This window comes from Alligator mississippiensis, chromosome 15, assembly GCF_030867095.1.
Source record: "Alligator mississippiensis isolate rAllMis1 chromosome 15, rAllMis1, whole genome shotgun sequence".
NCBI lineage: Eukaryota > Metazoa > Chordata > Crocodylia > Alligatoridae > Alligator > Alligator mississippiensis.
The window spans coordinates 23682333-23810262 of NC_081838.1; the positions used below are offsets into that span (position 1 = coordinate 23682333).

The 127930-nt window shown below is 61.9% G+C and overlaps 17 protein-coding genes, 1 long non-coding RNA gene and 1 other non-coding gene across 46 annotated transcripts in view; 11 read left to right on the forward strand and 8 right to left on the reverse strand.

Annotated features, from left to right (window-relative positions):
• Positions 1-1717: 1717 nt before the first annotated feature.
• LOC106738103 (mucin-17) lies at positions 1718-7055 on the reverse strand. Its single transcript, XM_014601263.3, has 12 exons — positions 6775-7055; positions 5464-6432; positions 5256-5375; positions 4920-5038; positions 4284-4342; positions 4076-4209; positions 3892-3951; positions 3380-3551; positions 2971-3144; positions 2519-2781; positions 2228-2319; positions 1718-2092 (listed from the first exon to the last, which is right to left on the reverse strand). The coding sequence occupies exons 1-12, from the start codon at positions 6827-6829 to the stop codon at positions 2057-2059; spliced, it is 2253 nt and encodes a 750-aa protein (XP_014456749.3). The 5' UTR covers positions 6830-7055; the 3' UTR covers positions 1718-2056.
• An 867-nt stretch (positions 7056-7922) lies between these two features.
• ACHE (acetylcholinesterase (Cartwright blood group)) lies at positions 7923-16327 on the forward strand. Its single transcript, XM_019490292.2, has 7 exons — positions 7923-8111; positions 10003-10880; positions 11627-12282; positions 12742-12908; positions 13808-15480; positions 15606-15709; positions 15881-16327. Exons 2-5 carry the CDS (start codon positions 10020-10022, stop codon positions 13927-13929), a joined length of 1806 nt encoding a protein of 601 aa, XP_019345837.1. The 5' UTR covers positions 7923-8111; positions 10003-10019; the 3' UTR covers positions 13930-15480; positions 15606-15709; positions 15881-16327.
• LOC106737720 (vitelline membrane outer layer protein 1 homolog) lies at positions 15190-16181 on the forward strand. Its single transcript, XM_014606948.3, has 4 exons — positions 15190-15211; positions 15350-15480; positions 15606-15709; positions 15881-16181. The coding sequence occupies exons 1-4, from the start codon at positions 15190-15192 to the stop codon at positions 16179-16181; spliced, it is 558 nt and encodes a 185-aa protein (XP_014462434.2).
• Positions 16328-16418: 91 nt separating the features above from the next.
• ZMYND15 (zinc finger MYND-type containing 15) lies at positions 16419-29565 on the reverse strand. 20 transcript variants are annotated; one of them, XM_059717838.1, is made up of 22 exons: positions 26226-26350; positions 25828-26137; positions 24703-24925; positions 24285-24443; positions 24045-24184; positions 23717-23872; positions 23546-23632; positions 23273-23389; positions 23095-23183; positions 22832-22927; positions 22432-22543; positions 22180-22238; positions 21906-22066; positions 20378-20485; positions 20200-20288; positions 19936-20031; positions 19537-19645; positions 18009-18116; positions 17831-17919; positions 17567-17662; positions 17168-17276; positions 16419-17027 (listed from the first exon to the last, which is right to left on the reverse strand). In XM_059717838.1, the coding sequence occupies exons 2-22, from the start codon at positions 26135-26137 to the stop codon at positions 16850-16852; spliced, it is 2691 nt and encodes an 896-aa protein (XP_059573821.1). In that variant the 5' UTR covers positions 26226-26350; the 3' UTR covers positions 16419-16849. The 20 variants fall into 20 exon arrangements, 13 of the variants coding, with proteins under 13 accessions (XP_059573821.1, XP_059573817.1, XP_059573816.1 ...); XR_009457208.1 differs by having other exon boundaries at positions 16942-17027; positions 17850-17919; positions 26226-26306; XM_059717834.1 differs by lacking the exon at positions 23273-23389 and having other exon boundaries at positions 26226-26306.
• A 99-nt stretch (positions 29566-29664) lies between these two features.
• Positions 29665-31015, reverse strand: MED11 (mediator complex subunit 11). Its single transcript, XM_006262906.4, has 3 exons — positions 30847-31015; positions 30575-30705; positions 29665-30486 (listed from the first exon to the last, which is right to left on the reverse strand). Exons 1-3 carry the CDS (start codon positions 31013-31015, stop codon positions 30349-30351), a joined length of 438 nt encoding a protein of 145 aa, XP_006262968.2. The 3' UTR covers positions 29665-30348.
• A 28-nt stretch (positions 31016-31043) lies between these two features.
• On the forward strand, positions 31044-34079 carry LOC102577281 (autophagy-related protein 16). 4 transcript variants are annotated; one of them, XM_059717891.1, is made up of 10 exons: positions 31044-31187; positions 31962-32043; positions 32121-32196; positions 32273-32346; positions 32462-32638; positions 32762-32818; positions 32896-32953; positions 33079-33157; positions 33245-33316; positions 33942-34079. In XM_059717891.1, the coding sequence occupies exons 1-9, from the start codon at positions 31085-31087 to the stop codon at positions 33289-33291; spliced, it is 753 nt and encodes a 250-aa protein (XP_059573874.1). In that variant the 5' UTR covers positions 31044-31084; the 3' UTR covers positions 33292-33316; positions 33942-34079. The 4 variants fall into 4 exon arrangements, 3 of the variants coding, with proteins under 3 accessions (XP_059573874.1, XP_059573873.1, XP_019351135.1); XR_009457219.1 differs by having other exon boundaries at positions 31064-31187; positions 32896-32942; XM_059717890.1 differs by having other exon boundaries at positions 33245-34079.
• Positions 34080-34223: 144 nt separating this feature from the next.
• Positions 34224-41196, reverse strand: ARRB2 (arrestin beta 2). The gene is made up of 15 exons (XM_014607308.3): positions 41080-41196; positions 39761-39791; positions 39304-39364; positions 39162-39206; positions 38737-38933; positions 38604-38663; positions 38430-38497; positions 38022-38157; positions 37820-37904; positions 37642-37714; positions 36944-37081; positions 35745-35828; positions 35587-35666; positions 34979-35033; positions 34224-34753 (listed from the first exon to the last, which is right to left on the reverse strand). The coding sequence occupies exons 1-15, from the start codon at positions 41100-41102 to the stop codon at positions 34666-34668; spliced, it is 1224 nt and encodes a 407-aa protein (XP_014462794.1). The 5' UTR covers positions 41103-41196; the 3' UTR covers positions 34224-34665.
• A 7922-nt stretch (positions 41197-49118) lies between these two features.
• On the forward strand, positions 49119-51256 carry LOC109285126 (uncharacterized). Its single transcript, XR_002092798.2, has 3 exons — positions 49119-50314; positions 50611-50675; positions 51090-51256. It is a non-coding gene; the product is annotated as an uncharacterized LOC109285126 (long non-coding RNA).
• An 873-nt stretch (positions 51257-52129) lies between these two features.
• Positions 52130-55588, forward strand: RNASEK (ribonuclease K). Its single transcript, XM_006262904.4, has 3 exons — positions 52130-52282; positions 54734-54813; positions 55080-55588. The coding sequence occupies exons 1-3, from the start codon at positions 52205-52207 to the stop codon at positions 55222-55224; spliced, it is 303 nt and encodes a 100-aa protein (XP_006262966.1). The 5' UTR covers positions 52130-52204; the 3' UTR covers positions 55225-55588.
• Positions 55589-58983: 3395 nt separating this feature from the next.
• LOC102576445 (uncharacterized) lies at positions 58984-72583 on the forward strand. Its single transcript, XR_002092800.2, has 2 exons — positions 58984-59311; positions 72324-72583. It is a non-coding gene; the product is annotated as an uncharacterized LOC102576445 (transcript).
• Positions 72584-75143: 2560 nt separating this feature from the next.
• Positions 75144-77869, forward strand: C15H17orf49 (chromosome 15 C17orf49 homolog). 3 transcript variants are annotated; one of them, XM_059717897.1, is made up of 6 exons: positions 75148-75438; positions 75854-75948; positions 76157-76258; positions 76348-76502; positions 76915-77016; positions 77660-77869. In XM_059717897.1, the coding sequence occupies exons 1-6, from the start codon at positions 75418-75420 to the stop codon at positions 77662-77664; spliced, it is 480 nt and encodes a 159-aa protein (XP_059573880.1). In that variant the 5' UTR covers positions 75148-75417; the 3' UTR covers positions 77665-77869. The 3 variants fall into 3 exon arrangements, with proteins under 3 accessions (XP_059573881.1, XP_059573880.1, XP_059573878.1); XM_059717895.1 differs by having other exon boundaries at positions 75155-75438; positions 77656-77869; XM_059717898.1 differs by lacking the exon at positions 76157-76258 and having other exon boundaries at positions 75144-75438; positions 77656-77869.
• Positions 77870-81622: 3753 nt separating this feature from the next.
• Positions 81623-84591, forward strand: GLTPD2 (glycolipid transfer protein domain containing 2). Its single transcript, XM_019495593.2, has 4 exons — positions 81623-82394; positions 82646-82737; positions 82853-83004; positions 83777-84591. Exons 1-4 carry the CDS (start codon positions 82313-82315, stop codon positions 84309-84311), a joined length of 861 nt encoding a protein of 286 aa, XP_019351138.1. The 5' UTR covers positions 81623-82312; the 3' UTR covers positions 84312-84591.
• Positions 84592-85362: 771 nt separating this feature from the next.
• SPAG7 (sperm associated antigen 7) lies at positions 85363-87813 on the forward strand. The gene is made up of 7 exons (XM_006262901.4): positions 85363-85490; positions 85674-85741; positions 85815-85903; positions 86054-86138; positions 86363-86452; positions 87013-87169; positions 87276-87813. The coding sequence occupies exons 1-7, from the start codon at positions 85400-85402 to the stop codon at positions 87392-87394; spliced, it is 699 nt and encodes a 232-aa protein (XP_006262963.1). The 5' UTR covers positions 85363-85399; the 3' UTR covers positions 87395-87813.
• A 158-nt stretch (positions 87814-87971) lies between these two features.
• On the reverse strand, positions 87972-96934 carry ENO3 (enolase 3). Of its 2 annotated transcripts, none has more exons than XM_059717880.1 (12): positions 96916-96934; positions 94394-94481; positions 94150-94245; positions 92368-92426; positions 92205-92274; positions 91552-91685; positions 91128-91350; positions 89638-89835; positions 89123-89324; positions 88563-88671; positions 88335-88393; positions 87972-88145 (listed from the first exon to the last, which is right to left on the reverse strand). In XM_059717880.1, exons 2-12 carry the CDS (start codon positions 94476-94478, stop codon positions 88076-88078), a joined length of 1305 nt encoding a protein of 434 aa, XP_059573863.1. In that variant the 5' UTR covers positions 94479-94481; positions 96916-96934; the 3' UTR covers positions 87972-88075. The 2 variants fall into 2 exon arrangements, with proteins under 2 accessions (XP_059573863.1, XP_059573862.1); XM_059717879.1 differs by lacking the exon at positions 96916-96934 and adding an exon at positions 95205-95284.
• Positions 96935-98545: 1611 nt separating this feature from the next.
• Positions 98546-102079, forward strand: PFN1 (profilin 1). The gene is made up of 3 exons (XM_019478851.2): positions 98546-98777; positions 101103-101292; positions 101681-102079. The coding sequence occupies exons 1-3, from the start codon at positions 98646-98648 to the stop codon at positions 101776-101778; spliced, it is 420 nt and encodes a 139-aa protein (XP_019334396.1). The 5' UTR covers positions 98546-98645; the 3' UTR covers positions 101779-102079.
• A 610-nt stretch (positions 102080-102689) lies between these two features.
• Positions 102690-111213, reverse strand: RNF167 (ring finger protein 167). The gene is made up of 10 exons (XM_059717889.1): positions 110990-111213; positions 110025-110106; positions 109193-109273; positions 108792-108911; positions 108618-108705; positions 108434-108524; positions 108143-108248; positions 107881-107974; positions 105954-106034; positions 102690-103981 (listed from the first exon to the last, which is right to left on the reverse strand). The coding sequence occupies exons 1-10, from the start codon at positions 110995-110997 to the stop codon at positions 103737-103739; spliced, it is 996 nt and encodes a 331-aa protein (XP_059573872.1). The 5' UTR covers positions 110998-111213; the 3' UTR covers positions 102690-103736.
• A 1413-nt stretch (positions 111214-112626) lies between these two features.
• Positions 112627-115896, forward strand: SLC25A11 (solute carrier family 25 member 11). The gene is made up of 8 exons (XM_006262898.4): positions 112627-112758; positions 113372-113524; positions 113983-114189; positions 114676-114766; positions 114840-114930; positions 115053-115152; positions 115251-115302; positions 115657-115896. The coding sequence occupies exons 1-8, from the start codon at positions 112673-112675 to the stop codon at positions 115810-115812; spliced, it is 936 nt and encodes a 311-aa protein (XP_006262960.2). The 5' UTR covers positions 112627-112672; the 3' UTR covers positions 115813-115896.
• Positions 115897-116224: 328 nt separating this feature from the next.
• On the reverse strand, positions 116225-120076 carry CHRNE (cholinergic receptor nicotinic epsilon subunit). Of its 2 annotated transcripts, XM_014595817.3 has the most exons (13): positions 119576-120076; positions 119329-119459; positions 119172-119216; positions 118794-118903; positions 118558-118713; positions 118338-118441; positions 117861-118040; positions 117474-117588; positions 117244-117355; positions 117004-117163; positions 116741-116865; positions 116522-116667; positions 116225-116392 (listed from the first exon to the last, which is right to left on the reverse strand). In XM_014595817.3, the coding sequence occupies exons 1-12, from the start codon at positions 119631-119633 to the stop codon at positions 116527-116529; spliced, it is 1437 nt and encodes a 478-aa protein (XP_014451303.1). In that variant the 5' UTR covers positions 119634-120076; the 3' UTR covers positions 116225-116392; positions 116522-116526. The 2 variants fall into 2 exon arrangements, with proteins under 2 accessions (XP_014451303.1, XP_059573855.1); XM_059717872.1 differs by having other exon boundaries at positions 116225-116667.
• Positions 119995-127930, reverse strand: part of MINK1 (misshapen like kinase 1) — a 12792-nt gene continuing 4856 nt past the window's right edge. The window contains exons 14-33 of one of the 2 annotated variants that reach the window (XM_059717812.1): positions 127545-127631; positions 127038-127178; positions 126701-126856; positions 126341-126532; positions 126136-126224; positions 125895-125989; positions 125371-125465; positions 125209-125232; positions 124880-125019; positions 124142-124241; positions 123916-124041; positions 123693-123795; positions 123151-123300; positions 122843-122986; positions 122596-122730; positions 122054-122154; positions 121821-121970; positions 121570-121729; positions 120991-121130; positions 119995-120759 (exon numbers count right to left, since the gene is read on the reverse strand). In XM_059717812.1, coding sequence (XP_059573795.1) covers positions 120676-120759; positions 120991-121130; positions 121570-121729; positions 121821-121970; positions 122054-122154; positions 122596-122730; positions 122843-122986; positions 123151-123300; positions 123693-123795; positions 123916-124041; positions 124142-124241; positions 124880-125019; positions 125209-125232; positions 125371-125465; positions 125895-125989; positions 126136-126224; positions 126341-126532; positions 126701-126856; positions 127038-127178; positions 127545-127631 — 2412 coding nt within the window. In that variant the 3' untranslated portion in view covers positions 119995-120675. The remainder of the gene's footprint in view (positions 120760-120990; positions 121131-121569; positions 121730-121820; positions 121971-122053; positions 122155-122595; positions 122731-122842; positions 122987-123150; positions 123301-123692; positions 123796-123915; positions 124042-124141; positions 124242-124879; positions 125020-125208; positions 125233-125370; positions 125466-125894; positions 125990-126135; positions 126225-126340; positions 126533-126700; positions 126857-127037; positions 127179-127544; positions 127632-127930) is intronic. The other variant, XM_059717813.1, reaches the window with a different exon arrangement.

Genomic DNA, 127930 nt, shown 5'->3' on the forward strand with positions numbered 1-127930 from the left:
GAGGTGTTATATATGAGGTAATTATGGCACATCCTTTAGGATCAGAGAAGTACCTGGGTGCTGGGCAGCAGTCACCAGGACAATTTCCATTGCCAACTCCATTGCTCTGTGGGTTTTGGGGGACAAGCCAGGGCCTCGGGGACCTTCCCATGGCCAGACATGGGGTCTCTCCCCCATGGGATCCCCCATGAGCCCTCACTGCTGCCCTGTGCCCTGTATCACCCCAGGGCCACACATAGTTGCTCCATAGCCCAGCAAAGGGGGATAGCAAAAGCCGGGTGCCTGGAGCCTAATGAGGGGGTCCAGTGCCTAACCTAGAGAAGCCTGAAGTCTAATGAGGAGGTCTGGAGCCTAATAAAGGGGAACAGATCCTAACAATGGGATCTAGGCTCTAACGAGGGGGAGTAGAATCTAAAAAGAGGATCTGGGCACTAACGAGGGGGAACGGAGTCTAATGAGTGGGTCTGAGCACTAACAAGGGGGTATGGGCTCTAGCAAGGGGGAAGGGAGCCGCACTCACCGGCCAACACAGCCAAAAGGATGAGGATGAGGGGGGCCCTGCGCTGGGCTGGCCTCCAGGCCGCGGGCCCCATCTGCCCACACATGCTGGTCTGTCTGTCCGTCCCAGCTGGGCGGGAACGCAGCGGTACATGGGAAATGAGCCCGGAGCCCTGGCACAGGCCCAGGTCCAGCCTTTGCCCTTGGGGCTGGGGGGAGAGCAGGGTGCGGCCCCTTCCTCAATGGGTACATGAGGTCATGGAAGACAGCAGCAGGTGTCACCACCCAGCCTGGCCCCAGGACAGACTCAGGGCACATACACCCACCTCGCCCAGCTGGGATGGAGAGGGAGAGAAATAGGTGTGTGTAGGGTTGCACAGATAGATAGATAGATAGATAGATAGATAGATAGATAGATAGATAGATAGATAGATAGATAGATAGATAGATAGATATGCAGGCTGGGAGGGGCCAGCTGGCACGGGCCGCAGGAGCTGATGTCACTCATGGCCACGGGGCTGTTGCATGTGGTCGTTCCCGGCCCAGGCACTCCCCAGAGCCAGCCGCAACCAGTGCCCTCAGGGTGGGGCTGGGCAGGGCAGAGCCCAGGTTATTCCCAGCACCTGGGAAAGCCTGGGGACCTCAGCATGGGGCAGGGGAGGACTCTCATATCCCACAATCCCCCCCACCTGCCCCCTGCCCCCAGAGCCAGGACAGGAAGGGGTCATTTGCAAAGGACTCTGGGACGGAACATGGAGGCCGCCAGGGCAGGCATGTAGCACTGACACACACATGTGAACATGGTGCTGCCCACCCCCAGCAAGGACGAGCCCCAGGCCCAGCACTGATAGCACAGATGTTCTTTATTGTTCAATGAGCCCCAAAAGCCTCCAAATTCACCCCAAAACAGCCCCCCGCAGGGGGAAAACGGGAGGGGTGCAGGCTGCTGGGGGCAGGGCAGATTCCACCCCACCCCCATCCCAAGGGCAGCAAGAACCAAGGCTGGCCCCACACCATCCAGCCTCGCCCAGACGCCTGGGTTCATTGAAAGCCTCCACACCCCTGTTTACCAAGGGACAGGGCGAAACTCAAACAGGCCCTAGCAGGAACTGGGGCAAAAGCCAGCCCCCCCACACCCTCCCCGCAGCTGGGCAAACAGGCCCCACCCTGCCAGTGCCCCTCACTCCCAACCTGCAGCCCCCTGCCCCACCAGCCCTGCTGGTGCCCCTCACTCCTGACCTGCAGCCCCCTACTAGTGCCCCTCACTCCCAACCAGTGGGAAACATGCTGTTATGTACACACACACACACATGCACACACACGCACACACAAAGTCCCAAGAAGCCAGTGACTATGGGGAAGGGGATGGAGAGAGCAGCAGGATCCAGCCCCCCCAGTCCTGGTGAAAAGGGGGTGTCTCCAGAGCCTGCATGGTGCCCCCCCCCACAGTCCTGACATCATCTCTGCTTCCCCATGCCATGGTGGGGAGGGTCCTGCTGCCGTTGTGGGCGTCTAGGGCCCCCTCCACTCAAGAGACTCTGGAGCGGGGTGGGAGGGGTCACATCTTGGTCATGTGGGGCTGGGCAATGCTGGTCTGAAAGAGCAGGGAGAAAGGGGTTGAGTGCTGCCCCCCCAACTCCACCAGTGCCCCTCACTCCCAACCCACAGCACCCCCCCCAGCCCTGCCAGTGCCCCTCACTCCTGACCCACAACCTGCACCCCCACCTACCTGCGCAGAGGGATCCACCTTGTTCAGCGCAGGGCGGAAGCCATCAACGTAGGAATCAGTGCTGTGGCTACTCCCGGATCCCACCAGAGACCCTGTGGGGGAGGTGATACTGAGCCTCCAACTCAAACCAGGGGCATGTGCCCCAGCATCCCACCCCTGGCTCCCGCCCCACCCCTTCCTTCTCTCCTGCCTCAGTGTTCCCTGATGCAGTCCACGCCCATTGTGGGCACAGACCAGCTTGGAACTGGCCCCCACAGCTGCCCCTGGGGTTGCTGGGGTGGGGGCAGTTACCGGGGGGGCTGGAGGCCTCAGGGTTAGGAGAATAGAAGCCGCGGCGCCCGGCGTTCCACTCCCACTCGTGCTGTGGCCACCACGTGCCCTTCCTCCCATGGCTGCTGTCATCCTCCTCCTCCTCATTGTGCTGTGGCCACCAGGAGCCCTTTTTCCCGTGGCCTTCTTCCTCCTCATCCTCAGTGTGCTGCGGTGACCACGCACCCTTCTTCCCAAGGCCTTCCTCTTTGTCCTCTTCCTCCTTCATCCGGGCCTTGCTGAGGCTACAGGGAGCAACAGGGGCAAGTCAGGGCCCAGGACACCTGGGTTCTCTCCCCACCAGCCCAACAGCACCCCTCACTCCCGACCCACAGCCCCTCTGTAAACCGGTGTTGCCCCTCACACCCAACCTGCAGCCCCTGCCCCCCGAGCTTTGCCGGTGCCCCTCACTCCCAACCCTCAGGCCCTGGTACCTGTGCTTCTCCTGGCGGCCCCGGGGTGGGCAGCAGCAGAGGCAAAACAGCAGGAGCAGCAGGAGGAGCAAGAGGATGAGGAGGCCCAGGGCCACCCCCACGGCCACCCCTACCTTGCTGACCCCCTGGTCACAGTGGCTGCCCGTAAACCAGAACCAGTCTGAGTGCTCGCAGCTGTGGGGAGAAGGGGGCACAGTTGGGGGGGGCAGATGCCTGTGTCCCCTGGGAGGGGACTAGTGGTTAGGGCAGTGGGGGCTGGGGATCCGGACACCTGGGTTCCCTAGGCACTGTGGAGCTGGAGGGGTGAGAGCAGGGGGGACTCAGGCCTGGATGCCTGGGTCCCCTGGGAGGGGAATGGGGGAGAAGTGGTTGGGGTAAAGGGGCCAGACGCCTGGGTCCCGCAGCTCACTAGCAGGTGGGCCCCTCAGGGTGGATGTAGCAGTAGCCGTGGGGGCTGCAGACGAAGTGCTGCGGGTGCCACCGGCTGCAGTTGGAAACGCACATCAGGTCCCCGGAGACCCACATAGCCTCAAAGAATGGCTGGAACTGCCTTGGGGCCACCGCTGGGTTCATGCAGACCCCTGGGGGGGCAGGAGGGGGGGCATCAGACCCGGGGGGGGTCCCCCCAACCCTGCCAGTGCCCCTCACTCCTGACCCTCAGTGCCTGCCCCCCCCCAGCCCTGCTCCCAAGCCGCAGCCCCTCCCCAGCCCTGCCGGTGCCCCTCACTCCCAAAGCTCAGTGCCTGCCCCCCCAGCCCTGCTCCCAACCCGCGGCCCCTCCCCAGACCTGCCAGTGCCCCTCACTCCCAACCCTCAGCACCTGCCCCCCCAGCCCTGCTCCCAACCTGCAGCCCCTCCCCAGACCTGCCGGTGCCCCCCACTCCCAACCCACAGCCCCAGCTCCCACGCCAGGGGTCTCACCAGCCAGTCTGAATGGCAGGGCGGTGACACGGGTGGCATTGCGTTGGAAGCAGAGCCGTTCTGTCAGGGAACATGAGGCCATGAGTCCTGCGTGCCCCCTCCACCCCCCCACCCCTCCCCAAGAGATGGGGCCTGGGGGAACAGACTCCAGCCAGACGGGGGCTGGGGGGAGCGGGCATCTCACCAAGCTCATCGGAAGTGCAGGTGTGGTTCCACAGCACGGCGCTGACTTTAGCCTGGGCCAGGGCATAGGTGCCATTGTAGGTGCCAGCATCCAGCTTCACCAGCACCTCATGGGTGGCCACGATGCTGCCATTCCTTGTGGGGGGGAGCAGAGTCAGCCTGGGGCCACAGGGACCCCCCCAGCCACCACCCCCCTCACCCCCCCTCACCTGAGCTCCAGGAGCCGGAGGCCTTGGTAGCCGGGCACCGCTTTGTACAGCAGCCCCATCTGCAAGATAGCAGCCATGAGCCCCCAGCCAGACACGTGGATGCAGGGGACATGGATACGTGGATGCACCGAGACATGGCTGCACAAGTGCATACACACACATGGACATGGATACATGGTGCATGGATGCACGTGGTCACACATACCCAGGTGCATGGGTGCACCAAGACACGGGTGCACATGCACATAGATACATGCAGACATGAATACATGGTGCATGGATGCGCATACCCAGGTGCATGGATACACCAAGACACAAGTGCACACACATACAAGTGTGCATGGATACACTGGTGTATGGGGGCATGTATCCACAGGTGCACAAGTACATGGGTACATAGACACACCAATGCACGTGTGCATGGATACAGTGATACAGGGGTGCATGGATGAACCAATGCACATGTGTGAAGATACAGGGGTGCACAGAGGCCTGGATACCCGGGTGCATGGATGCACCGATGCAGGGATACAGGGGTGCACAAATACATGTGCGCACAGACACATGCATGCACAGACACACATGTGCTGGGAGCCCCAGACCCACACGTCTCTGGACTCTGCTGCCCCCCATCACCTGCTGTTTGAAGTTGGTCTGGAAGTGCTGGTATGCGGCAGAGCTGGGTTCATCCATGGAGGGCTGGAAGATCATGTTCACCACAGTCACCGTGACCCTGATGGCAACCACCACTGTGCCTGTGGTGGGGAGGGGCAGAGGTTGAGGCTCCATCCACCCAGAGACATCCCCCATCCCTTGGTGGCAGCCCAGGCTGGGGGCAAGGACACCTGGGCTCCCTCTCTCCAGGCTGCAGGGGCCTGAGCTCCTGCCCCCAACACTCATAGCCAAAGGGGCAGGGGGCTGTGGGTCAGGAGTGTGGGGCACCAATAGGATGGGGAACCCTGTGATACTCACTGACATTAATGTTGTTGATGACAATCTCACAGACCTGCCCCGTCAGGCCAGGGGGGCACCGGCACATGCTGGCCACAAGTGTCCCCCCATTCTGGCAGGCCAGGGCGGGTGCCGAGGGGGCTGTGTGGACAAGCATAAGGGGGTTAGGGCAGGGCCAGGGGCCAGGGGTCCTGGCTGCAGCCGGCCCAGGATGGGGAGGGAAACTCACCCATGGGCATGGCCGTGGGGACTGCAGGCAATGGCGTCGAGTGTGGGGCTGAGGGGCTGAGTGAGCCCGTGGCTGAGCTGTGGGCCACTATGGGAAATGCCGTAGATGACACACGTGTCTCTGGTGTGATCATCTCTGTGGACACGGACCCCGACAGGGCCGTGGGAGGCACGCGGGTCCCTGTCGTGGTCAGGGATTCCCAAGGGGCTGCAGATGACACACGGGTCTCCGGTGTGGTTGCCTCCATGGAAATGGGCTCCCATGGGCTGATGGATGAGCCATGTGTCTCTGGCATGGATGTCTCCATGGACAACACGTGTGTCACTAGCGTGGACATCTCCTTGGACCATGTGTGCGTCTCTGGCATCTCCGTAGATGACATATGTGTCTCTGACTTGGACATCTCCGTGGTCGACACAGATGTCTCCAGTGTGGTCAGTTCCATGGATGCCATGTATGTCTCCAGAGTGGACACCTCCGTGGATTCCGTGTGCATCTCTGGTGTGGACACCTCCATGGATGCCGTGTGCGTCTCCGGAGTGGACACCTCCATGGATGCCGTGTGCATCTCTGGCGTGGACACCTCCATGGATGCCGTGTGCGTCTCCGGCATGGACACCTCCATGGATGCCGTGTGCGTCTCCGGCGTGGACACCTCCATGGATGCCGTGTGCGTCTCCGGCGTGGACACCTCCATGGATGCCGTGTGCGTCTCCGGCGTGGACACCTCTGTGTGCCAGGTGCTGATGCGCCGGGTGCAGGGAGTGGTCGTGGTGATGGTGCGTAGGCAGGTTGTGGATTGGATCAGGCTTGTCCGCTTTGTCACGACCCCAAACCCCCTGAGCTCCATGGGCAGGGCTGTCACCTGCCGCCGGGTGACCTGGGGAACCTGTGAGGGGCTGGTGGCTCCCGTGACCTTGGCCATGGCTATGGTTGTGGCTGCAGGGGCCATAGCTCTGGCTTCGGGTCCTGGGGGGAGAGAAGAGGTCAGTGGGCTCAGGGTGGGGCAAAGCGGGTATCAAGGGGCAGGGGGATGAGGGGGGAAAGGGTGTCCTGGACACCTGGGGGGGAGGGTGAGACACCCGGGTCCTGTGCCCATGCGTGTGTCCCAGATGTCTGGGTCCCCTTCAGCCATCTCCCTGGGCAGTGAGGGACTCACCGCACAGGAGAGGCCAGGACACTTGGAGCTGGAAGGACACACAACACCCCCTGAGACCATCCCAACCCCCTCAGACACTCCCAGCCTGGCTGAAGGGGGTATCTCACAGGTCCCCAACCCACAAACCCCCTTCTCTGAGGTCCCCCACTCACCAGAGGTCAAGGCCAAGGCCAAAGCCAAGGCCAGGAGAGTGCCGGGGAAGCCCATAGACGTGGGGGGCTGCGGTGGTGGCTGTGGGTGGCAGGAGGGAGGGTGGCAGCTTTCATAGCCTGCGGGAGGGGCCGGGGCTGGACGTCAGGCTGATAAGGACCCTGGGGGCGGGGCTGGGGGCCCCTCTTGCCCCCCCTCCTGCCCCAGGGCAACGCCCAGCCCCCCCCCCCCGCTGCACACGTATGGCTGCCCCTGCTCTCACCCCCCACCATCTCTATAGGGAACCCAGGCATCAGGGTGCCCAGCTCTGACCCACCTCCCCCCCCAAACCCAAGCATCCAGGCCCCTGCTCTCACCCTGGCCCCCTCCCCTATAAAGAATCCGGGCACCCCCCCACCCCAGCAAGGGGGGAAGGGGTCCTCAGGCCATTCAAATCCATGCAACAGGCTCACACGAGAAGGCGTGCACCCATGAACCTGGGCATGGCATGCACATGCATGTGCAAGGCCTCACGCCTGCCTCCCCCCAGGCCCTGCAGGCAATAGGGAGGCTCTCCCCCCCACAAACGTGTCACACATGCGTGAGGCCGCGTGACCCCTCCCTGGGTGTTTGGGTTTGGGGTGGGGGCCAGATAACCCCCCTGACGTCACCTCACCCCGAAGCAAACACCCTCCCTACACACACGCACACGGCACACCCAGCTGCCCGGACCCCTGGGTTCTTTGGTGGGGGAGCTGAGGTGGGGGAGGGGCCAAGGGGGGATGCTGGGACTCTCTACAGGGTCACCATGGCAACAGGAAGGCATTCCCCGTCCCCCCACCCCCGTGCTGCCATGACGACGCATGGCAATCCCTGGACCCCACCCCCCGCAAGGATCCAGGGTGGGGTAATGACCGCTGGGCGGCGCCTGGCTACGGACACATCAGCCCACGTCAGCACAGACCAAGGACACGTCACGGCCACGCGTGGGGAGCTAAAAATAGCAACGGGGGGGAGGGGCCCGGACGCCTGGGTTCTCTAGTGGGGGGCGGCTAGACCTGAGGTCAAAGGTCAGGCTGGGGTCAAGGGGAGCAGAGGGGTGGGGTGGGGGGATCTGTCACGGGGGCTGCTGGGAAATCCCGGGGGGACACGCCCCCCCCACGGACGCGGGTGGGGCGTGGCTTGGCCCGTGGCCCCGCCCTGCGGCAGGGCCGGGACCGCAGCCGGGGGGGGAGTCACGTGACTCGCCCCCCCCGCCCCGCTCCCCCCCACCGGGTCCTGGGGGGATTTCACCCTTGAGCGCCCGGCGCTGCGCAGACGCCCCCGGACGCAGCGCGACCAGACGGAGGCAGCGGCAGAGGCACGGGCCGGTACCGCCCCCCCGGGACTATAGAGACCCCGTCCCCTATAGGGACCACCCTAGCCCCTGTCGAGACCCCGGCCCCTATAGAAACCATCTTAGCCTCTAAAGAGACCCTCCTATAGAGACCAACCTAGCCCCTATAGACAGCCCCGGCCCCTATAGAGACCCCCTCCCGGCCCTATAAAAAGCATCCGAGCCCCTATAGACAGCCCGGACCGTTATAGAGCCCACCCACCCCGCAACCCCTATGGAAGCCAGCCCAACCCCTGGAGAGACCCTCAGCCGCTACAGAGATCCCCGCCCCATAGAGACCCCCGCATCCCCTGCCCCCCCGCCCCCCCGCATCTGTCCGTCCCTGCGTCCCCCCGGGGGTTGTCTGTCTGCGTCTGTCCGCCCCGCGAGCCTGCGTCCATCTCCCCAGCCCTCCGCCCCTCTGTCCGTCCATCTGCCTCCCTATTCATCCGTCCGTCCATCCTTCCTCGGTGCCATCCATCTCTCTGTCTGTCCATCCGTCCCAGGTACCCCTCACCTGTCTACTTATCCATCCGTCTCCCTATTCATCTGACCGTCCATCCCCATACACCTCCTCTGTCTATGCGTGTGTCCATTTTATCAATCCCCATACACCTTCCACAGATAGATAGATGGATGCATGCTCTACCTAATTAGACAGCCTGAGGGACGGACAGACAGATGGATGGATGGACCGAGGGGATCTGGGGTGGAGGAATGGTTGCAGTGGACAGACCATCCAGCTAGGGACAGATACATCATGAGTCTGTCTGTCCCTCCGCACATCCCTCTGTCTAATTAGGTAGAGTAATTACCCATCTATCCACCCCCCCATCCACCCTCCCCGTCCGTCTCCGCTGATGCTGTCTCATTCCCCCCCGCCCCCATCATCTCCAGCCCGGGGGGTCCCAGCCTGGGGGGGCCTGGCCTGGGGGGAGGAGCGGGGAGGCTTGTAAACAAGCCGCTGGGTGGGGCGGAGGGGGGGGACTAGGGGGGAAGAGCAGGGCGGGGCTGGGGGCCCGGACACCTGGGGTCTCCGGGTGCCTGGCGACGCGGGGCTGTTTGCAAACAGACGGGTATTAAAAGGCATGACGTCATCGCGGGGGTATTCCCGGTGGGAAGGGAGCGCCCCCCCCAGCCTGCCCTGCTCTCACCCCCCCTCGACCCCAGGCGTCCGGGCCCCCAGCCCCACTGCTCTCGCCCCAGCCCCCCCCTCTCCGGGGTCTCCGGTTGCTGGGGGGGCGGGGGCCGGAAGCCTGGCGCGGACCCAGGCGATCGGGTGTCGGGGCAGGTGGTCTCTGTTCCGGCCGGGGGGGAGGCGAGCTCTGCTGTAGCCCCCGTTCTTAAAGGGGAACGCACCCCCCAGCAGGCACAGACAGGCGATGGCGCGGGACACACACACATGCAAGGAACTCAGGCGTCCCGCCCCCACCCCCCTCCCCGGCTATTTCGGGGTCGCTATTCCGGGCGCCAACAGCTGCGGCTCAGCTGTTCCCGGCCCGGGGGGCTCCGTCCCTGCCCAGAGACCCCCGGCCTCAGCGCCCCCGAGCGGCTGCCCCGAGCCGCTGCAGCTCGGATCCGCCCCCTCCCCCCCGCTCCGCCCCGCCCCGCCCCCCCGCACAAACACACGGACCGAGGCGGCAGGTCGGGAGTGAGGGGCACCGGCAGGGCAGGGGGCCAGTTTCTCCCCCCCGCCCCCCCAGATCCGGTCCAGCCGGTTCCTTACCGACACACCCAGAAGCTGCCGCCCTCCCGCGTCTCACCTCAGGGCCTCTCCCAGGCAAGAAGTAGCCAGGGGCGGAGTGGTCAGGGGGACATTTGTCTGCTCCTCGCTGCCTGGCTGCACGGCCACGATAACCTGGGCATCTTCCCGTAGGACCTGCCGTCACCACCATGATCCCCAACGCCGGTGCCTTCCTCCCCTTCCTCCTCCTCATCCTGCCAACCACCCCCCAGGAGCCGGAGGGGGCCACGGACGAGCTGGTGGCTCAGACACAGGCAGGGCCGGTGCGGGGGCTGCGCCTGCCCGCGCTGTCCGGCCATGTCACTGCCTTCCTGGGCATCCCCTACGCCGAGCCCCCACTTGGCCCCTTGCGCTTCCGGCCCCCGCGGCCCCTCCGGCGGCCATGGCGCGGCACGCGAGACGCCAGCGCCTACCCCCGGGCCTGCTGGCAGTACGTGGACAAGCTGTACCCCGGCTTCCCTGGCCTGGAGATGTGGAACCCCAACCGGGAGCTGAGCGAGGACTGCCTGTACCTGAATGTCTGGGTGCCGTCACCACGGCCCCGCAACGCCTCAGTGCTGGTCTGGATCTACGGCGGTGGCTTCTACAGTGGCTCATCCTCACTGGACGTCTATGATGGACGGTATCTGGCACAGGCTGAAGGGCTGGTGCTGGTGTCCATGAACTACCGCGTGGGTGCCTTGGGCTTCCTGGCATTGCTGGGCAGCCCTGAGGCCCCGGGCAATGTAGGGCTGCTGGACCAGCGCTTAGCCCTACAGTGGGTGCAATCCAACATCCGCGCCTTCGGCGGGGACCCTAGTGCCATCACACTCTTCGGGGAAAGTGCTGGAGCTGCCTCGGTGGGCATGCACCTGCTGTCACCAGCTAGCCGGGCCCTGTTCCACCGTGCTGTGCTGCAGAGTGGGGCCCCCAATGGGCCCTGGGCCACCATCAGCCCTGGGGAGAGCCGGCGGCGGGCACTGGAACTGGCGCACCGCGTGGGGTGTCCAGCCGGGGGCAATGACTCTGAGGTAACAGGGAATGGGGCAGCAACATGCACACTGTCTTGCATGGAAGTCATCAAAATGGTCGTCCAGCTACAAAAAGAGCCCAGAATGGTCCATGAGGTGTTCGGGAGGGGGGTCGGGGCTGGATGGGTAGGGCCACAGTGCCCCTTTGCGCCCCCATGGGCCACACTGCATCCCCGTAAGGGCACAACCGGGAGGTCATCAGGGTAACGCTAATGAGAAGCTCCTTTCCAGCCTGAGTGGAATTGAAGGGAGGGGGCTCATGAATTGTGTGACAATCATTCACACATGTGGCCAGTCTCCATTTATTGCACGATTCACCAGTCCATGATGTGATAATTACTTTGTAGCCGGTCTACATTTAGGGTGCAATTGACCAGGTAATTGCATGATAATTACTTTGCCTGCATGGGCAGTCTCCATTGTGCGATTTGCCAGTTCATGGTGTGACAATTTGCCTAGGTGATTTGTCTCCATTTATTGCGCAATTCACCAGTTAATTGTATGGTAATTACTTTGCGCAGGTGGCCAGTTTACACTTATTGCATGCTTCACTATGCTCATTGCTTGTCCCATGCAGCCAGTCTCCACTTACTGCATGAGCTGCCATTTTGCAGCATGATAACGCTATTGCACTTTTCATGCACAACAAGCTCACGCACCTCCCAGTTCCCGGCATGCTACTTCCCTCAGCAGGGCTGGTCCCCACTTCTGGCACCATGTCAGTAACGCCTGCCATCCTCTTGCAGGTGGTGGCCTGTCTCCGGTCCCGGTCACCCCAGGACCTCATTGACCAGGAGTGGGGGGTCCTGCCGCAGCCCAGCGTCTTTCGCTTCCCCTTCGTGCCAGTGGTGGATGGGGATTTCCTAGCCGACAGCCCCGAGGTGCTGCTCAACGCAGGCAGCTTCGCCGAGATGCCAGTGCTGGCTGGGGTGGTGCGCGATGAAGGCAGCTACTTCCTGATCTATGGGGCACCAGGGTTCAGCAAGGACAATGAGAGCCTTATCACCCGTGAAGAGTTCCTGGGGGGGGTGCGGCTGGGGGTCCCGCAGGCTGGGGAGCTGGCGGCCGAGGCGGTGGTGCTCCAGTACACGGACTGGCGGGACCCTGAGGACCCAGTGAAGAACCGGGAGGCACTGGACGATGTGGTGGGTGACCACAACGTGGTGTGTCCTGTCACTCTGTTCGCGCAGCGGGCGGCTGAGCGGGGAGCCCCGGTCTTCGCCTACCTCTTCGACCACCGTGCGTCCACGCTGGCCTGGCCAGCCTGGATGGGCGTCCCTCACGGCTACGAGATTGAGTTCGTCTTCGGGCTGCCCCTGCAGCCAGCACTCAACTACACAGCAAGCGAGGCTGCCCTCAGCCACCGCATGATGCGCTACTGGGGGAACTTTGCCCGCACTGGGTAACAACGGCTGGTGGGAGGGGGGGGGATGGATGGGTGGGCAGAGGAAAAGATGGAGAGATGGAGGGTGGGTGGATGGACAGAGAATAGACAACTGGGATGGATGAAGATGGAGAGGAATGAATAGACAATGGATGGATCAATAGATCCATGGATAGTTGGATAGATGTGTACATAGAAGTAGAGATGGATGGGTGGATGGATGGTATCTGGGATAGATGGTATCTAGGATAGGTGGGTGGGTGGGTGGGTGGATGGTTGAGTTGATGGGTGGTGTCTGAGATTGGTGGGTGGATGGATGGGTTGGTGGATGGATAGTATCTGGGACAGATGGGTGGGTGCATGGGTTGGTGGATGGATGGTACTTAGGATTAGCAGATGGGTAGGTGGAGGGACAGACCCAGAGAGAAGCAGAGGGGGGGAAAGCCGGGGGCTGCTGACACCTCCCCCACCCCACAGGGACCCCAACGATGCATCGGGACAGGCCGGGCACTGGCCCCCATACACGGCCACCGGGCAGCGCTATGTGAGGCTCGACACGGGGCCCCTGGCCGTGGGGCAAGGCCTGCGTGCACAGCTCTGCGCCTTCTGGACCCGCTTCTTGCCCAAACTGCTCAATGTCACTGGTGCGTGGGGGCTGCGGGGCGGGAGTGGGGAGCACTGGCAGGGCCGGGGGTCAGGGGGGCTGCGGGTCGGGACTGAGGGGCACCAGGGAAGGAGGGAGCTGTGGGTCAGGAGTGAGGGGCACTGGGAGACCTGGCCGGAGGCAGGGCAGCTTCCCCCCAACTTCCCCCTGCTCTGTTCTCCCCTCCAGCCTCCATCCCAGCATCCACCGCGGGCCCCCCCCTCCTCTTTCTTGCCCAGCGGCCGCTCAGACCCGGACTCTAACACCCCCCCCCCCCCCCCCGCGCAATCCGGGCAATGAGGGGTTAACTTGAGGGCGGGGGGCTGGGAGAGACCCGTCCCCGGACCCCCTTGCACACGCACGGCACTCTCACAGCCAAGTATTGCACACGCGCTTCACGCTTGCCCGGAGGGCCCACGTGCGTGTACTACGTGCATGCCCTGCAGACTTTGAACACGCGCTGCACATGCGCATAATGCCTGCCCGCGCGATCTGTCCTCCCGCCTCAGTCTCTCACCGCCCCCCCCGCCTCCTCCCTTCCCCTTCCCCCCTATTATTCCTTAGCACCGGGCTAAGGGCCGGGGTCTCCCCGGAGAGGCGGGGCGAGCTGTGGGGCTGGGGTCACTATCATGCGTGACCCCGCAGGCAGCCCCCCCCAACCCTCCTGGGGGGAGCTGGGATCATCTACGGGGCTAGAGATACTAAGGGTGATGGTCACGCCCGTCCTCCAAGGAGAGTGGGGGGGGTGGCAAGAGGGGTGGGGGGGCCCATGAGGGTCACGGTCACACGTGTCATGCCATGAGCGGGGGTGGGGAGACAGGGGCGGGCCCACGCGTGGGTGGGGCTTAGAGGGGTGGGGGTGCGGGGCGCTGCCACGAGTGACCCCGCCCCCCCACGCAGACACGCTGGAGGAGGCGGAGCGCCAGTGGCGCGTGGAGTTTCACCGCTGGAGCAACTACATGCTGCGCTGGAAGAGCCAGTTCGAGCACTACAGCCGGCAGGAGCGCTGCGCCGAGCTGTGATGCCCCCACGCCCGCCCATGACCCCCCCCCCGGGCCCACGTGGGGTGATCCCCCAAACGCTGTCCCCCCCATATCAGCTAGGGGGAGGCTCCTACACCACTGCCCGGATGCCCTAGACCCATCTAGGGGGCCCCATACCCGCTCGTGACCCTCCCACAGCCAAGCGAGACCCCCAACTCCATCTGACGACACCCCCAGCCCAGCCCTCCTCCAGTTGGTGGGGGGCCTTGGATCCTCCAGACTCATTCAGGAGCCCCCAATATCCACGCGTGATGCCCCACAACCACACAAGAACCCTTGCTCTAAAGTGCAGAACCCACCAACCAGTGGCAGACGCCTGGCCCCGCCCCCCCCGGACCGCCCTGGGACCCCTGTGTTCACGCGTGACCCTCCCCAGTGCAGCGAGACCCTGGGTCACGTGGGGACCCCCAGCCCTGCCCTAGCCACCGAGAGGCTCCAACACCTGCACCAGACCCCCTCCCCGATCCAGGGACCCTCCCCCCCATATCCACGCGTGACCCGGCCAGTGCTCCTCCCTCTGTATATAGTATTTAAAGGACTTGTGATATATTAGGAGCTATAAATAGCCACAACCCCCCACGCGTGACCCCCGTTATAGTCCCCCCCTCGCACCTCCAGGGCTGCTGGTGCCCCTCACTCCCGACCTGCAGCCCCGGGGTCTCTTGTAAGGGCAGGGATTCTGCCCCTCTCCACCCACAAACCCGGGTGGGCGCTCATCGCAGCCCCCTCCCCTCCTCTCCCCACCCCCGCATGGCCCAGACATGCCCGCCCCCTCCCCCCCACGTGTGCGTGTGACCCACGGAGCTGCAAATAAAGGAATTAACCCCGAGACACGTGTGTCTGCGGGCCGGGAGCGAGGGCACCGCCAGGGCTGGGGGCAAAGGGGTTAATGGTGGGGCACCCTGGCAACCCCCATGCCCTGGTGACTGCAACCGGCCTTGGACCCTGCCCCCGCCCCCCCAGCGCCTTCCTGGAAACCAGGACATTGACCTGGTAACCACCCCCAAAATCTCTATGGCAACCTGACCCCCCCACAACAACCACCTCTCGGTCTTCCCAGCAACCAACTCCCTCGCAACCAACCCGCGGGGAGGGTCCATAGCAACCAGACCCCTCCATCGCCCAGCTCTAAGTCCCCATGGCAACCTCCCCTAGCAACCAGCTCTCCTTCCCATAGTAACCAGGAGAGGATTACAGTGCCCCTGGTCTGGGAGGTCAGTACCCCCGGTTGCCATAGGGATGGGGGTCACTGGCCCCAGGGGTGAGTGGGCCAAGGGGCATGAACCCACCACAGGCCCCCTGGGCCCGCCCTGTCCCGCCCCTCGGCTATAACTGCCCCCTCCCAGCACAGGGGGGCATCTCCCAGCCATGCTGCCTCTGCTGCTGCTCCTGCTTGCAGGCCCCGGGGGAGCCTGGGGGGGCCGGGACCCCAACAGCGTCCTGGAGGTGGAGAACGGGGGACCCTGGGGGGACTGGGGGCACAAGGAGTTCTGCCCCCGGGGCACCTATGCCAGCGCCTTCGCCCTCAAGGTAGGGGCGTGCTGTGGGTTGGGAGTGAGGGCCACCAGGGAGTTGGGGGGAGCAGGGGCTGCAGGTTGGGAGTGAGGGGCACCAGCGAGCCCGGGGGATCTCACGCCATGGGGGGGTCCCGGCAGGTGCAGCCCCACCAGGGCTGGAGTCACTTCGGCGACGACACGGGGCTCAACGGCGTCCGATTGATCTGCACTGACGGCAGCAGCATCCAGTCCAGCGAGGGCAAGTGAGTACTTCCCAGCCCCGCACAGGGCTCCAGTTCGGGAGTGAGGGGCACCAGCAGGGCTGGGGGGCAGGGGATCAGGAGTGAGGGGCACCAGGAGAGGTAGGGGCTGCGGGTCGGGATTCCGGGGCACCGAGCCCCGAGCCCACGCGTGTCTCCCCCCCATCCCCGCAGGTGGGGCTTGTGGCAGTCGCCCCGTGGCTGCGGTGGGGGGACTTTGGTGCAGTTTCGGCTCCGGGCCGAGCCCCCCCGCGGCCCCTTCCGTGACGACGAGGCGGCCACAGACGTGTCCATGCTCTGCTCCAACGGGCGGGAGGTCGCAGGCGAGGGCAGCACAAGCGGGGACTGGGGCAACTGGAGCCGGCCCTGCGCCTTTGGGGCTGTGTGTGGGCTGCAGACACGCGTGGAGCTGCCAGGGGGGCCTGGCCAGGATGACACCGGCCTCAACGACCTGCGCCTCTTCTGCTGCAACTGACCCACGCGAGACCGCTCGCCATATGGCGCACCTGCACCAGCCCCACACGATATTGTCACCCATGAGAAATCTGCCCCACATCCCCACCGGTGCCCCTCACTCCCGACCCGCAGCCCAATGCCCCCAAATGCATGCAAAGTTTCACATGTCTGAGCCCCCGAGAGTTATTTGGGAGTGGGGGTAGCGGAGCTGCTGGGGGCCCTGATCCGGGTTGGAGGGGAGGCTGAGCCAGGACACTGCAGGAGGCAAGGGGTTAATTTCTAACCCCACCCCCGACCTCGACCCACAACGTGGCAGCGGCCCGAACACGGTGGGGGCCCCTCGGTCCTGCCCCCCTGCACCTCTGCGGTCTCTGACCTCAAGGGATGAAGGGTCCTCAATGCTGGCACCATCTGGGAGAGGCGGGACCAAAGGGGGGAGGGGGGGCATTCTCCCATGAGCCTTTGCAGGGGTCCAGCTGGTTAAGGACCCCACTGCTCTGGCCAGGGAAGACCTCTCACTCCGGACCCGCAGCCCCAGCCCCAGCCCTGCCGATGCCCCTCACTCCTGACCCGCAGCCCCCCGGGGCCAGGCTCCGACTACAGTTGGTTTCTGCTCCACAGTGTCTTTATTGCCCCTGACCCATCCGTGCCCCCCGCAATACCCTGACACCCTCCCCCACCCCGTGGTTATCTCCGGCGCTTGCCCCCCCGCGGCTGCCTCTTGTCCTTACGCCAGCTCCGGCCTGCGGCGGGTTCAGAGCCACAGGAGGCTGCAGGGGGGGGGCTGGGGGCAGGGGGAGCACCCGGACGCCCTCCACCTGCCCCCCCCTTGTACAGCAGGTGCAAAATGAAGGCATTGGGGTACCTGTGACGGACCGGGGTTGCAAGGGTCAGAGGTCACCGGGGCAAGTGGGGAATACAAGTCATGGAAAGGTGGGGTGGAATGGGGATCAAAGGTCGGGAGCAGGGTGGAGGGCAATGGTGGTCAGGGGTTGTGGCACTCACCAGGGCAGGACGTTGTCCAGGCCAGGCCGGCGCAGCGGGGAGCGGAAGGGGTTAAGCTTGGGGGGGGCTGTCACTGCCCCCCGTGGCCGCTGCCACCATGGCCTGCCTCCTGCGGGGGGGGGGAGTGGGTCAATCCGGGGGTGGACTAAGACACCCCAGGTCTCCCAGATGCCCTTGGAACCCCCACCAGACTCCCCCCTCGGGCCGGGACCCCCAGACCCCACCCCCCAGGCCAGGACCACCCCGACTCCACCTCCTGGACCAGAACCCTTCCAGGCCCTCCCTCCCTCCCAGGCCAAGCCCCCCTCCCAGATCCCCCAGGGCCCAGACCTCCCGTCCCCTCTGGGTCAGGACCCCCCAAACCCCCGCTCCCAGGCCAGTACCACACCCCCGGGGTACCGGGGGCAGCAGCAGGCGGCCATGCGCGGCGGGAGGAAGCGCCTGCCCCGACAGCAGCAGCTCCAGGGACACGTCCGGCAGCAGCAGCGACAGCTCCTGGGGGGCGGGGGGGGAGTCAGAGACCCTCTCCGAGACCCCCTCTTGGGACACAGTGCCGCTTGCGCGCCCCCCCCCAGACACCTTGGGTCTCAGACTCCCCAGACATCCCCCCCTGCCCTCACATCCCCCCATGGGTCTAGGACCCCCCGGGTGTGACCCCCGCACCCCGAAGAGTGGCGCCAACCCCAGCTCCTTCCCGGCCTCCAGCACGTGGATCTTCAGCGACCGCTTGTTCAGGATGTTCAGCTCCGGGACTGGCGGGGAGAAGTGGGGTGAGGGACTCAGGCGTCCGGGGAGCAGGGACCCCGCCCCCCACCCAGGGCTCCCAGGGGTCCGGGCTCACAGTGGCGCGGGACGAGCTGCGTGAGCACGTAGTAGGCACTGAGCGGGTAGGAGAGCAGCGCGGCCGCGGGGCAGCCCGGGCCCAACCCGCGCCAGCCGTAGTACGAGCCTGGGGACAGGGGGCACGTGGTCAGGGGACCCTTTTATTCCCCCCTCACACTCCCAGGGCTGCTGGTGCCCCTCACTCCCGACCTGCAGCCCCGGGGCCTCGTGTAAGGGCGGGGATTCTGCCGCTCTCCACCCACAAACCCGGGTGGGCGGTCATCGCAGCCCCCTCCCCTCCTCTCCCCACCCCCGCAAGGCCCAGACATGCCCGCCCCCCCCGCCCCCCGCGTGTGCGTGTGACCCACGGAGCTACCAATAAAGGAATTAACCCCGAGACACGCGTGTCTGCGGGCCAGGAGTGAGGGGCACCGCCAAGGGGGCAAAGGAGTTAATGGTGGGGCACCCTGGCAACCCCCATCCCGTCGTGACTGCAACCGGCCTTGGACTCTGCCCCCGCCCATGCGAGACCACCCACTATACAACCCTCACCTGCCCCAGCCCCATGCGATCTTGTCACCCACGAGAAATCTGCCCCCGCATCCCCACTGGTGCCCCTCACTTCCGACCTAACCCCGTCCCCCCCGGTGCCCCTCAATCCCAACCCGCAGCCCGATACCCCAAATGCATGCAAAGTTTCACATGTCTGAGCCCCCGAGAGTTATTTGGGGCGGGGTGGAGCTGCTGGGGGCCCTGATCCGGGTTGTGGGGGGAAGCTGAACTGGGACACTGCAGGAGGCAAGGGGATAATTTCTATTCCCAGACCCCCGCCCCGGACCTGGATCCACCATGTGGCTTCAGCAGGAACACGGTGGGGGCTCCCCAGTCCTGCCCCCCTGCACCTCTGCAGTCTCCAACCTCAAGGGATGAAGGGGCCTCAATGCTGGCACCATCCGGGAGAGGCGGGACCAAAGGGGGGAGGGGGGGCATTCTCCCATGAGCCTTTGCAGGGGTCCAGCTGGTTAAGGACCCCACTGCTCTGGCCAGGGAAGACCTCTCACTCCGGACCCGCAGCCCCAGCCCCAGCCCTGCCGATGCCCCTCACTCCTGACCCGCAGCCCCCCGGGGCCAGGCTCCGACTACAGTTGGTTTCTGCTCCACAGTGTCTTTATTGCCCCTGACCCATCCGTGCCCCCCGCAATACCCTGACACCCTCCCCCACCCCGTGGTTATCTCCGGCGCTTGCCCCCCCGCGGCTGCCTCTTGTCCTTACGCCAGCTCCGGCCTGCGGCGGGTTCAGAGCCACAGGAGGCTGCAGGGGGGGGGCTGGGGGCAGGGGGAGCACCCGGACGCCCTCCACCTGCCCCCCCCTTGTACAGCAGGTGCAAAATGAAGGCATTGGGGTACCTGTGACGGACCGGGGTTGCAAGGGTCAGAGGTCACCGGGGCAAGTGGGGAATACAAGTCATGGAAAGGTGGGGTGGAATGGGGATCAAAGGTCGGGAGCAGGGTGGAGGGCAATGGTGGTCAGGGGTTGTGGCACTCACCAGGGCAGGACGTTGTCCAGGCCAGGCCGGCGCAGCGGGGAGCGGAAGGGGTTAAGCTTGGGGGGGGCTGTCACTGCCCCCCGTGGCCGCTGCCACCATGGCCTGCCTCCTGCGGGGGGGGGGAGTGGGTCAATCCGGGGGTGGACTAAGACACCCCAGGTCTCCCAGATGCCCTTGGAACCCCCACCAGACTCCCCCCTCGGGCCGGGACCCCCAGACCCCACCCCCCAGGCCAGGACCACCCCGACTCCACCTCCTGGACCAGAACCCTTCCAGGCCCTCCCTCCCTCCCAGGCCAAGCCCCCCTCCCAGATCCCCCAGGGCCCAGACCTCCCGTCCCCTCTGGGTCAGGACCCCCCAAACCCCCGCTCCCAGGCCAGTACCACACCCCCGGGGTACCGGGGGCAGCAGCAGGCGGCCATGCGCGGCGGGAGGAAGCGCCTGCCCCGACAGCAGCAGCTCCAGGGACACGTCCGGCAGCAGCAGCGACAGCTCCTGGGGGGCGGGGGGGGAGTCAGAGACCCTCTCCGAGACCCCCTCTTGGGACACAGTGCCGCTTGCGCGCCCCCCCCCAGACACCTTGGGTCTCAGACTCCCCAGACATCCCCCCCTGCCCTCACATCCCCCCATGGGTCTAGGACCCCCCGGGTGTGACCCCCGCACCCCGAAGAGTGGCGCCAACCCCAGCTCCTTCCCGGCCTCCAGCACGTGGATCTTCAGCGACCGCTTGTTCAGGATGTTCAGCTCCGGGACTGGCGGGGAGAAGTGGGGTGAGGGACTCAGGCGTCCGGGGAGCAGGGACCCCGCCCCCCACCCAGGGCTCCCAGGGGTCCGGGCTCACAGTGGCGCGGGACGAGCTGCGTGAGCACGTAGTAGGCACTGAGCGGGTAGGAGAGCAGCGCGGCCGCGGGGCAGCCCGGGCCCAACCCGCGCCAGCCGTAGTACGAGCCTGGGGACAGGGGGCACGTGGTCAGGGGACCCTTTTATTCCCCCCTCACACTCCCAGGGCTGCTGGTGCCCCTCACTCCCGACCTGCAGCCCCGGGGCCTCGTGTAAGGGCGGGGATTCTGCCGCTCTCCACCCACAAACCCGGGTGGGCGGTCATCGCAGCCCCCTCCCCTCCTCTCCCCACCCCCGCAAGGCCCAGACATGCCCGCCCCCCCCGCCCCCCGCGTGTGCGTGTGACCCACGGAGCTACCAATAAAGGAATTAACCCCGAGACACGCGTGTCTGCGGGCCAGGAGTGAGGGGCACCGCCAAGGGGGCAAAGGAGTTAATGGTGGGGCACCCTGGCAACCCCCATCCCGTCGTGACTGCAACCGGCCTTGGACTCTGCCCCCGCCCATGCGAGACCACCCACTATACAACCCTCACCTGCCCCAGCCCCATGCGATCTTGTCACCCACGAGAAATCTGCCCCCGCATCCCCACTGGTGCCCCTCACTTCCGACCTAACCCCGTCCCCCCCGGTGCCCCTCAATCCCAACCCGCAGCCCGATACCCCAAATGCATGCAAAGTTTCACATGTCTGAGCCCCCGAGAGTTATTTGGGGCGGGGTGGAGCTGCTGGGGGCCCTGATCCGGGTTGTGGGGGGAAGCTGAACTGGGACACTGCAGGAGGCAAGGGGATAATTTCTATTCCCAGACCCCCGCCCCGGACCTGGATCCACCATGTGGCTTCAGCAGGAACACGGTGGGGGCTCCCCAGTCCTGCCCCCCTGCACCTCTGCAGTCTCCAACCTCAAGGGATGAAGGGGCCTCAATGCTGGCACCATCCGGGAGAGGCGGGACCAAAGGGGGGAGGGGGGGCATTCTCCCATGAGCCTTTGCAGGGGTCCAGCTGGTTAAGGACCCCACTGCTCTGGCCAGGGAAGACCTCTCACTCCGGACCCGCAGCCCCAGCCCCAGCCCTGCCGATGCCCCTCACTCCTGACCCGCAGCCCCCCGGGGCCAGGCTCCGACTACAGTTGGTTTCTGCTCCACAGTGTCTTTATTGCCCCTGACCCATCCGTGCCCCCCGCAATACCCTGACACCCTCCCCCACCCCGTGGTTATCTCCGGCGCTTGCCCCCTCGCGGCTGCCTCTTGTCCTTGCGCCAGCTCCGGCCTGCGGCAGGTTCAGAGCCACAGGAGGCTGCAGGGGGGGGGCTGGGGGCAGGGGGAGCACCCGGACGCCCTCCACCTGCCCCCCCCTTGTACAGCAGGTGGAAAATGAAGGCATTGGGGTACCTGTGACGGATCGGGGTTGCAAGGGTCAGAGGTCACCGGGGCAAGTGGGGAATACAAGTCATGGAAAGGTGGGGTGGAATGGGGGTCAAAGGTCGGGAGCAGGGTGGAGGGCAATGGTGGTCAGGGGTCGTGGCACTCACCAGGGCAGGGTGTTGTCCAGGCCAGGCCGGCGCAGCGGGGAGCGGAAGGGGTTAAGCTGGGGGGGGCTGGCACTGCCCCCCGTGGCCGCTGCCACCGTGGCCTGGTCCACGGCGCAGCTGTACTCGCTGCACTCAGTGAAGTAAGCCGGGACCCGCAGCGCCTGGAGGCACAGAGGCGCATGAGAGCCACGCATCTCGGGGCAGGGGCTGCGGGTCGGGAGCGAGGGGCACCAGGGGTGGGGGGCACTGGGGGACCCGCCGTCCGGGCACCCACCTGCAGGCGGGGCAGGAGGCTGAGCCAGGTGTCCTTGAGGGCGAAGCCGGGGTTAAACCCTGGACGGGAACCAAGGAGGGCAGCATCACCTACACCCCTCAGACTTTGCCCATAAGCCCTCCAAGCGGCCCTGCCCGTGTCTTACGTAGCCATGGCCCTAGCGACAATCACGTCCCCTTCCTCCGTAGCCACACCCCCATTTCGCCACGCCCCCTCCCTCTCCCCGGTAGCCCCGCCCCCGCCGGGACTCACCGAGCACGAGATCGGGCTTGGGCCCCTGCAGCAGGGGGGAGGGGCGGGCGCAGATGCGCAGCTGCAGCCCCCCCCGGCCCCCCACGCCCCGCGGCCGCCCCCCCTCTGCCTCCTGGCGGGGGGGAGCGGGTCAGTGCGGGGGGGATCAAGACACCCCAGGTCTCCCAGATGCCCTTGGAACCCCCACCAGACTCCCCCCTCGGGCCGGGACCCCCAGACCCCACCCCCCAGGCCAGGACCACCCCGACTCCACCTCCTGGACCAGAACCCTTCCAGGCCCTCCCTCCCTCCCAGGCCAAGCCCCCCTCCCAGATCCCCCCGGGCCCAGACCTCCCGTCCCCTCTGGGTCAGGACCCCCCCAAACCCCCGCTCCCAGGCCAGTACCACACCCCCGGGGTACCGGGGGCAGCAGCAGGCGGCCATGCGCGGCGGGGGGCAGCGCCTGCCCCGACAGCAGCAGCTCCAGGGACACGTCCGGCAGCAGCAGCGACAGCTCCTGGGGGGCGGGGGGGAGTCAGAGACCCTCTCCGAGACCCCCTCTTGGGACACAGTGCCGCTTGCGCGCCCCCCCCCAGACACCTTGGGTCTCAGACTCCCCAGACATCCCCCCCTGCCCTCACATCCCCCCATGGGTCTAGGACCCCCCGGGTGTGACCCCCGCACCCCGAAGAGTGGCGCCAACCCCAGCTCCTTCCCGGCCTCCAGCACGTGGATCTTCAGCGACCGCTTGTTCAGGATGTTCAGCTCCGGGACTGGCGGGGAGAAGTGGGGTGAGGGACTCAGGCGTCCGGGGAGCAGGGACCCCGCCCCCCACCCAGGGCTCCCAGGGGTCCGGGCTCACAGTGGCGCGGGACGAGCTGCGTGAGCACGTAGTAGGCACTGAGCGGGTAGGAGAGCAGCGCGGCCGCGGGGCAGCCCGGGCCCAACCCGCGCCAGCCGTAGTACCCCGCCCACGAGCCTGGGGACAAGGGGCACGGGGTCAGGGGACACTGGCACCCTCCCCCGGGCCAGCGCTACCCTTCACCCCAGACCCGCACCCCCCGCAATGGTGCCCCTCACTCCCAACCCGTAGCCCCCTAACACTCCAGCCCCCCCCATGCTCCCCCAAACTCACTGAAGTAGGTCCGGGGTGGGGGGGGCTGCGTGGGGGCGATGGGGAGTGGGGGGCCTCCCTCGGGCGCCAGCCCCTCCAAGGGGTTTCCTAGGAAGGAGAGACGGGGGTCAGAGCTCCGCAGCCCCCTCCAATGGTGCCCCTCATTCCCGACCCGCTGCCCCCTTTCCTCACCGCTGTGGGGGGGGCTCGGCTCGCGCTCGTGGTCCCCCCCCAGCCCCACGCCGTAGTCGGGAGCCCGGACAAGGAGGCTCTCGAGAGTCCAGAGCCCCACTGTGAGCCCCCGCCCTGCCAGGAAGGCCTCGCGGTCGAAGGTGTCGCTGGTGGTCTCTTGGGGAAGGGGAAGAGGAGAGGAGTCAGACCCCGCCACCTGCCAGTACCCCTCACTCCCGACCCGCAGCCCCTGCGCCCCCCAGCCCTGCCAGTGCCTCTCGCTCCCGACCGCACCCCCTGCCCCACCCAGCCCTGCCGGTGCCCCTCACTCCCGACCCGCAGCCCTCACCGGCGGCGAAGGTGAAGGGCAGGTCCGCGAGCTCCCGGGCGCGGGCCACGAACCGCCCGAGGCGCTGGCACCAGGCCCGGTGCCCCGCGTCCCGCTGGCGGCAGCGCTCGGAGCAGTAGAGCACGGCGCGGCACTGCGGGCTGCGTGCGGGGGCGGTGTCAGGCGGGGGAGGCTCTGGTGCCACGCATTCCCGAGCCACAGCCCCCCGGTGGTGCCCTCGCTCCCGACCCGCGCACACACCAGGCCGCCAGGCGTGGGGCGAAGCCGTGGCGGCGACACGCGTGGCAGGCGCGGACGCGGGTGGGAGGCAGGGCCAGGCCCGGGGCTGGCCCCCAGCCCCGCAGCGGCCCAGGCGCCAGCTTCACCCCCAGGCGGGGCTGCAGCAGTGGCTCCAGCGCCCTGAGGACGAGGTGGGGGGTGCGGTTAGAAAGGGGTATGGCCTCCTCCCTGCCCCCCCCCAGCCTTTCGGTGTCCCTTACTCCGGCCTGCAGCCCCTCACCCCCGTGCTGCCCCTCCCGGCCTGCAGCCCCCTATTGGAAGCCTCCTTCCAATGGGGCTGCAGGTCGGGAGTGGGGGGCACCAGCAGGGCTGAGCGGGTAGGGTACCCCTTACTCCCGCCCCGCAGTCCCTGCCCGTCCGGGATCGGGGCCGCCCGCACCGGTACAGCTCCGCGTCGGTGACCGCCAGGGCCCGGGGCCGCCGCGGCTCCCCTCCGCCCAGGGGCCCGGCCATGGTGTGGGCCACGAGCCGCAGCGCCCGCTCGCCCAGAGCGGGGGCCTCGATCCCGGCCCCGGTCGCCGCCAGCTGGAAGTCGAGGCCAAGGAGGGCGCCGCGCTCGTCCGTCACCAGCAAGAGGCGCTCAACGTGCAGCAGCACCTGGCCTGGGGGGCGGGGGGTACTGGGAGCACCGGAAGGGACTGGGGGAGACTGGGAGGGCTGGGGGCACTGGAAGATACTGGCAGAACTGGGTGGGAAAGCTTGGGAGCACTGGGCAGCAGTGGGCGGGTACTGCAGAGACTGGATGGGGGATACTGGAAGACAGAGAGATACTGGCAGCACTGGGCTGAGGATATAGGGAGCACTGAGAGGGATTGGGGGAGGCTGGGGGCTGTGGGGGATACTGGGAGGAATGGATAGGGGAGACTGGGGCCATTGGAGGAGACTGGAGGCAGTGGGTAGGGGAAACAGAGAGCACTGGGGGTGACTGGAGGAGGCTGGGGGTAGTGGATAGGGAAGACTGGGCGGACTAGGGGCACTAGGGGATACTGGGGGATGCGGGTAGAGGAGACTGGAAGCACTGGGGAAATTGGGACGACTGGATTGGGGAGACTGCGGGCACTGGGGGAGTCTGGGAAGACTGGATGGGGGAGACTGGGAGCTCTGGGGGTATGGGGAGGGACTGGGGGGGGGCTCTTTGGGGAGTCCTAGGAAGGTCTCAGGGGTCTCGAGTTTTGGGGGGTCTCTGTGGGGTCTGCGGGGTTTTGAAGGGACCCTAGCAGGGTCTCAGTTGAATTTTTGGATTTCAGGGAGGACCCCAGGGATTTGGGGGACCCTGGGGGTCTGTCTGGGGATCCTTGGGAGGGTCTCAGGGGGAGTCTCCGGGGTTTCGGGGGGGGGTTTCAGGGGGTCTGAGTTTTTGAGGGGTCTCCGGGGTTTTGGAGGACCCTGGGGTTGTATAGGGATGTCTCTCGAGGTTTTGGGGGGACCCTGGGAGGGTCTCTGGGGAGTCTCCGGGGTGTTGGGGGGGCTCTGGGGGGCCACAGGGGGTCCCCTGGGCGGTTACCTGGCCCGGGCCGGGCGTCGGGCCCGTCGAGGCGAAGGAACCCGAGCCCCGGGAGCAGGTCCCGCAGCTGCAGCGGCTCCTCTCCGCATAGGCGACCCCGGGGGGCGCCCCCCCCCGGCCCCCCCGGAGCCAAGGCCAGGGCCAAGGCCAGGCGGGGATTGGGCAGCAGCTGCAGCACCCAGCGCGCCGGGTCGGGGGGCAGGCGGCGGGGGGGGCGCGGGGGACCCCCTCCCAGCAGCCGCCGGTGCCAGCCCAGGAGCAGCTCGGCCAGATCCAGCACCTCGGCCCGGTACCCGGTCACGAACTCCATCTAGGGGGGTGGGGGGTGTCAGCTGGCCCCGCCCCCAGCCCCATCCCTTTCTGGGACCCCCGCCCCTAGGAGCTCCCCCCTCCAGTACCTCCTGCCACTGCAGTTTGAAGGTAAACAGCGGAGTTCCCTCTGTGACGCCCGGGGAGGCCCCGCCCCCATCATCAAGCCCCGCCCCCAAAGCTGTGTCCCCACAGGTCTGGAATCTCTCCCACTGCCGTCCTGGAGGCCCCTCCTAAATCTTAGGCTGGGGGGGAGGTAGGGGAGAGTCTCAGTCCCCCTCCCCACCTCTCCCCTGGGACCAGGTGGCCCCGAGCTCGACCTTCTGCAAGATTTACACCCTAACACCACTGCTCAGCGCCAACCGCAAGAAGCCCGGGCTGGCTCTGCAGGGGAAGCTTGAGCATGAGGGCACCAACCTCGCCTCCAGCACCATGTGAGCCCCTTATGCCCCCTGCTCACCCCATTGCCAACTGCAGCAGGGACCCCTTAGACCAGGGGCATGAAATTATTTGGGGCAGACCCATCAAGGGCTGCATACCAGGCAGCCGGGGGCAGATAAATATTAATTTTCTCAATTTTTTAGGAGCCTCGCAGGCTGGATAGAATGGCCTGGCAGGTCACATCTGGCCTGTGGGCTGTATTTTGCCCACCCCTTCCTTAGACCTACTCCACAACCAGTGGCATCCTTGTTGTACCAGGCCACTGGCTCCACCCCAGAGCCAGCTGCATCAGGAAACTGTTATACCCATTCCCAGAGCCAGCTGCAATCAGGGGCCTGTGACACCTACCCAAGCCAGCTGCATTCATTTTATACTTGGCTGCCAGCTCCACCCCAGAACCAGCTGCACTGGGGAGCTGTGTCCTACCCATCCCATGCCCAGCTGCATTCATTTTATATTAGACACCTGTGTCCCTTCCTGTATGTGAGCAGGTGTCCAGGCACCCCCAGAGCCACACAAGGGGATCCAGGTGTCCACCCCCTCACCCCACTCGGGGCCACAAGGGAATCCAGATGTCCAGGCTTTGGAAACCCCCCCAATATAACCTACAGGGCTCCACCACCCACCCAGAGCAGGAAGAGAACCCAGGCATCGGGCTTCCAGCCCCTGCTGCTCCCAATGCCCAATACTGGGAAAGAACCCAGGTGTCCAGGCTCCCCACTACTGTCCTGGAGCCGGGAGGGAACCCAGGCATCCGGGCCTCCGAGCCTCTCCAGATAACCCCGCTAGGCCCTGCTGCCATGGTCGAGTCTGGGGAGAACCCAGGCATCCAGGCTGCCCGGGAGACAGCACTGGCCCAGGCATGATCCCTGTTCCTTAGGGTCAAATTCAAGCATGTGATGTTTAATAAATGAGTGCCCTGCAGCCCCCCCAGCTCATTACATGGCCCCCTCCACCTGCCTGATTGCCCAGTCCCACACAAGGGGGCTTGGAACGGGGTGGGGGGCTACGGGCAGGCAGGATACGGCCCTCAAAGAGGGCTGGGACAGGGGGCCCGGATCCAGCTGCCACAGGGGTCCCAGGGCAGGGGGTGCAGGTGGGGTCTGCATGGCAGCTGGATGTGGCCCTGGTGGGGGGTGGTCCCCGTGTGTTCTCCATGAAGACACCACTCTGCATCATTGCTTCCTCTTCCCCTTTGCAGAGACTTGGCCGCATTTCCAGGGGATGTAGGGGGACTGCAGGAGGCAGACCCTGCCCCCCCCAGCACAGCAAATGGTAGATCCATGCCAGTGCCACGGTGACATCCTGCCAACAGCGTTGCAGCGTGCTCTGGGAGTAGCAAGATGGCGGCAGCAGCAATGATGCAACTCAGGGCTCTGTGGCCTCTCAGGGCTGGGGTCAGGGGTCGCGGGGTTACAGCCCTGGACATGGGACTGGGAGGGTCCCAGGGGTTGGGGGGATAGGCCTGGGGAGCACAGGGAGGGAAAGAGGGGTCCCAGGAGGTGGAGTTATGGGGGCCCCCTGGCCCGGTGCAGGGTCACAATGGGGAGTTTCTGGGGTAGAAGGGAGGGCAAGGGGGTCCCCAGGGCTTGGGGGACAGGGTAGGGAAGGGGATCCCTGAGTCATGGGGGAGAGGATCAGGGTGGGGGGGTCTACAGCATGCCTAAATGCTGCGCCCACGCCCCACATGGCAGGACAGAACTGGGCAGCACAGCACAGCCAGCAGGGCAGGATGAGGCAAAGGAGGCTTCTCCCCCTGGTGAGGCAAATGGCACCCACCCCCCTGGTGAGGATGGGATGCCTGGGTTCTGCCCCAGCTTGGGGGGAGCAGGGGGATCCGGATGCCTGGATTTTCTGCCCCACCTGTGCCCCCTGCAGGGAGCACAGCTGACCCAGAGAATGGGGCAGCTGGGACTACGGTGCAGAAGCCATGCTGGCGGTATGTGATGGGGGTCACTGGTAAGGATGGTGCTGGTGGTGGCGATGGGCACCACAGAGGCAATCCCTGCTGCTTGGCCTTGGGGGGAGGGATGGCATGGGTCTGGGCTCTCTGCAGAGGGGCTGGATGTGGCCTTTGGGGGCCCTTCTTGAAGAACCCAGGTACCTGGGAGTGGGGGACTACACTCACTCCCCACTCTTACCCCTGCTCCCCTGCCCCCCCAGCCACCTGCCAGGCCTGGTGGTGGTGCTGGTGATACTCCTGATGCAGCTGCTGAGGAACAACACCCAGGTGCTTTCCTCCAGACCCTATAAGAAATAAAGGGGGAGCTGAGGACCCAGACTCCTGTGTTTTCCCCCAGCTCTGAAAGTGGGGGACAGGACTGGGTGGGGGCAAGGGCAGAGGGAGCTGGGAGCTTAGCACTCCGATACTTCTGTTCAAGGGGCTAGGGCAGGGTTATACCCAGTGCCAGCACCCGCCTCAGACCCAGTCGCACTGGGGCACCCTGTTACACCCAGTGCCCACCCCAGAGCCAGCTGCATTGGGGTGCCCCGTTACACCCTCTGAGGTCGCAGCTACTTCTGGGGTCTCTCCTGCAGTCGCCTACAACTACTCCTGGGTCCACTTCCAACCCCCGTGGCTTGCGGAAGAGCCCAGGTAAGTGTCCTCCTGGGCTCAAGTCAGGACCTGGGTCTGCCCCTGACACTGTTCCCCCTGTCCCCTCCGTGCCTTTAGTCTGGGCCAGGCGTGAGCCCCGGGGCCTTGCCCCTACAGCCCACCCCCCAGGTGGCACCAGGACCAGGAAAGGGTGGGGCCGGCGCAGGTAGTGCCATGCAGAATTGCGGGGAGCAGCAGGGGGCGGGCATGCATGCGTCCCAGATGCCTGGGTTCCATTTGTGTGTGTGTACACATGTGCGTGCCACAGATGCCTGGGTTGCATGCGCATTCCCAACGCCAATTCCTTCCCCCTAAGATTCACTAGCAGCTGCCAGGACAAGCAGGGACACCATGCCCAGTGGACACCCCCACCCCAGCAGTGACACCCTGGCCCCCCTTGCCCTTGCTGTTTTTACACAAGTGAGGCTGGTTTGAGGGGCCTCTGCCCCCGTGCCCCTCTTTTGTACTTTTTTAATTAAAAAGCAAACCCATAATGAGTGGGGCCATGTATTTCATTACCAGGGCAGGTACCTGCCCCCACACAGTGGTCCCCAGACCCAGAAGATGACCCCCCTCACAGTGACTTCCACAGGAGCCATTGCCCCCACCCCGTACAGTGACTCCCAAGATCTCCTCCCACCCAATAGACACGGAGAACCCAGGTATCCAGGACCAGGGGGGTGTACATACAGCATACATCTCTCCTTCCCCACGTGACGATCTGATTAGGATTTTCATCAATAGCCCTATATTATGCCTATATATGGGGGGAACCTACAGAAATGGTGGGGCATCTCCCCTTTGGGGCCCCCCAAATATATACAAAAAGGCCTGGTGGGGTGGGGAGGCATGACCAACAGCCCCCACCAATAGTGCTGGTTGAAGACTGGTGGAGGCAGCATCCTTAGCATGTCATAGCATATTCTGGGTTCCTGGGCCCACATATTCTTTACATCACCGTTTACATTGCATATTCCTTATGTCATCACTTCCTCAGGACCTGAGTAAGCTGCTCCCGGGCAGCAGCGTGTCACAGCATGTCCTGGCACCCCCACAATCCCCTACGGTCACATGATCCTGTGCGCTCCAACACCTGAAAAAGCTGCGCTGGGGCTGTAGTGTGTCATAGCATGTCTGTGGCATGCCAGAGCATGTCCATAGTGTGCCGAACCACATCAGGGCTCCAGCATCTGCTCGCAGGTGCGGGCCAGCTCGCCCAGCTTGAGGCGGGCATAGTCCACACGGTTGAGGGCCAGCTGGCAGTCCTTGCCAGCTGAGTAACTCGAGCCCTCATGCGGTTGCCCTGTCGCCACCTGAGGGGGGGGGAAACGGGGTCACTTGGGGGCAGGAGACCCCCAACAGCCCCCCTGCTCCGGGCCCTGCCCCCCCACCCGCCAGCACCTGGGTGAGGTAGCGGATCTGGGCAGAGAGCTCCGCCTCCACCTTCTGCACCGCGGCGCTGAACTGGGCGGCCTGGCGCTCCAGCGCCCGCTCGTTCGCCTTCTCCTTGGACAGCTCCAGGATCACGTTGCCTGCGGGGGCGCCAGGGTCACTGGGGGGCTAGGGGAGCCGACCGCCCTCGGCACCTCCCGCCCAGGCCGGGCTCCCCCACAGCCCTAGGGGACCCCCCACGCACCAGGCCCCGCCCCCGCACAAGCCCAGGCCCCACCCACCTGCGCTCTGCAGCGAGGCGCCGATCTCGCGCTCCAGCTCCTCCAGCGCGCGCAGCCGTTCGTTGGCCACCGCGTGAGTCGCCATGACCCCACACAACCCCGTCCCCGGCCCCGCTTCCAGAGCCGGCCGGAAGTGCCACTCCGCCCCGCCCCTGCCGCCGCCGCGCATGCGCAGAGCCCAGACCTGCGCACTACAACTCCCGGCGGGCGCCGCGGCGGCCACGTGACGCGGAAGCGGATGGCGGGGGTGGGGCCTGGGCCAGGCTGGCGCAGCCACGTGCGGGCGGAGCTGCAGCGGCGGGAGCGGGAGCAGCGCGGGCTGCGGGACCTCGTCCGGACCCGTGAGCACGCGACGTCACCGCTGGCTTGGCCATGACGTCATTTAGGGGCCGCCCGGGTCCCGCCTTGACCCCATGTCCCTGAACAGACACCGCCGCGTCCCGTGACGTTACGGAGGGGGCGGGGCCGCCTGCAGCCTTCGATGTTCACTGATGAAGGACCGCCTGGGGCCTGTGATGTCATTGCGGAGGCCCCGTGTTGTTCCTCTCGCGTCACTGAGGGACCATCTGGTCCTTGACGTCACTGTAGGGGGAGGGGCCGCCCCTAGCCTATGACGTCCCTGAAGAGGGACTGCCCAGTTCCTTTGACATCACAGAGAAGGACCATCACAGAGATGCCATGCAGGAAAGACCACTCGGCTCCCATGATGTGCACTGCGGGGTGGGGCCTCCCTGATCTGGTGCTGCCAATGATGTCACCCAGAGGGCAAGGCTGACCCCCCTCACCCATGCTGGGCTGGGATGGGATTGACATCACTGAGGGGTGGGGCCTCCCTGATCGGGTGATGTCACTGAGAGCTAAAACTGTGGATGTCCTCACTGCTGGGACCCACCCTGTCCCCATGGCATTGGTATGTCTGCTGCTGTTACCCAGGGGCCAGAGCTGACACCCCAATACCCAGAGGAGATGGTGTACAGTGATGACACCAATACGGTGGACTGGTTCCCCAAAAAATACATCAAAAGACCCCCTCCCAGGGGACCCAGATTCCCCCCCCAACAGAGAACCCAGGTGACCCAGCCCCACTCACAGTGGCTCTGTTTCCCACCCTGCAGATGAGAAACTCCTGGAGCGACTGGACCTGCAGAGCCTGCTCGCAGAGAAGCTGCAGCTGGACACAGGAACCCAGGAGTCTGGGTGGGCCCTGGGGCTGGGGGCTGCGGGTTGGGAGTGAGGGACACCACATCTAACCGCCCCCCAATTTAACCCCCCAGGGCAGCCCTGGACCTGGCCTCGCTCCAGCTGCAACACGCCCTGGAAGTCTCAGAGCTGCAGCAGGGGCAGGAAGAGGTGAATTGGAGGGAGGGGGCTATGGATAGGCTACAGGGGGTCCATGGGACTAACCCCCTCTGTGCCCCACCTCCAGCTGGCACAGACAATTGCTGACCTCACGGAGGCTCTGACCCGCAGCGAGGCCGAGACTCGGGAGCAGCGAGAGAGGTGTGTTGACCCCCCCGCCTCCGAAAACCAGGGCTCCCCGTGCCCCGTGCTCACCCCCCAGCCCCCAATGCTCAGAGACCCCAGGCAACCGGGCTCTGACTCATCTCCTCCTCAGGGCGGGGCGCTGCGCACGGGCCCTAGCAGCACTGTCAAGTCGGGCCGAGGAGGCCGAGGCACTCAGGGCAGCGCTGGGGGTGGCACAGGAGCAAGTGGCTGCCCTGGAGGCCCGGTGGGTGCAGGAGAAGGCGGCTGAGGCAGCGCGGGTCAACCAGGCCAATGCCCAGCTGGAGCGGTGAGTGAGCCCAGGCATCCGGGCCCCCAGCCACCCTGCTGTCACCCCCCAGTTCCCTCCCCTCTCAGAGAACCCAGGCATCTGGGCTCCCTGCCCCCCCATCTCTGTCTGTTCCTTGATCAGGTACCAGCACCAGGTCTTGAGGCTGCGACAGAAGCTGGAGCAGCTGCAGTTGGCAGCGTGAGTGCCCCCGCCTCCCCCCCCCACCCGCTTGGGGGCAGCCCTTGTAATTACCCCCCATTTACCCCCCACCCCAGGGCAGGCATCAAGCTGGGGACCAGTGACAGCAGCTGCAGCACATCCTGTGAGGAGCTGGTGAGAGCCAGGCCTGGATGCCTGAGTTCCCTGGGGAAGCGGGGGGAGGGGACTGGGCGTTTAGAGCAAGGCGGCCAGGGGGCCCAGATGCCTGGGTTCACTCACTCTGCTTCTCCTCCCCACAGGCCTTGGGGGGGCTAGACTCTGGCCCCCAGGGCAGCTCATCACCCATGAGAGCCCAGGAATCCCACACCAAGACCCCTGGTAAGGGGAGCTCATGTGGGAGTGGGGGGGGGTCCATGGGGGAGGGGCTGCAGTCATCCCCACCCCCCTTCCCTCTCCTCCTTCCAGCCCCAGCGCTGAGTGAGACCCTCGGATCCACCCCTGTGACCCCCTGATGGGCTGCTGGGACCCCCAGACCTGGTGAGATGGGGCTGGGGAGCCTGGATGCCTGGGTTGTCTCCAGCTCTGGGGGGAGAGCTGGGGGCCTGGATGCATGGATTCTACCCCAGGATCTTGAGTCTTCATTAGGATCCCTGAATCTGTTATGCAAATGACGGCCAATTCCATAAAGAGCACTCGTTTACATACCATATAAGTGATTGGCCCATCTCCTTTCTAGCTGCCTTTCTGAAACAAGGTCCTCCACCCACTTGAAAGATGTGGCCAGAGCAGCTCAGCCTAGAGTGCCCCTCTGGCCCCCCATGCCCTGTCCCATGGCTTGTACTCTATGATTGGACCCCTGGAGGCCTAGGCTAGAGCAGCACCAGTGTCCTAGCTGCTCGAGCCATGATCTTCCCTGTCTGTGATCCTTGGAAGGACTCTGATCCGTGGAAAAGCAGGGATCATAGACTCTACAAGAGGGTCTCTACGGTCTCTGGGAAGACTATGATCCTGAAGAGTGGTGGGGGGGTAGACATTCTACCAGTGGGTCTCTATGACCCAGCAGAGTCCTCCAAGACCTCAGCCATAGAGATGGAGATCCAGAGTGTCCTCTCAATGGATTTGGGGGGAGTCCTCACCCTTACTTGCCTCTCTGTCCTCTCAGGGCTGTGATGGGACCAGAAGACCCAACTGCCCCTAGGCTCACCTGGATGCCTGGGTTCCCTCCTGGAGGGGGCACCGGGACATGATGTGCAATGTGACCCCGCTGAGGGGGGGAGAAAAAATACAGAGGTGCAATCCAGAGGCAACAGAAGCTTAATGCCAGGATGTGGCCAACTCCGGGGTGGGCACTGAGGCTGGGTTTAACAGGACCACCCACTGTGGCTGGCTCTGGGGTGGGCTCTATCTGACCCTACCCCCCCCCACCACTGCAGTCACACTTGGGTCCAGCACAAATCAAGTTTTATTTCACTTTCCCTGGGACTTAGAACAAACCTACCCCCCTTCCCCCCAGGGGCGGGGGGGGTACTCATCTCCCCCCACAGGGTTAGACACCCATGCCCCCCCAGCAAACAGCAGGTTTCTGAGACTAGTAGACCCCCGCCCCCAGCAATTAAAACAGCCTTAAAAATTAATGTACATATAAACAAGGGGGAGGAGCTTAGATAGGGTAATACCCATGGGGATGCAGAGGTCCCATCACAGTTCATAGCCCCCCACCCCCAGGGTCCTGATGGGGGGTAGAAGCAGAGGACCCCCCCTTTACAGCAGTAAGACAGGTGGGGACAACCAGTAAGCCTCATGGAGCATGGACGGACGTTTGAGTCTGACCACCACCCCCCAGCAAGAGTGGGGGGAAGAGGCCGGACCCCCCCAGGTGGGCGGAGCTAGAAGACCTCTTCCTCATCATCCTTCATCCCCTTAAGCCGGAGGCGGGCAAAGTCCTCGAAGACTATGTCGTCATCGGTGCCCATGCTGCGGGGAAGCAGGGGTTAACAGAGGGGTTCCCCCCAATGCAACTGGCTCTGGAGTGGGCACCAGGTATAACAGGACCCCCTGATGCAGCTGGCTCTGGGATGAGCATACCAGGGCTTGCAGATGCAGCCACCTGTGAGGTGGAGCTGGTCTCTATAACACCCCCTAGGCTAAAGGTCAGAGGGTAATCTGGACCCTGGGGTCCTGGGGACAGAGGGTCCTTACTTGGGCTCAAACTCAATGAGGTTGGCGTCCACCGGTGTGTCCGTCTTGGGGGCAACTGTGGGGAGTAGAGACATGGGGGGGGGGTCAGGCGATGGGGAACAGGCTGTCCAGCTACCTATAGGGTGAGGTCTCCTGGGGCTGAGTGTAACAGCTCAGATGCGGCTGGTTCTGGTATGTTGGGGGTCGGGGACCACACAGAACAGGGGTCAGAGGTGCAGCTAGCTCTGGGGTGTCAGGGGCTGGGTCTAAGGTATCTCAGATACATGCTGCCCCAGAGTCAGCTGCAACAAGGGTTGGGTATAACAAAGCTAAAATGCAGCCACCTCGGGTTCGTAGATATGGGTGGAATATAACAGGGATTGGAGATGCAGCCAGCTGGGGGGGGGCAACATGTCGGGGGCTAGGTAGAACAGACCTGAGATGCAGCTGGTTCTGGGGTGGCTGTATTGGAGGCCAGGTATATGGGTCAGAGATGAAGCTGACTCTGGGATGGAAGGGGGGGGGGCCAGGAGCTAAACAGGGCTCAGAGATGCCGCCACCTTTGGGACAGGTCATCAGGTCCTGGCAATACAACCCCCCACCTCTCCCCGCACCCTGGGTCCTCTCACCTGAGACTGGCCGCAGGGGGGCATTCTGCTCCGGGGGCTTGGGGTGCATCAGGACAAAAGGCAGCTCCACGGAGACGTCCCTGGGGGCAGGAGAGGGGTGGTGATGGGGGTGGAAGGGGCAGGAAGGGTTGTGGGGGCAGGGGGCAAATTGTACGTACCCGCCCCGGGAGACCACCAGCTTGACCTTGACGCGGTAGGACACCAGGATGCCGAGGACCTCTTTGTTGGCCCCCTCCCGGACGCTGGAAACCAGAGCTGCGGTGAGAGGTGGCTGGCTCTGGGATGGTACACTGGGTAGCTGGGTATAACAGGGTCTCTGATGCAGCTAGCTCTGGGGTGGGTGTCAGGGCTGGGTATAACAGGTCCCCCTTGATGCACCTGGCTCTGGGGTGGATCTAAAAGGTTCTTCCCTGCATGATGCAGCAGGCTCTGGGGTGGGCACCAGGGGCTGGGTAGAACACATCCTCCTGATGCAGCTGGTTGCGAGTCTAATGGTTCCCCGCTGTAGCTGGCTCTGGGGTGGGTACTGGTGGACAGGTATAACAAGTCCCTGCTGCATCTGGCTCTGAGGGAGTGCCAGGCCAGGTATAATGGGTCCCTTGCTGCAGCCAGCTCTGGGTTGGGCACCAGGGGGTGAGTATGTAATTATAGGGGCCCCAGTGCTGCTGGATCTGGGGTGGGCAGCACTGAGTATAGCAAGTCCCTGCTGTGGCTGGCTCAGGTGGGCACTGCAGATGCATAGGACACAGCTCCCCAATGCAGCTGATTCTGGGGTGGAGCTGGCAGCCAAGTATAAAATGAATGCAGCTGGCTCGGGTAGGTGTCACAGGTCCCCGATGCAGCTAGCTCTGGGAATAGGTATAACACAGCTTCCTGATGCAGCTGGTTCTGGGGTGGAGCAAGCAGCCAGGTACAACAAGGAGGCTACTGGTTGTGGAGTGGGTCTAAGGCAGGCGTGGGAAAAATACGGTCTGGGGCCAGATCCGGCCCACCAGACCATTCTATCCGGCCCACGGGGTCCCTAAAAAATTTAGAAAATTAATATTTATTTGCTCCTAGCCGCCTGTCAAAGATGACAGGAACCAGGGGCAGTAGGGCCCAGAGGAAACTGGTAGCAGGGCCCAGCAGCAAGGCCTGCCCAGCCTTACCCTCCCAACCAGAAGTCCCTGCCTAGCAGAGGCTTCTGGCCTGGGACCATAAGGCTGTTCCTGCTTCCCTGTGCTGGAGAGGGAAATGCAGCCCTCAACAGCTTGCCAAAACTCAGTAAGTGGCCCTCTACCCAAAATAACTGCCCACCCCTGGAAGGGGTCCCTGCTGCAGCTGGCTCTGGGGTGGGCACGGGGCATAACAGGCTCACATGGTGCTGGAAGCGAGGTTGGTGTCCTCGTGCTTGAGCTTCCCATCCAGCGCCAGCCCACGCTTCTCCCGGTTGGCGCTGAGCAGCGGCGTCAGGGTGTAAACCTTGCAGAAGGTCGAGCTCGGGGCCACCTGGTCCCTGGGGGGAGGGGGGCGGGGGCTGAGACCCTCCCTTGTCCCACCCCCCCAGCTCTAGAGGACTGGGGCACTACTGCCTTATGATCCTCTGTGCCCTACCTCCCTCCCAGCGAAGCCTGCCCCCACTATGCTACCTGTAGTGCTCCATTCTCCTGGACCCCCACACACCAGGGAACAGCCCCTAGGGGACCCCCACCCAGAATCCTCCATTTCCCACCCCCCAGAGCCTACCCATAATCCTCCATTCCTCAGCCCCCACCCCTAAGCCTGGAAGACCCCCCTGCCCCAATAGCACAATGCCACAGACCCCCAAACCCCTTCTTTAAGGGACCCCCAACCTGCCCCCCTTACCCATAATACCCCACACTCCAGCCCGCCCCTGTCAGAGATCCCCTTATGGGGGGGTCCTCTCCTGCCCTCCTACCCCCTCTATAGCCCCCCCCAGCCTGGACCCCCCCCAAATCCCCATAAAGATAAGAGGGAGAGGGCTGGAAGGCCGGGGGGGAGTGATTCTGGGAGTCCGGGGGGTAATGGGGGTGCAGGGGGGTAGGAGTCACTCACTCCTGCTCAACCTGGGCCACAGGGCACTTGTACTGGGCTGTGCTGAAGAGGCAGATATCAGCATACTGCCGCACTGGGGGAGAGAAACAGGGGCGGGGGGCAACCGTCAGGCTTAGAGGAGCCCAGCTGGGACTCCTAGGGGCAAAAACTGCCCCCCCCCCCCCGGCCCCAACCTCACCGGAGACCTTGACCTTCTTCACGCTCTTGCTGGAGTTGTTGGTGACGTGGACGTTAACACTGATGGGCTCCCCGTGGTAGTACAGCTGGGGAAGTACAGGGGTCAAGATCCCAAGACCCCCTCAATGCCCTCACTCCACACTTACAGCCCCCTGTATCCCCCAGCCCAGCCGGTGTCCCTCACTCCCAACCCGCAGCCCCACCTCCTTGTCCAGCGAGGCTTCCAGGTGCAGGGACCGGTCAGACATGAGGAAGTGCCGGGTGGTCTCAGCTGTGGGCTGTGGCCCGGGGGTTTCGGGGGCAAACTGGACTTTCCTGATCACCAGGCGCACCGAGTTCCTGGGTGAGGGGAGGAAAGGGGAGGGGCTGGGAGCCTGGACACCTAGGTTCATCCCCCCGCACCGAGCGCCGGTGCACCCCCTGGCCGGTCACACAAGCACTGGCCAATCACTCCCAGCCACTTCTGGGACCCACCCCCCAGCAGTGAGAGAAACCGTGGGGGGACCCCCCTGTTGGTGGGACTAGTCACGGGGAGGCATGTGTCCCCCCAACTAAGGTGAAAGCAGTTGCCCATGCTGGGAGGTGAGCAGGGGGGGATGGTAGCCCCTTACCTCTTGTGAATCTTTTCCTCCAAGGATTTGGCACAGAAAGCTCTGATCTCATAGTCGACCCCACAGGCCTGGAGGGGGAGACCCTGTTAATGTCAGTGCCCCTCACTCCCAACCTGCAGCCCCCTGCCCACCCAGGCCTGCGGGTGCCCCTCACTCCTGACCCACAGCCCCTACCTTGCCCGTGTCCTCAGGCCCTGGCTGTAGCGTCACCGAACATGGCAGATTGGGGGGTATCTGGGGGGGAGGCAGAAACAGTTAAACAGGGTGGTCCCTGGGGGCTGGTTTGGGGTTTGCGGAGGCCACTCACTTTGAAGGCGAAGGGGTGGGCTCGAGGGCCCAGCTTGCGCAGCAGACGGTCCTGCAGGCGGGTGGGGGTGAGTGGGGGGGATGCAGGGGGGGGCGCAGCCTGCAGTGCCTCCGAGAACAGGTCCTTGCGGAAGGACAGACCAAGAACGTCCAAGTCCTCGCGCCCATAGCGGAAAGCGCAGGTCAGCGTCACGAACACTGCGGGGTTGGGGTGGGGTCAGTGCAAGCCACACCGTCTTGGGGAACCCCAGGCCCCACGCCTTGGAGACCCCCCCAACCCCTCAGGCAATACCCCCACAACAAGATCTTCAGACCCCAAGCCCCACCCCCTTGGGACACCCCCCATCCCAGGAACCAAGGGATCACCCATCCATCAAGCCACACCCCCGAGGACACCTCCCCCCCATAGGTCCAGGCCATGCCCACCTTTCCGGTCCTTCAGGTATTCAGGGTCCACCAGCACCACGCCATCTGGGGGGAGGGGAAAAGGTGTAGGGGGGGTTGGACGAGCCCACCAACAGCCCACACTCCCGCAGACCCTTTTCCTGACCCCCCCAAACCAACTCACCCACGAGGTCCACGGAGTCCAGGTGGTCCACAAAGTCCCTTTTGCCCAGGTAGACAGTCAGCTGGTGGGGGGGGGGAAACGTGACAGGGGGAGCAGACCTCTCCCGACCCCAGAATTGCCCCCCAGCCCCCAACACCCCTGCCAGTGCCCCTTACTCCCAACCCACAGCCCCCCAAAACTGCCCTCCAGCTCCTGGTCCCCCCATTACAGGATCCCCCAGGTGCAAGGAGGGGGGATTAACCCCTCCTAGGCTGTGCTGGACTCACGAGCCACAGCCTGAATCTAACCCAGCCACAGCCCCTCCCCCGCACCTTGTGGCCAAGTTGGGGGGAGGGGGGGGGGAGGAAGGAAGATGGGCAGGGGTGGAAATGCTACAGGAAACCGAAGGGGGGGCGGGGGGGGCTGCGGTTCAGGAGTGAGGGGCACGCAGGGCTGGTGGAGGGCAGGGATCACTCACCTTGCAGTTAGGGCTCGACTTCTTGAAGACCCTGCAGAGGGGAGAATCACAGCCTCAGCCCCCGCAACATCCAGGGGATCAGACCTGATCTTTGACCTCCCCCCTGCTCTGCCCCCAGGCCCATAACCACCAAACTCCTAAAGATGGGCTTAGGCCTAGCTGGTTGCCACAGAAACATGAAGCCTGGGGGCATCTACAGAGGCCTGAGGGGGAGTCCAGGAGGAGCCTTAAGGGTGATGAGGAGCCTAGTCCTTGGGGGCAGGGGGCACCAGCAGGAGCTACAGGTCAGGAGTGAGGGGCACCAGGAGGGTTGGGGGGGCAGGGGCTGCAGGTCAGGAGTGAGGGACACAGGCAGGGCAGTGGGGGTAGGGAGGGGCCGTGGCTGTGACAGGACGTGCTGCTTCCTGTTTGTTTCTAGACGGGAAGTAGCACGGAGGATCCTCATGTCCGTCCATCCCCCACAATGGCCAACCTGCCCCCCACAACCCAGAACAGGACCCTGATCTGGGGGGCTGCAGTGCAATGATGCCCCCCACCCCACCACCAGCTGCAGCAGGGAACCCCGTTACACCTGGCCCTGTTCCACCCCAGAGGCAGCCGCACCTAGGACCTGTTCTACCCAGCCCCAACGCCCCACCCCAGAGCCAGCCGCACAGGGGACCCGTTATCCCTGCTCCCTGCAGTACCCTGGGGCTTGAACTGTGGAGTGGAGGGGGGTCACATCTCCTCTCCCCCTGCACCCTCCCACCCCCACCCAGCCCTTGCCAACTTCCGAATTAACGCTTGGCAATTTTCACTTCCTCTTTCTGGCCTGGAAGCCCCAAAAGGCTCAACTGCCTCATTAGCTGCAGCTTCCCTCCCCCAGCCCCAAAGGGTGTGGGGCAGGGGCTGCGGGTCAGGATTGAGGGGCACTGGCAGGGCTGGGGGGGCAGGAGCCTGCAGGTCGGGAGTATGGGGCACCCATGAGGCTTTGGGGGGCTGCAGATCAAGAGTGAAGGGCACTGGGCAGTAGGGGGCTGCGGGGCAGGAGTGAGGGGCACCGGCGGGGCCAGGGGTCTCCAGAGAACCCAGGCGTCCTGGTCTCTCTCGCCCCCCACAAAAAACGGACCCAGGCGTCCGGGGCCGGCGATGCCAGGCGCGGGCAGCTCCATCATTCCCCCTCCCCTCCCAGCCTGGCACGGCAGGACCCTGAGCCCAGATTAGCCGGGGAGCGGGGGGCGGACGCCGGAGGAGCGGAGGGGGTGGGCGCGGGAGGCTGGCCCGGACGCCGGGGCTCTCGCGGGGGGGGCGTCCAGACGCCTGGGGTCCCTGCCCCTCACCTGGTGCCCGCCTTCTCCCCCATGGCGCGGGGGGTCCTAGGCGGGCGGCGGGAGCCCCCGGCGCGGGCTGCAGGGAGTTGCGGACCCGAGTGGGGACATGGCAGGGGAGGGGGGGGCGGTCACGTGGGGGGGCGGGGCAGCCAATCACAGGGCGCGCGGGGGAGGAGGGGGGGACGTCAAGGGCGGGAGAGTTCCCCCCTCGCGTGCCCCAGGCGTAGTACACGCGTGTGCTTTGTACTTGTGCGTGTACATGCAGGCACATGTTTACACATGTAGTACACACGCGTGTGCACCTGCAACCACTCCACGCACACCTGCACGCATGTGCACAGGTCTGCACACACACACACATCCATGCGCATGGGGGTTGTGCAGATGCACACAGTTGCACGTTTTTGGGCGCACACAGGTGTGCCTGCGTCCCCCACGTGTATGGAAGCACACCAATGCAGAGCCGTCCACATGGGCAGTTGGGCCTGGATCCTCACACACATGCTTTGTTCTGGCCACAGGTCTCCACAGGCAGCCAAGTGTGTGTCTGTGTGTGTGTGTGCACGCATGTGCAAATGAGCCCCCACCTGCACACATGCACCCCCACCTGCACATGCACACACGTGTGCAAACAGGCCTGCAGACATACACACACGTGCAAACACACGTACACTGATCTGCATGCGCACACCTTTGAGCACAGATCTGCACACATATACCAAGATTTGTAGACACACACGGGTGAACTCCCACCATCCTCACATGCATGTGCACACAGCTGTGCATGGAGCTGCATGCACACATGCACACATTTTCATGCCCACATGCACATACACCCCACACATGCACCCATACACCCTCATACGTGCAAACATGACTGCACAGATCTCCACACCACCCTTGAGCACAGATCTGCACATGCACACATGCAAATTTTTAGACACATGTAAGTGAACTTGCATCTTACCCACACGCATGTGCACACAGCAGACAGTTGTGCATGGAGCTGCACACACGCACATCTTCATACCCAGTGCACATACATCCCCCCCCCACACACACACACACCTGTGCTTGGACACAACCGCACCCCTCTTGCACACAGCGCTGTGTTCACACCCGCGGCCCCTTGGCACACGCACACGCCCATACCCACGTCCGGCCACCACGGGGCGCTGGGGGCGGGCGTGACTCAACCCCAGCCAGGAACCTGCCTGTGGTTACGGGCCCGGGGGGACTGGCAGGATCCAGCTGACCCGAGACTGGGCAGAGCTGGGGGGCAAGGAGGGGACCCCTGGTCTGAACCAGTCTGTGCCCAGTGCTCTGGACGGGATCGTCTGGGCTGGTTTGGACAGGGCTGGGATTAACGAGGGCAGGCCTAACGACACAGCGGTCTCAGTGTAACGCAGAGGAGATTAGGTCACCTAGGCCCAGGACTATACGGACAGGGCATCTGTCCCCTAGCCCCAGGACTAAGGGTCTAAGTCTCTGCGAGAGGAGGGGCCTGGGGTGGGAGGAGGGGACTGGAGGCCCAGACCCTGGTTCTCGGTGGGGGACTGGGACCAGCGGGGCGGCTCAAGTCCCTTTACGACCCTCTTGCGGGGGATCATCCAATTTCTATGTGCCCATATGACCCAGCTCTGGGCCTTGTCACGTGACCCCTGTCCCCGCGCCCGGGAGCTCTGTGGGCCGTACCATTCTCCCCCGAAGTGTAAAAGGGAGCTTAGTTCCCCCGTATCCCGCTCCACCCCCTCCTCCGGTACAATCCGGCTCTTATAACCACCCCCGCCCCCAGAATGATGGGGGTGGGGGGAATTAGGGGCTTCGTCGAAGTGTCCCCATGAATAGCCCCCACCTTGAACAGAATGGAACCGTCCAGGCCCATCCCCTTCTCGTCGCTTTCCAGGGGTCGCCGCCAAGTGGTACCTCCCTCCCTCTGTTCCCCCCCTGCGCTCAGCTGCCGAATGGTAGCTGCCGCCTCTTATTTATTCCCCCCCCCCCCTCCCCCCGGACGATGATCTTCTGTTCTTGCCCCTCCCTGTCAAATGCTTCCCGGGAGCGGGCAGCAGCGGTTTTTGGTAATGGGGGCCCCTTGCTGGGAGCAGAGTCAGGTCCTTGGACCGACAAGAAGGGGGTTGGGGGGATCTAGCAGTCCCCTTTCTGTGGGGGGTCTGAGCCGCAGCTCTGGGGTGTTGCACCCCCCAAATCTGTCTCCCCCCCCCACGCTGGAGGTTTTTGTCTTGTGCAATGGAAGTGGACCCTGCAGCTGCCCTAGAGCCTCGGGTGTCTCATGGGGAGAAGATTGGCTCTATACTGGAGGGGGAGGGGAAGGGGAAGGATGGGGGTTGGCTATAGGGGTATTTGCTATATATAGAGGACCAGACTGGAGATGGTCTTCTTTATAGGAGAAAAGGATTGGGAGGTTGTCTGTCCACTAGGGAGCAGAGAGCGGGGGGGGGGGGCGGTTAGGTGCATTGTGGGTAGGTTGAAGTGGCTACACAGAAAGAGTAGGATGGAGAGGCTGGTTCTATGTTGGGGGGGGGGGAGGACTGGGCAGTTCTCAAGGGCTTTTCCACATCCATTGTGGGGTTGGCTATATTAGGGAGTAAGCATGCAGGGGTTGGATTTATGGTGGGGAAGAAGGAATTGAGATTCCCTCTATGGAGGGGGGGTTCTCAAGTGTGCTTCCCAGTGCATTAGGCCTTGGCTCTGTTGGGGTTGGCTTTATGGGTGGGTGGGGGGTGCAAAGGCTCTGGAGGGAGAGGTTCCCCAAGGGCTTTTCCAGCTGCATTGTGGGTAGGGGGGGGACTTGTCTCTAGAGGGGAAGTGATTGGTTGGCTGTATGGGGGGAGAGGGAGTTGGGCTTTCAGGTGCATTGTGGGTAAGGAGGGCATTTTAGGGGAAGGGGCTGATGCTAGGACAGTGAGGGTTGGGGGCACATTTAAATGAATGAGGGGTCCTCCATGCTGCCAAGAACAGCTGGTACCATTGAAACTCGAGGGGAGGGGGGTTGGATGTCCTTAACCATGGAAATGCAGGTGGCTGTGGCAGGCTAAAGCATCCGCCTGCACAAACGGGGACTAGAGTGTCCATCACAGTCAGCCCTAGTGGATCCAGGGGGCTAAAGTATCTGCTGCCACCACTGAGATTCTTTGAGGACAGTGGGGCTGGAGCACCCCACTCCTGGTTGGGCTGATGCAGTGGCCAAGGGCCATGACTTCAACCTGTTATCACAGTTGATCCCATGCAGTGGCTCAGTGGCGGAGACAGAAGAACGACAGAAACAGAAGGAAAAGAAACCCCAGTATTGTCAAACGTCTTTAGTTTATCTGTAAAAATCATGCATTTAAAACAAAAACATTGTATTTTTACCTCCATAAAAAACAATACCATTTGAAAATCAACCCTGACCCAAACCTCAATTGAACCGATGCAAAAATATATTATTTTACATACAGAATTTCCAGTTTTGTAAAACCAAATCTTGCTTCTGGAGCAAAGTGTGAAGCTGGTCGCTCAAACAGGAAATGTTGCAGTAGCGGAACAAACAATGATGCAGCCCAATTTACAAATGAAGTGGCAAAAAGTGCTCCTAAAAAAAGTCTGAGTAGCTCTGCAGCATAATGCCCAACACGTTTGCACAAGTCAGGTAAAGCAAGCACTAAGTCATGGTTAATAAAAGTCTGTTACAATAATTGTGCAGCTGCCCACAAAGACCTGGTGAGAGAACTCCAACATCCAGGCTCCCAGACCCCCCTGCCATCACACTCCAGCCCGCTCCCATCCAAGAGAACCAAGACATCTGGGCTCCCAGCTTCCTCCTTCCCACCCCAACGTGCCAGGGCTGAGTCCCCGGCAGCAGCCCAGCCCAGTCCCCACCCCCAGCCTGGGCTGCAGCAGCACCCAATGCTGCTAGGGGAAGGGAAACCCCCTGACTCATGGGGGGGTGGCAGCATGCAACAGAGCCCAGCTAGCTGGAAGAGACCCAGGCCCAGGTTACCCCCTGTCAAGAGACCACATTTGATACAGCTGATATCCAAAAGCAGGGGATGACCTGAGTGTCGCAGTGCCTCAGCCCTGCCTGGGACTCTTCCCTGGCTGCTGGGTGCCCCCCCCCCTTGTTGCCCCATGTGTCAAGGGGTTTTTAAGCCTCCCCCAGAGGCACTAGGTGCTGCTGCTAGCACCAATCCCGCAGGGTCCTGGCTAGAGGATCTTGCCCCTGCGCTTCCACCTCCAGGGGGGCACACAGCTTCAGAGCCAAGAGCAACCCCGCGGTGGCACCGAAGGGCCTCGACTGCATGCAGTGACCAAGGTTGATAAAAGGGTTCTCTAAGGTATGAGTGGGCTGGATGGCAGCAGGTCTGGCCTGCTCCGGCCTGGCTTCCCTCCAGGGCAGGGGTGACCAACCTAAGCCTGAGAAGGAGCCAGAATTTAGCAATGTACATTGCCAAAGAGCCACAGTAATATGTAATATGCAAGCAGTCATGTCACGTGACATAACGGCTATAGCAGCTGGTCACCGTGCTTGTGCAAAGGTTCAAGGAGATGCATATTAACTTTTGAAGAGCCGCACGTGGCCCCAGAGCCACCAGTTGGCCACCCCAGCTCTAGGGCCTGTCCCATACACTTCATTTCTATGAAATGCTGGGAGGGGTGTGGGGGGTTAACTTGAAAGTGTAGGGATGAGCTCATTTTGGAAAACTTTTCTCCTGCGAGAGCTGGGAAGGCATCTGCCTCCGGCCTTCCCACCGTGTGCAGTAGCCCAGCAGCGACAATATTTCCCCCTGGCGCACACACACTAGTCAACAGCACTGAGGAGAGGGGTTGGCCCTGAGGTCTGCTGCTACACAGTGGGTTGGGAAGGTAAATCTCTACCTGACTAAAGGCTGCCCGGACAAGCAACCTGGACATGAGACCTGTCCCAAGGGGGCTTTAAGTCTTCCTCAAACAGATGCCAGATTTGGGGTCAGGAAGGAATTTTCCCCTAGTCAAATTGGTCTTCAACTGCCTTCCTTCCCCCCCAGCTCCCCATGGGCCTCGACAGCCAGGGCCCTGCAGAGCCACCCCCCCGTTACCATGGAAACCGTGTGGGGGTAATTTAGAGGGAGGAACATTAACCTCACCTTGTTTTCCACTCACGATGAACTCTGACCCCGCCCCCATGCCCCACCTTTACGCCTGCGGGGCCCTAGGGCGTGGGCGCCGCCATCTTAGCTGCTACTGCGCATGCACTCCCGGCCACTTCCGGCGACGAGCAGGACTCCTGGACCCAAATACCGGGAAATGGCAGCGGCCAAGGAGGCTACACGTGGGCTACCGTCCAGCCTAGCTCGTAGCTGCCGCCAACCCTCAATGAGACACGTCCCTCCATGGACCCCGCCCCCCGGTGACAGCCCTCTTAACCCATTGCTGGCCAGGGGCGGGACCGCGGGGCTCCTCGGCCAATCAGAGGTGTCGGGTGGTGCCAATTACCATCTCCCCTCTCCTGAACGCTCCTCTGTATGGGTAGGTGTAACGGGTGGGGCAGTCTCCGTGGAGACCGGCCGAGACCCATCCCCCTGTGGAATTGACAGCCGGAAGGAGTTGTTGCGGGGTTATATCCGGCTGCCACGCCCCAGTCCCCATCGCCGCCGTCTTCCCGCCCTTTTGCGACGTCCTTTATGGCGGCGGGGGAAGGGCGCTTTGCAACTTCGGTGCTTTACGGCACAGCTTGGTCGAGTGCGGGGGAATGCGACACGCTTTACGGCAGTGAGGAAGGAGGGCAAGGCCTCCGGCTTTTTGCGACGCGCGCTTGACGGCAGCACAGGGATCGCCCTGCACCATATTGCCATAGCAACGCTGTGACGCCTAGCCCCTCCCAGTAGCTTTCCTGTATGAGCCAGCATTCGCCAGTACCCTCCCAGTATATCCCAGTGCCTCCCAGTACCCTCTTAATATCCCAGTATCCTCCCAGTACCTCCCCATCCCTCTTAGTATGTCCCCCTACCTCCCACTATCTCCCAATACCCCCCCATCCTCCTAGTACCCTCATGGGATCCCCCACTGTCTCCTACCTTCCAGCATACCCCAGTACCCCACCAGACTTCCCAGTACCTCCCAGGAGCCCCCACCCTGCACTAACTCACCCCCACTGCCCCCGCCCCCACAGACACACACAGGACCCTGGGCCAGGGGCTCCAGGCATTTATTCCACCTCTTTCCTGGCACAGCTCAGTCCCTGCCACAGGATCGGGCCCAAATCCGGCCTGCTGGGCAACTGGCTCAGCCGTTGGGGCCAGCGCAGCCCCCCCACACCAGGGCCTCTGACTTCATACAGCCGGGATGCAGCTGGCTCTGGGGGGGCACCGGAGCTGGGTATAACAGAGCTCCCTGGTGCAGTTGGCTCGGGGGCAGGGGGTAAGGCCAAGGCGCAGCCCTGGCAGATCCAGCGATCCTTCATGTGGCAGAAGTCGGGGTAGATGCTTTGCTTGTCTTTGAAGGCCCTGCACTGCTCCTGCGGTGGCCCCAAGGCACCCTCAGCCTGGGGGGCAGGAGGGGTAGATCTGCTCTGCAGGGGGGAGGCAGAAGGCTGCTGGGGTCCTGCCCAGCCCTTGCTACCCCCCAACCTGATAAAGACATGGAGCACCAGGGAGATTGGCCAGATTTACCCACAACGCACTTCTTCCATGCCCCCCAACCCCTCTCTGTGGCCCTACTTGATGCCGTGGGCTTTGGACACAGAGTAGCACCACGGCCCCTGCTGCAACCAGCCTGAGGGGCAGAGCAAGCAGCTGGCACCAATAGGGAAGGTGGGGGACCAGCTAGGGGATAGCAGCCCCCAGGGGCAGCTGGCTCTGGGGGGCAGCACCAGGGCCACGTAGGACAGGGCTGTCCCCTGCACCCTGCCAGGTCCCACTGACTTTGTCCATACAGAGTTTGGCTCCCAGCTGCTCCTGGGCCCTGTTCTTGTAGCAGCTCCTCAGTGCTGTGGTGGGAGAAAACGGGGTTCAGGGTGGGCGGGAGGAATCGCAGGCGGGTGCTTCTGGGTTGGGCATCAGGGGCCTCTGCCCAATGCAGAGAGGGAGCTGGCTCTGGCAGGAAACATCAGGGCTGGGTAGAACAGCTCCCACGATGCACTTAGCTCTGGGGGGGTGGTGCTGGCTATAACAGCACGGCAGGATCCCTGCCAGCACAGCTCCCAGCACCAACGGTTTGTCCCCCAGGGCCAGCAGGAAGAGGCCGCAGCAGCAGTACGAGAGCCAAAGTCCTAGCCATGGGAAAGGTCATGAGTGAGGGGCTCTGCCAGGGCTGGGGGGAGGGGGGATTGCAGGTTTGGGGGGTAGGGGCACCAGCTAGTTGGGGGGCCTCTTGCCCAGGCTAGGGGTCCAGAGACTTGTACCTGCCCTAGCTGTGCACAGCCACTGGTGGGACCCATGGCATCCAGCTCCTTCCTCCGTGGGGCAAGCAGGGAGTGAGGCCAGCAGGGTTTGTGCATGACAGGAAACGGGGGGGGGGCGTGAGGAAAGGGCTAGTGGTCAGAGCAGGAGAGCTGGGACCCCGGACACCTGGGTTCTGTGGGGGAGGGGGGGTGCAACTGGGGGTGATGAGAACATTCTCCCCCTGTCATGGGGGCTGCAGGCACCAGTAACCTCCCCTGGTGGCCACCCAGACCCATTCACATCTAGAGCCCACTACCCTCAGCCCAGGGCCCCGCTGTGCTCTGGGAGGCGGTGAGATGGAGGAAGAGGAGTGGGGTCTGGGGGGTGGGGGGCAGAAGCCCAGATGCCTGGGTTCTGCCCACTCGGGCGGGGCTGCAGCCCCCCTGGTCTCCCCCACACTGGCAGAAAAGATCCAGGCAGCGCAAGCCGGAGTTGCTGGGCCTGGACAGGGCCAAGGAGATGAAGGTGATGCTGTCAGAGGACACCCAGTCCCTGAATGGCACCAAGTGCCCTGGTAAGCCCAGGGCCTCAGTGAGGAAAAGTGGTGTGGGGCTGGACACCTAGGTTCTCTGGGAGGGGAAGGGGCTGGGGGTGAAAGCGGGGGGGCTGGGGGCCCAGATGTGTGGGGTCTCTGGCCAGGTCTGTGCAGGAAGCCATCATCCTGCATCTTTCTCCCACAGAGGATGCAGCCCACAGCTACACCAAGATCATATTGGAGAAAATCCATTCCTGCCTATGTTCAAAAGCATTTTGGATGTGCACTGGTAGGGGCGGATCTGGGCATCATGGTGCCCGGGCTCTGCTGGCTGCCTCCGCACTTCCTGCTCCATTGGGGGGTGGGGGGGGGTTAAGCCCTCCCAGAGGTGCCAGGTGGTGCTGCAGCCCAGGCTAAGCTAATGCTCCTGCTGGGACCAGCCCTACAGGGTCCTGGCTACAGGGTCTTGCCCCTCAGCTCAGGGTCAAGAATTTGCCCCCTGCTCGGCCCCGTTTGGCCCTGTGGGGTTCCCCTCCCTCTGCAGTAGGGGCATGACCTGGGCTTTCTGCAACATCTCCAACCTCTGGCAGCAGTAAGATGTGGGGCCATGGCCCCCCTGCTGTCCCCGGGGCAGAGGTGGGGGCGAGGCCTGGGGTTAACGGCGGCTGTAGGAAGTGGCTGGAGGGTGGAAGTGTCTGGGCTGCACGGGGCTGATCCTGCTGCCTCAGGCAGGGGTTGGGCTGGACATGCCCCTGGGTCCTTTCCAGCCCCCGGCTTGGGGAACCCAGGTGTCTAGGAGTAGGGAAGTTGCTGTTTGTGCTGCGCTCGCTGTCTCCTCTGGCACCCACTTCCCCTCCCAGTCACCTTTTTAGTGGTGGTGATACCGACGACACTGGGGCTGTCTAAGACATCAGGGATACATGGGGCACTCGTGCTGAAGAATGACACCCTTGTGCCTTCCTCCAGTCCCTGTAAGGAAGGGGAGTGAGGGGAGCTGGGGTTCAAGGGGGTGACCCCGTTATACTCAGCTCCAATGCCCACCCCAGAGCCAGTTGCAGCTCACCCACTGCTGTACCAGGACTCAATGCCCTCTTACCAGCTGGGATGGGTCTTGGCCCATATGCTATCTGAGGGATCCACGTCTACCTGAACATTCCCCATCCCCCACCCTTTCCCCCCCGTGTCTCCTGCAGCTTCCAGCTCCTTTGAGTTTGCAGTTACTTCTCCGGTTCCTCCCACAAAGACCAGTCCTGCAGGGACCATCTCCAGCCCCAGCCCGCTCAGCCACTTGGCATGTGTCACCTTCTGTAAAGAAAGGGGTCGGCAGTTGATCCACTCTGATGTGGCACAGGTAGGTATCCAAGTGAGAAGCCGGTGGTGTGGCTTCCTCTGGGCTGGGGCACTGGGGGCTGGTTGTCCAGAGCGCCGATGCCCAGCACTGAGATGCAGCTAGCTCTGGGGTGGGCTGTCAGGGCTGGGGATAACAGGGCCCCCTGCTGCAGCTGGCTCTGGGGAAGGTATCCCAGGGTCCCTGTGATGCATCTGGCTTTGGGGTGGGCACCAGGGACTGGGTATAACATGGCCACCAGTGCAGCTGGCTCTGGGGTGGGCATCCAGTGCCACAGGCTGTCTCATTTGACCCTGTAGGCACTGCTGGAGCATCGCAAGACCATGTAGGTCCAACCACTCCTAGCTGTGGAGGAGGAGACTTGGTAAGTGTCCTGGGCAGGGGGTGGGATGAGAACCTCTGGGTCTACCCCATCTGCTTTCAGGTTCAGAATGAATGGCACTGCCCTGCTGCAAACCCTGGTGCCCCTGGTCTGGGGGGAGCGCGAGCCCCCCTTGGGCCCTGCCCGTGCTGCTGCCCTGCTCTGTGCCCCTCTGGGCAGGTGCAGGGGTGCATTGGGCACAGCGTCAGGTTGGCGCAGCTGCTGCGACACGGCCGTGGCTGGGAGTAGTGTCCAGAGCCGAGCAGGCGGGTGCGCAGGCATCCAGCCCTCTGCGTCCAGCCCACACAGAGGTGGGGGACACAGTTTGGACACTGTGTTTGTATCCTGGACACCTGGGTTCTGCATGTGTGTCCGTGTCCCAGGGAGTTTCCAACAGTCTTTTCTCCCTTCACCTAGTTGCTGCTCCTACCTGGAGGATAGGCAGCTGAGATGGAGCAGCAGCAGCGTCATCAGCCCCTGCCTTTGCATGTGAACACCAGGCAGCCAGACAGGCGCAGGCCTCCTCTACTGCAGCCGCCCGCCTGGGCCTGTCCCTGTCCCATACATTCCATTTACGCAAAAGACTGGAGGGAGGGGTTGTTTTTTTTGGCACTTTTAAACCCATTTTGGACACCTTTTCCTGGCGGCCATGACACTACAAAGCCTTCTGGCTCCGCCTTCCCACCTCGCCACGTGCAGCAGCCACCAATATGCCCCCCTCTGCACACAGCAGTAAGGAGGTGGGGTTTGGCCTGACGGGGCCAGGTGGTGCTGATCCCCGGAAGGTGAATCTCGGCCTGACAGGGGGAGCAACCCAGACACGCATGAGAGTGCCGGGGTTTACACAAGCACGACGGCAGTCCCTCTCCCGTCTCGCTGCACGCAAGGGGCCGTCCATTCCCGCCCCGGTTTTCCTTTCGAAACCAGCACGAGGTTCCCCTGGCCCCTCTCAGAGGCATTTACCTGCCACTACTGCCGGCTTTACACTTTACCGGCGTCAGACCGAGCGTGCCACGCCCGGTGCCTCCTCCTGCTCTTGAAACAAGCGGGGGACGAGCCTCGGCGCCGCGTTTGGGCTGTGACGCGTGTAGCGGCCCGAGCGTCGCGGGCAACGCTGCAGCAGCGCCGGGGATGTATTTTGTGTGTAAGAGGGAAGGACGTTGCCGCGGGCGCAGGGTGGGGGTGCTCGGGTGCTATTTTTTTTAAATTAAAAAGCCAAAGCCCAAAACAGCAGTGTTTCATGGGTCGGGGGGGGGGGTCTTGGCCTTGGCCTTGGCCAGGCAGGGTCAGGCACGAGCTAGGCAGCCCCAGGGCCGCGGAGGCCGCGAGAAGGGCGATGTTGGCTGGAGCGATCCGCCCCGGCCCAGCTGTTCCCGGGGGCGGGGAGCAGCTCAGGGGAGGCTCCGCCGGTGGCGCACAGCCAATGGGAGCCGGGCCCAGCCCTCGCCCCGCCCACTTCCGGACTGCACTTCGCAGCGGCAGCGGCAGGTCGGGTTGGGGCTCTGCACGCAGCGCCCGGGACCGGCTCGGACATGGTGTCGCTGCTGTGCTGCGGGCCCAAGCTGGCCGCCTGCGGCATCGTGCTCAGCGCCTGGGGGGTCATCATGCTGGTAGGGCACAGGCGGGGGGAGCAGGGCTGGCGGTGCCTAGCCGGGGGGCCCTGCCGGCCCCGAGATCTGGCGGCGGCGGCGGTGGGGGGGGATAGGGAAGTTCCCAGCTGCGAGGAGGAAGGTGTGGGGGGTGACACGGGTCACGCGGGGCTGGGTCATGGCAGCGGGGCCCAGCCCTGGAAAGTTTTCCCCCCCCTCGTGGGGGCTGGAACTAGATCCAGGCCGGTTCCAGTTGTGTGTAAACAGGCTCGGGGGCTGACCGCAGCAGGAGCCAGCTAGGAAGCGTAGGGTCTGGCCCGGCCAGCTCTGGGCCAGCCGGTGCACGTGGAAGAAGGTGCATTGGCACCCTGGGCAAACAGAGCTGGAGGTCCCCTGCCCCCACGGGAGGGTCCCCTTCCCTTCCCTTCCTGGTGCTGTAGGGGGCCCCAGGGCCCCAACAACCCTGAGGTCACTGCTGAAGTGTGGGGGTTGCTCAGTTTTCCCTCCCCTAAGGCCACCACTGGGTGCTGGCTGGGGGCTGGGTGGACCCCACTGGGCTGGGGGGGGCATGCCTGCCTCTTTTCCCTGCTCCCCACCTCTCTTGCCTGCCACAGCCCAACACGTACATGCGTCCGCACACGCTCCACTCACTCATTCTCTGCACATGGAGACACAGGCAGGGAGTTGCAGGTAAGTCTAATAGGGGCTGAGTCCCATGCGGCCACACAAACGCTCAGGGCTGGGCCGGGAGCACCTCGCCACACCCCTGTTGGCTGTAGCAGTGCTTCCAGGGGTGGTTGCAGAGGGCTAAGGTAAATTTGGGGGGGCTCTAGCCCCCCAAGGCTTCCCCCCCAGGCACAGTGCTGTGCGGCACTCCTGCCCCCCAGCCCCATTGTTGGAGGGGCCCTACTCCTGGCTCCCAGATAACCAAGTGCAAAAGCCGAGGTTTTAAACTTGGCACCATTTTTGTCTCCCTGCTGGGAGAGAAAAGTAGCATCAAGTTTAAAGCCATGGCTTTTGCTTCCCTGATAAGGGTCCTGGGCACCCTGATTGGTAGTGGCCCCTGGGCCTGCGACCGGCAGTTTATCTGCCCATGCCAGCAGGGGCCCAGGGCAAGGCGGCAGGAGCAGGGGCTCCATGGAGCTGGGCAGCGGCCTGGCTCCCTGCTCTCCCTGCCAGTGGCCCAGCCACATGCAGTCCTGGGGTTCATCAAACCATGCACCACCAAGGCTCTCTGCCTCTGCCACAGGTCATGAGTGCCCCCCCAGGCCTCACTGTGCTCCTGCTGCTGGTGGCAGGGGCTGCATGCAATGGTGGGGTTGTGTTTGTAGGATGGGTCCAACATGCACACCCCCTCACTACCATATACACACACACCCACACCCCCCAGGCACACCCCAGCCACCCTCCTCCTCCACACATACCACAATGCCCCCAGCTACCTTCTGCCACATCTACCCACAATTGACATAGCCACACAGACCCACATGCTTCTGCCCCCCACAAACTCCATACCCCCCTTTAAACTATGATGCAATCACCTCTACGTACACTGCACACAGATCAGGAAAAAAACATGTTTTGAAATCAATGATTCATGACCAACAGATCGAGGGAGGTGATGCTCCCCCTCTGTGCAGCATTGGTCAGGCCTTAGCTGGAGTACTGTGTCCAGTTTTGGGTGCCGCACTTCAAGAGGGACACGGAGAATCTGGAGAGGATCCAGAGGAGACTGCTTGCATGATTAGTGGCCTCAGTGAAAGACCCTACAAGGGGAGGTTGAGAGATCTGGATCTTTTCAACCTTCACAACAGACGGCCATGGGGAGACCTTGTAGCCACCTATAAGCTTATCAAGGGAGGACAACAGGAAATTGGTGATGCACTATACCAGAGTGCCCCAGGTAGTAAGTAGGAATAATGGGTGCAAACTAGTAGAGAGTAGATTTAGGTTAGGTATTAGGAACAAATTTTTCACAGTAAGAGTGGCCAGAATCTGGAACGGGCTGCCAAGAGAGGTAGTACTATCACCTAACTTGGAGGTCTTCAAGAGGAGGCTTGACAGTCACCTGGCTGGGGTCGTCTGACCTCGGTCCTCTTTCCTGCCAGGTTGGACACGGCGATCCATTGTGATCCCTTCTCGCTCTACAATCTATGAATCAAATGAGTGTATGTTGTTTGGGTTTTTGTTTTTTGAGTTTTTTTAAGACTAAGTTGTTGGGTTTTTTCCTGGTTCCAAGATGGCAACCAGGGGGTAGGGCACCTGTCAAGGTGTAGGGCTACCCCTGCCGCCCTCAGCAGCTCACCAAAACTAGTTGAGCATCCCACCAGCCGAGATAATTGGCCAACCCTGGTTTAAGGGCAATGGGGAGGAGCTGACTGGGGATGGTCACAGGCTGGTGCTTTCCCAGTGAGGAGTCTGGGGGTCTTCACACCAACACTCAGCCCTCTAAAATTCTCCTGCCCCCCCCAGATCCTGCTGGGCATCTTCTTCAATGTGCACTCAGCCGTGCTGATCGAGGACGTGCCCTTCACTGAGGAAGACTTTGATGAGTAAGAGTTGGGGGGGGAACCAATTTGGGCCTGATCCTGGTGCTGGCCTGGATGGTCTTGGTGGGGGTGGGCTCTTCTCACCTCCAAGGGCCCTGATCCTTGGAGGATCCCCAGCTGAGGAGGGGGCAGGTTTCTTCTCCAGGGCCATGATCCTGGGCTACAGGGGTGGGGAGTCCTGTATGTCTGTGGCTGTCTCCTGGACACCTGGGGGGGGGCGGTTGTGTGACAGGGCTGACCCCCACCCTCTCTGTCCCCTCCCCCCCCAGTGTGCATGGGCCGGAGAAGATCTACCGCCTGTACGAGCAGGTCAGCTACAACTGCTTCATCGCGGCCGGGCTCTACGTGCTGCTGGGCGGCTTCTCCTTCTGCCAGGTTCGGCTCAACAAGCGCAAGGAGTACATGGTGCGCTAGGAGCCCCCAGCGCGGCCCCCTCCTCCACTGGGACCAGCTGCCACCTCCTTATTTATGACCCCCCTGGACCATGGTCCTTTGCTCCTGTCCCCCTGCCCCCCCCCCCAAAAGCAGCTGCAGGGACTCTGGGAAACAGGGACCCCTTGCTGGGAGCAGACTCAGCTCCTTGGACCAGCAAGAAAGGGATCTGGGGGGAGTCTAGCACTCTAGTGCCTCCCCTTTCTGTGTATGGTGGGGGGGTCTGAGCTGCAGGGAACCTGCTCCAGGGTTTTGCCGCCTCTTCCCCAAATGTGTCTGTCCCCCACCATCCTGGAGCTTCTTGTCTAGTGCAATAAATGGAGCTGGATCCTGCGGTTGTGCTGGAGCCTTGGGGCTGTGGGTTGTTTGTTTGTTGGGGGAGGGGGTTGGCTCTGTCTGGCAGGGGAAGGGCAGAGGATTTCCAACTCTTTTTTCCAGGTGCATTGTGGGTAGGCAGGGAGCCTGGCTTTACTTAAAACTGTGGTTTTGTATTTTTACCCCCATAAAACAATACCATTTGAAAATAAGCCCAAACCCACACTTCAGGTGAACTAACTGATGCAAAGAAGAAAGTCTTAAGATAAACGGAATGTTTATGCTGTGAACGTAGTCTTTCTAGACTTTACGAAGGCCTTTGACACCATCTCTCACCCCATCCTCATCAATAAATTAAGCGACTGTGGCATTGATGCCTGCACAGTTGGATGGGTAAAAAATTGGCCGATGGGGGCGTACCCAGAGAGGAGTGGTGGATGGGTTGTACTCAACCTGGTGAGATGTGAGCAGTGGGGTACCCCAGGGCTCGGTCCTCGGGCCCGCGCTGTTTAACATCTTCATCAGCAACTTGGATGAGGGGGTGGAAAGCACGCTGTCCAGGTTTGCTGATGACAGTAAGATATGGGGCGAGTTGGACACACCTGAAGGGAGAGAGAAGGCTGCAACTAGATTTAGACAGACTACAAAAGTGGGCAGACGAGACTAGGATGGGGTTCAACGCAGACAAATGCAGGGTGCTGCACCTTGGGAGAAGGGATCCACAGCACACATACAGGCTGGGGAGTTCCCCTCTTGAAAGCACAGAGGCAGAAAGGGATCTTGGAGTCATTATTGACTCCAAGATGAACATGAGCTGCCAATGCCAGACCACAGTCAACGAGGGCAGCCATACCTTGTCATGCATCCAAAGAAGCATCTCAAGCCAGTCCAGAGAGGTGATACTCCCCTTCTATGTGACTTTGGTCAGGCCGCAGATGGGAGTACTGTATCCAATACTGGGCACCGCACTTCAAAAGGGATGTGGCCAGCCTGGAGAGGGTTCAGAGGAGGGCCACCCACTTGGCAAGAGGACAGCAGGACAGGCCCTATGAGGAGAGACTGAAGGACCTGAACCTGTTCAACCTCAGCAAGAGGAGGCTGAGGGGGGACCTGGTGGCTGCCTACAAGCTCATCAGGGGAGATCAACAGCAAATAGGCAGAGCTCTTTTCACCCAGCACCACCTGGGGTGATGAGGAACAGTGGTCATAAGCTGATGGAGAACAGGTTTAGGTTGGAGATCAGAAGACAATATGTTACAGTTAGGGTGGCCAAAATCTGGAACCGACTTCCCAGGGAAGGGGTCCCCACCCCTACCTTGGGCAAATTCAAGGGGAGGTTGGATGATCACCTGTCTGGGGTCTTGTGAACCCAGCATTCATTCCTGCCTGTGGCAGGGGGTCAGGCTAGATGATCTGTTCAGGTCCCTCTTGACCCTAGCTACTATGAAAGTGGAACAAATTATTGTAACTCTTGTAACATCACAAAAAGCATTATTGTGCTCTTGTAACATCACAAAAAGTTGGTGTGCGCATAATATCACCTTCCTTAAAAAACAGAACTACACAAACAATTCCCAGCTCTGTAAAACAGCATCTTTGACTCTGGCCCCAAGTGTGAAGCCTGTTGCTGTAACATTAAATGTTGCATTAGTAGACATAACGGCCCAGTCCAGCTTACAAATGAAGTGACACAAAGCAAAAAAGGCAGCTAAAAAAGTTTTAATTGCTCTGTATTGTGATGCCTACTGTGTCCCACAAGTTGGGAAAACAAGTAACAGGTCATGGTCAATGAAAGAAATTGGCTAGAATAGTGCCCAGTGACCACTAAAAGATTAATTAAAACATTATGCCATGTGGGTGGTAATGATGAGAGAGATCCCTAACAGGCTTCTGAGTGGTCGTGGCATCCCTGGGGGCTGCACTGGATGCCTGCTTGGCCTGTGCGACAGCAGCCTCGGTGGAGGCCGTGGGAACACCAAAAGGCTTGTTGTCAGCATCCGTAAGAGCAAACTAGGCCTCATGGGTGGTAAGCTTGGCAACCCAAGCAGATTTTTTTGGCCTTGTCAGCAAGCTTGTCATGAGCCACAATAAGTTTTTAACAGACTCAGGGGAAGCCCCATCAACAATTCCCCTCATCATCTCGTGGACAACCTGTAACACTGGCAACACTGTAAATCCTGGCAGTCCTGGTCCTCTTGGCCTTGACGAGCCCTGGCTGCCTGGACAACAGCAGTGTCACCATCGCCTGTGCTCTCATCCTCGCTGTGGCCCGTGCTTTCTGCGGAGGAGAAAGGATGACGGTGGCCTTCCACAGGCCTGGCCAGAAAACTCAGCCCCCTGCTCTTGCCCCCAGAGACCTCAGGCAGCCGGGCCCCAGCTGCGCTGCGCTCTCACCAGTCATCCCGCATGTCCGAGTCCTGCCCCTCCATCGCGGCTAGGTCGAAATAAAGTCTACATTTAGAAAAGCGAGGGCGGCTGGGGTGCGAGGGTGCTGTGGTGCGGGGCAGACAGGAGACAAGGGAAGACCACGCATGAATAGCTCGGATACGCGACAGCGTAGTTTATTTCAAAAGCAGCAGCAGCGACTGATGTGACCCAACGCACTGGAGGTTATTTAGCTAGAACCGGGACGTTTCTGCTAGGAAACTGTATCTCGTCCCATCGGTGCGGCGGCCCAGGCTAGAGCCGAGGCCAGGCCGCCCCGTGTCTGCTCGCGGGCTGGGCGGAGCGCGGCGGGGGGTGGGGCCAGAGGCCGAGCCGGATGGTGCAGAAGAAACCCGCCGCCGCGTTGTCATTGTGCTGTTATTGCTCGTCGTGTCTGTGCCGGACCCCCGTGTACGGAGGCGGCTGCACGGCGATGAGGCGGCCGAGCCCGCGCGCTCGGGTCCCGCCCTGCAGCCGCCTCCCGCCGGGTCCTCGGCGGCGGCCATGACAGCTGAACCGAGCGCTTTCGGGGGCAAAGGGCGGGGGAACCGCGAAGAACAGCGCCTACTGCGCGTGCGCAGCAGGAGCCGCCGCTGGGGGGCGTTTCCCGCCTTTTTTTCCTAGGGACCAATCAGGCGAAGGGGCGGGGTCTCTGCGGCATCTTACCCCTGTGCCCGCCGCGCGTGGGGCCTGGGGGGGGGGCGTTGGGGTGGATCGTGGCCAGCTGGGAGTCACGGAGGCGAGCCTGGGCCCAGCCCCAGATCCTGCGGCCCCGGAACGGGGACCAGGCTCCAGCACCCCAACACGTGGGGGCCCAGGACCGGGACCGCAGGGGACTTGCTGCCCTTGTCCCCAGGGGGAGCGACTGCAACCGGCCCGTCCCGTCGGGGCGCGTTGCTCGTTCCTCCTTAATGAGCCCCTTCTGCCTTCTCGCCCCGCCTGCGGGGCCGCAGGGTCGGTGCTGCCCGCCGGCGTCCCGCCCGTGCCTGCCCGCGGCCCGCTCCCCTCCCCTGGGGCTGGAAGAACAGGGCCGGGGCGCAGCGGGCGCTGGGCTCAGTAGAGCACGGGGGGGCGCGCCACGCCACGCCACGCCAGTGTGCCCTCACTATAGCGCTCGCTCGCTCTGCGTCTGGAGCGAGGGGCGCCTCCCCCTCCAGCCGAATGCGGCAGGCAGCTGCTGGGGCCCACCCCTGGCCATTTTGTGCTGGCGCAGAAGCGTGAAAGGAGGCGCGCAGAGGTGGAGTCTCCCCGGGAGTCTTACACAAGACGCCAGCACTGTGGACAGACCGATAGAGACAGAAGTACTTCCCCAGGACATTGGACTTGTCAGGTGAGTGACGATGGGGTCACGCCTGGGCTCTGACATCCCCTCCGTTGCCTTACAGGACCTCCTGCCCTCACCCCGGCCCCCTCCCAGAGGACCCGGGCGTCTGCCCCCTCCCCGAGAGCTCCGTGTCTGCGCCCCTGTTCCATATGGGGAGAGAAGCCAGGCCGCCTGACCCCTGGCCACACGCACACACACGGAGACGTGCACACAACCCAGGGGGGCAGGCAGGCACTGGGTGCTCAGTAATGTGCCCAGTTGTGGGGCAGCCTTGCACATAAATGCAGAGAGCCTCGGGCTGCAGCCCCTTTGGTTCTCTCTGAACATTTTGGAAACCCTTCCAAATTGCAGCCAGTTCTTGTTTCCTCTGACTTTTTGCATTCGAAAAACTAGTGAAGTGAGCCAAATCCAGAAGACCTGGGTGTGGAGCAAGGCACACCACTCAGTGTATATATACTGACTGTTTTGTGCAGCAGTGCCACACTTGCAACTGGGACTGGCTGCCACGTCCACCCCACCAGGATAAATGACAGTCTCAGCACCCCCACCCAGGCTTCTGGCGCACACGCACACACACCCCAGGTGTCCAGGACACATACACAAGCAACCCAGGCATCTGGGACACACACACACACACAACCCAGGTTGTGTGTGCGAGAAACATATGCATACACACACAGAGGTGGCTCACTAGTGGTAGATGCCAGGCCTCCTCATGCAACTCTTTGTTCCCTTTTTCTGGGGCTGCAAAGAACAGGGCCGGATGTAGCTGGTGCTGGGGTGGGCACTGGGCTGGGCCAGAAAAGGCAAACCTCTTAATAAGCCCCAGCCTGTAATGTTAACGAGGCTGTCCATACAAAATTGAATACCAACAATTTCTAGAACTCGCCACCAAGTGGCAGTAACATTCCAAGTCAATCATGCTATAATAAACGAACAATTAAAACCCCAACTACATCCACAAAGCTGGCAAGAAAAAATAAAGTAATATCTGCTGCCACTAATAGAGAAGTCAAAAAATCCAGGATACATAAGGAAATATCCTGCTGCTAATAAAGAAGCCAAAAGCTGAACACCACTATAACAAAGGCCTGTGCCTGTTATAAATATAGCCAGCCCCACAATGTACCCAATAATAATAATTTTTAAAAAATCCAGGCATAGTTTCACACGTCCCAGGTAAAAGAATGCCACACAACTTATAATAGTGTAAAAATATTTTTAAAACTCAATCCTGAATTTTCAGTCCTATTCAAGCACAAATGTATGTTCAGAAACTAATAAAAAAATTAAAGAAGGAAAAAACCCTGAAATTTTACCAACCAAAATTAAAACAATAATTTAAACTAACACTGCTCAAAAAAACTCATAACTTACAGACAGGGAGTGATTAAAAGAAGTCTTAACTGGTGTTGTAAGTCTAGAAACTCCTGAGATGGGACCTGCAAGAATATGCAAGCTTCCCAATCAAGTGAATCATTTTTCTGAGCAGGGACCAGGACATTCTTCCCCCCCCACTGGGACCCCCCCTAGGCCCCAGGGGAGGCGCACCCAGGCCTAGGATCAGTGAGGATCTAGTCAGGGAACTTCTGGAGGGACTGAACATATTTAAATCAGCAGGTCCTGATGATCTCCACCCCAGGGTGCTGAAGGAACTGGTAGAGGTTATTGCAGGACCCCTGGCACAGCTTTACAAGCACTCATGGTGCTCTGGCATTGTGCCGGAGGACTGGAAAAGGGCCAATGTGGTTCCCATTTTCAAAAAAGGGAGGAAGGAGGACCGGGGAAACTATAGGCCAATTAGTCTTACCTCCGTCCTGGATAAGCTTTTTGAGAAATTTATCCTGGCGGATGTCCACAAGGGGGCAGCAGGGGAGATTATGCTTAGAGGCAACCAGCAGGTTCATTCAAGGCAGGTCCTGGCAGACTGGTGCCCTTCTATGACTGGGTCACAAAATCCTTGGATGCAGGTGTCACAGTGAATGTAGTCTTTCTGGATTTTAGGAAGGCCTTCAACACTGTCTCTCACCCCATTCTCATTAAAAAACTAGGAGACTGTGGCGTCAATATCTACATAGTCAGATAGGTCACTAACTGGCTGGAGGGCCGCACTCAGATAGTGGTGGTGGACGGTCATTTTCGACCTGGAGGGACGTGGGCAGTGGGGTCCCCCAGGGCTCGGTCCTCAGGCCCACACTATTCAACATCTTCATCAGTGACTTGGACGAGGGGGTAAAAAGCACCCTGTTCAAATTTGCAGATGACACTAAGATGTGGGGCGAAGTGGGCACGCTAGAAGGGAGGAATAGGCTGCAACTGGAGCTGGACAGGTTACAGGGGTGAGCGGATGAGAACAGGATGGGTTTCAACACCGACAAGTGCAAGGTACTTCCTCCCCAGGTGCAGAACCAGCAGCAGACCTACAGGCTCGGGAGCTCCCTGCTCATCAGTGCAGAGGCAGAAAAGGATCTTGGAGTCATTATTGATGCCAAAATGAAAATGGGGCGACAGTGTGGGGACGCGGTTAGGAAGGCCAACCACACCTTGTCATGCATCCACAGATGCATCTCAAGCGTGTCCAAGGAGGTGATCCTCCCCCTCTATGTGACACTGGTCAGGCCACAGTACTGCATCCAGTTCTGGGTGCCGTACTTCAGGAGGGATGTGGACAGCATGGAGAGGGTCCAGAGGAAGGCCACCCACATGATCAGGGGGCAGCAGGGCAGGCCGTACGAGGAGAGGCTAGGGGACCTGAACCTGTTCAGCCTCCACAAGAGAAGGCTGAGAGTGGATCTAGTGGCTGTTTACAAACTGGTCGGGGGGGACCAGCAGGATTGGGGGAGTCCCTGTTTCCCCAAGCACTACCAGGAGTGACAAAAAATAAAGGTCGCAAGCTGGCAGAGGGTGGATTCAGGCTAGATATCAGGAGGCGCGACTTCACAGTCAGGGCGGCTAGGATCTGGAACCAACTTCCAAGGGAAGTGGTGCTCAGTCCTACCCTGGGGGTCTTCAAAAGGAGGCTAGATGATCACTTAGGGTCATTTGACCCCAGTATTCTCTCCTGCCATGGCAGGGGGTCGGACATGATGATCTGCTCAGCTCCCTTCTGACCTTACCAACTATGGAACTGTTCACAAGTCCTCTCCTTCACCTGGCAACCCCCCCCCCCCCCCCCCCGTGAAAACCTCCCTCTCACACAAGTCCTTGTATGAGGTCCCTTTCAGACAACAGCAATCCCATCAGAGTGCAGGGAGGGGAGGGGGGCTGCGTGCCATTTCCCTCCTCTGCCACCACTCCTTCCTTGCCCACGAGTTCTCGAGCAGACACCCCCTTTTTCACAAGGCCGGGCCCAGGCTGAACTGAAGCAGGCAGAGGCTGTAGAAGGAGCCCTGCTCGAAGCTGCCCAGCTCCCGCTGCCCCCCCAGCAAGGAAACACGCAACCCCCTTCTTTTTGGGTTTGTTTTTTAATTGAAAAAGAATCTAGAACTTGAATTCTAGTGAATTAAACCAACTACATATTTGAAAGCAAATATCTAGTTGGTCTAATAAAAGCTATCACCTCTTCCGTGAGTTTTGATTGCCAGGTTACAAAGGAAACTTCCTCTTGCAGAAAAGGCCAGTTTGTAAAAACCTGCTCTGTGAGACGGTATCTGAGCCTGAAAGCTTGCAAAGAAAACAATTTTTTTGCAACTATCTAGTTGGTCTAATATAAAAGAGACCACCTGTGCCCCAAGAGATTTGTGCTGAGGGATGACTCAAGCAGGGAAGTTGAGACGGGGAAGTGCTGCTCATGGTGGCACTGCAGACGTTACAGGTGGGGGCAGGGAATGGGTCAGCGCTGCCCTGTGGTGGGTCCAGCAGGGCGCTGCAGCCAGGTGAAAGTACAATGTCGGGGTTATGGCCAGGGTGGATAAAAATCAACAGGTTTTTTTTAAGTTGGATTTTGCTTTTTAAATCAGACTCTCTTTTTTATTTAAGTGTACTTTTTTGTTAAGATGGTGTTTTAAATAAAAAATAAACCTATAATAAAGCTAGTTTTAATTTAAGATACATTAAAGCTCAAAGATGTCATCATGGAATAGGGATTATAACTTCTAATTGTATGCTATTTGAGACAATACTTGAGGCAATATATTCATGTAACTTTTTTAGAAGTTTTATAAATCAGTCACAACAGGCCACAGACTATATCGGGGCCCAAATGTATTGGGTTCCAGAAGCTCCTCTATAGATTAGTAAAGATCAAAGAAAACTGCTCTGCCCAGTGGGACTCAGTGCTCAGTCTAGAAGATCTCATTAAGCATCTTTGTGATGCTCAGTTTCAGTTCTCAAACCCTGGATTTGCGTCTCTAGAGATCACAGGCAGACAAGGTTCTTCGGGTAGATGTGATCTCTTTTATTAAACCAACTAAATAGTTGGAAAAATGGTTCTTTGCAAGCTTTTGGGCACAAACATCCTTCTTCAGGTACAGGGAGAGTCTGTTGTCTCCAGAGATAACATCCTGGTTAACAGCAGTGTATGGCGATGAGAGAGAACGGACCCAATTACCCACCCACCAGCCCCCTGGTCTCTCTGCGAGCTTGTGTACACAGAGTTGAGCCTTTCCCTCTCTCAAAGTGCAGAGTTTCAAAAAGTTCAGTGAACAGAGGGTATCAAACAACAAGAATGTACTTTCTGTAGAAAACAGTGATTAAACCGAGGCTTCCTGGTCAGCAATTTAAATTGTGATTTAAATCAATTTGATTTAAATCATCCACCCTGGCTGGGGGGAGCAGTTACCTCTCAGTCCCTCAGTGACAGAACTCTTGGGGCAGAGGCGGTCTCTTATCTAGTGCTTTCTGCCTGGCCTCCGCATCCGCCCAGCTGTGGGCACTGGCCAGCCTTGGGCTCTCTCTGCCCCTTCCCTCTACGGGCAACTCCCTGCCTGGTCAGCCATGTTTCTTTGCCACGGTCCTTGGGGCTAGCTCCTGTTCAGCTCCCTGGGCTCTGTCTGCTGCCTCTTCTCTCATTAATGTCACAGGAGCCCAAGCCCCCTGCGCCCACCCCAGAGCCAGCCACATCTCTGCACTGGGCACCAGTGCTCTGTACAGTCAGCCCCAGTGCCCAGCCCAGAGGCAATGGGATCTCAGCCCCCTTGTAACTCCCAGCCATGACCTACCTGTGCCATGTCAAGGCTGGGCAGCTGCGACCCTCGTCCTTTACAGAAGTTAGCACAAGCGCTGTAGTTGAGATCAGTGTGGCTAGAGAAGATGGTCCCTGCAGTGCTGTTTTCTTTGGGAGAAACCAGAGCTGGAAGGTGGTACAACAGGGTCAGTCCCTTGAACGGAGATGACCGGGCTCCCGGATCCCTGCTCTGCCAGCCCAGCAGTCCCCGTTCCCCTCCCAGAGCTGCAGGACAACCCAGGTGTTTGGGCTCCCAGCTCCCCACCATTGCTTATGTGGACTGGAGGAAGGCACCACAGCGCTGGTCTACTGCAGTGTCCCACACGGCCACAGTATCGCATGCAGCGCCAGTGTCAGCACCCCTGGGAAGCAGGTGTTAGAGCAGGCAGCAAGTGCAGCAGAAGCAGCTCCCTCCCTGCTCCCAGACACCTGGTTCCCTCCCCAAATCCCCGTGTGGGGGGCTGGGAGGGACCCCCAGGGGTACATTCAGCCTAAGCCCTGCCTGAGACAGCAGGATCAGCCCCACACAGCACAGACACCCCCACCCTTCAGCCCATTCCTACAGCTGCTGGCACCCCCAGGCCTCACCCCCGCCTTTGCCCCAGGGACAGCAGGGGGGCTGCAGTCGGCATGTCCTGCTGCTGCTGGGGGGTGAGAGATACTACAGAGAGCCCAGGCCGTGTTCCTGCTGCAGAGGGAGGGGAACCCCCCTGGCTAGGCCAAGGTGAGCAGGGGGCAAACCCCTGACCCTAAGGGGGTAAGACCCTCCAGCCAGGACCCTACAGGTTGGTCCCAGCAGGAGCATTGGCCGAGCCCAGTCCCAGGCTTACCAATTAATACAATCGTCTGTCGGTGATTGTTTTGTGTTGAAGTCTCGGCTTCCCCGTTCTCTGGATCACCTCTTGTCTCTGTGGGAGAAAGGCGCATGATGAATGCTCCCTACACAGACCTGGCCAGAGAACCGAGGTGTTCGGGCTCTCAGCCCCCCTGCGCTCACCCCCCTGGAGCCAGGAGAGAGCCCAGCATCCAGGCCCCCAGTCCCCATCCCCCTTTTCCCTGAACTCACCAAGTAAGTTGGTGCCATTCAGGTACTGGGTGCCTACCTGTGGCATTTCCATAGCCCTGTCCTGCCTGAATGACTCCAATCTGGGCTGCCCAGGTCCCTCCTGCCAATACAGGGGAGAACATGGAGTGTTCAGCCCTGTCCCCACACCCCAGAGCAGGGAGAACCCAGGCATCCAGGCCTCTGCCCCTGCCCCCTCCCCACCTGCCAGACCCTGCTCCATTCCTTTTCCGTCTCTTCCTCCATGTCGCCACCTCCCAGAGCGCAGCACGGCCCTTCACTCAGGGCTGGGAGGTGATGGGCTCTAGGTGCGCCCAGCTCTGGGGAGGTTACTGGTGCCTCCTGCCCTGGCCCCAGCCCCCTCAGTGGAGGGAAAATATTCTCATCACCCCCCTGCTCTCACCCCAACCCCCTCCCAGAGCACCCCAGTGTGCAGGCTCCCAGCCCTCCTGTACATCTCTGCAGAAAAGGCCCTGGGGGGGTGGGACAAGGAGCTGGACAGAAGCCAGCAGTGTACCCTTGCTGCCAAGAAGGCTAATGGCATCCTGGGCTGCATTGGTAGGAGGGCTGCCAGCAGATGGAGGACAGTGATTCTTCCCCTCGATTTGGCACTGGGGAGATTGGAGAGAGTCCAGCAGAGGGCAAGGAAATATGGCTATGGGGGGCTGGGGGACAGGACTTGTGAGGAAAAGCTGAAGGAACTGGGCTGATTTAGTCTGGAAAAGAGAAGACTGAGGGGGATTTAATAGCAGCCTTAAACTCCCTGCAGGGGGATTCAAAAGAGGACGGAGCTGGACAGTTCTCTGCGGTGGCAGGTGACAGAACAAGGAGCAATGGGCTCAGGCTGCAGCAAGGGAAGTTGAGGTTGGATATTAGGAAAAACTTTCTAACGAGGGTGGTGAAGCACTGGAACAGGCTCCCCAGAGAGATGGGGGAGTCTGCATCCTCGGAGGTTTTGAAGACCTGAGTAGACAAAGCCTTGGCTAGGATGATGTAGTTGGGGCTGGTCTTGCTTGGAGCAGGGGGCTGGACTGGATGTGACCTCCTGAGGTCCTTTCACCCCTCATTGTCTATGTATTACCAACTGCTCCCTAGAAGTCTGAATTGAGCTCTGGGGGGCACAGAATGTTTTTTTGGGTTGAATGCTGCAATGAGAGAGGCCTGGGCACTTCATTTCATACTTAAGGCAAAATGCCTTCATTTCTACCATGCCTCTAAGCTACAGCTTTTTTGAGCAGTGTTAATTTAAGTTATTGCTTTCATTTTGGTCAGTGAAGTTTTAGGTTTTTTTCCTTTTTTAATTAAATTTTATATTGGTGCCTGAACTTACATTTGCACTTCAGTAGGACTGAAAGTCCAGCATTGATTTGTTTTTAATATTTTTACACTATTTATTATAAGTTGTGTGGCATCTTTTTATCCAGGATGAGGAACTGTGCCTGGATTTTTTATTATTACTGGGTGCACTGCAGTGCTGGCTTTATTGGCGTTCAGCTCTTGGCTTCTCTACTAGCGGCATGATATTTCTCTATGCAGCCTGCATTTTTTTCATTTCTGTATTAGTGGCAGCAGATATTACTTTTTTTACTTGCCATCTTTGTGGATGTAGTTGGGGTTTTGTTTTATTATAGCATAATTGATTGTGAACATTATTGCCCTTGGTGCTGACTTTTAGAAATTGTTGGTACAAAATTTTGTACAAAAGCTTCGTTAACACTTCAGGCTGGGGCTCATTAGGTTTGATATTGCTCGCCCTGCCCAGTGCCCGCCCCAGCACCAGCTGTTCTTCCCAACACCAGCAACGGGGAAAATGGCAGCACAAGGGGGGGCCTGGCAGCTACCAGTAGTGAGCTGGGTGTGGGTCTGTGCACACACATGCATGTCCTCAAAGACTGCATTGTGTGCATGTGCACATTGGTGTGTATCCTCAAACTGGGTTCTGTGTGTGTGCATGCTTGTCCTTGAAGCCTGGGCTGTGTGTGTTGTGGAAAAGTGGGTTGTGTGTGTGTCTTGAAAGCCTGGGTCGTGTGTGTGTGTGCGTGCATGCACGGTAGAGCAGCATGGTAGAAGTGAGGAGAGTGAAGAACTGTCTCTTGAGCAGTTCCTTTTCCTGCGCCCAGGGAGAGCACGGAGCAAGTGCCAGCTCTTCCTCTGCCGGACTACTCAGCTGGCCGAAGGGCATTTGTGTCCGAAAGCTTGCAAAGCAGAATTTCCCCAACTACTTGAGTTGGTCTAATATCAGATATCAGTCACCCAAAGAACCTTGTCTGTCCATGTGTCCCAGACACTTGGGTTGTGTGCGTCTCCATGTGTCCCAGGGTGTAGGTTGTAGCCATGGTGTTCGAAGGACATAGGCAGATCAGGTTCTTTGGGTAAATCTGGTATTTTTTATGAGACCAACTCAAATAGTTGGAGAATTTCTCTTGTGCAAGCTTTGCTCCTGAAACAGCCTTCCTCAGCCCGAAGATCCATGTGCAGCTGTGCTGTGCTCTTCCTGCGAGCAGCATCCAGCAACAGCACAGCACAACTTCAATTCCTCAGTCTGGGGAAAGGCTGTTTCTGGAGCAAAACTTGCAGAAGGGACGTTTTCCAACTCTTTGACTTGGTCTCATAAAAGATACCGGATTTACCCAAAGAACCTTTCTCTGTCCCACATACTTGTTGGCAGGGGGGAGTGTGGTTCCACACAGCTCACTTGTCCGTGTGCGTCCTAGACACTTTGGTTGCATGTGTGTTCATTTCATGAACAGCTGGGTTGTGTGTGCATGTGATTCCATTAATATATTTGGTCAAAGGATAACTAAAAATACTGTGTTTAAAAAGATACTGTGGGGAGACAAAAGCAAGGAGCGTGCCAAGAAAATCTCAGCCAGATACTGCACTGGCAGCCCGGATGCCTGGCTTCTTTGGGGGGGGGGGTGCGGCTGGGCGCCCGGACACCCGGGTTCTCTGGGCACTGGTGGGGAGGGGAGATGGAGGGTCCCGTGGGAAGGGAGAGGACCCTACAGCCCGAAGCACTCAACGCTCGTGGGTCCAGTCCTGCAACTGCACTGGTGCCGCTTCTGCTCAGCTCTTCCCTCCAGAGAAGAGTTTTCAGCATTTTTATACCACTGAAACCTGGGGGTGGAGCTACTGTCTCCACTCTCCAGCTTGAGCTGCACATAACGTGAACATCCTTGCAACCACGTCCCACCAGACCCGCTTGTGCTACCACACCGCCCCACTCCCTGCTCCTCTGCTGGTGCCCCTCACTCCCAACCTGCAGCCCCTCCCCCCCCATCCTACTGGTGCCCTTCACTCCCAACCCACTCCCCACCATCCCTGCTGGTGCCCCTCACTCCTGACCCACAGGCCCTGCCCCGCCATCCCCTGCTGCCTACACAGCTCCCTGTTTCCCCCCAAAACCCCCCTCACCCCGTTTCCCCACTGGAGGGGCAGACACCTCCCCTCCCTCTGTGCCTTGCTGGACCTGCAGCACCCAGACAACTTAGGCACCCACCCGCTCACACCCCCACATGCCCCACTCTGGCCCTCCAACCCCTTCCCTGCATAGACTTACCTGCCTACAGTGCTGGGGCAGTGCCAGGCCCACCTGATGCCCTGCCTACAATTCCATCCTCTGCTCCCCCCAGCCCCAAGCAGCTGGGACAATCCAGGAAGTGCCAGGGTTGGGGTGGGGGGAGGTCTTTGATGCTGAGCAGAGGCAGAACAAAATCCCCAAAAGCACCCAGATGGAGATGGGAAGACCCAAAAAGAGATGTCTGGGAAAACCTGGATGTATGGTAACCCTACCCTCATCCAAATTCTGGAGCTGGGGGGTTGTGGGGCAGGAGCAAGGGGTTGTCTGGTGGTGTAGAGCAGTGCTTCTCAAACTATCTGATGTGGCGGACTGGCAACTTTTTTTCCAGTGGGCCAGGGACTGGGGACCTGTTCAGTCAGTGGCAGCAACTGCATGTAACAGCGCTTCACAAATGCGCGACCAGCTGTTTCTTTCTCTTTCCTCACCTCGCACGACGTGACGTCACCTGGAGTGTTGGAACGTACAAACTGTGGTGCTATGACATATCAATGTTATGCTCCTGAAAATATATTTCTCTCTTTCCTGGCAACTCGCTGCGGACCGGCACCGGTTTGCGGACCACCACTTTGAGAAGCACTGGTGTAGAGGATGCCGATCATTGTGGGAGTGTTTAGGGTGCAGAGCCATGCACAAGGGTACAGGATCAGGCTGCAGGGAATGCAGGACATGCAGTATGAAGCCAGTTGGGTTTCTCACCCCAAACCTGGAGCTGGGGGCTGGAAGGGACTTCCCCACCATGTGCAGCCCCCAGAGCAGTGGAATCAGGCCCATTCAGCCCAGACACCCCCACTTCCTTTCCGCCTTAGCCCCCAGATTTGCCCAGATGTTGGAAGGAGGAGAATTTGGGGCTGGATGTTGGTGACTTCCTTCTTCTGTATCTTGTTTGACTTCAGGTTCCTTTTTTGCATCTTGTTTTTGACTTCAGGTTTCCTGTCTGCAGCTCTGTCCTGGGGGAGGGATTTCACCTCAACTCACGAGGTTCTTGGGGTAAATCTGGTATCTATTATTAGACCAACTCAGATAGTTGGAAAAATTCTGCTTTGCACGCTTTCGGGCCCAACACCCTTCGTCAGACTGAGGAAGCATCTGCGAACGGTCTGTGCTTTCCCAGGCTGGAGTGGGAAAGCAGCGTCTTCCTCCGTTCCCTCAGGCTAGGAGATTTTTAAAAAAGTAGTTCTTAAAAAAAGGACAGTCATTTAAGCCTTTTTAGTTGGCCTTTATCTGATCTGTTCAGTTGGTCTAATAAAAGATATCAGATTTACCCAAAGAATCTTGTCTGCCTATGTCCTTAAACCAACACAGCTACAACCTGCACCCCTCCATCATTTAATTCATTTCACTGCATTTAATTTAACCAACTGCATTTTACTTTATCTAGATTTAGATAAAATCCAGGCTTCCAGGGGGTTGAGGCGGTGGGGGGGGGAGTGAGGGGCAGGAGCAGGGCCAGGGGCACTTTATTATAATCCTGTAATAAAAGATACTCCTACACCTGTCTTTACATATGGGCAGCTTTATGAAGCCTTTTCGAAGGAGAGAGGTTTTGATCCTGTTAATGTATTCGGTCAAAGGATAACTAAAAATCCTGTGTTTAAAGAGATACTGTTGCAATAAAAATGCAATTGCAAATGGTTTGCGGGTTTCAGCTACTAAAAAATTCATTTAAAAAGTCAATTAAATTAAAATTAATTAAAATATGACCAACCAAAATCAAATCATCAATGATGATGAGGATAATGATTATCATGATAACGCTAATAACAATAATAATAATAAACAAATGAACTAATGAAAAAAATACAAGCAAAGCAAACATAATTTCCAGGTACCTTAAGTATAAAATAAAATGTTCTCCAGGCTTGTCTCATCAAAAAGCAAATGTTGTTGTTTCCACTTCAGTAATAAAACAAATGTTTTAATAATAAAAACAAAAGAAGTAAATGATGTTAACAGATAATAAATAAATACATGATATATAACAGTGGGTAAATACTAGTTGATAGAGAATGAATAAATGATAAAAACAGTAAATAAATGGTAAGTAAATAATAGTAACACATACAAATAAACTATAAAAACAATAAAAAATAAATGGTAAATACAACTAAATAATAATAAAAAATAAATAACCTTTGATAAAGAATAAATAATTATAAAAATGCACAGTAAATAAATAATTGATAGATAATGATTCAGGGATCCTGGATTTCTCTGTTTAAAAATGACAAATTCTCTGATTAAAACCCCCAACATCTGTGTTTTTCCCTGACTACAATGAAAGGCCACTATATGTCCAGGTATCAGTTGAACACAGCATTTTACTGATATATTTACAATTTTAAAGCAACCTGGAAGTTCGCTGGTGCCTCAGTCACTATAATGAAATAAATTCTAAATACCGATACATTTTTAATTTGATTGGGGAGGGGTTTATCATGGAAATACAAGCTCCCCCTGCGCTCCCCTAGACGCGGGTCCACCTACAGCCCCCCCGCGTGCTTTGTGGTGCTGAGCAGCCCGGCCCCTGCTGTTGCCTCTTAACCCCCCCCAGCCCGCAGCCCTGCCAGTTGCCCCCAACTGCCAGGGCTACCCGGGCCTGCAGCCCCCTGCCCCCCCGCATGGGCTCCGCAGGCAGCCACTGCAGACTCGGGCTCCCAGCCCTGCTGCCCTCCCTGGGGTTCCCGTTGCCCAGCAGGCAGGTCCCGGCATGGCAGTGCAGAGTGGGACCGGGCAGGGAAGCTCCTTGCCACTGTGAGCCCCATCCCACTCCCCGCCAGGCCTGTGGCCACACATAGCCCTGGACCCCACACAGCCCCTGGGATGAGCAGCAGCCCCAGCCCTACCTGACTCCCTCCCTATGGGGGACTCAATCTCTGCCCCCTCCCCCCCACCGAGTTACCTGAGGGAGCTGCTCTCCAGGCTGCCACATGCATGTGTGCGCACTCACACACACTGCACCCCTGCCTGAGCTCCCTCCTTCCGCTCCCCCTAGCCCCCCGCAGGCTGCCACTGCCAGCCCACATAGGGAAACCCATTTCCCGCATTTTCTCCTTTAAAGAAGAAAAATCCTTGCGTTTCTCCTTAAAATGAGAAAAATTGTGTTTTAGCATGAATGCAAAACCTGGATCGCTGCTGATAACCAATAATGAGCAGTTTGATTAACAGGATCTTCCTGCGACTTATTGCTTGGGCTCCCTCTTTATTTGCACAGCTACAAGAAGGCTTTGAAGATGCCCAGCTGCAGGGTACCAAAAAGGAACGGAGCAGCTACCACGCACAGTTCAGGATGCGAGATCTGCTCCTGCAATCGGTCAATCTCCTGGTGCACGGATCCACGCCTTGGAGAAGCTGACAAGACCAAGACCCTGGTGAGGTACTATCATTTTCACAGCTAAACAGACTGGACTTGGCTTTGCTTTAGGCTCATTTACCAGTGATGAGTTGCAGTAAATAAAGCCTTTGTCATTCATGCATTGAATTGCTGTGTCAGTCCTTTATGCGCTGGTCCCGAACCCCATTTCCTAACAAGCCTGGAGGTGGGAGAGCCAGGGCCAGAGGTACCCTGGAGGAGGGAGTGAGCTGACCCAGCAGACCAGGGGCTGAGACAGAGAAGCAGGGTGAGTCCCTGGCTGGAGGGGGGTGGGGGGTGTTTCTCCTCCAAGGGCCCCAATCTGGGCCTGATCCTGGGAGTCCTGGTTGCAGGTGGAAGGTTGTGGGGGGAGTCCTCTGAGTGTCAGGACTGACCCCCCCCAAAATCGCACAGGCCAGCAACTGCTGCTTCCCGGCCAAGCTGCATGTGATGCTGGGCAGCTTCTCCATGCCACCACGAGGCCCCTGCCAGGTCCGGGACCAGCCGCCACCACTTCTTTATGACCCCCCTGGACCATGATCCTTTGCTTCTACCCCCCCCAGCAGCTGGGGGGTGGGGCTCTGGGTAACGGGGACCCCTTGCTGGGAGCATCCCTAGCTCCTTGGACAGGCAGGAAGGGGATGAGGGGTTACCTGGTATTGGGGGCATCTAGCACGTTGCTACCCCACGTGGGGGTTCTGAGCCACAGGGAACCTGCTCCGGGCTGGTGCCCCCCCATGTGTCTGTCCCCCACCCTGAAGGTTTTGTCCTGTGCAATGAACGGGGTAGAGCTGGGAGGGCCTGGGGGTGGGGCAGAGTGGGTCTATAGGGGGGAGTGGGGGATGGCTCTATATGGGGGGGAGATTTCATAGACATTAGGGCTGGAAGGGACCTGGGAAGATCATCAAGTCCAGCCCTCCTGCCCCAGGGCAGGAAGTCAGCTGGGGTCATAGGATCCCAGCAAGCTAAACATTGAAATTTCTCTTGAAGGTGTTCAATGAAGTGCTTGAACCACCTCCGGCAGCAGGCTGTTCCAGACCTTAGGGGCTCAGACAATAAAGAAGTTCTTCCTTATGTCCAGCCTGAAACGGTCATGGAGGAGTTTGTGACCATTCGACCTTGTCATCCCTTGGGGCGCTCTGGTGAACAGACGTTCCCCCAGATCCTGGTGGTCACCCCTGATAAACTTATAAGTGGCCACCAGATCACCCCTGAGCCTGCACTTTTCCAAGCTGAAGAGCCGCATAGCTCTCAGCCTGTTGTCGTAAGGTCTGTTTTCCTGACCTCTGATCATACGTGTGGCTCTTCTCTGCACTCTCTCAAGCTTCTCCACATCCTTTTTGAATTGTGGAGCCCAAAACTGGACGCAGTACTTCAGCTGCGGCCTCACTAGGGCCGAGTACAAGGGGAGAATGACGTCCTGGGATTTGCTTGAGAAGCATCTATGGATGCAAGCCAGCGTTTTGCTCGCTTTACCAGCAGCATCACATTGAAGGCTCATGTTCACCTTGTGGTCAGTGATGACCTCAAGTCTCTTTCACCTGTACTGCTAGCCAGTGTAGCACTGCCGAGCCTATAAGGATGCTGCAGGTTTTTCTTCCCAAGGTGGAGAACCTTGCATTTTTCGGTGTTAAACACCATCAGGTTCTTGTCCGCCCATTTCCTGAGCCTGTCCAGGTCAGCCTGGATCGCCCTCCTGTCCTCCGGCGTGGATGCTTTGCCCCAGAGTTTGGTGTCATCGGCGAACTTGGCCAGTCCGCTTCTGACTCCAATGGCCACATAGTTAATGAAAATGTTGAACAATATGGGCCCAAGAGAGCCCTGAGGGACCCCACTGGTCACAGGGCACCACGATGATTGACTTCTGCCAACCACCACCCTCTGGGTCCGACCACGGAGCCAGTGGATCACGGTGAGGCCGGGGCCACAGTCAGCCAATTTTGCCAAGAGGTGATCACGAGATGCCAGACTGAAGGCTCAAGTCAAGATATACGACATCCATCTCCTCTCCCTTGTCCAGGTGACCGGTCACCTGGTCGTAGAAGGAAATGAAATTGGTCAGGCAAGACCTACCTGCAACAAGCCCGTGTGGCTACCCCTCAGGGTGTTGCCATCCGCCGGTCTGTTAAGAATGGCCTCTTTGATAATCTTCTCTAAGACCTTCCCTGGGATGGAGGTCAGGCTGACCGGCCTGTAGTTCCCTGGATCTACTCTCCTCCCCTTCACTGCATGGGCCACCTTCCAGTCTTCCGGCACTTCGCCTGATGGGAGGGGGTGGCTTGGTGGAGGGGAGTGGCCATGGATGGGGGTAGCGGGGTGGTCCCCAGGGCTTTCCCAGGTGCATTGTGGGTAGGGGGTGGGCTCTATTGGGGGGGCTGGCTGTATATTAGGGAGGGGCTGGGGGTTTCCTCTATGGGGGGGGGGGGGGGTCCCTCAAGGGCTTCCCCAGGTGCATGGTGGGTAGATGGGTGGGCTCCATGGGAGGGGGGGTTGGCTTTATGGGTGGGGAGCAGTGGCTCTATGGGCTCCCCAAGGGCTTTTCCAGGTGCATTGTGGGTAGATGGGGGGGCATTAGAGGGCGCCGGTCTACGGCTCCAGGCGGGAGGGGTAGGAAAGAGTTAAAGCCAGCGAGTGGGTGGTCCTCCACACCGCCTAGAGCGCCCGCCATTACCGCCGAGAACCTGGAGCTCCCAATCACCATAGAGACGTAGGCGACTCCGGCGGGAGCGTCTGCAGGGACCACCGAGACGCGCTGCTAGAGCGCTTCACCCACCCCCGCACCACCAAGGCGCTGGAGGATCCGGGCGGCTAGAGCGTCCGCCAACACCACCGAGGCACCAGGTGGTCCGGGGGGGAACGGAGCGGCCGCACCATCGAGACGCCGGCGGCCGACGGGGGCCAGAGCGCCCCACTTCCGGTCGTGCCAGGGCGGCGGCCGGGGCGGCGGCTGGGGGCTATGACTTCCGCCAGCACCAAGGTGGGGTCATGGGGGGCGGGGCCAGGATGGGGTGTGGGGCCTGCAGTGGGGGAGGGGCAGCGAGTTGGGTGGGGGAGGGGCCTGGGGTCCAGGGAACCCCTAAAAGGGGTGGAGGGGGTCATAGGGGAGGGACCACTGGGGCCCCCCATGGAGGGGGAGGGGCTTTGGGGGCAGCTCGGGGGGGGCTCTACAGGGGGGCGGGGCCCAGGGTGGAGGGACCCCCCCGCCAGGGTTGAGAAGCCCGCCCCATTTGTGGGGGGGGAATTAAGAGTACCTACTACGTTGTAGGGGGGCTCAGGGGTGGGATAGGGTTGCCCCCAGGGACTGGAGCTGGGGGAGCAGCAGGGTCAGAGGTCATGGCAGGTGAGGTCAAGGGGTCAGAGCACTGCCCTCAGCCCCCCACGCCCCCCCACAGGTCGGGGAGATCTTCTCAGCCGCCGGTGCTGCCTTCACCAAGCTGGGGGAGCTCACCATGCAGCTGCACCCTGTGGCCGATTCTTCCCCCGCGGGGTAAGCCCCGCCCCCTGCCTCCCACACCCCACCACCTTCCCCCTACACCTGCCCCCCAAACACCCCCAGTTGCCCCCTAAGCCCTGCTGCAGGGGGGTTGGGTCTCGGGGGCTGCCAAGAGGGGGTTTCGGATCGGGGGGGCCACTGGGGAGCGTTTATGGGCTGGGGGCTCCGGGCTGGGGGCCCCCTGACACCCCGCGCCCCCCAGGGCCAAGTGGACAGAGAGCGAGATCGAGATGCTGCGGGCGGCCGTGACGCGCTTCGGCGACGACCTCAACCGGCTCAGCGCCGTCATCAAGGAGCGCACGGTGTAAGGGCGGGGGCGGGGGCTGGAGGGGAGCCCCACACCCCTCAACCCCCGCCCCAGCTCACCGTGGCCCCACCCTCTCGCCCCCCCAGGGCCCAAATCAAGGCTACAGCCAAGCGCAAAGCCTACGAGGACAGCGGGGTGCCGCTGCCAGCTGACTCCCCCAAAAAGGGGCCCAAGAAGGGGGGGCACAGTGGGGTGCCCCCTGCCCCTGACGCCCCCCCTGCCAAGAAGCAGAAGGCCTCAGGTGAGCTGTGAAGCCCCCCCAATCCTGGGGTCCCCCCAGGCAGGGGATTGTGACCCCCCCATTCAATCCTGGGGCTCCCCTGGGCTGTGGGAGGGGCTTGAGACCCCCCCCCATTCAACCTTGAGGTGTCCCTGAGCAGCTGGATGGAGGCTGAGACCCCCCGTTCAGTCTTGGGGTCACCCCAGGCTGCAGCAGGGGTTGAGATGCCCCATTGAATTTTGGGATCCCCCCCAGCTGAGTGAGAGGTACTGAGACCTCCTTCCCATCCTGGGGTCCCCCTGGGTTGCAAGATGGGGTTTGAAACCCCCCCCCCATTCGGTATTGGGCTCCCCCGGGCCGGAACAGGGGGCTGTGTGCAGGGGAGGAAGTGGCAGGGGTTTTCGGGGGCCCCCCACCCATGCTGCTCCCCTAGACGTGACGCTGAGCGCCCTGAACGATGCGGATGCCAGCAGCGACCTGGTTGACATCGAGGGACTCGATGCACCGCCCCCTAAAAAGCTCAACTTCGACCAGGGTAAGGAGGAGCCGGGGGGGCCGCTGGTGGGGTGCGGGGAGGCCTCAGGATCAGCCTGGATCCCCAGCAGATGGTGGGGGGGCTCCAGTAGAGGAGAGCTGGGGGGGCTGTACATGATGGGGGGCCTGGCTGCTTGGGGGTGGTCCTTTGCTCCCTGCATCCCCAGGCCCCGCCCCCTTTCACCAGGCCCCGCCCCCAGTCCTTGAGATTAACCCCCCCCTACTCTTCAGCTCCTCCCCTCTTCCTCCAGGCTCCACCCACCCCCAGGCCATATAGGTCCCAGCCTCTGCCCCAGTCCAGGCTCTGCCCCAGTCTGCATAGGCCCCACCTCTACCTTCTCAGCCCCACCCCCCTTTCCTTGAGACTTTCCCTTGGCTTTGGAGACTCCACCCTCTTGCCCTGACCCTATTTCTCCAGGCTCCACAACTTTGCTCTATGAGCCCCAGCCCCTTCAGCAGGCCCCACCCCCTTTTCAGCCTCCCTGTCCTTTCCTTCTCTAGGCCCCACCCACTCCAGTCCTGGCCCCACCCCAGTGTCTTAGTCCCAACCTCCCAGGTTTAGGCCCCACCCCCTCCTGCTTTAGGCTCTGCCTCTCCTCCCCCCCCTTTCAGCCTCTCTCTGCTCTCTCTCCTCTCCCAGACAGCCTGACCTTGGACCCTGGGCTGCTCATGACCACTGGTGACCTGCCCCTGCTGTCGCGCTGACCCTGGCCAGCCAGACCACCGGACACCACCCTGAGCTTGAGGGGGCAGGACACTGGGGGTGTCCATCCCACCCCCCAGCCCCATCACTTGTTTTGAGGGTAGGGGGCTTGGGGCGGAGTGTGACAGTGAATAAAGGGCCTTCCCCTCTACCGCCTCCTGTGTGCCTCAGTTTCCCTTCTGGGAGCTGGTGGGGAGGGACCCGGCAATGCAAGCCCAGGGGTGGCTGGGGGGGGGGGGGGTGGCAATGGGGTGGGTCAGGGAAGGGGCAAGGGCCGGCATCAGGAATAGTTGACAAGGTTTCCACATAGCAATTAAGAGTCACATGGTCTCTGGGTGGCATTTGCATAACTAATGAGTGCATTTGCAAAGCTAATGAGGGCTGAGCACAATGGCGTAGGCAGCCTGCGTCATCTGCCATTGGTGGGTTTGCCCATAGGTAATGAGCACCGCCTGGTCTCAGGGGTTCATGCATAGTTGATGAGTATTATGCATATTCAGCACGGTTCATGCATAACTCCAGCTCAATTAGTGACCCTCATGCATAGTCAATGAGCTGGGGGTGACCCTCATACATAGTGACTGTGAGGCACAGGCAGGGGGTTCACCCTGCATGAACACCCCCAGACGCTGCCCCCCCCCAATGCAGTCAGTGAGCCTGGTACAGAATCGGTGAGTCTGAGTCTGCAGCCACCATGGAGCTTGTGCATCAACAGTGAGGGACAAGCATTGCAGGGGCTCATGCATAGTCAATGAGGGTCATGCATAATTAAGGAATGCCTAGTCAACTAGGGTAGTGGCGGGGTCATGCATAGTCAATGAGGGGCTGCATATTCCATGGAGTGATGCCTTGTCAATGAGGATTGCGCTTTGTTGAGGGGGTTTTGCATATTGTGCATAATTGAAGGCAGGCAATGCATAAGCAATGAGGGTTGCACATAATCAATGAGCAGTTGCATAATTGATGAGGGGGTGCATGCTCAGTAAGACCTATGCATAATAATGAGGACCGTGCATAGACAATGAGGTCCATACCTAATTAATGAGGGCCATGCATAGCTAATGAGAGGCTGCACAGTCAGTGGGGGGGAGCAGTGGATGAGGGTCACATATAGCTGATGGAGTTTGTGCCTATTCAGTACAGTTCATACATATTCAGTGTTCCTCGTGCATAGTCAATGAGGTCCGTGCATAGCTAATAACCCCAACCTGTGCCCTAGGGGGTCATCTCCTGCTCCCACTCACACATTCCCCAGGCTTGACTCAGTTTCCCCTGCACAACAGGAGGGGTTTAATCCTTCCTCTTCCAAAGCTGGCTGCCTCCCAGCCACACCAACCCTCAACTCCCCAGGTTCCAGTGCCCCCAATTTCCCCCTCCCATTGGTCCCAGTAGACAGTGGCCCGACCTCACTGGGGCAGCACAAGGACACTGGCAGGACTGAGAGCGCCAATATCTATGTGCTGCTAGAGTGGAGGGGCTGGGAGGGGGGGGAGAGGCGGCTCGGGGGAGTCTCCCACGCTGTCTCCCACGCTGTCTCCCCGGCCCCGCGGTAGCACCACGCCATGGTCTGTGCCACGAGACCCCACAAACCATGATGTGCTGCTGGGGCGGGGCTGGGCCTGCATCCACATGCGGGGGCACATCTGTCCACCTGTGTGCACCAAGGAGCAGCACATCTGTCTGTCCGCGGCCAAGATGCAGCTGGCTCTGTGGTGGGGCTGGTGGCCGGTTGGAAGGCCCACCCCGCCCCCACACTCTGTCCACCCCCCCGAGGGTTAATCTGTGACCGCCCCCCCCACACACACACCTCCCCCCCCCCCCCCCCCCCGGCTTACAGAACAGCAGTAGGGACATGGGGTGCACGCAGGCCCCAGAGACACATGAACAAGTACACAGACATGCCCCCACCCCACCCTGCCATGCACGCACCTACACACGGGACAGGGGGCAGCCACATGCACATCAACAGGGAACCCTGGTGTCCTGGCACACACACACAGAACCCAGGTGTCCAGGAAACACACACATGCAACCCAGGTGGGGGCACATGCATGCAAAAAAAAGCTCAGTGTCATGGCTACACATGTGTGTGCAATGCATGCATATAGAAAACTCAGGTGTCCAAGACACACACGTGCATGCACATTGAGAGCCCAGGCATCCAGGCCACACACATACACAAAGAACCCAGGCATCTGGGATACACACACGTGCACACACACGCACACACCAGCCATCTGGGGGGGACGGGGGATACACACAGAAAGAACCCAGGCATCCGGGACAGACGCCACACACACGCGCGCGCACCCACAGAACCCGGGTGTCTAGACACATGCACAAAGAACTCAGATGTTTGAGCTGCACACACGCACACACAACTACATGGAGAACTCAAGTCTCGGGGACACAAACCCACAAAGAGCCCAGGCATCTGGGATACACGTACATACACACACACAGAACTTGGGCATCTGGGAGGGGTACACGAACAAAGACCCCAGGCGTCCGGGACACGTGCACGCGCACACACACACACACACATAACTTGGGCGTCCAAGGGGTACACACACAAAGAACTCAGACGTCTGGGAGCCACTCACATGCAGAGTCCAGGCGCACAGGCCGCGCCCGTGCACACGCACACGCACACACACGGGGAGCCCCCAGGTCTCTGAAAAACACAAAGAACCCAAGCGTCCGGGCCGCACACGCAGAACCCAGGAGTCCAGGACATACACACACGCAGAACCCAGGCATCCGGACTGCCTCACAAAAAAAAAAAAAAGAGCCCCTCCTAACTCCCAGCTACCCAGGGGGGACATCACAACCCCCACAGGGGCTCAAAGAGTAGAGACCTGGAATGCCCCCATACTCAGGCTGACAAAGCTGCTGCGTGGCAGCTCCCGAGCCACGCCCTTCTGTGGTGGCGTGCCCCCCAAAACCCCTCCCAGCCCCCCAAAAGTCCCCCATCTGCCCCAGCCGCCCCCAAGCCCCCAGTCTCCCCCCCCGCTACCCTTTTACCTACCTCGCCCCCTTGCGCCCCACCCTGCTGGCATTCGGGGGGCTCTGGGCCCCCCCCAGCCCTGCCGAGGCCTGGGGGGGTATTTGCTGTGGGGGGGGCAAGAGCGGGAGCCGGGAGCCGCGGCGGGCGGGGACGCCTGGGTTCTCGGGCCCAGCGCAAAGTGAGCCTGCCTGCCCCTGGCCGGACTTTCTACACAGGGGGGGCCCTTTCCCCCCCCAGAAAAATCCAAAAAAAATCCAGGGGATCCCTGAGACCCCCCTGGATCTCTCCTGTGAATTAGGGGAGCCTCGGCCCAGGCGTCACTCCAGGAAAAATTCCCCTTCACCAGGTCCCCCCACCCTTGGCTGCCGGCAGGCCGCGCCCCAGCCTGGGTGTCTCTGCTGGGCCAGCCTATGGGGTGTGGGGGGGAAGGGGGACCCCTGTACCCCCCCACAGCCTGCCTCCCCGATCCCCCAGCCCCCCCTGAGCCACCTCCTGCCCCCCCCTTGGCTCCTCAGAGCCCCCCAAAGCCACACAGGGCCACCCCCAAAAGCCCCCCCAACCTGGCCTGTACCCCCCACTCCCGACCAATGCCCCCCCTAGCCCGAGTGGTGCCCCTCACTTCTGACCTGCAGCCCCTTGGCGCCCCCAGCCCTGCTGGTGCCCCTCACTCCCGACCCGCAGCCCCTGCCCCCCACCAGCTTGGCTGGTGCCCCTCATTCCTGACCCACAGCCCCAGGGAGCAAGAACCACCCCCCCACTCCAAGCTGGAGGACCGCCCCCCCCCGGGGTGGTTTGCACATGCTTGCACACGCGTGGCCACGCACACGCTGCCGGCTCGAATCTGCCGGTGCTGACAGGCAGGCGGGTTTACCCGGGTGAGGGACGGACACACTAGCCCCCCCCCCCCTTCCTTCCCTCCTTCCCCCCCATGTCCCAGGGGAGATGAGGGGGCAGCTGGGTATTGCCCCCCCCACAGCTTCCACATCCCCCCCACCCTGGGATCGTTGGCAGAACCCAGGCATCCGGGCTCCCAGCCCCCCTGCTCTCTTTCCTGCCCAGGGAAACCAAGTCTCTGGGCCTGTACCCCCCACACCTGCCCCCTCCAAGCAGGAGAGAACCCAAGCATCCGGGCTCCAGCACACCCCCTCCCGCCCTCCATTGATCTGTCAATCACTCTCCCAGGGGCTCCTGATCAGCAAAGGTCAAAGGGCAACTTGAAACCAGACCCCCGGCCTTGCCAGTGCCCCTCACTCCTGACCCACAGCCCCTGGTCCTCACCAGCCCTGCCAGTGCCCCTCACTCCTGACCCACAGCCCCTGGTCCTCACCAGCCCTGCCAGTGCCCCTCACTCCTGATTTGCAGCTCCTGGCCCCCGCCCCTCCCCCAGCCCTGCCGGTGCCCCTCACTCCCAACCCGCAGCCTCTGCGCCACCCAGTCAGATATGGGGTGCAGGGGAGGGGCTGCTGCCTGCCCGTGACCTCTGCCCCCTGACGCGTTGGGCCCCTTATCTTGGGGCTGCGTCAGCACGGGGGAGGGGGGGGAGTTAAAGGTCAAAGGTCAAGGCAGGAGAGGCTGGAGGGGAGTGCCATGGCCCCCCAGCGCCTGGCCCGCTACCTCCTGCCCGTCGGCGCCTTCCTCGCCCTCCTCTACCTCTGCAGCCTGCGGCTCCGTGAGTCCCGGACAACTGGGTTCCCTGGTTTGGGTGTAGGGTGGGGCTGGGATCCCGGACGCCTGGGTTCCCTGGGGTGAGGGGTGGGGCTCAGGCACCTGGGTTCCCTGGGGTCGGGTGAGGGGGGGCTCAGACACCTGGGTTCCCTCAGTTGGGAGTAGGGGGGTGCTGGGATCCCGGACGCCTGGGTTCCCTGTGCTTTCAGGGGGGCACCAAGTCCATGTGTCCATCTACGCCCTGCCCCCCCACAGATGTGCCTCTCTTGGCCTGTGTCCAGGGGGGGGCACCCTGCCCCTGGTGGTGGTGGGGTGAGGATGTGCCCCCCCGCCAGCCTGGAACCCAGGTGAGACACTCCTCTCCCCCCCCCCACCCATGGCCTGATTCTCCCCAGGTCTGTGCCCCTCCCCAGGCTGGCCACAGGCCCCTCCCACCCCCCCAACCTGTGTCTGCCCCTGCAGCCCCCCCCAGAGCCCCCGGAGCCCACGGCGGCACTGTGCAAGGGCCAGCGCTTCCAGATGGGGCGGCTGCTGCGTGCGTTTCAGGCCACTCTGGGCCCCCATGGCGAGATCCTGCTGGACCCCTACCTGGCCGGCTGGGCTGAGCTCGGCAGGTGAGTGCTCGTTTCCCCCCCCAGAGCCAGCTGCATCTGGGCCCTGTTACACCCAGCCAACCTGTCCCCCTACCCCAAGCCAGTCATAGTCCATTACACCTGGCCTATGTTTCCCCCACTCCAGAGCTAGCCACATCTGGGCTCTGTTACACCTGGGAGATATCCCCCCCAGAGCCAGCCGCAACCAGGCCCCGTTACACCTGGCCTACATCCTCCGCCAGAGCCAGCCACAGCCCGTCACGCCCATGTCCTGTTGTCCCCCGTCCAGAGCCAGCTATATCCGGGCCCTGTTATACCTGGCCAACATTCCCCCCACTCCCTGCTCCCCATGGCCAGCCACAGCCCCTTACACCCAGCCCCTGTTCCGCACCAGAGCCAGCTGCACCTGGGCCCCATTACAGTCAACCCATTCCTCCCCCAGAGCCAGCCCTGTTACACCCAGCCAATGTCCCCACCCCCAAACCAGCTGCAGCCAGCCCCATTACACCACCCCACAGCCAGCTGCATCCAGGCCCTGTTACACCCAGCCAACACCCACCTCAGAGCCAGCATTCAAGTCTGTTACACCCAGCCAATGCTCCCCCAGAACCAGCTGCATTTAGAGCCCTGTTATACTTACTGCCAGCGCCCACCCCGAGCCAGTTCTACCCAGCCAACAACCACCCCAGAGCCAGCTGCATCCAGACCCTGTTACACCCAACACATTCCCCCCCCAGACACAGCTGCATCCTGATGTCCCCCAGCCACATCGACCTCCCCCTGCACCCCGCAGGTTCATGGAGTCGCTGGGCCCAGCCTTCGGGCTGGTGCTGCACGAGACGCGCGCAAAGCTGGCGGTGCTGCAGGAGCTGCGGGATGGCCCCAGTGCCCCCCACTACACCACGGCACAGGCCATGGCGGCCCATGAGCTGGCGCGGGGGCTAGTGGTGCTGACCCCCCCGGCACCGCCTGGCAACCCCCCCTCCGGCTGCCGCACACTGCTGCGCCTGCACCGGGCCCTGCTGTGGCTGCAGCTCTTTGTGGGGGGCCTGGGTGAAGGGGGGGACCCGGCAAGGGTCTGCGCCCGCGCCTACCACCGAGCCCTGGCCCCCCACCACCCCTGGTGGGTGCGGCAAGCGGCCGCCGTTGCCTTCCTGGCGCTGCCGCCGCGGCGCGAGCTGCTCGCTGCGCTCTGTCTGGGCGACCCTGGGGCCAGGGGGGCCACCCAGGCCCAGGCTGAGCTGAGGCGGGCGGCTGCCACCATCGCTCGCGTTTACAACCGCACCCAGGACCTTTTCACCACCCACGGGATGCTTGGCCTGCCCTAGCGGGGGTGGGATCCTGGCCCAATCCTGGGGGGCACTGGAAGTCGGGGGGTCTCGATCCCAGTCTGATCATGGGGGTGCTGGAGGGGCAGGCGTCCCGATCCTACCCGGATCCAGGGGAGATGGAGGCCCCAATCTAGGCCCGATCCTAAGGAAGGTCCCTTGATCCTGGGAGAGGTGGGTCTCTCAATTCGGGCCTGATCCTGGGGGCTGGCACAGAGTCAGGGGTCGCGGCCCCAGGGCTAGGCACTGTCCAGACAATAAAGACTCCTGCCCCACCCCACCCCTGCCAGGTTCTGTCTGTTTCTCAGGGCAGGGGGGCAGGTGGATGACGTAATTGCCATGGAGACTGGGGAGGGGGCGTGGCCTGCCCCAGCCGGAGTTGCCAGGGTGACGGGCCCTGGCCCAAATAATCATATGGGCCCGTGGGGCCACCAGCACTAGGGAATGATGTCAACATAGCATCGGCGACGTGGCCCCCAGCAGTGACGTCGTTATGACCTCATAGCCGCCCTCCCGTGAAAGTTGCACCCCTATGGCAACAGCCAGGTGACGTGGCAGGCGACCTCTCCCATAGACGCGTGGCTCCGTGAGGTCATGCAAGCCCTCCGTGACGTCACGAGGGGCCACAGTGACCTCACCCTCCACCATGCCGCCCCTCCCCTTTAATCGACCTGCACCTTTAAGACGCCACTGACGCCGCGTCAACGGCGGATACTTTCTGACGACCGACCCCCCCCCGGCGTGCCCTTCCTTTGGGGGCCCATCCCTTTAACAACCCTTGTTCCCGCCTCACTGCCCTTTAACAACCCCCCGCCGTGTTTATTCCCTGCCGACATTTTCCTCAAACACCTCCCCTTGAAGATCGGCGGGGGTCGGACCCTACCCACTTCCATCAGGGTCGGAATTATCTCCTCCTACTTCCGGTGAGGGGGCTGGCAGGGGTGCGGCCAACGGCCGGGATTGTCTCCTCCCACTTCCAGTGGATGCTGGGAGGGGCGTGCCCAGCGGGCCCAGACGGGGTTGTACCTGCTCTTCCGGCGGGTTCCGGAAGGGGCGGGGCCCACGGGCAGAGGTGGGGCGGGGCCAAGATGGCGGAGCTGGACCTGCTTGGCTCCATCCTCAGCGCCATGGAGCGGCCGCCGGGGCTGGGCGACCAGGAGGCGCGGCGCCGGGCCAGGGGTCAGGGGTCGCGGCGGGGGCGGGCTGCGGGGGCCGGGCTCTAAATACTACCGGGTGGGGGCGCTGCGGGAGCCTGGCTATAAATAGAAGCGGGGGCTGTGGGTAGCGGCAAGGGGGCTGTAGGGCGAGTTCCCCCCGCCCGGGGAGCGCGGCGCCCGCTGACCCGCCCCCCCCGCCCCGCAGAGGAGGCGGCGCGACTGCGGACGCTGCAGGAGCAGGACAAGCGGCACAAGGCCGAGTTCCGTAAGCGGGTGAGTGGCCCCCCGTGTCCCCCGCCCCCCCCACAAACGCCCCCGGGCAGCCGTGACCCCCCTGCCCCCCCAGATGGAGCGCGAGGTGTCAGACTTCATCCAGGACAGCGCCGAGCCACGGCGCCGCTTCGCCCCCATGAGCAAGATCGAGCGCAGCATCCTGTGAGTGCAACGACTGGAGGGGCAACGGATACAGCCCCAGGCCCGGCCGTGGGGGTCGTTCTACTGCCTGGGACCTGGGAGCCCGCATCTGCAGGTGCCCCCCCAAGGGGGGACAGTTACGGGGGCATAATTAATTGCCCTCCCCTGCAGGCATGACGTGGTGGAGGTGGCCGGGCTGAGCTCCTTCTCCTTTGGTGATGATGAGGACACGCGTTATGTCATGGTCTTCAAGAAGGTGAGGAACCCCGATGCCTGCAGGGAACTCGGGCGTCCACCCCCCCACGCCAGGAAGCCAGGCCTCGAGAGCCCAGGAGGACCCAGGCATCCAGACTCCCACCCCCTCCCTCCAGCCTTCTTCCATCCCCCGAGGGCCCAGGCAATCGGCCCCCGTCTCCCCCTGCCCCTCCTGCCTCCTTTCCCCCCTCCTCAAAGACTCAGGCGTCCGGGCCACCCCTGCAGGAGTTCGCGCCGTCAGACGAGGAGCTGGAGGCCTATCGCCGTGGTGAGGAGTGGGACCCGCAGCGTGCAGAGGAGAAGCGACGCCTCCGGGTATAAGAGCAGGGCTTGGGGCTGGGGGTTGCACTCCTCTGGGGTGGGAGGGACTGGGGGGGGGCTGGAGGAGGGAGGGTCTAGACAGTGGGCAGGGCTTCCTGCTCCCAGGGGGTGGGGCTCTGTAGGGGCGGGGTCTCTGGATATGGTGTCAAGGGCTGTGGCTTAAGCAGGGCAGGGCTTATGGGTGGGGGGAGCTTAGAGGCTGGATATGCCTGAAAGGAGCAATATCCCCCAAAAGTATTTGTGGTTGGCACTGGCTCCCCATAGGTTCCCCCTGAGGGAGAGCAGGGCTCAGAGATCTCTTTAAAGGAATAGTGCTGTCTATAAGCTGTCACTGTGGTGGGTGGAGTTCAGAGGTCTTGGGCCTTAAAGCAAGAGGACTTCCCATAGGCTTTTTGGGTGGGTAAAAGTCAGAGGTCTTGGTCCTTAAAGGGGCAGGATCCTTCAGCAGTAGCAAGATTCAGCAGGCTCCCACCAGGGTTGGAGCTCTCCCCAAAGTGATGGATCCCTCCCCAAAGTGATAGATCCTGATGGGGCTCCTCCCCCTCACCTGGCAGGAGGCAGCGGCCCGGGAGGCAGAGCTGGAGGCGGCACGGGGGCCAGCGGTTGTGAGTCCCCAGCACGACTACAAGGACAAGTACAGCCACCTCATTGGCACAGGCGGCGGGAAGGGCGCTGCCCATGCCATGGAGGCCAACAAGGCCTACGGCTGTGGTGAGCCCCTCCCAGATGCTTGGGTCCCTGGGGTGGCGGGGAATAGGAACCCAGATCCCAGTTGCCTGGGTCCCAACCACCCTCTTTCCTCCCCCTGCTCCTCCAGTGCCTGTGGCTAACAAGCGGGACACGCGCTCCATCGAGGAGGCTATGAACGAAATCCGTGCCAAGAAGCGGCTGCGGCAGTCTGAGGACGATACCGCAGGCACCCCTGCACCCCCCTAGAGCCCAGGGGGGAGACCAGGGGGACCCCTTAGGAGGTGGGGGGGGCTTAAGGGCCTTGCCAAATATGCTGCTATGTCAGGACTCCTCTGAGGGGCAGGGGGTGGGAAGGAGACCTCCCCCCAGTCCCTTGGTGGGGGGGGACGGTGTTATGTGGATTTTAATTGGTTTTAGTGGCTCTAGGCGCTGGGCGGGGGGTTGAATGGCATACTGGGGAGTGAGGGGTTAAATGGGGTGGAGTCTGGAGGAGGGGCAGAGTCTAGTCCACAATGTGGAGCTCCAGAGCTCTCCCCTCATCCCACCAGGGTATAAGCGGGTCCCTGTGTAGGTTTGATGGGGGGATCCCTTTTAAATGCTGATTAGAGGGTGGGGCTTAGAGGACTGCTGTGTTGACCCCCAATAAATTACCTGTTTTACCATGACCTCTGCCCTGTCTGTCATCGATTGGGGGGGACCCCAGCTATAGGCACCCCCTCATAACTTCTTTGCCAAACTGGGAAGAGAATCCAGGTGTCCAAGCCCCCTCCCTCCAGAAAACCCAGGTGTGGTGCCCCACCCCAAAAACCCCAAGCGACCATGCTCAGTTCCAGGTGTCTTTATTCAGCATGGGGAGGGTCTGCTGCTACCAATGGGGGGGTTCAGGCTGGCCCCCTCTCCTGCCTCCCAGGCGGGGGTCCTGGGCTCTCACTTGGCCAGGGGGTTGCGGAACTTGCGGCCAGCAAAGTGCGCCTTGTCACCCAGCTGCTCCTCGATCCTGGGGGGCAGCAGAATCAGGAGTGGGCCCTGTCAGGGGAAAGCGCCCCCCCCAATCCCTTCCCACGATTGGGCCCTGCGGAGCAGCCAGGCCCTGCTTCCTCCAGGCTGAGGCCCCAGTCACCCAGGATCTGGGCCTATTTCAGCCCAGGCCCCGCCCCCCCGGATCAGGCCCCGCCCCCGCCGGTACCTGAGGAGCTGGTTGTACTTGGCCAGGCGCTCGGAGCGGCAGGGGGCGCCCGTCTTAATCTGCGGACAGCGGGGAAAGAGTTAAGGGGGCGGGGCTTAGGCTGGGCGTTGAGTGGGCGTGGCCAAGGCCGAGGGACCCACTCGACGCAGGGGCCAAGACGGGCGGGGCCCATTCGTGTGGTGGAGGGGTGGTGCAGGGGGCGGATCTGACTGAGGGGGCGGGACTTACCTGCCCGGTGCAGAGCCCCACCACCAGGTCTGCGATGAAGGTGTCCTCAGTTTCCCCCGAGCGGTGACTGACCATCACACCCCAGCCGTGGCTCTGCGCCAGCTTGCACCTGGGGGGTGGGAGGGTGAGGACCCAGGTGTCCAGGCCCAGCCCCGCGGCTTCTCCCGGCCCCATCCTGGCTCCTTGCAGGTAAGGACCTCAGGCATCCGGGCTCCACTCCCCTCCCAGAGAGGCCAGGCGTCCAGCTCCATCACCCCAGCAAGGAAGGAACCCAGGCATCCGGGCCCCACCCCCCACAACAAGGAGGGGACCCAGGTATCCAGAGCCACCGGGGGGAAGGGACCCAAGGGTCCGGGCCCCCCGCCGCAACGTGAAAGAACCCAGGTTGTCTGGGGCAGGGGACGGAGGTGTCCACCTCTCCAACAAGGAGGGAACCCAGGCATCCGCTGTCCCCTCCCCCTGCAACAAGGGACCCAGACTTCCAGACCCCCAGGAAGGATGGGACCCAGGCATCTGAGGGGCAGCAAGGAAGGGACCCAGGCATGGGTGGGGACACTCACGCCTGCACGGACTCAGTGACCGAGCCGATCTGGTTGACCTTGAGCAGGAGGCAGTTGCAGGCCTTGGCCTCAGCCGCGCGCTGGATGCGCTTGGGGTTGGTGACTGTCAGGTCATCACCGACCACCTGGATCGGAACCAGTGGCAGGAACCGGCTCCAGGCTGCCCAGTCATCCTGGTCGAACGGGTCCTCGATCGACACCACTGTGGGGGCACAGGGTCAGAGACCCAGGCGTCCCAAGAACCCAGGCATCCGGGATTTCCACCCCCCCACACCCTAACGGGGATCCCAGGCATCCGAGAGTCTTGGGCGTCTTGGGAACCTAGGTGTCCAAGCACCCAGATCCCACTTCCCACCCAGAACTGGGTTGGAGCCCAGGCGGTTGGGTTCCCAGGGCCCAGAGCACCCAAGTGTCCAGGGAACCCAGATGTCCAGGACCCCCCTGAGCAGGGAATGCAGACATCCAGCATACCCCCCACCCCCCTCTGCCCCACAGGACCCAGGTGTCCAGCTGACCGGGGTAATGTTGCACGAAGCTCTGGTAGAGCTGCCCCAGCTGCTCGCCCGTGATGAGCCGTGTGGCGTCTGGCGGCGATTTGAAGTCCAGGTCGTACTTGCCATCGCGGTGGAACTCGGAGGCTGCCACGTCCATGCCAATGACAACTTGGTCCGTGCGCCCGGCTGCTGCAATGGCTGCTTTTAGCAGCTCCAGTGCTGTGGGGGGGTGGGCAGTGTGTGCGTTAGGGACCACTGAGACACACCCCAGAGCGAGGTGCATCCAGGCCCTGCTCTACCCAGCTCCACCCCAGAACCAGCTGCATACACTGCCTGTTATACCTGGCCTGTGGCTCCTACTCCAGAGCCAGCCACATCCACTACCTGTTGTACGTGGCCACCAGGGCCCTCCACCCAGGAGCCAGCCATATCTGAGCCTGTTCTACCCACCCCAGACCCAGCTGCATCCAGGACCTGCTCCACCCAAGCCAGAGCCAGCCGCATCCATGTCCTGCGCTACCCAGCTCCACTGCACAGCCAGCCCCATCTACAGCCTGTTATACCTGGCCTCTGGTGCCTACCCCAGAGCCAACTTCATTTATAGCCTGTTGTACCTAGCCAGCAGGGCCCTCCTAAAGCCAGCTGCACTGAGGAAGGACCTGTTACACCCACCCGAGAGCCAGCCACATCCACCACCTCGTTCTACCCACTGCAGAGCCAGCTGCATCTACTCTTATTATACCTGGTCTCTGGCACCTATCCCAGAGCCAGCCACATCAGGAACCCTTTGGATCCACCCCAGAGCCAGCTTCATCCAGGCCCTGTTCTATCCAGCTCTGCCCCAGAGTCAGCTGCAGCTAGAGCCTTTTCTACCCAGCCCCTGGTGCCCACCCAAGCCAGCTGCATTAGGGACCCCCTAGTCTCACCCCAAAGCCAGCTGCATCTAGAGCCTGTTCTACCTGAACCCCTTAAACCTGCCCCAGAACCAGCCCCACCTAGAGACCATGAAGCCCCACCCCAGCCAGCCGCATCCAGGCACCATGACCTTCCTATCTCCTTGCCCTTCTCTCCCAGCTCTGGTTTCAGGGCTAAATCCGGCAGCCGGGGGAGGGGTGCGGGGGGGTGCAGAAACCCGACCCAGAGCTCAAAACAGCTGCATCCACCTCAGCCACTCCCCTCGGGTCACAGAGAAGGGCAAGGAGTCGGACCCTGGTGTCTGGGCTCCCAGATTCATCCCCCACCCCCCCAAAAAAAACCCTCCTGCCTTTTATGAGCTGGAGGAAATGCAGGCATCCAACTCTAATGCCCCGTCCCCACCCCCGTCCAGAAAGAACCGAAATGTCCAGGCTCCCATAATGCTCCCATGCTCCCTCCTGGATGGGGGAAACCCAGGTGTCCAGTCTCTTAGCTTCTCTTGCCCTTAAACCCCCCAGATTCAGACAGAACCAAGGCATCCAGGACCCGGTTCCCAGCACAACCCCCAGCCCCAGGGAACCCAGGCATCTGGGCACCTTCGTTGTTGTCGAGGATGTTGGGGGCAAAGCCGCCCTCATCACCCACGTTGGTGGCGTCCTTGCCGTACTTGGCCTTGATGACGGCCTTGAGGTGGTGGTAGACCTCGGCACCTGTGCGCAGCGCCTCCGCAAAACTGCTGGCGCCCACTGGCAAGATCATGAACTCCTGCATGGCCAGCTTGTTCCCCGCATGTGAGCCTCCATTGATCACATTAAAGGCCTAGGGGATGGGGGGGACACGGGCTGGGACCTGCTGGCCAAGGAACCCAGGTGTCCAGGCTCCCCCACCCTGGGGCCCAGAAAAACCAGACACCCGGCCTGTTGGCTCTCACCACTCCCCCCCCAGGCCCTCCATGGCCAGAGAACCAAGGCGCCCATCCCCCACTCCCCGCAGCAGGGAACCCAGGCATCCAGCACTTACTGGCACAGGCAGGACAAGTTGGGTGTTGCCGGCCAGGTCAGCAATGTGACGGTAAAGGGGGACGCCCTTCTCCGCGGCACCCGCCTTGCACACAGCCAGTGACACCCCCAGGATGGCGTTCGCCCCAAATTTGGCTGGGGGAGGCAGGGGGGTTGATCAGAGCCCCTGTTAAGCCCGGATGCTGCCCCCCCCCCCCAGAGCTAGGTGCATCCAGGCCCTGTTACACCCAACCCGGCCCCCAGAGCTAGGTGCATCCAGGCCCTGTTACACCCAACCCGGCCCCCAGAGCTAGGTGCATCCAGGCCCTGTTACAGCTAGCCCAGCTCCCCTAGAGCTGACTGCATCTGGATCTGTTCTACACAACCTGGCCCCCAAGAGCTGGCCGTATCCGGGACCTTTTACACCCAGCCCGGCCCCCCAGACCTGGGCACATCTGAGCCCTGTTACACCCAGGCCCGCCCCCCAGAGCTGGGCACATACGGACCCTGTTACCCCCAGCCCGGCTCCCCAAAGCTGTGCGCATCCAGGCCCTGTTCTACCCTACTTGCATCCCCCCGAGAGCCAGCTGTAGCAGGGACCTGAAGTGACTGGGGGACAATGTTGGGGGTCCTCAGAGTGGGTTCATATGGGGCAGGGGTTGGGGTCTCACTCACACTTGTTCTCAGTCCCATCCAAATCAATCATGAACTTGTCGATCTTCTCCTGATCCACCACGCTGAATTTCTGGGGGGAGGGGGAGGGGGGAATGGGGGGTCATGGCAGGGCTGATTCCACCCCAGTCCCTCCCCCCCCCAAGCCCCGGAGCCCCCCTGTCACCTTCTCAAGCAGGGCCGGGACGATGGTCTTGTTGATGTGGTCGACAGCCTTCAACACCCCTGGGGGGATGTATGGGGATGGGGTGAGTCAGAGAATCCAAGCCCCCAGTGCCCCTGCTCTCCCCCCCAGCCCCCTCCCCTCCCAGGGAACCCAGGCATCTGGGCTCTGGGAGTCAAGGAAGGGGTCTGGAATGTGGGGTCCAAAGGTTTAGTTTAATTAATGACTCAGTTTCCTTAATGAACCAACTTGGCTGATGGGGCAGGGCCAACCTGGGGTCACACGGCTAAGTTGGTTGTGGTCTCTGGGTCAACCAATGAGCTGGCAGTTGCCATGGCAACTCCAAGCAACCACCTGCTCACCCATCCTCCCCACTGACCACCCAGCCAGTCCCCAACCCAACTAAGCAACTAACCAACCACCCACCCATCCATCCAAGCAACCAACCACCTAACTAATCTTGCAGCCACCTACCCATCCAACCAAAAAGCCAGCCCCTCACCACCCAACTAATCAATTGCCTACCAAACCAGCCACCTACCCATCCAACCAACTAACCACCCAATGCAGTGACCTACCAACCCCCCACCCAACTAATCAACCAGCCCCCCACTCATTCAACTAACCACACACCCAACCAACTAACCAACCAACCAAATAACCACTCACCCACCCATCCAACCAACTAACTATCCAAGCAAACTAACCAACCAGTCCCACACCCACCTATCAAACTAACCACCCAACCAACCAGTCCTCCACCCACCCACTTACCCACCTATCCAAGTAACCAACAAACCAACCAATCCCCCACCTACCCACCTATCCATCCAACTAACTAACCACCCTCCCACCCAACCAGTCAGCTGTGTCCATCACCAGCTCTACCCAATGACCAAGTCAATGTGGGCTACCAACTGCATTGACCAAAGGGCTGATGAGGCAAGAGTTGCCCATAGCAACCACCCAATGGAAGAGCCAATCAGCCCAGAGTCACCCATGTAGCTCAGCCATGGAGAGGGGTTATTTGTTGACCCACCACGGTGACAGTGCCAGGCATGGCCACCACCCAATGGAATAGTCACTCAACTGGACAAAAGCCAATCAGAGGGAACCCTGGGATGGCTCCAGTGAGTCAGCCAGTCGACGGCCAATCATAGCAATCATCCAGGACAGCCACTGACCAATGGAAGAGTCAATGGAGTCAATGCACCAGGTAAAGAGCCAATGGGTGGCCATAGCGGTTGCACAATGGAAGTCAATGATGTCACTCAACTGTGTCAACCAACCAGCCAATGGCTGGCCACAGTGACCACCTGAGTCATCCCCTAGCCAAAGGAAGAGGCAACAGGCTCAGTGCACTGGCCAACAAGCCACCATCAGTCCTAGTGACCGCCCAATGGAAGTCAACAATGTCATGCAACCATCTCAACCAGCCACCAATAGCTGACCACAGTGACCACCCAACATGTCCCCCAGCCAATGGAAGAGTCCATGGGGGCAACCCATTGGCCAATGAGCCAACATCTGGCCCCAGCGACTGCCCAAGGGAAGTCAATAATGCCACTCAACCCTCATTACCAGCCAGTGAGTTGCATAGCCCCACCCCTTCTGCTGGTCCACCAATGGGTGAGTCACTTCTCTCAGCCAATCAGGGTGGCCCAGAGCATGCCCTTGGGTCCCACTAACATGGGGTACCTGACCCACCTGCCCACAGAAGACACAACCTGGGGGTCTGTGGGGAGTCATGACCCCTGTGGCCCCACCCCACCCTGCCCAGCTCACCTTTGCCCAGGTACCGGCTCTTGTCCCCGTCGCGCAGCTCCAGCGCCTCATAGATGCCCGTGGAGGCGCCACTGGGCACCGCGGCCCGGAACCGCCCTGGGGGCAAAGGGCATGTGGGTGCCCGGTGCCCCTCACTCCCAACCTGCAGCCCCTGCCCCTCAGCTCTGCTGATGCCCTTCACTTCTGACCCATTGCCCCCCAGTGCCTCTCACTTCTGACCCGCAAGCCCCAGGCCCCCACTCACCCTTGGCTGTGTGCAGGTCGACTTCCACCGTGGGGTTCCCACGGGAGTCCAGGATCTCACGGGCATGGATCTTCTGGATGGACATGGCCTGTGGAGTGGGGGGGAGGGGGAGCGGGAGAACAGGAGGGTGGCTGGAGGGAACCCAGGTGTCCTGGCTCCAAGCCCCCCTGCTCCAAGCCCCCCCAGGTCCCAGCCCCCTCCCCTCCCAGAGAACCCAGGTGTCTGGGCACCCAGCTGGGCCTACCAAGGCCCATCCTGGGGAATGCAGGTGTCCGGGCTGTAGTATCCAAGGAAGGGGCTGGGCCCTGTGCCACCTGCCCCCCCCTCAGCCAAGGCCCATCCTGGGGAATGCAGGTGTCCAGGCTGTAGGACCCAAGGAAGGGGATGGGCCCTGTGCCCCCCCCCCCCTCCAGCCTGGGAGCCACTGCCAGGGATAAAAATAGCACTGGGTGGGAGGCAAAGGTCAAAGCTTCATGGAAGGTGGGGGGGCAGGAACCCACAGAGACCCCTGGCACACTTCACTCCCAACCCTGTCCCTCCTGCCCCACCAGTGCCCCTCACTCCCAGCTCCCAGCCCTTGGCCCCCCAGTGCCCGTCACTCCCAACCTGCACCCCCTGCCCCCCAGTCCAGCCAGTGCCCCTCACTTCTGACCTGCAGCCCCTGCCCCCCCCCAGCCCTGCCAGTGCCCCTCACTCTGGACCAGTAGCCTCTGCCCCCCTAGCCTTTCCAGTGCCCCTCACTCCCAAGCCGCAGTCTCTGCTCCCCCAGCCCTGCCTGTGTCCCTCATTCCCAAACTACAGCCCCACTCACTGGGGTGTCTCCGGGTCGGGCTGACGGGTGCTGGGGCCAGGGCTGTCATGTCCTTTATATGGCCCCACACATCTCCCCGCCCCCCCCGGTGCCATGACACTGAGACGGGCCTTGGCACCCACTCTGGAACTTGGCCCCTCCCCACCTGGCAAGGGGGATGGGGGGGTGAACCCAGGCATCCAGCTTCAAGGCTGCGGCCCCCCCACAGCAGGGGAAGAACCCAAGCATCCAGACTGCTGGATTCTCTGCACCTTCCCCACCTGCCAACCCTCCCTGGGCACCTGGGTTCTGCGCCCCCCCAGCGAGGTCTCGGGCACCTGGGCTCTATGTCTGCAGGTTGGTCCTGGGCACCTGGGTTCTCTGGGTTTCCCGCCCCATCCAGACGCCTGGGATCTTATGTGGGTCTTGGACACCTGGGTTCTCTGGGGGGCCCAGACACCTGGGGTTTGGATGTATGCAGGTCCTGGATGCCTGAGTTCTCTGTGGCCCCCCAACCTGGCTCCCTATGTGACCCCAGGTCCAGGCCCCTGACACCTGGGTTCTCTGTGCCCCCCTCCAGCCCCAAAGTCTTGGGGTCTTTGTGCCCCCCCACATCCTCCCAGACACCCAGGTCCTCTGGGTGTGTGCTCTCTGGACGCCTGGGTTCCCTGTGCCCCCCCCCCCCCGGTCTATCTTTAGACCCACCCGGGACAGTAAAGGTCGGGCCCATTCCCGGGAAAGGGCAGTGGAAACCTGACCCCCAGAGTGGGGGCTGATGGGATATGGGGGGGGTGCTCCCAGGGAGAACTCAAGGCAGCCCCCATGGAGAGGTCAGGACACTTGGGTTCTCATGCGGGGTGGGGGGGGCTTTGGGGCTCAGGCATCTGGGTTCGTTGTGGGGGGAGGTAATGGTAAGAGCACGGGGCGGGAGCTCGGACACCCGGGTGGTCGGGGTCCCAGAGACGCGGGTTCTCTGGGAGTATGTGGCGGGGAAAGGTGAGAGCAGGGGGTGGGAGCTGGGGCACCGGGGTTCTCTGTAGGGAAGGGCCCTGGGGTAGCCCAGACACCTGGCTTCACTTCCAGGGGAAAGGGGGGCTCAGAGCTCGGACACCTTGCTTCTCTGGGGGGTGAGAGCAGGAGGGGCAGGGAGCCAGGCCCGGGTTGGTGGGGGGGGGGTTGGTCACGGGCCCCCTGGTGGCTGCAGGCGGGATCACTCCCTGCTGTCCCAAGGGAGCAGGGGCCCAGGGCACGATCCGGGGGTCAGTCCTGGGTCTCCCCTGGGGACCCAGGGAGGCGAGGGAGAGCCCGAGGGCGGGGCACAGTAGAGGCTCCGTGGCCTGTTTTGGGCTGTGAACCCAGGTGTCCCGGCACCCAGGCTTGCCCGGAGCTGGAGAGAACCAGGCGTGCCCCAGAGCAGGCGGGGAACCCACGCGTCCAGGCGGGGGGGGGGAGGGCGCCGCCCTGGGGCACGCGCGTGTCACGGTGTCTGGAGCCGCCCGGCGCCGCCACACGCGTGAGTCATGGCTCCGCCCCCAACGGGCCTGTCGGCTTCCCACAATGCCCTGGGGCTCCCGCCAAGCCCCCATCCTTGGGAAGCCCCCTATCCTGGGTCCTGGCATTTGCTACCCAGAATGTCCTAGGGCTCCCACCAAGCCGCCCCAAATCCTTCCCACACTGCTCTGTGCTGCGGTCCCCCCACACCCACAAGGACCTGGGGCCTGGCACTACCTACCCACAACACCCTGGGGCCTGTCTCCCCTACCCAGAGTGCCCTGGGGCTCCTAGCAAGCCCCCCAATCCTTGTTACCCACAACCCCCTGTGCCCCGGCACCGCTACCCACAATGCCCCGGGGCTCCCGCCAATTCCCCCCATCCCTTGCTACCCACAATGCCCCGGGGCCCCCTCCCCCTCCCCCTCCCCCTCCCCCCGAGGTTGCTACAGACACCGGTTGTATCACACACTTCCTGCCCGCCCCCCCGCCGGGGCCGCCGGACCCTGGGTTCTCTCGTGGGGGGGAGGACCCGGATGGGGGGAGGGGGGAGTCCACCCCGTCCGGCCCCACCCCAGAATTGGCTGCGGGGGGGGGGGTCCAGACAGGAAATGACGTCTTCCCCTCCCGCCCTGGAAAAGTTTTTGTAGCGGTAGAAAGTTTTTTTATCGGTGTTCCTCCGCCGGCAAAAGTAGTCCCCTCCCGGCAGTGACGTGTCAGGGCGGGGCCAGCCAATGGGAGCGCGCCGGGCCCGCCGGAGCCCCGCCCCCCTGTCCCAGGCAGAGAGGGGCCAGCCCCTCCTCCATGTGGGATTGCATGTGTGTGTGTGCAGTTGCACACGCGTGTGCACATGTCTGCCCCATGTAGGATTGCTCTTGTGTGTGCCATTGCACACCTGTGTACACATCTGTGCCCTCTGGGTGAGATTGGACATGGAAGTGCAGTTGCACATGTGTGTGCGCATCTGCCCCCCATGTTGGGTGTGTGTTCTGGGGGCTGCATGGTGCACAACGGAGGGGGGCACACGTGTGTTGCACACAGCACCAGGAGGCAAGCATGTTGCACGTGTGTGCATCCAGGCATGTGTGTCTCCACCCACGTGGGGCTGGCCCACACGTGCAGGTGAGCGTGTGATCTTCTTGCAGCCCTGCGGGCATCACACACAGCTCCCGTGTACATCTCGTGCACACACGTGTTCGACTTCCCGTCACAGCAGCTGGCATACAGCCGTGCACACGCGTGTGTGCATCCCCTGGCTGGGCTGGCGTGTGCTCATGCATGCCACAACTGCTCCCATCACCCCCTCCTGTGACATGCCCATCATCAAAGCCCCCCCCCCCCGAGGAACACGCAGCAGGTAAGTCTTTACACACTTGCATGTGAGCATGTGTAACACCCCTTTGGGCACACGTATCATGTAACACCCACTGGCACATGGGTACCCGTAACAATACCATAGGCATGTGTATTATGCCCCTGGGCACATGCAACACACCCATTGCGACATATGCCCATGGACACACGTATCACCCAGGGGGGCTAGTGCAACGCCCCTACAGGGTGGCAATACCCCAGTCTTTGCACCCCTCTTTGCACGGGGGGGGGAGGCACTTTGCCTTGCACAGGGAGGCACTTTGCTCTCCATCCCTTTACACGGGGGGGCCTTTACTCCCTCTCCCTTTGCACGGGGGGGCACTTTGCTCCCCGTGCTATTTGCATGGGGGGCACTTTGCTTTGCACGGGTGGGGCCCTCTCTCTGCACGGGGGGGCCCTTCGCTCCCCCTCCCTTTGCAAAGAAGTCCCGATAGCATGCGGGGGGGGGCGCGGAGGGATCCAGCCCCGCCCCGGGGGGGGGGCCCTATGTAGCCGCCGCCGCGGGGGCCCGGCCCGCACTCTGCTCCCGCCCGCCCCGCCGGGTCCTCGTGCCGTCGCCGCCCGCAGCCCCCCGGCCCGCGCCCCCCCGGCTGCAGCCATGAGCGGGTGGAGCTCCTACATCGACAGCCTCATGGCGGACGGGACGTGCCAGGACGCGGCCATCGTGGGCTACAAGGACGCCCCGTCGGTCTGGGCCGCCTCCCCCGGCAAGACCTTCATCAACATCACGGTACGGAGGGGTAGGGGCACGTGGACGGGGGGCTTTGCTGGGGGAGGGGCAGGATACAGGCTGGAGCGGGGTGTGGGTAGAAGGGGGGGCTGGCGGCTGCCAGGAGGGAAGGGCAAGGAGGGGGTGAATTGCAAACCGGGGGGGCTGCAGGCACGTGCATGGCGGGGGGAGGATGCAGCTAAAAGCGCGGCGCGTCGCGGGGGGTGGCCAGGAGGAAATGGGGGCGGGGGGATTGCAAAAACGAGAGGGTCCGGAGGCACGTGCATGGGGTGTGGGATGCATGCTGCGGGGGGGGTACAAAGGGGGGCAGTCAGGGGGCCACCAGGAGGGAGGAGGAAGGGGAGAGCTGAATTGCAAATTCGGGGGGGGGGGTTTACAGGCACGTGCGTGGGGGGCTGCTAGGCGGGGGACAAAACGTATGCCAGAGCGGGTGGGAGCCCGAGCGGTGAGGAGGGAAGGGGAAGAGGGGCTGTGTAGCAAAAACTGGGGCCCACAGGCTCATGCGAGGGGGCTGGCGGGCAGTATGTATGCCTGAGCAAGGGAGGGGGCCGGTCGCCTTGCAAAGCTGCAGGGTCCCCAGACACGTGCGTGGGGGCAGGGCAGCCCCTCACCTGGGGGGGGCAGTTTTCTGGGCATTATTTCTGGTGGGGAGGCAGCCCCCCATCTGCCCCTGGAAGGGGTTGTTCCTGGACCGGAAGTGGCCCCAAGTGGGGGAGGGGCAGCCCCCCAGGGACCATTTCCGGTCCCCCGAGGAAGCCAAAGCCACTTCCTCTTGCAGCCACCCCCCCCCCCCACTTCCTGGTTTCTCTGCAAACTCCTCCCCCTATTCCCCCCAGGAAGTGACATGAGGGTCTGGGGAGGGGGTGTCCCAAACCCCCCCCCCCCCACCCTGCTGGGGTAACATGGGGGCACTGGGGGGGCAATGGGGACAGAAAGGGCAGGAACTAGGGGCAAAGGAAGGTGTTTGGGGATGTGGGGGTCAAAGGTGTATTTGGGGGGATGTGGGGCAAAAGGGGTATTTGGGTATAAAGGGAGGTCACTTAGGGCATTAGGGGGAATGGGGGGTACTTGGGGTAAGGAGGGGGGTGTTTGGGAGTATTGGACTAAAGGGACAGTTGGGGTGTTTGGGGGTAAAGGAGGGGTACTTCGGAGTGTACTGGGGCAAGAAGCGGTGTTTGAGGTAACCAGGGTAGTTGGGGACATATAGGAGTAATGGAGGATACTGGGGGCACAGAGCGGAGTGTTTGGGGTATATGGGGCAGAGGGGGGGGGCCTGGAGGTATGGGGGGGCTGGGTGCCACAGACTAACAGGAAAAATTATCCTCCCTTCCGCCTCCAGGCCCTTAAGGAACTTCCTGCTCCCCGATTCCTGCCCTCCCTGCTCCCCACCTGGGTCTCTTGGCAGGGGTGGGGGGGCTGCCTGGTGCCAGACTGGCCCTCCCAAACACCTGGGTTCCTTGGATGGGGGGTTATGACCCTACTAGGCCTGGCTGCCCCTCCCCCCCCTGCAACTTTCAGGACACCTGGGTTCCTGGGAGGGGGGGGCACGGTGGAAAGAACCCAGGCATCCCAGCCCCCCCCACATCCCCTGGGTCCCGCCCACCTGCCCAGCTTTGACCTTTTTTGGGGGTTTCGGGCCCAATCTGCAGCTGGGTGTGGCCAGGCCCCTCCCTCCCCCCTTTCCCCCCAGGTGGAGGTTTGGGGAGCCCCCAGCTCTCCCCCTTTATGTGGGCTTGAGCCCCCCCCAGGCTGGATGCCTGAGTTCTTTCCCCAGAGCTGGGAGTTTGCTGGGAGCCGGGATGCCTGGGTTCTTGTTCCTGCCTCCCACTCCCACCCCCAACCCCGGTGGAGCCCAGATGCCTGGGTTCTTTCACTTTCTCTTAATGCTGAAATATGCCCCAAATGCAGCCTCTCCTGCTGCCCCCCCCCCCAGGTGTTAGGGGAATGGGGGCAGAGAATAGGGGACTTGTTTGGGCCCAGCTGTTCAGCTCCAGCTGTTGTAGTCCTGCTCTCTTTCCTCCTTCCCCCCCCATGACCTCAGCAGCTGGGGGGGAGGGGCAGCCCGGAGGCCTGGGTTCCCTCCCCAGCACTGGGTACCTGGACACCTAGGTCTGCCGTTGGCACTGGGTGGGGCCTGGGTTCTTTCCCTGGCTGGGATGCCTGGCTTCCACCCTTGCCTCTGGGTGGGGCCCGCATGCCTGGCTCTCCATGGGGGGGGGGGGGGGGCGGGGAGGAGCCCGGGCACTTGAGTTCTTGGTGCGTGAGAGCAGCGGGGGGATCCGGGCACCCAGGGCCCATGGCTGACCCCGCTTCCCCCTCCCGCAGCCGGCTGAGGTGAATGTGCTGGTGGGACCAGACCGGGCGTCACTGCTGGTGAACGGGCTAACGCTGGGGGGGCAGAAGTGCTCCGTGATCCGCGACAGTCTCTTGGTGGATGGTGAATTCACCATGGACCTGCGCACCAAGAGCCCCGGCGGCCCCACCTTCAACGTCACTGTTGCCACCACCCACAAGAGTGAGCCTGGACTGCGGGGTGGGAGTTGAGGGGCAGCGGGGTGGGACTGGTGGAGGTATGGGCCGGGGGTCAGGAGTGAAGGGCACAAGCAGGGCCTGGGGGGCAGGGGGTGAGGGGCACCAGGCTTGGGGGCGGGCTGTAGGTTGGGAGGGGCACCAGCAGAGCCAGAGGTCTGCGTTCTTTCCCACCCCCTTGCTCAGCAGCTGTTCATCACCACCTGCCCCTCCATCTCCTTGGCAGCAGCTGGCTGCTAATTTTTCCCCAGCAACAGCTGCAGAGCAAAGGGTCTAGGGGGGCTGGGAACCCCAATGGCTGGGTTCTGTGGGAGGGGAGGGGGCTGGGGGCTCGGAGCTTGGGTTCCCCCCTGATCTCTCCTCTCCCCCAACAGCGATCCTGCTAGTCATGGGCAAGGAGGGCATCCACGGCGGCTGCGTCAACAAGAAGTGCTATGAGATGGCCAATCACCTGCGGCGGTCCCAATATTGAGCCTGGCCCCGCCTCCTGCACCCATTGCTCCTCCTTCCCCCCCCCCCCTCCGGTACTACTGAGGCCAGCACCCCTTTCCTTCCCCAGCACCTTGGGGGTGAATCCCCCACCTACCTACCCCCCCCACCCTTGTGGCTGCCAAACCCACCCTGGGGTTCCCCCCCACCCTGCCCAGGGGGACCCCCAGAGTCACCCATTTTGGGGTTTTTCACCTTTTTTCTTACTGGCTTTTAATTTTTGGGGGTTTTTTTTGTTTTTTTTTTTTTGAGAGAAAAATAAAAATAAAAAATAAAAAAAAGAAGATTCATCTCTAGATCTCAATGGGAGGCCCTGGATCCCTGCAGTTTTTGGGAGACACCTGTGTTCTTTCTGTCTTGGGGGGGGAGGGGGGGGAGGTGCCTGGCTACTTGGCTTCTCCTGTCCTTACATGTCAAAGTGGATCTGTGCCCCCCCCCCCCACCTTAATGAGCCCAGTAGCCAGTAACAAGGGTGAGGGGTAGAAGAGGAAATACAGTACTAGGCTTACTGTAGGAGGCTGTGTCTAGTACCATAGTGTCCTGCCTACAATACACCCTCTCATTTGCAGGGTTCATTAAACTAACCAAGACCAGGCCCTGAGGTCAGGCCTAGACTGGGCCCAGTTGCTCCTAGTACAGACCCCCACCATGCCTGTCACTTCAACACCAAGTTGGAACAGGAGGAGTGTGTAGGGAGGGGCCTGGATGCCTGGTTCCCATCTGCAGCAGTGGGTGGGGTGGGTAGTGGCTCCTAGATGCCTGGGTTCCCCACCCCCACATCAGCTGTCCAAAGTCCAGGTGCCTGCCCCTGAGTCATGGGGGGGGGGTAGTGTGCAGCAGGCCCCAGATGCCTGGGTTCACACCTGGCCCAGAAAGACATACAGCACATGGGGAGAGGAGGTGGGAACTGTTTATTTGGGGGGGGGGGGGGAGTGTCAGCTGGCCCCTCCGATAAGCAGGACCAGGCTCCCACCCCATTACCTTCTGATGATGGGGGGGAGGGGGGGGGAGGAGGAGAGACACCTCTCCCACACCCCCAGGCTGGGAGCTTTAAAACCTGGCAACATAAAAAAATTTGGAGGGAGGGGTGTGCTTTGCAAGTAGGGATCCAGGTGTGAGAACCCCCCACTCAGTAGCCCACAAACCTGGGGGGGGTGTCAGTTATCATGGGAGACACATGTGGGCCTGTGGGGGGGTGGCAGGGTAATTGGATTAAGGAGGGGGTGGTAACTGGGACCAGTATAGCCCAGCACCTGAGCCTAGTTTGGTGGGGGGAGGGAGGGGTGGCACTCCCTGGAACCCATATGATGGGGCAACTGGGTCCAGTAATTGAGGGAAGAGCATAACTGGAACCAGTATGGTGGGTGAGGGAGGTTGGTAACTGGGCAACATGGAACTCAGCAAGGGGGGGGAGGCGGCATGGGCCAGTGGCACTAGTATAACCAGGCACCTGGGACCGACCAGTTGATAGGGCTGTGGGGGGTGTTTACTAGGACCAGTAGAGGTTAATAAATGGGACCAGTATGAGTGGGCAATTGGAACCCATATCAAGGGGGTGTTTATAGAGTTGATAGTTGTCTGCCCTGTACCTGCCCCTGGGGGACTCCATGTGACCCCTCCCCAGACCTGGGGAAGGCACTATGTTACAGCCTTGGGGGTGGGAGAAGGGGGCAGCACTGCCCCCCCCATCTCTATATTCATATGGGGGGGGCGCATAGCCCCCCAAGCACCTGCTGGGGGGGCTGCCTGGAGAATCCATGTGTTTGCGGGTGGGGGGCTCAGGCACACACAGCCCTGCCCACCCAGGATTCTCAGGGGAATGGGGAACCTAGGAGTGCTCCCCCCAGCAAGGGGGGGTTAAAAGCCCCCTCCCTTGTGTAAGTAGGTTTAAAAGCCCCCCCAGCTGGATATGGGGGGTAAAAGCCCCCCATTGTAGGGGGGTCAAACCAGGACAGGGCCAGGGGGCACAGGGTCCAGGCTGCCGAAGGAGGGGGCAGCAGGGGCAGGGGACAACAGGGGGGTGGTCTCAGAGGGGGGGTCGCCATCACCAGGTGGGGGGTCCGGCCCCCCGTGCTCCTCGCTCTCAGAGTCTGAGTCATCAGGGCTGTGCAGTGCCCGCTGCTTGCACACAGGGCAGGTCTTCCGTGTCCGTGTCAGCCACGGGTCCACGCACCGGCTGTGGTAGGCTGCAGAGAGAGGGAACCAGGGGGGTTAGGGTCGTGGGTCCCAGCTCCCCCACCCCAGCTAGGAGCAAACCTATCATCTTGGTGTTGTGCCCCCCCTCCCCCCCCCCACACACAACCTGGAGGGAAGAGGGGAGAGAACCTAGGTGTCCAGGCTCCTAGCCCTGTCAGGATGTCTCCACTCAGGCCAGAGCCCCCCCAGCCCAGAGTCTGGGGGGGCAGGGGAGGAGAAATCAGTAGTGCCCAGGGGGGCACAGAAAATAGCCAATTAGCATCTAGGCCTCATTATGGCAGGAAACCTGCAAGGGATAGGGTAGATGGATGCCTGGGGCTGCGGGCAGGGAGAAGCCGGGCCCCCTGCATGCAAAGCCTTTGCATGTGTTCAAAGGACATCTGCGCACGCGGCAGAGCAGCAGCAGGAACAGTTAAGTGCCCAGAGGAAGGTTGGACATGGGCTCCCACGCGCTCAGAATGTCTAAAATCAGCTCGAGACCGAGAACAGGGAAGACCAGACAAGAACATAATCAGACCTGCTTCTCTGTACCCAGAGCGTCAGTGGACATGGAAGAACATTTAAGGACACTTTAAAAGCTTTTCCATGTCCTACCATGTTCTTCCATGTCCTTAGACATGCTAAGAACATCCAAGAACATGCAAGAAGGTTTGATACATTCTCCCGTGTCCTCGACTGGCCCGGGCACTTGCAGAGCACAGAAGAACATAGACAGATGTCTCCCAAGCTCCTGCACGTCCTCCCGTGTCCTCAGACGTCCTCCCCAGGTCTAGAGAAGCGGGGGTGGAAGGGACCCATGGAGGTCACAGTCACAGGCATTGAGAGATGGGGCTGGAAGGAACCTCCTAGAGGTCATAGAGTCAGAGGGCACAGGGAAATTGAGCTAGAAGGGACCTGTGGTGGTCATAGAGTCAGGTCAGAGCTGCAGGGCTAGAAGGGACCTCCTAGAGATCATAGAGACGTGGGGCTGGAAGGGATATTCTAGATGTCACAGAGTTAGTCACAGAGCCATGGGGTGGATGGGACCCCTCGCAAAGCCCCACCCCGCTGCAGGCCCTGTCCAGCCCCCGGGGGGGGGGGGGGGCCTGGGCGGGAGCCAATCAGTACATGCCAACGCTGGTGCATCTTCGCAGTGCTCCTGCTGCAGCTCCATGGCTGGATGCCACCTGATTGGCTCCCCCCCAACCAGAGCCAGATGCATCGGAGATCCTGTTATACCCAGCCCTGTCACCCACCCAGAACCACCCACATCTCAGCATCAGACAGATGGTCGCCGTTATACTCAGCTGCCCAGAGCGTGGTCACCATGCACCCTTTCCTTATAGCTACCGTATCTACCCAAATACAAGACAGCTTCAAATCCAAGATGCCCCAAGATTAGTCTCAAATGTGGAAAATACATTAATTTGTTAGCCCTTTTTCCATACAAGGACTCTAATTGCTGGAGGATTGCCTAAAATAAGTCAACCCCCCACTGCAAGGGGAAGTAGCGGGGTTGGGGGGAGGGGAACAGGAAACCTGACCTACCTTTATACATGAATCCAAGACAATCCCCTCTTGAATTGCAAGGAGGGGGGGAACCCTGATCTTCTACCCCAGGAAATACAATATTTCTGGGAGAACCAGCAGCCTGGAGGACATAGAGTGAGTCCTCCAGGGCACACAGAGCGGCTAGGAAGCATGGTACCCCCAGGAGACCATCTGGGTGAAGCAGCAGGAAGTCTCTGGCACCACACTTCCTGGCCCCTCTGTGACCCTAGGAGGACTGACTCTATGTCCAATTTTCTCCCCCTCCCCTTGTTCTGCCTTTGAAGGAGGCAGCGGGGTTTTATTCAGGGTGGGGGGCATGTTGTAGGCCGGAAAATACAGTACCAGGCAGCTCCCCCCCTCCCCCCTCAGTGGAAAACCCAGGCATCCAGGTTCCCCAGCCCCAGCAAGACAGTGAGGTCAGGGGTCACTCACCGTGGGCGCAGGGCAGGATGCGGAGCCTGTCACCCTCCTCATACTCGTCCAGGCAGATGGCGCAGACATCATATTCATCCCCTGCAGGGAGACACGGGTCAGCCCGGCTGAGGAAACTGAGGCACAGACTGGGGGGTGGAGAATGGCGCAGCCTGGAGAAGCTGTCTGACCGGGGAAACTGAGGTGCAATGTTGGTGGGAGGAAACTGGGGCACAGGCTGACATCTCTGTTGTGCCGGGGGGCCTGTATAAGCAGCCTCTCCTTACAAGCCCCTACCCAGGACCAGCCACGTTTCAGCACCAGGTGGAGGGGTCCCTGTTATACCCAGCCCATGAGGCCCACCCTAGAGCCAGCCGCATCGGTGACCCTTGTTACACTCAGCTGCCCCCACACTCACCCCAGAGCCAGCCACATTTTAGTGCTGGGCAGGGAGGAGGTCCCTGTTACACCCAGCTCCCAGTGCCAACCCCAGAGCCAGCCACATAGGGACCCCTATCATACTCAGCTGCCCCCAGTGCCCAACCCAGAGCTAGCCACATTGCAACACTGGGCGGGGAGAGTCCCTGTTATATCCAGCTCATGGTGCCCGCCCCAGAGCCAGCTGCATTGGAGACCCCTGTTATACTCAGCCACCCCCATGCCCACCCAGGAGCAAGCCGCATCTCAACACTAGGTGGAAGGGGGGGGGGGGGGGGGAGTCTCGTTTACACCCAGCCCCTGCTGCAGCTGACTCTAGGGTGGGCATCAAAGAGCCCTGTTACACCCACCCCAGAGCCAGATGCATCTCAGGAGCCTGTTACATTCAGCCACCCCCCACCCCAGAGCCAGTTGCCTCGAGGTGCTGGTGGGGGCAGGGGCCAGCAGCTGGGAGGGAAAAACAGGAAGCGGAGGCCCCTCCGCCGCCGCCACGCGGCCTTATAAGGTAAAAGACGCTAGGGCCTGGCTTCCTCCTGACTCAACCCGAGACACGGCCGTGGGAGGGAGGGGCCAGGACGCCTGGGTTCCCTCCCTGCCCCCGGCGATGGGAACAGAGAGTAGGGCAGAGCCCAGGCATCTGGGCTCCCCACCCAGGGCAGAGCCCAGGCATCTGGGCTCCCCACCCCCACTACTCGCACCCCCCAGCCCCCTCCCCCAGAGACAGCCCAGGCGTCTGAGGCCCCAGGCCTAACTCAGGCTAAGAAAGGAGGCAGCTGGGAGCCTGTTGGGGGAGGCCCCACAAGACAGCCTGGCATGCTCTGCTCCCAGCCCCCCTGGGTGGGGTCTGGCTGTGACAAGCTGAGGAGAGAACCCAGGCGTCCAGCCCCCACCCTCAACCCTACACGCCTCCCTGAGCACAGACGAGACCCAGGCGACCAGCCCCTCCTGCAACAAAAGAACCCAGGCGTCCAGGGGGCCCAGCCCCCGCCCACCCCACTGTGGTCCCTGAGCGAGGACAGAACCCAGGTGACCAAGGCCAGCGGCTCCGCTTGTCACCCACTAGAAACAGAGCCCAGGCGTCCGCCCCCCACCCCCAAAAACCACAGCCCCAGATGCCTCCAAGCCAAGAAAGAACCCAGCCCAGCGGTCCGGGAACCCCCCCACCATGTGCTGGTAAAGGAACCCAGAGGCCCAGTCCATCCCCTGAGGCAGCTCCCAGGGTCAGGGGTGCCCTCTGCTGGCCACAGGAGCTACTCCTCTGCAAAGGAGGGGGAGCCGCAGAGGGTATTTCCACCCCCCGCCATAGCTTGGTGCCCCCCACTAGACCACCCCCGTCACAGCCCAGCATCCCGTTGCATGCCTCCCCCACAGCCCAGAGCCCCCTGCTGGATCACCGTCCAATCACAGCACCCCCTGCTGGACCTCAACAGCATGGTGCTGCCTGCTGGACCCCCACATCCCAGCGCCCCTGTTGGCCCAGCTCCACACTGGGGGCCTTAGGGGCCCTGACCTTTCTTGTACTTGTGTACCGGGATCTTCTTGAGCTGCTCCTTTGAGAGCCGGTTCCTGCGGAGGCGCTTCCGGTGCTGGACGCAGCGCACAATCTGGGGGAGGAATAGGGGGTCACTGGGGACCCAAGCGTCCAGGCTCCCCTGCCACGCTGACTCTGACCTGCCAGGTCCTGGATCCCCTAGGCAGCCAGGAGAGAACTTAGGGGTCTGGGCCAACCCTCACCCCAGCTAGGACACAATCCAGGGCTCTGGGTAGCTCACCAGGATGGTGCACATGACGGCGATGATGACACCCACAACGCCAGTGAAGGGGACAAGGTAGTAGCCCAGCGGGAAGATGGACTCGGGAATCAGGACCACATGAGCACTGGGAGCAGGGGGCACAGGATCAGGCTGGGTCTTGCAGCCCCCCCTCCACAGAGAACCCAGGTGTCCAGGCCCCCAGCCCCCCACTCTCACCCCCCAGATACAGAGAGAACCCAGGCATCTGGGCCCCCAGCCCCCCGCTCTCAACCCCCAACGCAGACAGGACCCAGGCATCCAGGCACTCACCCCTTGTCATAGGTGAAGGCGGCGCGCAGGTACTCAGCCGTTGTCTCGCCCACAAACACAGCCGGGATTGAGACCTGCTCCCTCACGCGCTCTGGGGACAGCAGGGGATCAGGGGGGGGCATGGTCTCCACTCCCCCCCAGGGATTGAACCCAGGTGTCCGGGGCGGCCCCGACCCCCACTCACCGTCGTTCCAGACCATGTTGAGCAGGTTGTCGGAGCCGACGTTGTGCACCACAGCTGCGCCAAAGCCAGCCTGCTGTGCGTGCAGCACCTGGGGGGCACAGGAGGGTCATGAGGGACCCAACGGTCCAGGTGCCCAGCCCCCCACCCCTGGAGGACCCAAGCTTCCGGGCGCACCTTGAGGTCGAAGTCGCAGTCGTAGCGGCGCACAAGGGCCACAAAGACGCTGGCATTGGGGCCCGGTGGCGGCTCCAGGGTTTGGCACGCATTGCTGGGCCGCGCCTCCACCAGGAAGCCCTGGTTGGGGAGGGCCACACTGGGACCCAGGCATCCAGGCCCCGCAACCCAAAACCAGAGAGTACCCAGGCATCTGGGCCCCTGACCCCCACTGCCCCTCCCCAGCCCAGACAGGACCCAGGCATCCAGGTCCCCGACTCCCATTATCCCCACTAGGCATCCAGGACCCCTCTGCCCCGCCAGCACAGGCAGAACCCAGGCTTCCAGCCCCCCGCCCGAGAACCCAGGCCCAGCCCCCTACCCCCACCCCCAGGAGGAAACCCAGGCATCTGGGCACGCACCAGGAGGCCAAGGCGGGGCAGTGGCGCCCCAAAGATTGCGGGCAGGTCCGAGAAGTCCATGCTGGAGTTGTGCTCTGACACCTGCAAAGGGTTGTGTGATGGTGGGGGGCACTGCAAAGGGTCCTGGGGTGAAGCTACAAAGGACTGTGGGTAGTTTGGGGACAGAGGGGGGGCATAATCAGGCTGCAAAGGAGCCTGGGATATTGGGAAGGTGTGGGGCAGCTGCAAGGAATTGTGGGATACTGGGGGGGTGCAGCTGCAAAGCAGGGTGGGACACTGGGAGGTTGCTATACAGTTGCAAAGTATCATGGGGCAGTAGGATACTACTATACAGCTGCAAAGAAGCATGGGGGGACTGGGGTGCAGCTGCAATGGACTGTGGGATATTGTAAAGGATCATGGGATACTGAGAGGCCAGCGTGAAGCTGCAAAGCATTATGGGATACTGAGAGGCTACTGCACAGCTGCAAAGTACTGTGGGATGCAGGGAGGCCACGGAGCAGCTGGAAAGCATCATGGAAAGTCAGGAGACTGGGGCCCAGTTCCAAAGGACTGTGAGATATCAGGAGATCGGGGGCCCAGCTGCAAAGCATTGTGGGACATCAGGAGGCCAAGATGCAGCAGCTGCAAAGGATGCTGGGACATCGGCAGGGCCAGGACACAGCTGCAAAGGACACTGGGGTGTCAGGGGAACAACGTGCAGCTCCAAAGGACTGCGGGACATTGGGAGATTGGGGCACAGCTGCAAAGCATCATGGGCCAGCAGGAGGCCAGGGCATGGCTGCAAAGGCCTGTGGGATACTGGGGGTCCCCCCACCCCCATCCCACTCACGGCATGGATGTAGGCAGTGGCAGGAGGCAGCAGCAGGACGAGGGGCACCAGCAGGGCAGCGATGACCAGGGGCCACGATGACCTGAGGGCAGGAGCATACCAGAGTCAGGGGGCAGGGCCAATCCTGGACACCTGGGTCCCGTGCTCCCAGCCCCACGCCCTGCACGTAGCCGGGGCAGTCGCATGCCCTGGGCTGGGAGCCCAGACACCTGGGTTCTCTCCAGGTGGTGGTGGTGGGGGCAACACCCTGCCCCTTCCAGCCCCCTGCCCCCCACAAGTCTGGCAAAGACCCCAGGCGTCCAGGCTCTAATCCCCTAGAACCACTGAGAGCCCAGGAAAGAGCCCGGGGTCCGGGGCCCCACCCCCACTTCCAACCATTACACACACAGAGCAGGGGCCTCAAGCGTGGCCAGAGGGAGTGGGGGCTGGGCAGTGCCTGGGAGGGGCCCGATCCTGGCTTGGAAGGAGCCAGCTACACCCAGAGGACCCTGATCCCAACCTAGGGGGCCCAATCCTGACCAGAGGGGCTAGGCAGTGCCTGGTGGCCCCAAAAAGCCCCTGGGAGGTCCCAATCACAGCTCGAGGGGCCCAATCCTGCCCCAGGGGCTGGGAGGGGGCGAGGTCCTGGCAAGCCGGGGCAGGCTGAGGGCGTGGGGGATGAGGCCCAGCCGGTGCAGTAACAAGCCCAAGCAGTACCTCGTGGGTGTCATGGGAATGGCAGGGGTGAGGCAGGCGGCACCCCACATCCAACCCCCCACGCAGAGCCAGGATGGGGCCCCAGGCATCCAGGCCCTTCCAGGACCACCCCGAGGCCTATGCCCGCAGTCCAGCAGCCCCCCAGGCTCAAACTGAGCCCCTGGATGCCCCCATTACCACCCCCCAGTTGCCCCCCCCAGCTATTCCCTGACCCCCCAGCAGTCCCCAGATGCCCCCCTCTCCCCCCAACTACCTGCCCTACCCCTCACCTGCTCATGATGGGGCCGGGGGGGGGGGGTCCCCTCACTCAGGCCTGGCTCACGGGAGTCCCCCCCCCAGCAGGCAGCAGAGGGCTCCCTCCGTCAGTGACGTCAGCGGGGTTCCCTGGGCGCAGCAGCAGGGGGCTTCCCCGGCCGCAGCAGGGGGCGCCCTCTGGGTAGGGGGAGGGGGTTCGGCTCCCTGCCTGTGTTTACCAGGCCGGCGCGCGGATCTCGCGAGAGCAGGTGGGAGCCACGCCCCCTCCTGGAATGTGCCCCGCCCCCAGGAATGCGGGCGGGGTGAGCGGACGTCCGGATTCCTCCTCCGGGGTTCAGTGGGGCGGGAGAGCCGGGGGGGGATCCCTGCCCCAGCCGGTACTCCCGGGGATTATTGCTGGAGGGAAGAGTGGGGCAGGACCTCTCCCCAGGGTGATGCGGGACCCTGCGTGGACAGCATTAATCCCCGGGGATTAGGTCCAGACGAGGCCTAAAACTTGATCCCAAACGAGTATTAGCGGGAGCGCGTGGCTAGTGGTCTGGCCTTTGATTCCTAGAGCCATATGGAGCATTGACCCCTAGGAGTATTATGGAGTATCAACCCCCTGGGGCGTTATGAAGTATTGATCCCTTGGAGTATTGATCTCCTGGGGCACTGTGGGGTATTAGTTCCTGAAATCAATCGCTTGGAGTAGTATGGAGCATCAAACCCCTGGAATATTATGGACTATTGATTGCCAGGAGGGTTACAGAGCATTGACCCCCCCCAGGAGCACCATGGAGTATTGATCTGCTGGCATAACATGGAGCATGGCTCGCCAGAGGGATTGCGGAGTATCCATGCCCTGGAGTATTATGGAGTATTGGTCCTTGACCCGTAATAGTATTTCTGGAGCCCTGTAGCAAACAGACCCAGCAGGGGCTGAAGTGTGAGTGTTGGGGGGCTGTGGTCTGACGTATCAATCCATGGGGAGTATTATGGAGTATCAACCCCTGGAGCATTATTTCTGTTGGGGGAGTGTAGCATTCAACCCCCCCACCAGCACCTTTATTCTGTATCCCTGGGGTATTATGGAGTATCATTGCTACCAGATGCCGGTCCTATTTATGTCTCCCCCTGGAGGGTATTATCTTTATGCTCCTGGTTACTCCCCACTCTGGAATGGGCTTCCAAGAGAGGTGGTGCTGTCACCTAGCTTGGAGGTCTTCAAGAGGAGGCAGGGGGTCGGACACGATGTATTGTGGTACCTTCTGACTACAATCTATGAATAGAGATGCACCCCCCCAGTTCTCCAAGATGAGGGGGCTTCCCTCCTCTTGAATGGAGGTGGGGAATAAACCTCCTGTGATACTCGAGAGAGTACGGTAATGGGGAGTATTGGAGCCCTAACCATTAGCCCTCCCTCCCCCCAGACCCAGTGGCCCCGCCAACCTCTTCCCGCCAAAACGGGGGTCGAGGGCGGGGATCTGCGCGCGCAACTCTCTCCTCCACCTTCCCTGAATTCTTTAGTCCCCCGCCCTCCTGGATTCTTAGCTGCGCGCGCAGCCACCCTACCTCCGGAAGTCCTTCTGCCCCACTTCCGGGCCGTGAGCACCGCCTTTCCCGGGATTACCGGCCGCACTTCCGGACTGCGCGCGCAGCCCCCCCCCTCCCCCCCCCGGCGTGACCTTGGCCCGGGCCGCAGCGCGGGGCCGGCGATGGCGGTGGCGGCGGGGACGGGGGGGCCCGAGCGGGCGCGGACCTCGCCCCAGGCCGTCAAGTTCCTGTTCGGCGGCCTGGCCGGGTGAGAGCCGCCCCGCCCCATGGAGCCCCCAAAACTGAATTGGCCCCCCTAGGAGACCCCACAAACCTCCTTCTACCTTCCTGACCCCCCCCAACCCCCACAGGGATCTCTGAGGCTAGCTGATGCACCCCCTTCCATGGTCCCCCCCCAGCCCCCCTCCAAAGACACCTGCACCCCCATTCCCACCAATAAACCCCAGACACCCCCAAGGCAAGAAATGGGTGTCCCCCCTCACAATACAACCTCCACCCAGGGCAGAAATCTGCCCTGCCCCAGAATAACCTCCCACAAACCCCTGCTGAGGGGGGGGGGAGCTGTGGGGGGGGGGGACAGGGGAACCCAGCTTCCTCCAGGGTCACAAGCACCTGCCTCAGCTGGACCTTGACCCCAGGGGTTGATGTCCCCCTCGTTAATGGTTACAGGCTGGTGAGGGAGGGTCCCCAGTAGTGCCTGCCAAGCGTGACAGGGACCCAGGCCTCCGGACAGGGGGAGGAGATTTCAGGGTTGGGGTTGGAAGGAGATAGAGGGTCCCGCCCAGGCCTCCAGGGCATGGGGGTGGGACAGGGAATCCAGGCATCTGGGTCTGACCACCCTCCACCCTCTCCCCCACCAGGATGGGCGCTACAGTGTTTGTGCAGCCACTGGACCTGGTGAAGAACCGCATGCAGCTGAGCGGGGAGGGCGCCAAGACCCGCGAGTACCGCACCAGCTTCCACGCCGTGGGCAGCATCCTGCGCCACGAGGGCATTCGCGGCATCTACACCGGGTATGGGCACAGGGGAACCTATGTGCCTGGGGACCCTGCCTTGGGTATGGCCAGGACCCAGATGTCTGGAGCACCTACACTGGCTACAGCTAGGACCCAGGTGTCCAGGGCACCTAGGCTGGGTATGGGCAGGTGTCCAGGGGACCCAGGCATGTGGGGAGGAACCCACGTGTCTGGGGCATCTAATGCTAAGTACAGCCAGGGAACCCAGCTATCCAGCACCTAGAGTGGGTACAGGCAGCCATGCGGGGAACCCAGACATCTGGGGTACCTACCCCAGGTACAGCCAGGACCCAGGGGCCTGGGTTATCTCCACCTGACACAGGGCAGGGACCCAGGCATCCAAGGCCTCTCCATGGGGTGCTGGAGAAGGACCCAGACACCCAGGGCATGGACATGGGGCACTAGGGAGGGGACCCAGGCATCCGGGCCAGGTCTGACCCCCCTCCAAATGGCAGGCTGTCAGCGGGGCTGCTGCGCCAGGCCACCTACACGACGACACGGTTGGGCATCTACACCGTGCTGCTGGAGCGGCTGACGCGGGACGATGGTACACCGCCCCCCTTCCTGCTCAAGGCTGCACTGGGGATGGTGGCTGGTGCTGCCGGCGCTTTCGTGGGCACCCCTGCTGAGGTGGCACTTATCCGCATGACAGCAGACGGGCGGTGAGTGCCTTCCAACCTCTGACCTGGCACCCCCTGGCTTCTGGCTCTGAGCCCTCTCTGTGCCCTGACAGCCCCTGACTTCTGCCGCTCACCCCTCTCTGTGACCCCTGACCCCGCCCTCATCTTTGCTTGGTTTCCACTCCAGTGCCCCCTGACCCTTGTCATGGCACCTGCCCCTGACCCCTCTCTGTACCTTGGTGACTCTTGCCCTAGGTCCCTGCCTTCTATCTGCTCAGTCTTCACCCCAGTGCCCCCTGACCCTGCCTCTCTACTCCCTGGACCTGCCCTGGTGACCCCTGACTCCTGCCAACTCTCAGTGTCCCCTGACCTCTTATTTCTGCCTTCTCTCCACCCCCATGACCCCTGACCTCTCTTTGTGACACTTGACCCCCAGGACTCCCTCTCCCATTGCCCTGTGTCCTGAAGCTGCCCTGCCCCCTGTCTCTGGTCCCCAATGCCCCCTGACCCCTGCCCTCTGCCTCCCAGGCTGCCCCCTGACCAGAGGAGAGGCTACACCAATGTCTTCAATGCCCTGGTGCGGATCACCCGGGAGGAAGGCGTCTTCACACTCTGGAGGGTATGGCCAGGTCAGGGGTCAGGGGTCACAGGGACCCCCCCAACCCCTTCCTCATTCCCCACTTCCCCTACAGGGTTGTGTCCCTACCATGGCCCGGGCAGTGGTGGTGAACGCGGCACAGCTGGCCTCCTACTCCCAGTCCAAGCAGTTCCTGCTGGACTCCGGTAAGTTCCCCCTCCCCTCCTGGCCCCCCCCTTAACAAAGCCAGGAGTTGTTAGCAGCGCCCCCCTCCCCCAACTCCCTTCCTTTGTGTGCAGGGGGGTCTCACCCACCCCCTCCCTGCCAGGTTACTTCCGGGACGACATCCTTTGCCACTTCTGCGCCAGCATGATCAGTGGGCTGGTCACCACGGCTGCATCTATGCCCGTTGACATTGCCAAGACCCGGTGAGTCCTTGAGGAGGGGATGTTGGGGTGGGGGGCCCCAGCCTAGCCTGATTATGCCCCTCATGACCCTTGCCTTCCACCCCCCGGTCTCCTACCAGGATCCAGAACATGAGGATGATTGACGGCAAACCTGAGTATCGCAATGGACTGGTGAGTGGCTGGTGGGGAGGAGCCCTTGCCCCCCAGCAGGATCCTTGGGCAGCTACCCAGGGAGGGGTTTTAGATTTAGCCAGGGGGAAGAGGGACTACAGGTAGCTGGAGGAAAGATATATAGGTAGCCAAGGGGGTGCTCTGTTGATAGCCAGAGGGAAGGGGTGGAGTATATAGGTAGCCAGAGAGAAAGGGGGGCTGCTATAGGTAGCTGCAGGGTGGTCTGCTTCTGGCTGGAATAGCCTGGGCCAGTAGGGAACCCAAGCCATCTGGAGGTGACCCCGGTTGCTGGTGAGGGAGGGGTGGGTATCTGGGTCCCCCCTGACCTTCCCCCACCTCCTGTCCCCACTGCAGGATGTGCTGGCCAAGGTGGTGCGCTATGAGGGCTTCTTCAGCCTATGGAAGGGCTTCACACCATACTATGCCCGCCTGGGCCCCCACACCGTGCTCACCTTCATCTTCCTTGAGCAGATGAACAAGTTCTACCACCGGCTCTTCCTCAGCCCCTGACCCCTCCCCCCTCCCCCCCGGCTTATTTATTGCGGGGGGCAACCTTGTCCCTCTGTGTCTGACCTCAGTAAAGTACCAACTGCGGCCAAGCCTCTGTCCTGGCGCCGATATCCTGGGGGGTTTGTGGGGGGATGTAACCTCCACCCCAGAGGTGGGCACAGTGGAGACCCCCTGGTATCCCCACCCAGAGCCAGCTGCATCTCAACCACAGGTGTTACACTACAGAGAGGGTCACATCCCAGACCTCACTATTATATGCATCCAGACTACCCATTATACCCCCCTTCTGCTGCCCCACCTCAGAGCCAGCCACATCTCAGCCCCCCTCCGCTATTGCATCCCAGACCCTCAGTTATACTCCGCCCCTCACCCCAGAGCCAGCCACAACTTGTCCACACAAACCAGTCCTGCATTGTGGGGTGGAAGCAACTCCTTTAATGGACAACCACAGCCAGGGGGTTCAGCTGGGCCCAGGATGCAGCCAGATCTTGAGTGAGTAGAACAGGGCTCTCCACTGTGGCCAGGAGCACCAGGGTCCTAGCAGAGAGCAAGGGCTGGTACCAATCCCAGCTCCTATGGGCTGGGGGGAGAAGGATGGGGGTCAGGATAGGGAAAAGGGTGCATCAGAGCCAAGCTCTAGATGCAACTGGCTTTGGGCTGGGCGCCATGACTCCCCAAGGATGCTGCACCCACCCGGACACAACGCTACCTGGCCTAGGCGAAGGGCTTGTCAGGGACCTGGTTGAGCTGCCCCACCAGGAAGATGCCAATGGTGCCGGCGGCGAAGAGCAGCAGCGCAACCCAGAAGCAGAGCGTGTCCAGCGCCTTCCCCACCAGCACCCAGCGCCCTGCCTCCTGTGGCACAGGATGCCTAGGTTCTCTCCTGGCCCTGCTGGGGGGCGGCACAGGGACTGGGGCTTGTACTCACATTGTCCGCATCGTTCTGGGCCTGGATGGTGGCCGACACAAAGTTGCAGGCGGCAACACACTCGCGGATAGCTGGGGCTGCCTGCGCCAGGCTGATGCACAGCTCCCGCGCTGGATCCAGCCCCCCTGCAGGGAGGACAGTCAAGGACCCAGGTGTCCGAGCTCTCTGGTCTCCAAAGACCCTGCTGTCCAGGACTCCAGGCCCGACTCCCTTCCCATGCAACCCAGGTGTCTGGGGGGGGGGGGGGGGGGAGGTGGTCTCACCAAGGGAGGGGCCCAGGTGCCAGTGCCGGAACAGGACCTCACTGCGAGGAGTGTTAAGTGCCTCCTCCTCAGCTGCCAGCAGATAGGGGGGTGGTCCTGGGTCCTGCTGCCTCTCAGCCACCTCCCCACCCAGCACTCGGGGCAACAGCTTCAGCAGCACCTGGGGGCAGAGGTTGGAGGCCATTGGGGAGGGATTGGGGGGCCTCAGGGGACCCAGGTGATTGGGGTGGGGGGGCTCACAGGCAGGGGCCCAACCAGGCGGTGGGTGCTGGGTGTGCGTAGGGAGACATTGAGCACCACGACGCAGCTCATCACCACCAACATTGTCACCACCATCACGAACATTAGGTACCTGCCAGCAGGACCCAAGAGTCTGGGGGGCTCTGCCCAGGGAACCCAGGCATGCAGGCCTCCAGCCCCCCTCCTCGCACCTCCCAGAAAACCCAGGTGTCCCGGGGGGGGAGTCTCACTGGCCCAGGAGGGGGATGCTGAGTGAGGTCTCCGGCACCTTCTGGGCGATGAGGAAGAGGAAGACTGTTTGTGCCAGCAGCACCGAAATGGAGAGCGTGCACTTCTGCCCCCCCGCTGCAGGGACCAGATTTTTGGGGGGGGGGGGTCAGGGGCTGGAGAGGGACCCCCTCTACCCCGGGAACCCAGGTATTTGGGCCCCCAGGGCACATTCCTGAGGAAGGCTTAGAAACACCCTTACCCCAAAACAGCAAGGGGAGGGGGCACCAGCAAAACCCATGTGCAAGCACCTCCCTGGTGCAAACCCATATAAGCTCCTCCCTTGGGTTATTGTGCAAAGCATGTAAGCTCCCGTGCGAGGCCTTGTGCAAGCCCCTGTGCAAGCCCACCTTGCGCAGGCAGGAAGTAGACGAGGAGGCCAAGGGCCGAAAGCAGCACAACGGGGATGACAATGTTGATGATATAGAAGAGTGGCTTGCGCTGGATCACCAGAAGGAAGAGCACAGCCGGGGCCTCCCCTGCCTGAACCCGGCGTGCTGGCCGGTGCCGGATGGCCCATTCCCCATTCTCTGCACCCAGGGTCAAAGGTCAGGGCCAGGCCACCTGCAGACCCCTGCTAGTGCCCCAACCCACAACCACCTGCCCTACAGCCCTGCCAGTGGCTCTCACTCCTAACCTGCAGTCCCCAGGACCCAGCTCAGATCCAGCCCAGCGCTGGGTGCATATGGGCCCTGTTCTACCCAGCTCTGCTACGCCCCAGAGGTGACTGCATCTCAGATCCTGGATCTCCAATCTGCCAACACCCCTCTACCCCAGAACCAGGGCCTCACCCACTCCCCCCAACTCCAGCCCAGTCCTCCCTCAACCTGTGAAGGCTGCAGGGTCAATCGTGATGCTGTCAGCCACAGCCCCTGTCACAGTGTCTGTGTAGAGCCGCAGGTCAACCTCGTGGCCCCCATATGTCCCCGACCTGGGGGCAAAGGGAAGCCATGAGATTAGGCCCTGATGTCCCACCTGAGGCAGCCACATCAGGGGCCCCTGTTCTACTCGGCCCCCAGGGCCCACCCCAGAGTCAGCCGCACGCACTTGAAGAGTAGGGAGCAGTTCTGCCAGTCAAAGGGGAAGTAGGTGACGGCCACCGGGCAGGAGCTGCGGTAGATGGCAGGAGGCAGCCAGTATACAGACCCGCCTGGGTATATCAGCACGTTGCAGTAGTAGGCAACCTCAAACCCACCGTCGATACTGAGGGGGAACGGGGGGTTGGTAGCATTAGGCCTGCCGGTGCCCCTCACTCCCAACCCTCAGCCCCCTCCAGGCCTCACTTGTTCTCCAGGACGATGTCTGGCAGCCAGACCAGCGTGGATGGGACCCTCAGGGACTCAATTCCCCCAAAATCGCTGCTGTTGTAATCCAGGCGGTAATCGACCCATTGCTGGGGCAGAGAGAGGGCTGGGTACAGGGGTTGCAGGTGGGGAGTGAGGGGCACCACTGGAGTAAGGGGGGCTGTGGATCAGGAGTGAGGGGGACTGGCAGGACTCAATGCCCAGACACCTGGGTCCTTTGAGAATTCTGGAGAATGAGCGAGTTTGGGTGAGGAGAGGGCCTGCGGGGATGCAGGACCAGCAGGTCGAGGTCCCTGGTCAGGCCGAGGCAGGGGGGTGGTGGGGGAAAGAGACGAGACAAGACAGGACGGGACTCACAATCTCGATCCAGATGTTGGTCGTCAGTGTCTCCTCCTTCTCATTCTGCAACAGCAGGGGGAGGTCAGGGACCCTGGTGGGGCTTCAGGTCAGGAGTGAGGGGCACTGGCAGGGCAGGGGTTGGGGGTGGTGTCTTGGGGTGCCCCTCCTGACTCACCAATGAGATGAGGTTGGTCAGTGTGAGCTGCAGCTCTACAGTCACTGGGTCCTGGGGTCTCCGGGTTGGGCGGGTGCTGGGGTCGTAGCCAGAGAACAGGGTCTCGAAGAGGCGGCGCTCCTCATTCCCACCTGGGGGGCAGTGGGGTAAGAGCCCCCACCCTGCCAGTGCCCCTCACTCCCAACCCACAGCCCCCTGCCCCACCCCCTCCAGTGCCCCTTACTCTCAACCTGCAGCCCCCCTTTACCTGCTCCCCCCAGGCAGAAGAGTGTGGCCCCCAGCAGCACCAGCCCCTGCCCTTCCATGGCCCTTTGTCAGGTCTCTGCCGTGGCCCCCGGGGGGATTTAAGGCTGCGGCTGGTTCCGGGGCGGGAGTGACATTGGATCTGCACCCCCCGCTGTCCCACACCTGTTCCCGGCACGTCCGGAAATAACACCACAGGGGGAGAACCCAGACATCCGGGTTCCCAGCACCACCCCCCAGAACCAGAGGCCTGGCGCCCCCACCTGTCACCCAGACGCAGCTGGCTCTGGGCTGGGAGGTGGCCAGTTAGAACAGGCTTCAATTGTCCCCTGCTGGGTGGGGCTCACAGTACTGCCCCCCCAAGATCAGGTCCCCCCCAGAATCACCCCCCCACCCCCCGGGGAAATCAGAGGCAGAAAATCCTCAATTTTGGATCTTTTATTTTTTTTATTAACAGATGAAATCTCAAGGCCACAACAAGGGGGGGGGGGGGGGGGGGGGGGGGGGAGCCAGACCCTCCCCGCCCCACCAGCCCCAGGGCCAGCCCAGCCCCCCCTAGTGTTAACCCTTGCAGTGCAGCAGCCATCAGCCCCCCCAAAGGGGGTGGAGCCTCTGCTAGCCCCACCCCCTCCAGGCTGGCCCCAACCCCCACACCAAGCAGGGGACCCCCCCTTCAGAGGGGGGGGGCATTAAAGTGCTTCATTAAGGAATTAACAAAATAGGATTAATTAGAGCAAAATATACAGACTTGGGGGAGGGGAGCTAGCCCCAACATTCACCCCAGGCTGCACTGGGGAGGTAATTAATGGCTCTGGGGGTAATTAAGCAAAGCAGAGACAACGCCAGGGTCCCCCCTGCCCCCTCCAGCTGGGGGGCACTAGCCACGCAGGGACCCCAAAATGCAGCTGGTTCTGGGGGGCAGCAATCAAGTAGAATGCCCCCTGGGGGCGGGGCTATAAGAGGGGGGGTCCCCCAGCTGTCAGTCACACCAGTTGCCTTAGAGACACCCTTCCCCATTCAAAGCAGCAGCAGGAAAGGCCTCTGGTCCAGGGAGGTGGAGTCTGGCAGCAAAGCCCCGCCCCTTCCAAGGCCAGGGGCGGGACCTCACCAATTCATGATGCAGTTCCTGTTGAGGGTCATGAAGTAAACCTGGCTGCTGCCGCCCGAGCGCACTGAGGCAAAGAACACCTGGGGGCAAGGGGTCAGAAGTCAGGGGGTGAGGGGCACAGGGTACCCCGATCCAGCTGGCTCTGGGGTGGGTGTGGTTGGGATTGCGTAGAACAGGCCTGGATGCTGCCAACTCCAGGGAGGCTCACGTCTGGGTGTAAGAGCCTGGATGCACCCAGCTCTGGAGAAGGTCACATCTGGGTGTAACAGGGCCCAGATGCAGCTGGCTCTGGGGTGGAACAGGGGCTGTACCTTGTCATTGCGCTCGCAGAGGAACTTGAGACGCTGCGCCCGCTTGTGCATGAAGACGCCGTCCAGGCGTCCCGTGTCAACAGCACGGATCTCAATGGCCTTCTCCCCCCAGCCCATGATCTGGTTGGAGCAGATGTACGCTGTGGGGTGGGGGGGAAGGGAATCAGCCCAGAGAACCAGGCGTCCAGGCTCCCAGCAGCCCCTGGGCCAGCCCCAGACAGCAACATAGAGGGGACCCAGGCATCCAGGAGGGGCCGTCCATGCCCTGCTACGGCCCCCTGGACTCGTGCCAGACCTAGAAGGAAACCCAGGCATCTGGGCTACCAGCACCAGCCAAGCCCCCCGTCCTTAAACCCCAGCCAGGCATCTGGGGAGATAACTAACTCCATCCCTGCTGCAGCCCATCAGATCAGAGAGACCATCGAGTGACCCAGGCGTCCGGGGAGGAAAAGGACCCAAACATCCAGGGAGAGGATGCTGTTCGGGAGGGAAGAACCCAGGCATCTAGGAGGGGAAGAACCTGTCCAAGAAAGGACCCAGGCGTCTGTGGGGGAAGGAAACCAGGTGTCCAGCACTCACCAACGGAGCTGGGCGTCTCCCCCCACTGCAGCACAACGTCCTTGGTGATACGCCCATGGGTGCTGACATAGACACCCTCATCCTCATAGCACAGCAGCATCTCCAGGCCACCGGTGTCGGGCAGGAACACGATAGCATGTGGTGTCACTGGGCCCGGGATCTGAGGGGGCATGTGGAGGAGGGGGAGCGTCACAGGGGTCAGAGGTCCTGGGGGAGCATGGAGGGGAGGATGGGGGGGCCTGCACACTCACGTGCACGGGCACGTAGATGTCATACGTGTTGCCCGAGTCCACATCGATGGCGTGGAAGCCGGTGCTGGAGCCGTAGACCACCTTGAGGCGCTGCCCCTCCTCCACTGTCAGCTCCACCAGCAGCGGGCGGTGCGGCAGGTCCGCAAACGACTGCAGGGGCAGGGGGTCAGAGGACCCAGGGATCCGGGCCCCCAGCCCCCTCCCCTCCCAGAGGACCCAGGCATCTGGCGCACCTTGAAGGCCATGAATTTGTGGTAGGGCCGCGGGGCCCAGGCGTAGACCTCCACTGAGCTCTTTAGTGCAATCACCAGGAACTTGATGCGCTCGTACTTCACTGTAGCCCCGCACACACGTGTCCGACACACCCAGGGCACAGGGACACATGTGACCATGAGACCCTCGATCCAGGGCTCTGGGCCCCCCCAGCAAGGGGAGCTCCAACCCCTTCCAGTGCCCTGGGAGCCTGCCCTGCCCCCCCCGATGACCCCCTGGCCCTTTCTGGTGACCCCTGAACCCCTTGTTGACCCCAGACCCCTGCAGTGACCCTGAGTACCCCCCCAACCTTCCCCCACCCAAGCAGTAATGGGTGCAGCCCTTAAGGTCACTAACAGGGGCTCAGCCCTGGCGACCCTCAGTACCCCCCAGCACCCCAGGCTCACCCAGGTCGTAGTGGGTGCAGTCCCCAAGATCACCGTCACTGGGGGGGCAGCCCTGCACCCTGAGCCCCCCAATGACCTCCAGATAATCCCCAGAGCCCCTAGCCCCCCCGGCTCACCCAGGCGGTAGTGGGTGCAGCCCTCAAGGTCGCCAACGGGGGCCCAGCCCTGTTTCTTCTCCACCTCAGGGTCATTGCGCAGCACCTTGTTGCGCAGCCAAGACAGGTAGTACACGCGCAGCTTGTTGCGCTTCCCTGCGGGGGGAGGACAGTTGAGGGGGGGCTGGGGCAGAGGGTCTCAGCACCGCGGTGGTGCTGAGTAGATTGGGGGTACTGGGGAGGTCACAGGAGGCGGCAGGGGTCTCACCAGAGATGGTGGTGAGCAGGTTGAGGCCCTCGAGCACATCTATCTGCTGGAAGCGGCGCCGACTGACCAGGCCATAGACACGCCCGCGCCCGCTGCGGTCCAGCAGCAGCAGCCCTTGCTCCGTGCCCACCAGCAGGTTCACACCTGTGGATCCCTCATGGGGACGGTGCCATCAGGGGGGCTCCAGGAACCAGGACCCCCCCCATGCAGTCCCCCAGATCCTGCTGGAACCCTGCTGCTCCTCCCCACCCTCACGCCCACACCCCCAAAGACTTCTCCCCACCCCATGACCCCAGACCCCCGCTGACCCCAGAGGGCGGCACAGAGGATCTCAGAGCCGAAACGCTTCTTGTACTTGCGGATCTCGGGCGCGTCGCTGGGGGGCCGTGGGGGGGCTGGGTTCACATTCACCACCGAGCCCTTGCGGCTCTCGACCCCTGGCCATGCTCGGCCTGGTCCTGTGGGGGGCAGAGTTCGAAGGTCAGGCACCCCCACACTTCTCCCATGCAGCCGTGCTCCGGTCAAGGGTGAACCCAAGCCCACCCCCACCCCAAAGTCAGGGGTCAGGAGTCAAAGATCAGGGGTCAGGAGTCAAAGCCACCCCAGAAACAGCTGCACTTGGGTTAGGACCCTGCTCCCCTGCCCCCCCACAGCCATGCCAGAGACCAAAGATCAAGGGTCATAGATCAAGGCAAGACCCGGCCCACCCTTGTCCTGAGGTCAGGGGTCATTAACCCTATCGCTCCCAGCCCCCCCTCCCCCCCCAACCAAATCAATGGTCATGACTCATTCCCCACCCTCCAGCCCCACCAAGGACCCAGATACTGCCCTCCAGTCCCCCCAGACTCACCAGTGAGGGGTAGGGGGTCCCCCCCTGCCTGGTAGAGCCCCGGGTCCACGAAGGTGGTGAACGAGGCCTTCCCAGGGGCCTTCACCAGCCCACGTGACTGGTACTGATGGGGGGGGGAAAAATATAGGGAGGATGAGACACCCCGGTCCCCCCAACCCCCCCCCCCCCCCAAGTCCAAGAACCCCCAAATCTAGCCCCCTCCACCCCGCCCATAGCAACTCACATCAGGGCCAGAGTCACCGGGGGGGTCGGCGCGGGGGGGCCCCTCACTGGGCTGCACCACATCGGGTAGGGGGGGAAAGCCATTGGCGTCAGGGACTCGGCGGGCACCACGCTCCGCTTCTGGGCTCTGGGAGTGGGCAGCAGGAGGTGTTATACCCAGCTATGCCTCCCCCACCCCAGAGCAGGGTGCATCCAGGGCCCTGTCCTACCCCCCAGTGCCCCCTCACCCGTGGCCGGGGCAGGGTCCCTTCACCCCCGAAGTGTCCATGGGGGCCAGGTGCCTCGTCATGGACCACCATGGTGCTCACGCTGTCTGTGTCCCCGTCCCTGGGGGCAGAGGGCAAAAATCATTTGGGTCGCATCCAGCCGCACCCCCCAGGCCCCCCGGGGGAGGGGGCGGCCTTGGGGTAGGGGTTAGAGATCATGGGAAGGCTTAGGGGGCACCCCATGCCATGATGCAGACCCCCCTGCAACCCCAGGCCAAGAGAGGAAGAGGCTGTAGGGTCCTGGGGGAGGGGGAGCAGGAGTTTGAGATGGGTCCCTTCTAGTTGGGGGGTCCTGGGGTGGTCTAGGGGGTTCCCTTCCAGCTGGGGCACCCCTTCCGGCACCAGGTGTCCGGCAGGAGGGGTTCTACCAGCTGGGGGGGCTGGGAGGTCCAGGGGGGTGCCTACCAGCTGGAAAGGGTTACAGGACCTTGGGGGGGTGGGGTTTGGGGGTCCCTTCCAACTAGGCAAGTGGGGGGGGGGTCCCTTATAGCTATGGGATTAAGAGGAGGATCTTTGGGGGTGTCTGTTCCAGCTAAATGGGGTGGGAGGTTCTAGGGGGGGTCTAGAGGGGACTTTACATGCTAGGGGGGTTGGGCGGGGTCCCTTCCAGCTAGGTGAGGTGGGTTGAGGGGTGGACCAGGGGGTTCCTTCCAGCTAGGTGGTGCGGAAGAGTCGGGGGTGGGGAGGGGGGTGTTGTACCTGGCAGGGGGTGCAGTGGGGCTGTCGCCATCACTTTCGTCGCTGGAGCCGGGTTCATCGCTGGAGGATGAATAATCTGTTGCCTTCTGGGGGGGCCGTGGCGCCTCCTCCGGGCGCTCCCGCAGCGCCGCCACTGCCGCCTGGGGGGCCAGGGGAGGTCAGTGCCCAGGTGAATACCTGAGTCCTCCCCAGCTCTAGACACTGCAGGATAAAAACCAAGGGGGCCCGGACGCCAGGGCCCTCCCCCCACCCCCTCTGTCTCCTGGGTTCCCCCCATGCCATCCCCCACAGCTCGAGCACCCATGTGTAGTGGGGCCCCATGCACTGACCTCGCCAATGGCTCGTTTGTAGCTCTGGGTAGCACCAAGGGGAGAGAAAGGACAGGGTTAGAGGTGGCACCAACAACCCTCCCCCAACCTGGACGTCAGGGTTCTCTGGAGGAGACTGGGGGCCTGATGCCTGGGTTCTCTGCCCACCCCCGCAGTACTCACAGCAGGCCGTCCAGGGCGGGAGCGCGGGTCCTCAGCTTTCGGGGGAGTACCAGGTGCCAGGACAGGGGAGCCAGGGGGCCGCGGTGGTGGCGGGGCTGGGGGGACGGGGACAGGGGGTGTTAGCAAGAGCCCAGCCCCCTCTCAAGCTCCGTGACCCCCACAACCCCATATTAACCCGTGACTCTCCCTTAAATCTATAGGCACCCCTGTGACCCTCATCCCCTTACACCCCCTGTGACCCCCAGCCCAAGACTCCCACAAGCCCTGTGACACCAATCTCTCAGAACCCTCCCAAGCCCCAGTGCCCCACCCAAACTCACAGCGCATGACCACAGCCCTGCTAACTCCCCAGCTACCCATGACCCCCTCACCCCCTTCCAAAGCCCCCCTCGTGACCCTCTAACCCATGACCTCATGAACTCCCTCAGCTTCCCTGTGACCCACCAACCCATTACCTATATAATCCACAACCTCCATAACCCCTAAGCTGATCGTTTATGACCCCTGCAAGCCCCCAGCCTTACCTCTGCCGCGGCTGCGCTCCAGGGACCCAGCCTGGGGCAGGTGCCCGTCGTCCGTCCGCTCCCACCCAGGGTCACTGTGGCGCAGGTCGGGGTTGCTGCAGGGCATGATGGGAAGGCAGCAGTTAGGGCTGCCCTGGGGACTGTTCTACCCAGCCTGGCCCTCCCCAGAGCTGGCTGCAGCTAGAACTGGGCGAGGGGCTCAGTGGGAAAGGGGACCCAGGCATCCAGGGGATGGGGGTACCTGGCGCGGATGGCATGGGTGGGGCGGGCACTGGCCCCAGCACTGCCAGCATTGAGGGCGGTGGCGATGGATGAAGTTCGTTGTGGTACCTGGAGGGGCGCAATCTCAGCTTAGAGAGAACCCAGGCATCCAGGCTCCCACCCCTCCCGTTCTCACCCTCAGCCCCCTCCCCTCCCAGAGAGCCCAGGTGTCCGGGCAAGCCTACCTTGGGTGGGGTGTCCGGGGGAGCAGTGGGGTCCGAGCTCTGGCGGGCCAGGGGGGCACGGGGTGGGGCTGGGGCAGGGGGGGCAGCAGGGAAGCCCCCCCCTCCCACCCGGGCTGGTGGCTCCTGCAGGGATTGGGACCGTGGCACCGGTGCCCCATACGGCTTCAGCGGTACGCGGTGCGCCACATGGCTCTGGGCAGAGCAAGGGGAGGGGGAGTCAGAGAAGTGGCTAGGAACACAGGAGCTCACTCCCCTCCAGGCCCTGCTGCCCCCCACTCCCCGAGCCAAGAAAGAACCCAGGAGTCCAGGCACCCCAAACCCCACCCCAGAGAACCCATGCGTCTGCCCCCACCCCCATACCTTGTGCTGCCCCTCCTGGGGCTCAACCGGGCGCTGCATGGGGGGAGTCTGGGCAGCAGGGGTGAGGCCAGGGGGAAGGGGGGCCTCAGGCATGGACCCCGCCCCTGCTGGCGCCACAGGGGAGCTCTGCTTGCTCAGCCGCGCCCGCTCATCCCCCTGCAGGAGGGAGGGAGGTGTTGCAGCGACCCAGGCATTTTGCCTGTGTGGCCCACCCAGGCCTGGAGAACCTAGGCACCCAGACTCCCAGCATCCCGGCTCTCACCCCCCAGCCCCCACCTTCCCTCCCACAGAATCCAGGCATCCAGGTCCCCTGTTCCCCCGGAGAACCCCAGCGCACCTGGCCAGGGCGGGCTGAAGCAGGTGGCGCCCCCTGCTGGTGCTGGCGCTGCAGGGCGCTAAGGAAGGCGTGCTCCTGCTGAAGCTGGCGCTGGAGCCGCTCTGCCTGGCGCTGCTCCTCCACCTGCTTCCGCTTGTACTCCTGGGGGGCGGGGGATGGAGGGGGGTCAGGGACCCAGTCATCTGGGCCCGCATGCCTCCAGGGGACCCAGGCCCCTAAAGAGAACCCAAGTGTCCAGGCCCATGTACCCCCAGGTGACCGAGGTGTCCAGGCCCCACAGTCCCCCAAAAGGGAACCCAGGCATCCTGGCCCAGCTCTCCAGAGAACCCAGGCATCCAGACCCCTCCACACCCAAGGAACCTAGGTGTCTGGGTCCCTATACCCTACAAAAGGAACCCAAGTGTCCAGCCAGCACCACCCCCCAGAGCTCTGAGAGCCACCGCCAGGCTGCTCTAGCAGGGTGGGTGGGGCCAGACCAAGGAGCAGGGCCTAAGCCAGGGGCGTTACCAGCAGCAGGGCCTGCTCCTGCAGCAGCTGTTGCTGGAGGACCTCGAGCTGGCGCTGCTCCTCCTCTAGCCGGTGCCGAATGAACTCCTGGGGGGGGGGGGGGGGGGGGGGGGCAGCGGGAGGCACAGGGCAGCGGACAGACAGAGGCAGACAGATGCGAATGGAAAAGGACAGGTCGCAGCATCCAGCCAGAGAGAAAAGAGAACCCAGGCATCCGGGCCCAGCCCCACAGCCTCTCCCATCACTGACAGAACCCACGCGTCTGGGCCCAGCCAAGCAACCCTTCCCAAACAAGCAGGAGCAGAGAACCCAGGCGTCCCGGCCCAGATCAGACAAGCAGAAGGAACAGGGTAGCCCAGAGTTTGGGGGGGGGGAGTGGGGGGAGC

Bases quoted from the DNA above. Each gene is read 5' to 3' on its own strand.
- LOC106738103 (XM_014601263.3), bottom strand. From the start codon at position 6,829: ATGGGCTTCCCCGGCACTCTCCTGGCCTTGGCTTTGGCCTTGGCCTTG. The intron at 4,343-4,919 runs GTGATGGGGGGC...GCTATCTTGCAG, and splicing joins AGACCAACTTCAAACAGCAG to ATGGGGCTGCTGTACAAAGC. The intron at 2,093-2,227 runs GTAGGTGGGGGT...CTGCTCTTTCAG, and splicing joins AGGTGGATCCCTCTGCGCAG to ACCAGCATTGCCCAGCCCCA.
- ACHE (XM_019490292.2), top strand. From the start codon at position 10,020: ATGATCCCCAACGCCGGTGCCTTCCTCCCCTTCCTCCTCCTCATCCTG. The intron at 12,283-12,741 runs GTAACAACGGCT...CCCACCCCACAG, and splicing joins GGGAACTTTGCCCGCACTGG to GGACCCCAACGATGCATCGG. The intron at 12,909-13,807 runs GTGCGTGGGGGC...CCCCCCACGCAG, and splicing joins CAAACTGCTCAATGTCACTG to ACACGCTGGAGGAGGCGGAG.
- LOC106737720 (XM_014606948.3), top strand. From the start codon at position 15,190: ATGGGGGTCACTGGCCCCAGGG. The intron at 15,212-15,349 runs GTGAGTGGGCCA...TCCTGCTTGCAG, and splicing joins GGGGGTCACTGGCCCCAGGG to GCCCCGGGGGAGCCTGGGGG. The intron at 15,710-15,880 runs GTGAGTACTTCC...CCATCCCCGCAG, and splicing joins ATCCAGTCCAGCGAGGGCAA to GTGGGGCTTGTGGCAGTCGC.
- ZMYND15 (XM_059717838.1), bottom strand. From the start codon at position 26,137: ATGGAGTTCGTGACCGGGTACCGGGCCGAGGTGCTGGATCTGGCCGAG. The intron at 24,926-25,827 runs GTAACCGCCCAG...CCCGCCCCCCAG, and splicing joins CGACGCCCGGCCCGGGCCAG to GCCAGGTGCTGCTGCACGTT. The intron at 17,663-17,830 runs GTGCGGGGGTCA...CCCGCCCCCCAG, and splicing joins GGTTGGCGCCACTCTTCGGG to GAGCTGTCGCTGCTGCTGCC.
- MED11 (XM_006262906.4), bottom strand. From the start codon at position 31,015: ATGCGCGGCGGCGGCAGGGGCGGGGCGGAGTGGCACTTCCGGCCGGCT. The intron at 30,706-30,846 runs GTGGGTGGGGCC...GCGCCCCCGCAG, and splicing joins CGCCTCGCTGCAGAGCGCAG to GCAACGTGATCCTGGAGCTG. The intron at 30,487-30,574 runs GTGCTGGCGGGT...CCCCCCCCTCAG, and splicing joins AGATCCGCTACCTCACCCAG to GTGGCGACAGGGCAACCGCA.
- LOC102577281 (XM_059717890.1), top strand. From the start codon at position 31,085: ATGGCGGGGGTGGGGCCTGGGCCAGGCTGGCGCAGCCACGTGCGGGCG. The intron at 32,044-32,120 runs GTGGGCCCTGGG...TTAACCCCCCAG, and splicing joins ACAGGAACCCAGGAGTCTGG to GGCAGCCCTGGACCTGGCCT. The intron at 32,954-33,078 runs GTGAGAGCCAGG...TCCTCCCCACAG, and splicing joins GCACATCCTGTGAGGAGCTG to GCCTTGGGGGGGCTAGACTC.
- ARRB2 (XM_014607308.3), bottom strand. From the start codon at position 41,102: ATGGGGGAGAAGGCGGGCACCAG. The intron at 39,207-39,303 runs GTGAGTTGGTTT...CCCTCCCCCCAG, and splicing joins GGACTCCGTGGACCTCGTGG to ATGGCGTGGTGCTGGTGGAC. The intron at 34,754-34,978 runs GTAAGGACCCTC...GCTTCCCCGCAG, and splicing joins CTCATTGAGTTTGAGCCCAA to CATGGGCACCGATGACGACA.
- RNASEK (XM_006262904.4), top strand. From the start codon at position 52,205: ATGGTGTCGCTGCTGTGCTGCGGGCCCAAGCTGGCCGCCTGCGGCATC. The intron at 52,283-54,733 runs GTAGGGCACAGG...TGCCCCCCCCAG, and splicing joins CCTGGGGGGTCATCATGCTG to ATCCTGCTGGGCATCTTCTT. The intron at 54,814-55,079 runs GTAAGAGTTGGG...CTCCCCCCCCAG, and splicing joins ACTGAGGAAGACTTTGATGA to TGTGCATGGGCCGGAGAAGA.
- C15H17orf49 (XM_059717895.1), top strand. From the start codon at position 75,418: ATGACTTCCGCCAGCACCAAG. The intron at 75,439-75,853 runs GTGGGGTCATGG...GCCCCCCCACAG, and splicing joins TGACTTCCGCCAGCACCAAG to GTCGGGGAGATCTTCTCAGC. The intron at 76,503-76,914 runs GTGAGCTGTGAA...CTGCTCCCCTAG, and splicing joins CAAGAAGCAGAAGGCCTCAG to ACGTGACGCTGAGCGCCCTG.
- GLTPD2 (XM_019495593.2), top strand. From the start codon at position 82,313: ATGGCCCCCCAGCGCCTGGCCCGCTACCTCCTGCCCGTCGGCGCCTTC. The intron at 82,395-82,645 runs GTGAGTCCCGGA...GCCCCCCCACAG, and splicing joins CCTCTGCAGCCTGCGGCTCC to ATGTGCCTCTCTTGGCCTGT. The intron at 83,005-83,776 runs GTGAGTGCTCGT...TGCACCCCGCAG, and splicing joins GGCTGGGCTGAGCTCGGCAG to GTTCATGGAGTCGCTGGGCC.
- SPAG7 (XM_006262901.4), top strand. From the start codon at position 85,400: ATGGCGGAGCTGGACCTGCTTGGCTCCATCCTCAGCGCCATGGAGCGG. The intron at 85,491-85,673 runs GTCAGGGGTCGC...CCCGCCCCGCAG, and splicing joins GGCGCGGCGCCGGGCCAGGG to AGGAGGCGGCGCGACTGCGG. The intron at 85,904-86,053 runs GTGAGTGCAACG...CCTCCCCTGCAG, and splicing joins AAGATCGAGCGCAGCATCCT to GCATGACGTGGTGGAGGTGG.
- ENO3 (XM_059717880.1), bottom strand. From the start codon at position 94,478: ATGTCCATCCAGAAGATCCATGCCCGTGAGATCCTGGACTCCCGTGGG. The intron at 91,686-92,204 runs GTGAGTGAGACC...TGCCTCCCCCAG, and splicing joins GGATGGGACTGAGAACAAGT to CCAAATTTGGGGCGAACGCC. The intron at 89,836-91,127 runs GTGCCCAGATGC...ACCCCCCCACAG, and splicing joins CATCCTCGACAACAACGAAG to CACTGGAGCTGCTAAAAGCA.
- PFN1 (XM_019478851.2), top strand. From the start codon at position 98,646: ATGAGCGGGTGGAGCTCCTACATCGACAGCCTCATGGCGGACGGGACG. The intron at 98,778-101,102 runs GTACGGAGGGGT...CCCCTCCCGCAG, and splicing joins AGACCTTCATCAACATCACG to CCGGCTGAGGTGAATGTGCT. The intron at 101,293-101,680 runs GTGAGCCTGGAC...CTCCCCCAACAG, and splicing joins TGTTGCCACCACCCACAAGA to CGATCCTGCTAGTCATGGGC.
- RNF167 (XM_059717889.1), bottom strand. The intron at 109,274-110,024 runs GTGAGTGGGATG...AACCCTTTGCAG, and splicing joins CCACTGCCTACATCCATGCC to GTGTCAGAGCACAACTCCAG. The intron at 108,706-108,791 runs GTGCGCCCGGAA...TGTGCCCCCCAG, and splicing joins ACTGCGACTTCGACCTCAAG to GTGCTGCACGCACAGCAGGC.
- SLC25A11 (XM_006262898.4), top strand. From the start codon at position 112,673: ATGGCGGTGGCGGCGGGGACGGGGGGGCCCGAGCGGGCGCGGACCTCG. The intron at 114,190-114,675 runs GTGAGTGCCTTC...TCTGCCTCCCAG, and splicing joins CGCATGACAGCAGACGGGCG to GCTGCCCCCTGACCAGAGGA. The intron at 114,931-115,052 runs GTAAGTTCCCCC...CCTCCCTGCCAG, and splicing joins GCAGTTCCTGCTGGACTCCG to GTTACTTCCGGGACGACATC.
- CHRNE (XM_014595817.3), bottom strand. From the start codon at position 119,633: ATGGAAGGGCAGGGGCTGGTGCTGCTGGGGGCCACACTCTTCTGCCTG. The intron at 117,356-117,473 runs GTGAGACTCCCC...TCCTGCTGGCAG, and splicing joins AGCATCCCCCTCCTGGGCCA to GTACCTAATGTTCGTGATGG. The intron at 117,164-117,243 runs GTGAGCCCCCCC...CTCTGCCCCCAG, and splicing joins GCCTGGTTGGGCCCCTGCCT to GTGCTGCTGAAGCTGTTGCC.